This window comes from Chenopodium album, chromosome 12 (assembly GCF_948465745.1).
Source record: "Chenopodium album chromosome 12, dcCheAlbu1.1, whole genome shotgun sequence".
Classification (NCBI taxonomy): domain Eukaryota; kingdom Viridiplantae; phylum Streptophyta; class Magnoliopsida; order Caryophyllales; family Amaranthaceae; genus Chenopodium; species Chenopodium album.
Genome location: NC_137845.1, coordinates 5,394,831 through 5,535,492, shown reverse-complemented (window position 1 = coordinate 5,535,492; position 140,662 = coordinate 5,394,831). Strand labels below are relative to the sequence as shown.

General features: G+C 34.6%; 16 protein-coding genes across 20 annotated transcripts in view; 6 read left to right on the top strand and 10 right to left on the bottom strand.

Moving 5' to 3' along the window:
- Window positions 1-2,555, bottom strand: part of LOC145570144 (myosin-17-like) — a 16,265-nt gene extending 13,710 nt beyond the window's left edge. Inside the window, exons 1-3 of the mRNA XM_081629153.1 lie at window positions 2,190-2,555; window positions 881-1,009; window positions 1-105 (exon numbers count right to left, since the gene is read on the bottom strand). The exon at window positions 1-105 is cut by the window's left edge and continues 39 nt beyond it. Coding sequence (XP_081485279.1) covers window positions 1-105; window positions 881-1,009; window positions 2,190-2,192 — 237 coding nt within the window. The 5' untranslated portion in view covers window positions 2,193-2,555. The remainder of the gene's footprint in view (window positions 106-880; window positions 1,010-2,189) is intronic.
- A 17,882-nt stretch (window positions 2,556-20,437) lies between these two features.
- Window positions 20,438-24,194, bottom strand: LOC145570143 (uncharacterized). Its single transcript, XM_081629152.1, has 4 exons — window positions 23,755-24,194; window positions 22,888-23,034; window positions 22,040-22,354; window positions 20,438-21,088 (listed from the first exon to the last, which is right to left on the bottom strand). Exons 1-4 carry the CDS (start codon window positions 24,121-24,123, stop codon window positions 20,675-20,677), a joined length of 1,245 nt encoding a protein of 414 aa, XP_081485278.1. The 5' UTR covers window positions 24,124-24,194; the 3' UTR covers window positions 20,438-20,674.
- Window positions 24,195-25,072: 878 nt separating this feature from the next.
- On the top strand, window positions 25,073-28,413 carry LOC145571757 (large ribosomal subunit protein eL20z-like). Of its 2 annotated transcripts, XR_014096620.1 has the most exons (6): window positions 25,073-25,212; window positions 25,519-25,602; window positions 26,393-26,513; window positions 26,597-26,714; window positions 27,458-27,644; window positions 27,791-28,413. XR_014096620.1 is itself a non-coding variant. In XM_081630790.1 (5 exons), the coding sequence occupies exons 2-5, from the start codon at window positions 25,593-25,595 to the stop codon at window positions 27,509-27,511; spliced, it is 303 nt and encodes a 100-aa protein (XP_081486916.1). In that variant the 5' UTR covers window positions 25,073-25,212; window positions 25,519-25,592; the 3' UTR covers window positions 27,512-27,763. The 2 variants fall into 2 exon arrangements, 1 of the variants encoding a protein (XP_081486916.1); XM_081630790.1 differs by lacking the exon at window positions 27,791-28,413 and having other exon boundaries at window positions 27,458-27,763.
- A 538-nt stretch (window positions 28,414-28,951) lies between these two features.
- Window positions 28,952-30,385, top strand: LOC145571756 (tetraspanin-8-like). The gene is made up of 2 exons (XM_081630789.1): window positions 28,952-29,568; window positions 30,113-30,385. The coding sequence occupies exons 1-2, from the start codon at window positions 29,062-29,064 to the stop codon at window positions 30,383-30,385; spliced, it is 780 nt and encodes a 259-aa protein (XP_081486915.1). The 5' UTR covers window positions 28,952-29,061.
- A 1,972-nt stretch (window positions 30,386-32,357) lies between these two features.
- Window positions 32,358-36,104, top strand: LOC145570717 (U-box domain-containing protein 35-like). The gene is made up of 8 exons (XM_081629871.1): window positions 32,358-32,526; window positions 32,671-32,756; window positions 32,840-32,961; window positions 33,418-34,011; window positions 34,152-34,323; window positions 34,525-34,626; window positions 34,723-35,139; window positions 35,415-36,104. The coding sequence occupies exons 1-8, from the start codon at window positions 32,358-32,360 to the stop codon at window positions 36,102-36,104; spliced, it is 2,352 nt and encodes a 783-aa protein (XP_081485997.1).
- A 1,407-nt stretch (window positions 36,105-37,511) lies between these two features.
- LOC145570716 (U-box domain-containing protein 52-like) lies at window positions 37,512-42,630 on the top strand. Its single transcript, XM_081629870.1, has 12 exons — window positions 37,512-37,680; window positions 38,120-38,211; window positions 38,353-38,474; window positions 38,616-38,936; window positions 39,684-39,815; window positions 39,920-39,988; window positions 40,245-40,307; window positions 40,420-40,485; window positions 40,731-40,821; window positions 41,018-41,138; window positions 41,260-41,651; window positions 41,938-42,630. The coding sequence occupies exons 1-12, from the start codon at window positions 37,512-37,514 to the stop codon at window positions 42,628-42,630; spliced, it is 2,331 nt and encodes a 776-aa protein (XP_081485996.1).
- A 4,664-nt stretch (window positions 42,631-47,294) lies between these two features.
- LOC145570715 (uncharacterized) lies at window positions 47,295-47,711 on the top strand. Its single transcript, XM_081629869.1, has one exon. It carries the CDS (start codon window positions 47,295-47,297, stop codon window positions 47,709-47,711), a length of 417 nt encoding a protein of 138 aa, XP_081485995.1.
- Window positions 47,712-51,556: 3,845 nt separating this feature from the next.
- Window positions 51,557-57,405, bottom strand: LOC145570714 (putative disease resistance protein At1g61300). The gene is made up of 9 exons (XM_081629868.1): window positions 57,093-57,405; window positions 55,010-55,951; window positions 53,746-53,816; window positions 53,443-53,503; window positions 52,976-53,353; window positions 52,384-52,886; window positions 52,141-52,213; window positions 51,658-52,046; window positions 51,557-51,574 (listed from the first exon to the last, which is right to left on the bottom strand). Exons 1-9 carry the CDS (start codon window positions 57,403-57,405, stop codon window positions 51,557-51,559), a joined length of 2,748 nt encoding a protein of 915 aa, XP_081485994.1.
- Window positions 57,406-59,478: 2,073 nt separating this feature from the next.
- Window positions 59,479-59,919, bottom strand: LOC145570713 (putative disease resistance protein At1g62630). The gene has a single exon (XM_081629867.1). The coding sequence runs from the start codon at window positions 59,917-59,919 to the stop codon at window positions 59,479-59,481; it is 441 nt and encodes a 146-aa protein (XP_081485993.1).
- A 37-nt stretch (window positions 59,920-59,956) lies between these two features.
- Window positions 59,957-61,796, bottom strand: LOC145570712 (uncharacterized). Its single transcript, XM_081629866.1, has 4 exons — window positions 61,655-61,796; window positions 60,667-61,481; window positions 60,220-60,531; window positions 59,957-60,004 (listed from the first exon to the last, which is right to left on the bottom strand). The coding sequence occupies exons 1-4, from the start codon at window positions 61,794-61,796 to the stop codon at window positions 59,957-59,959; spliced, it is 1,317 nt and encodes a 438-aa protein (XP_081485992.1).
- Window positions 61,797-67,354: 5,558 nt separating this feature from the next.
- LOC145571754 (putative disease resistance protein At1g63350) lies at window positions 67,355-76,366 on the bottom strand. Of its 3 annotated transcripts, XM_081630788.1 has the most exons (11): window positions 75,620-76,366; window positions 71,908-73,268; window positions 71,150-71,224; window positions 71,026-71,064; window positions 70,875-70,946; window positions 70,694-70,771; window positions 69,931-70,617; window positions 69,704-69,841; window positions 69,530-69,610; window positions 68,072-69,448; window positions 67,355-67,946 (listed from the first exon to the last, which is right to left on the bottom strand). In XM_081630788.1, exons 7-10 carry the CDS (start codon window positions 70,462-70,464, stop codon window positions 69,350-69,352), a joined length of 852 nt encoding a protein of 283 aa, XP_081486914.1. In that variant the 5' UTR covers window positions 70,465-70,617; window positions 70,694-70,771; window positions 70,875-70,946; window positions 71,026-71,064; window positions 71,150-71,224; window positions 71,908-73,268; window positions 75,620-76,366; the 3' UTR covers window positions 67,355-67,946; window positions 68,072-69,349. The 3 variants fall into 3 exon arrangements, with proteins under 3 accessions (XP_081486914.1, XP_081486912.1, XP_081486913.1); XM_081630786.1 differs by lacking the exons at window positions 67,355-67,946; window positions 68,072-69,448; window positions 69,530-69,610; window positions 69,704-69,841 and having other exon boundaries at window positions 70,484-70,617; window positions 71,908-72,166; window positions 72,327-73,268; XM_081630787.1 differs by lacking the exons at window positions 67,355-67,946; window positions 68,072-69,448; window positions 69,530-69,610; window positions 69,704-69,841 and having other exon boundaries at window positions 70,484-70,617; window positions 71,908-72,963; window positions 73,060-73,268.
- A 3,097-nt stretch (window positions 76,367-79,463) lies between these two features.
- On the bottom strand, window positions 79,464-88,366 carry LOC145570142 (casein kinase 1-like protein 2). 2 transcript variants are annotated; one of them, XM_081629151.1, is made up of 15 exons: window positions 87,780-88,366; window positions 87,591-87,631; window positions 85,924-85,993; window positions 85,635-85,783; window positions 85,422-85,517; window positions 85,226-85,296; window positions 83,325-83,386; window positions 83,125-83,188; window positions 82,957-83,041; window positions 82,753-82,879; window positions 82,566-82,648; window positions 82,421-82,475; window positions 81,721-81,842; window positions 79,746-80,068; window positions 79,464-79,617 (listed from the first exon to the last, which is right to left on the bottom strand). In XM_081629151.1, the coding sequence occupies exons 1-14, from the start codon at window positions 87,853-87,855 to the stop codon at window positions 79,787-79,789; spliced, it is 1,383 nt and encodes a 460-aa protein (XP_081485277.1). In that variant the 5' UTR covers window positions 87,856-88,366; the 3' UTR covers window positions 79,464-79,617; window positions 79,746-79,786. The 2 variants fall into 2 exon arrangements, with proteins under 2 accessions (XP_081485277.1, XP_081485276.1); XM_081629150.1 differs by having other exon boundaries at window positions 79,464-80,068.
- A 10,388-nt stretch (window positions 88,367-98,754) lies between these two features.
- On the bottom strand, window positions 98,755-105,006 carry LOC145570141 (putative phospholipid-transporting ATPase 4). The gene is made up of 11 exons (XM_081629149.1): window positions 104,748-105,006; window positions 102,297-104,238; window positions 102,068-102,178; window positions 101,582-101,858; window positions 101,416-101,504; window positions 101,142-101,229; window positions 100,844-101,053; window positions 100,612-100,737; window positions 100,028-100,126; window positions 99,738-99,929; window positions 98,755-99,661 (listed from the first exon to the last, which is right to left on the bottom strand). The coding sequence occupies exons 2-11, from the start codon at window positions 104,084-104,086 to the stop codon at window positions 98,993-98,995; spliced, it is 3,651 nt and encodes a 1,216-aa protein (XP_081485275.1). The 5' UTR covers window positions 104,087-104,238; window positions 104,748-105,006; the 3' UTR covers window positions 98,755-98,992.
- An 8,003-nt stretch (window positions 105,007-113,009) lies between these two features.
- LOC145570139 (coatomer subunit zeta-3-like) lies at window positions 113,010-117,326 on the bottom strand. The gene is made up of 6 exons (XM_081629147.1): window positions 117,169-117,326; window positions 116,610-116,769; window positions 115,091-115,238; window positions 114,902-114,979; window positions 113,651-113,735; window positions 113,010-113,387 (listed from the first exon to the last, which is right to left on the bottom strand). Exons 1-6 carry the CDS (start codon window positions 117,190-117,192, stop codon window positions 113,328-113,330), a joined length of 555 nt encoding a protein of 184 aa, XP_081485273.1. The 5' UTR covers window positions 117,193-117,326; the 3' UTR covers window positions 113,010-113,327.
- Window positions 117,327-126,259: 8,933 nt separating this feature from the next.
- On the bottom strand, window positions 126,260-127,430 carry LOC145570140 (EPIDERMAL PATTERNING FACTOR-like protein 2). The gene is made up of 3 exons (XM_081629148.1): window positions 126,877-127,430; window positions 126,581-126,630; window positions 126,260-126,496 (listed from the first exon to the last, which is right to left on the bottom strand). The coding sequence occupies exons 1-3, from the start codon at window positions 126,986-126,988 to the stop codon at window positions 126,290-126,292; spliced, it is 369 nt and encodes a 122-aa protein (XP_081485274.1). The 5' UTR covers window positions 126,989-127,430; the 3' UTR covers window positions 126,260-126,289.
- Window positions 127,431-134,026: 6,596 nt separating this feature from the next.
- Window positions 134,027-136,910, top strand: LOC145571753 (protein IQ-DOMAIN 6-like). The gene is made up of 5 exons (XM_081630785.1): window positions 134,027-134,401; window positions 134,510-134,740; window positions 135,422-135,643; window positions 135,843-135,956; window positions 136,043-136,910. Exons 1-5 carry the CDS (start codon window positions 134,333-134,335, stop codon window positions 136,697-136,699), a joined length of 1,293 nt encoding a protein of 430 aa, XP_081486911.1. The 5' UTR covers window positions 134,027-134,332; the 3' UTR covers window positions 136,700-136,910.
- The last annotated feature ends 3,752 nt before the right edge of the window (window positions 136,911-140,662 follow it).

The following is a 140,662-nucleotide window of genomic DNA, read 5'->3' as shown; positions in this document are numbered from 1 at the left end:
TAAGACACCAGGTTCATGTAGATAAGAAAGTCTTGTCATGTCATCAACTCCTGCAGGTGGAGCTTCAGTATCCTTCGGAAACACCTTAGAAATCTTAGTGACAACCTAAAGCAAAAGGGAGCAGAAGTCAAAATTTGGCAGAAATATTTTTCAGTTTTAGAGCAGACAACTGTAATACAAAAGGCAAATAATGAAAGTTCCATTATATTTCCAAATCAAACCTAGTCACAACTCACATAGCATCTCGAATATGATAAGCTAGCATTTTGGGTTTGCAAACAGAGATCAATAGCAACTAATACTAAGGCAGGAAGTTTTCCGGTGAGACATAATCATAATATCCTTGTATGAGCAGCCCATGTTTTTTAACTAACAAAGCTCCACATGGAAGCTTATATAACTCATAAATAGATAAATAGAAGAAATTATAAGTTTATAACCAAGTAGGCTAGCATGAACATGCTATTTGGTTTTCTAACTCACATCCGAGGAGCATTCTAGCTAAAATATTACAAAAGAAGTTTAAGTAGATCCAAAGATGAAGTTTGTCGGTTCAATTTCCCTGGTGTGAGGACTTCCTATGATTGAACATAATGCAAGCTAAGAAAACATATGCATTTGAAGCCCAAAACTTTTCTTGAATGATAGTTTTCAAAAATTTAATTTGACGTTATTCACTAGAAACTGTAGAAAGTTTTGACTAAGGGACCAAATAAAGTTCTCACGTGACAGGGATGTCAAGAATGTTTTTTTTTTCCTGGAAGACTATGCACTTCTGCATAGCAATTGTTATACATTGTTTTGTGTTAACCCACCTATGGTATAATGACAAGTTCTTAAAAGATATATGAAGCACATAACTCCATGTTAAAGAACTTACTGTTTTTCCATTTGTAGTACGAACATGAACCTCATCACCGTTGATTCGAGTAACTTCTCCATCTATCCACGCTAACTTAGGATCTTCCACCCATACAAGTGAGCCGATTATTATATTCACAGATGAAGCCTGCAACAAGAAAGCAGCACACTGTCATTCTTGGACCGAACAGCTAAAACGCGGAATACTTTCATCAAACAATTTGTGAAACACCTACACTATAAAACTCATAAAACATCAGAAACAACTATAAGGATTCCCGCAACAACATAGGTCTCTGTGTCCAAAACCAAGAAGCTCATCTTCATATGATGCCAGTTACTATTGCACCACATTCCCCCCTAGAGAGTGTGAACTAGATAAGAGCAAAGTAAAAATGCTTGTAGCTCCCTATTTAATGGTTTAGAAAAAATATACGCCAGGGAACTAGGGTATAGCAAAGAGCAATCCTTTTAATATCTATGCCTGATACAACTATACAAGGTCATGAATCAGCACACACCAAAACTCATTTAACGAACATTCCGCTCAAAGCATACCACCACCATACTAACAAGCGCAATTAAAACTCCGTATCTATCATTGCAGTTATAATAAATGATTCAGCTTTTTCCTAACTGAACATTTACCTAAAAGATGTGTCAAATCCCAACAATTTCTCTCCATTCTTGAAGTTACCATATACAAATTGGGGATTATAAAAGAAACTAACAAGAAAACAGTAATAAACCCGCATTCCGACCATAACATAACATTGCAAGCTCATACATATTACTACATGAAAATATTATACCAAAAGAAAGACACCATTTTCATTTCTGTTTCTCTGCAAAACACCAAGGCAATGACCGCCCTCGGATATCGAAACAACAAATAAATTCCACTTCCCCGTGTACTACCTAATATACAGTTATACATACGCATTTCAATTCAGCACAAAGCAAAATTTTCAAACTTCAACATAAACGCTAACTCGGATATCGAAACAACAAACAAATTCCACTTCCCCTAGTAGCTAATATACAGTTATACATATGCATTTCAATCCAACACAAAGCAAAAAAATTCAAACTTCAACATAAAAGCTAAACAAAGCACAAGTTTCAAAAATACACACACAAATTCAAATAAAATTTGATATAAACAACAAACAAAATCATACCCTCATACCCTATAATAATTTACTATTAAACCCACCAACCAAATCAATCAAATGAGCTCAATAACCTACAAAAACTATCATTCCATCCCTAAAATTTCCCAAATTTTCTTAAATTAAAAAAAACAAATAAAGGGGCTTAGAAATTACCATTTGTGTTGAGCAAGAAATACGATTGTGTTTCTCCCCCAATCTTCACCTCATTTGAAGGACCCACCAACTAATTCAACTAGCTCAACTGAAATTGAGTAAACGAGCTCGTAGATCAGCCCAGAATAAGAACACCCAGAAGCTTAAATTTCAAGTTTTTTTGCAGAAAAAAACCTCGAATGACAAGAAAGAAATTAAATTTTCGTGATTATGGTTGAAAATTGAAAATAATACTTGTAGTAAAAGTATTTGAAAACAATTTTAAATTAAATAAATATATAAATTACTTTTTATTTTAATTTATCTTTCTCTTTCGCAGTATGCTCTACGGCTCTACCCAGGTTGTGTGTGTGTTTTGCAGTCTGATTTTCTCTCTCCTAAGAATCTGGTTGAACTAAGAGGGGCAAAGTAGAGACAAAATCGAGATTAGAGCAAGATTAATGTGATTAATTACTAATTAATTTATAATTATTATTTTGTGAAAATAAATTGTTTGGGGAGTTTTTGTTTTGGATGAAATGACGGAATTAGCCTTGTTTGTCTTTCAAATCCTTTGGAAAGGGTTGGGGCAAAAGTGAACTAACGGTCAATAGAAAAGGGTGCCACAATAGTTTGAAAACAAAGAACGTGTAAAATTAAAAGGGTAAAATTGTAATTGTGTAGACATTTATTTAGGAAGGGTAGATATTGTTAAAACTAGGTGAAATTATTAAAAAATCCTATCGAGATACATTTACATAGATTTATTTTTTATATGATAGTAGAAGTATGGAAACTTCTATCGAGAAACATAGATTTAATTTTATTACGAGTATCATAGTAAAAGTATGATAATAAAAATATGATAGGATAGATTTATTCTTAATATGATGATAAAATCCTATCGAGATACATCTATAGAAATTATTAGTAAATCATAATAAAACTTCTAGAAGACAGAGAATGGAATTTGAATTTTACAAATAAGTATATAACAAAATGAATTTAGTAAGGTATCTTTCACCAAAATTACGATTATGATAAAATTTTGCATTAGGGATAACTTTCGCACTTTCAAAGAGACTTTTTTTTTTGGTAAAAGAGACGTTTCTTCATTTTGTTGCTTAAGGCAATGTTGATTTCTATCTAATTTATGGGATTGTAATTAAAATTTTGATAATCGGAATACAATCATACAACACACTTTATTAACAAGGCCTACTCTATGATACCACCCTAGTGTTGGGCTGAACTCGCATAGCTCAACTTAAACTAATTCCATATACTCACTACACTCAAACAATGTAGATTTATTGAAAATTAACAACACAAACATACTAAATAAATCAGTTTTTTCACCATATACCACTGAGTTAAAGCTTAATTTACCATATACCACCAAAAACTTTCTAATACACATGTACCACTGAGTTTAACATAAATGTCACAACATGCCCTTAATGACTAACGTCATTCCGTTAATCATTAAGGTTAATTGTGCCACGTGGCTATCACTTATTGGATCTTATTAATATTATTTAATTAATTACTTAAATAAAGAATTAAAAAACTTTAAAAAAAAATTAAATAAATAAACCACCACCAACCTAGCCACCGCTGCCCCATAGCCCAGCCAACAGCCCTGCCCCCACCAGCGCCACCATGTCTACACCAGTGCCACCTTCCCGCCGACAACCACCATAACTCAAGACGATCCACCTGAACTCGCCCATCCCTTTCCCCTAAACCACCATCCTTTCAAGTCCCACTCTAAAAGTAGAAAAACCTTCTCTCCGGCGACCAAACCCACTTGTCGACGCCCAAAATCACCTTCCCCGCGCCGGCGAACCTAAGTCACCCCTCAATCTTCCAACTCCACCCCTTTCCCCCCTCTGAACCACCACTCCCTAAAACCCCAAAATCAAAATCTAGGGTTTCGATTTTGGGTTTTGTGATTTTGGGTTGGTTGTTTGCAGCTAAATCGAACAGCGGCGACGTGAGGGAGGGGGAGCTAGGCCGCCGACATTGGGTTTTCGGCATGGTGGTTTTCGGCTTAGGTGGAAGGGCTACTAGGGGAGGCATTTTAGGCGGGGAAGGAGGGAGAATTTGGGTTGGGTATGGTGGATCAAGGGAAAGATTCGTGCACCGGCGCAAGGCTGGGTGAGAGTTGGCACCGACCCGGTGGTGGTTAAAGGCTGGGAGCGGGCGGCGAGGGGCTTGGCTGCTAGGTAGCGATTGTGGGGAGGGGAGATGGCTGACAGTTGGTGGTGGTTTTATTTTTTTTTTTCAGTTATTTTTGTTAAAGTTTTTTAATTAATTAATTGATTAATTAATTATTTAATTAAATAGTATAAATAAGAGCCAATTAGAGGCTGCCACATGTCACATTTAACTTTTCATGACTAACTGGGTTAAGAAAAAGGGCATGTTGTGACATTTATGTTAAACTCAATGGTACATGGTCTATTAGAAAGTTTTTGGTGGTATATGGTAAATTAAGCTTTAACTCAGTGGTATATGGTGAAAAAACCGCTAAATAAATTAATACACTCGTTGAAAATAGTAAGATTATTTTTATTCCAAAACCTACAAGTAAAAGGTGATTGAGAAGGGAGAATGGCTAAAACATCCTCACATATAATTACAAGTAATATATAGCATTCTCGCAACAAAGGGGAACAATGCCTTTAAGGAGAGATGGAGGTGGAAATCAATAAAGAAATAATAAGGGAGGTATGTGTTATATAGAGATACATAGACAATTACCAAATAAAGTAATATTAGTTGATTTAACAACTTCTTAATAAGGAATCTTTTGCGTTTTGCTATACTTTTAAGTTTTAAATACTTCACACCACATATAACAAATTGAAGAATTTGTACGTTTGCATAAGGGGGTCTTTGGTAATTAGCTTTTTGCTCGACTTTTGGCTTTTTAGTTTGGCCAAACAACCAAAAAATATGTTTGGCCGTTGACTTTTAAACCAAAAGCTAAAAGTCAATATGAGTAGGTTTTTTTGTTTTTTTTTTTAATTTTTTTAGCTTGTTGGCCCAATTTTTCACTAATAAATAGCTAACAACTTCCTCTAATTTGTTTCAAACACTTTTATGAATTGTTGGCTTAAATAATCATCTTAAAAAGTCAATCCATCCATCTAATACTTTCAACAGGCTAAACAAACCAAATAAATCAGCTAATAACCAATAGCCAACATTCAATTGCCAAACAATCCCATTCACCCACATGACAAAGGAGAAAATTTCAGATTAAGTCGATCATACTCCTAATTAAATTGTAGAAATGACTAATACATGGCCTATCTAAGTTATGATAAAGTTTTTTGCACTATCAAATATCAACCCTTATAATTTTTTTTTGTATTTAAACTTATCATAAGTTATCTAATTGTTTTTTGACATTTTGCACTATTATATAGTCTTTTTTTCTTTAAGTTTTTATTTTTTCCTCTAAAGCTTTTTTGTTGGTAAATACTAATGAAAAACTTAAGAAAAAGACAGATAAAGCTATTGGAGTCTACTAAAACTCTTAGTGTTACCTTTTTTTTTTTTGGTGTTTAGAGAGCCACAAGGGCGGAGGACGGGGGTGAAAATCAATTTCAAGAAAATCCCATTAACTTAGGGCTTGTTTAATATCGTTTTTTATTTTCAGTTTTTTTTTAAAATAAAAAACAGAAAACAAGAAAAAGGTGTTTTTATTTTTCTATTGTCAGGTTTCAAAATTATATTGTAATAAATTTGACTAATTTTTAATTTATTATATAACATATATCATATGATTTTATAAAACAAAAAATAAAAAAACAGAAAACATATCCCATTGAAACCTTAATCATCGGCTCATCGCATTAACATGTTACATGTATACAACTCAAGTTAACTCGGGGAGTAGGGGCACTAAAATAAACAGAGGAAGCAAAGCAAAAATAAGTCAAAACCCTTAAATAAGTCAAAGCCCTCAAATAACTTAGATGTCTCCAAACTCATAACATTGTTCATTGTTGCATGCACTTTCAGACTTTCTTTGTCATTGTTAAAATCAGTAACCCGGAAATTTCGGTAGTCATGCTCAACTCTCTCTTATTTTCCAAATATCAGAATTGTTTCACTTCATTGTCTACCTCAACAACAAGGTATAACATAATTTTATGCTTTCATCTTTTCATTTTTTTTTTAAAGTAATTTACTTATTTTTTTTGTATGACTATTAATTATATTATAATGTGTTTGGTGTTATAGCAATTTAGCTTGATAAATTTGTTGTCTTTGTGAAATTTTGAGATAAAATATGGTATTGCCCACTAAGTGTTTGATAAAATCCCCCTGTGAAAGAACTGCTGAATTCTACTATAATCTATTGTTTTTACATTGCTGATAGTCATAAGTCATAATTGGAATTGTTTAAATGTAATCTAATCGTATTATATTTTGGTGGGAAGGGGATGTGATATTGTGATGTATTATTGATGGACGGTGATGATGACATAATTGTATTGTTTTAATTAATGGTGAGCTTGGTGTTGTTAACGGCTTTGAATGATTATATATATGTCATCTTTTGTTGATAATTATAAGATAAGGTTGTTTATTTTGGTATTAGAATGCATGTTCAAATAATGTATTAGCAAAATTTAGCGCTTTTGATCAATCTCGATTGTTAACTAATACTCTTGTATAGAATTAGTGTTGAAATGTTGATGATGATTGACCATTGGTTGTAAAATGCTGCTTGTAGATTTTCTGATGTTATTTTTTATTATGGTGCTTAGTGTTGTGTGTAATTTATGTTCTTCTTAGGGATGAAATCTTGCTTAAATGTTGTTAGACAGCAGCTTTTTTTTTACCCCTTAGTCGAAATATAGCTATTTCAAGTACGAGGTAGAACCAAGCATAGGATAACCAATTATTAATAACTAGTGAAACGAGGGAACCTAAGATCAATAAAGCCCATAACAGAGTTCGTCTGAAGACCAATTGGCCATGGGTGAAGTGCATAATAAATGTTTTGTTTTGTTACGTGTGTAAGAAGTAACCTAAAGTGCTCTATTTTAGTAACTAAAGTATGGTAGACTGCAAATATAATAGTGATAACACAGCTACAATCAGGGGCAGTTGTATCTCAGTTCTGCTCCCTCTTGTAAGTGGATTCCATATGACTTGTGTCACTCGACTAAAATATACGTACTTGTTTGAGAGTGATTTGTCATTTATATAGATTTTGGAGTTATAGTATGTTATATTGTCTATATCTCTGTCTATTATAGAAAGGGAATTTGTTCCTTGGTGGAATTGATTGACACCTTGTTTCTAGTATCCAAATCTGTTTCCATATAGATGTTAGCTTAGAGTATTTATATACCAAGCCACAGTATGTCAGGAATAAGTGTCAGGAAAGCTTTCCTGAGCTCTTCTCTTTAGGTTTATGACTCTTTTAGGAATTAAATGATTGCTTTGCATTGCTACTCCTAGTCTAGATCGTGATATCGGAATGAACATAAGGCCAAGACTAATAATCATTATGATGTAGGTACCTCCCGATGATCTATATGCTACTGCTTCTAACTAGCAAACCATAGGCTTGTTCTGTTTAGAAACTTTAAGCGCTAAATAAATAAGTGTAATTAATCTCTTATTCTGATTAACTGTCCCAAAGTATAATAGAAGCTATCAAGTCTTGCAGATGCTAGTGAAAGTTTAATTTCATTTATTACTTTCTCTGGGTCCTTTATGCTTGACAAATAAGCTCTTACAGCACTGAACTGTTTCTGTGCTTAAGTCTATCAAACCTGAGATGTAACACTAGAAAGAATTGGATTGATCAGGTTTTGAGTACAAAAGGAATGTAAAATTTTGTTGACTTAGAATCTTTCAATTGATGCTAAAACTTTTTGCTGTTGAATATAATTATAGCTTTCAATAAAGACTTTTTGTTGATTTGATAGCTGATTTGTCTGTTTCGGAATTAGTGAGTCATGAAATTTTGTAAACACTCGGCAAAATCTGGGGAGAGCTGTTTCAAATTACAATTATTAGGAGTGAGTAAAGTCTTGAAGCAATGTCAGATATGTTGCATTTTGAAAAATTTGCAATGATATATTGATATGGATAATTGTTATATACGAAGGATTGAAGTTTTTAAGTGATAAAATATACTTTAATCAAAGAATGAGCATATCTTACATGTTTTCTTTGATTGTCTTGCTGATTCACCATATGACCTTTTTTTTTTTTTTTTTTTGAAAAATTATGATCAAGTCCAATTCAACTTTTGGAATTTTATGGTTAAAATTGTATCATCTACCGACCTTGGTCTGGCCTGGGAGAGTGGGAGATCAAGCCTGGACAACTTTTTGTCGAGATATAGCTTTTTGATCTTCTAGATTTCCAATGATCTGGTACTTTTTACTGATTATGATATTTTTGCTGTTACCTCAACCATCTCGTTGGCTATTTAGGTTACATGAGCAAAATTTCATCTATTGTTGGTAGCACTATTGTCCTGGAGATGAGCTTAGAAGACCGTGGAGTTCATGGCTATACTTGAAGGTAAGATTCTGCTCACACATAACATCTTTCCTTCCATATTTGTTTAGTCTGAATGAGCCATAACGGCCCACAAGGGTATTGACAGATTGACTTATCATACATAGGTCCTTTGTCTTTGCCACTAGGTCAAGACCTTATTGGTTACTTCCGTATTAATTGAAGGCGGTTCTTGTGAGTTTTCCTCTTCAGACAATGTTTATAACTTCTATAATGACTCTATGTTTCGTAGATACTAATGTAGAGCATGGAAATCAGGCAGTGGCCATCGGCTTACCTGAACTAGCATACTATTGACTTATTTGTTATGGATGGTGAGTGAATAGTTGAATTCTTGACATGATTAGCATTCAGCAGCTACTATGAACTGACGGAGGCATAGTATAATTGTTGTATATAGTTACTGAAAGGACGTCTGGGTCCCATAAGTTTATTGGGATTTTTTTTCCTAAGCTACACAAACATTGTACCAAGGTGAGGAAAGAGGGAAAGAGGGGGGGGGGGGGGGGTAAGAACATTTTAGTTCTACCTGAAAGTGAAATTTCGTAGCTTGTACTAAGTACATGAGAAACTTCGTTATGTTTTGTGTAAATTGTTTGATTAGAAAATATTCTGATTAGAAAAATATTCTAATGATCAGTTTTACTCCGAAACCTGAATTATTGTGGGCTTATAAGCTAATTATAATATGAGCTGCAAGTGGCTGGAACATGGAACTTGAAAGGCTTAAAAGTCCCATCCTAGCTTCCACTGTCACTTCATTCTCACAAACAGATAATCTTTCCTTATTTTATGATCATGTATCAGTAAAGTGTGAAGGTTTTCTTTTAGTGGTAAATGAGGATGTCCATCTGGGAGCCATGCTGCCAGTGGGCTCCTCCACCGACCTTTTGGTATCTTGCTCTGTAAATATAACAAGTCCACTACATCTTTATTTTTTTTTTTACTTTATATGTCAAATTTCTCTAACTGTGGACTCATTCCAGCAATAACTCTCATCATTGGAAGCATTTTTGTCAAATGTACAAGTATATAATGTGTTTCAATTAGTAGGTGTTCATTGTAGTCACCCTTCTCCCCATTTTTGGTCTATTTATTTGTATCCTAAAGTCAACTACTTGGCAAGGAATGTCCTTCTCCAAATATTAAATGAAGAATCTAGCAAATATCTGCGGATGTATGCAGATTTTGGTTTAAAATGGGGTTGCCAAGTTACTCAAATACGATAACATGCCTAAGTAAAATTTGTGAGCATTAATATGATTTGGGACTGCAATTTGTTTGAGTTTGTCAAACATTTGAAGTTCACTCTTCTGATATTTCAGACCGAATAATCGTAGCGGAGTTCAGGTCATATATAAAATTATGGTACATATTTCTGGATAATTAGTGAAGTTTTACCTGATCTGGAGTTATGTAATCGCCCAAAGCATTTTCAATTTCATATAACTATGAATATTGCACAATTACAATCTCTATGGGTTCAGTTAAGTGATTTAACTATCTGAATATCTGATTTTCTATTACTGATTTGCTAGGTAACCCATGTATTACAGATAAGTGGAATCATTCTTCACAAGATGGTCAAAGTCCTCAATTGCTATGACTTTGAAAGCAAAGCGTTGAACAAGTTAGTTTTTAAGCAATTGAGGCAGAAACATAAATTAATAAGCAAGAACCATTCTATTGAAGGCTATTTGAAGTATTGCTTGCAGAGGATGTCTTTCTATGAGAACACTCAAGGTAACATATAAACTCCTAAAAGACAATTTTTGCTCTGAGAAGTTTTATGCATGATGAACTGTTAGCTTAGTGAATTACGCAGTATGATAATGACTTTGCTATATAATCATCATGCATAATAAGAGGTTTTTATCATATCCAGCTGGCATTGCTTGGGGTTAGATGTTGAAGTTAATTCAATCATAAATTTAGTTTGTGGCTGTCATCAATTGTGGGAAAGTATTGCATTGTCAAGGTTGGTTAGGTAATGTTTTATTTTCTAATCAATGCCGGATGATTGAAATCGGAAAATTAAATATCCGTAGCCAGGTAGATGAGGTAGGGATATGATGAATACTCCGTACTAAAGTAGAAAATATCTATAAAGAATTCTTGTTGTGAAGTTGCCACATGCTCTCTCTCAAAACGCACCAATTCTTCCTTTATCGAGGATTGTGTGCCATTACAGAGCTAACAACAGATATTAATACAAATGAAAATATCCATAACTGAATCATCTTATACAAGAATATATGTATACCCTTTGATTACTAAATAAAGTAAAACCAGATCATAATATGCCCAATAACAAAACAAAACAAAACTAATTCTATTAGAATTTGAGGACCAAAAAAAAAAGGTTCAATATCTCTGTGTACATTCCACCTACAGTTATGCGGGGTATTATTGTATCAAGTCTATTAACATCATCTACACTTCTCGTATCAGCCTTGAACAAATATAAAATCTCATCCCAAAGAATAAATGAAGGTATAATTTAACTAAGAAAATAATAGTAAAAAGAAATTTTTTAAAAAAAAAATCCCTTGTTTTGAAAATAAATAAACAAATACAAACTTCATTTGGATTATGGGTAGCCCTGGATCAGGATCGGCCTGAATCTGATCGCAGTGGTGAAGGACCAGTCCCGTGATTTCGCTTGATTGAATTCATCTTGTCAAGTGTCAATTTGGCTCTGAATCTAGCAATAAAATCATCAGCTTTTGTATCTACATCTGGACTTGGACAAAACACATTGCTAGTTTGTTTATTGCTTGGGGAACTGTCATCATCTTCTGATGCCGAATAACCACTGCGCGGACTGTTATTGTTGCTCTCTATCTTAACATAATCCCCTTGTGTGACAAATCTCCATGCTGACATCTTAAATGGCGGCGGAGGAGGAGGTGGCGGTATTGGGATCAGTGGTGACTCACTGCCATTACCAATGTCTTTATCTATGCTGCTGAAGCTATCTGTTTTAGCTGGTGGGACTGTTCTTCTGGTTGTTGATGGTGTAGTTCTAGTCTTAGGCAATGGTCTAGCAGAATTAAGGTTCTGATATTGTTGTTGCAGTGGTCTAGCAGGTGGTGGGGGTGCAGGAGGAGGGACTGAAGTGGAATGTACTTGCCTCTTTGTCTTTCCTTTTTTAGAGAAAATATTATGGAACATGGAAGGATGTGATGGAGGAAGTGGAGGTGGGGGTGGTGGAGGAGATGGTGGGGGGAATTCAGGAGTGGACTTTGAACGATGAATTGATGTCTTTGGCGGTTGGATGATTTCTGTTAGGTTCTCATAACTTCTCCTTGCCTGCTTCCTTTTCCTTCTTGGAAGGCGATTGAGGGTCCTAATCACAATCCCTTTCTTTTTATCTCTAATTATATCTTCAGAGAGTTGGCCTATTGGTCTCAGTGGTGGCGGTGGTGGGGGTGGGGGTGGAGGTGGTTGTTCTAGAATTTGAACCTTTGATATATGTCTCCTATTTGTTTGGCTGTTCCTCCTATTTTCATGCTTCTTTATAGCTGAAATTGTTGAATAAGTTCGTGGGGGTGGTGGAGGTGGCGGCGGTGGCGGTGATGGAGGTGGCCAGAAGTAATTGTTTGGTGATATTGGCGAGGGTGGTGACATTGGTTGCCGTCGGTATGTGGTTCGTGAGGGTGGTGGAGGCGGGGGTGGAGGCGGCGAAGGTGGTGGCCAAAAGTCATTGGTTGGTGACAATTGCTGCCGTGGAATTGCAGTTCGTGAGGGTGGTGGAGGTGGGGGCGGAGGCGGTGAAGGTGGTGGCCAAAAGTCATTGGTTGGTGACAATTGCTGCCTTCGAATTGCAGTTCGTGAGGGTGGTGGAGGTGGGGGCGGAGGCAGTGATGGTGGTGGCCAAAAGTCATTGGTTGGTGACAATGGTGAGGGTGGTGACAATGGTTGCGGTAGAAATGCTGGTGATGGCATTTGCTTTTCAACCTTTGCTTTGGGTTTCTTTTTTATTGAATTGTTGTGATTACTCTCATGATTCTTTTTAGTTGATATTGATGAATGTGCTCGTAGGGGTGGTGGAGGTGGAGGAGGAGGTGGTGGTGATGGTGGGGGCCAGAAATATGAGGTTGGTGATATTGGAGATAGCGGTGACATTGGTGGCGAAGGTGAAATAGAATGATGGACAGGATGTGGTGGATTTGATTCAGATTTGAGAACCTGTTGTTCATTACATACATGAGTATCCATCTCAATATTTTTGGTGACATGTTGATCCTCATCAACCACTTGTTTGGATCTAATATTAACATTTTTTCTAGCAGTTGCTGATGGTGGTGGAGTTGGTGGCGATGGTGTTATATCCTCTTTGGCACCACCTACAAATGTATCCACCTCAATGTTTTTAACATTAAACTCATCTTCATCCACCACACCAAGAGATCTACTACGACTAATACGACTCTCAGATCTTGAAAACTGATGATTATATACATGAGTATCATCATATGATCGCCACCTATTCTCGCTCATCATCCATTGTCCCTCTTGCCGAAGATCCGGGTATGAGCTGCTGTTCCTTCTTAACCTCCTCATTGTATCTGCATTACCAAAACTATTGTGTGCCATCCTACTGTCTTGATATTCATACCACCGGCGTGGAGTCGATGACTCTGCGGACTTGCTAGATTCTTGTCTCATAGGACTGCTAACTGGTGTTTGATCATCATCCTTCCTTCCCAAGAACCCACAAACAATTGCAAACAAGACAAGTATCAGATTAAGTGAGTTCCAACTGCTCTTCACTAAGCTCGGATTAAAGACCGACCGAGCAAGAGACAATACAGAAGGGATCACTATGGCTAAAAATACAACAGCTGCAGCCAGCAGAATCACAACCAGAACACCAGTATTGAGGAATAAGCTCGATGCCGGGTTGTGTCTACGTCGATGACGGTCTGCCCGACGGAGGGCAGCATTGCTCTGCATCCAAAAAGGAGGTGGGTCGTCTTCTGTTTGCTCCATGTATGTACTATGGTTGAGTTTTTGCTTTCTATCTCTGCTTTGGCTTTCAAAGATCAAATGGTGCCTTTTAGGCAGTTGCAACTTTTTTTTTTCTTTTTTTTTTTTTTGCTTTGTTCAGCTGCCTTTAGTCGTTTGTTTGTGCAACTTTAATGTTGGGTATGATTTTAAGGGGATAATTTATATGATAGTTTAAATAGATTGTGCTTGCTTGTGGACAATAATAGAGTATGCTGGAAATCATTAAAATTTAAAAAGACTATTATTTATTTGATTTATATAAATTATTAAATTGGTAATGGCTGCTGTGTTGTGTAACGTGGGCCTCCAAAGAATGAGAAACTTGTTAAGGACGCGTATTTTGTGTGCGAAACAACGCGTTTGATGAATAGTGTACTACTCTATTATATCCAGGTTGTTTTAACGCTAGGAGTATAACTTTTGTGATATCTATTTTGCTGTCGATCAGTTTTGGTGTACAGTGTGTTGAACCATTAATAGTACGGAATACTTTGTATAACTTTGACTCTTATAATTGGTTGTGTATAAGTTTGACCATCAATAAGTAATTTTATACATAAGTGTTACACAATTAAAAAGAAAGTAGGTAAATATTGCACGAATTAGAATGTTGCTATTAAAAACAAACTATTGAAGTTTGAACTCCTTTAATGAGGAGTTTTGAGAATATAGATTAGAAATAGAAATAAAATTGTGCTTTTGTTTCTCCTTTACTAGATTAGAACTTATATGATGATGACATCTAGTCACAATATTTTAATGATCTCATAACAATATTTGTTGCGTTTGGCTGATTTTGGTGATTAGTTGAGCATGAGCCTATCAGTGGTCACTAAATCTGGTTAGTGGGTCAAGTAAAGGTTGATGCAGGCCAGGGTTGAGCTAGGTCACCTCTTGACATTTTAAACAGGTCAACTAAATGTGGTTTGTGGATTGATCGTAGGTCTTGTAGAGGGTTTAGGACAAAAGCGAGCAAGGGAAAATAAATAAGAGTAGAGACAAAAGTGTGCACATGTGAATACGATACTACAAGTATACATTTTTATTTTTTTATTAGTGTAATAATTTTGTTACAAAACTATTCCGTATTTGTTCAATAAAAATCATGTCCATTGAAAATCCGGTTAATTCGACCCTTTTCATTTATCCATTGTTTCACTTATCCAATAACTAGGACAAATTGTGATCCACAGATAATTGGATCACCAAAGAACAATTTTTTGTCTAAATGGCCGTTATGTTGTCAAACTTTTCTTCTTCTTTCATTATTCATAGTACATTTTATCAAGAAAAGTTATAGTATTGTCGTTATTAATTAGTTATTAGTTTGATGTTAGGAGGGATCCTTTGTACCATTTTCAGTTTTTCACACTAATATCTTGATTGTAATTCTCCTTTGAAGTCTCCTGTAAAGTTAGGACTTGCCTCAATCACTTTGTTTTTACTTTTTAGGCGCAATTTCTCATTATAGTCCAAATTAGCAAGAAGCCAAATCATTATCAATATTCTCGGTGATAGTTGTGTTAAGAAAACTTTTGAAGCTAGAAACCTAATCCATGTGCATTGCTACTCGAATCTCATTCCAAGTATTTGACTTGTGAGAGTTATCATCATCAAACCCAACCTTCACACTACGTTGTAGGAAAAATTCTGGATTACTTGACATCAGACGTTTTTTTATTTATTTATTTTGACTCCAACTTAAACTACGTAGTTAGACTACACAACTTCAAATGACATATAATAATTAAAAACTTGTAATCATATATATCAAATGAATGTTCCAAGCATGATATGACAAACAAATGCACAATTTTGTTATGTTTTCTGAATTAAATAAAAACTTAGAGGAACTTTGATGCTTATTCATAGTTATAAAGGAAATGGTTAACAAAAACTTATACATTGTATTTTTTTTTTAGTGTATAGAGAGTCACAAGGACAGGTGATGAGAATCGCTCCTAAATCTCTTGGAACTAGAAGGGGAGCGCTAACCACTCAAAGTAAACTATGCCTCACTATCACTTATACATTGTGTATTTGAGAGGTCTTTGTAATCACAGCTCATATGGCACCATAATAAACGATCCTCACATACACTATTATAAAGCAAAAAATGCTAACTTTTTATGTCGAATTGATTATGTGATTTCACACAAGACATACATATACAAGAACCACCTTTATGTCGATTATTGCCATCAACCTTCATACAAGTATAATTGATTTCTTATACTTGATAGACCTTGACTTGTGTTTGTACAGACTAATTATAACAAGCGGTGACAAAGAAATGGGCAAAAGATTGTTAGATAAGCAAAACTAATGCGTAAGATTATGCCTCTAATTTTTCTTAAAGTCATAGTCAATGATTTTTCATTGCTTCTCGATATAAATTATGAAATATAATGAGTTTAATGACAATTGACAAATATTTGGAGAGTATAAAACCTTTGATTAGGACAGATTCAAGTCATATTCTTTGATTCCTTAATATGATTTTCCGTATTATTTCATGATATATGTTGTACGCATATTATACGGAGTATATATTTGCTTTTACCCCAAAGAATCTAATATATATATATATATATATATATATATATATATAAAGGGGAGTTTTTTCTCGAGATTTTAGAGCGCCACGTAGGATTTTTATTTTTAAAAAATTATTAGAGCGCCACATAGGATTAATATTTTTAAAACGCTACAATAGGATTATGCCACCTAATATAAGATTAGTTAACGTGCCATGTAGGATTATAAATTATAGTTTATCCAATAAATAATTTAAGTGCCACATAAGCATAATTGACCAATGAGATTTTAATGGTTACATCAATTAAATACGAAATATTATCTTTTGAGATTAGGAATTTAATCTAATATTTTTAAATAAATACGGAGAAAATGATATATTACGTACAACTAATAAAATAACAAATGTAATCACATAAATATGAAAAATATTTTTTAAATAAAAAAATAGATCGACCCGTGCATCGCACGGGCTTCATCTAGTAAATATTCTATTATAAAATAAATATACAAGGCATCAGTCATTGACTATTTCCTATAGTTGATTGTAAGATCGATCTACAATAATTATCATAAATTCATAAGTCATGAAGTCTTCATGTTGATAGTATTTTATTTGGTTTTCCTTTGAGTTTGGTTGGAATTTGGAAAAACAAGTTCATGCAAATTGTGCAATAGCCTCCTTTTTTTGTGCTCCTTTTCAGCCAAGATTTACATGATAACGTGGGAAGATGACTATCAAATATCTTCATGTTTTTGTTATTGCTTAATTATTATTATTTTTATATTTTGTTTATATATCATGGATATTGAACTATTGAAGGATAAGAATAGTATACATCTTTTTGATCGACCCTTCACATCCATATGTGATTTATGCTCTCAAGATCTCATGTTCATATTTCTTAATTAAGTTGAGATTTACGTGATCAAAAATGTATAGAACATGCCATATTACCTTTGCTAAAGAATACTACAGAGCACTCAGCAATTAATAGAGAGATTGTTATATACACCTGAGTATATCGTACACCCAACTAATCCAAGGTTAGTTTTTGTTTCTCAATAAATACTCATGAATGTACAATACAACCGGGTGTATATAACAATTTTTAAAATTAATATGGTTTTTAATTACTTTGTATTTGTTTGACTATCACAACTTCACAAGAGCAAATGTGTGTATTAAATTCAGGACACTTACAACACTAGAGTTTCGAGCTATAGTTTTATCTTCGTCTTAGATAAAGAAACGGAATATGAAATGTCAAAGAAACGGAATATGAAACCTCTTAAACATTTCAGGCGAATCACTTCAATTGTAAATCTATAAAGACATTGACGAAATACTTCAAATGTTGTGAATTAATGATTATTGATTGTCATAGAGATATGAACATAATTATTTATTTATTTATTTATTTATTTTTTTTTTAATTTTTTTGTCAAGGAGCTAATTAACTTTTCTAGAAAATCAAGCAGGTTGCCAATATGATCACTTATTTCATACGTAACTATGAATTACGGAGTACTATTTTGGTTCAATTTGTTTTGACGGATTTTGAGACTACAAGAAAGCTACTACTCGTACTCATATGTTATTTTTGATTGCTCGACTTTTCTAAAGCTTCATTCTCATCCCATTATTTTCAATAATTCGATTTAAGAATAAGATCAAACAATAAACTAAAAGTCTAAATAATTTTAAGCTAAATTCAGTTTTTTATTATTATTATATTTTTAATAATTATCATTTTAATATATATATATTTTTTTGACGGGTATTTTAAGGAAGACTTTTCAATAACTACAATAAAATTGTAGCTATTGTAATTATTTTTAATCTAGACCCTTTATTTATAAAAATCAATCTTGTCCATCCATTCAATTGACTTTAAAAATTATTTAAATATAAAATAAGGAAGAAAAAAAAAAAAAAACTGTTTTGCAGTTAATTTTTTTTTTTTTTTAAAAAAACAACACAACAAAAACTGCTTGTTACAATCGAATCTCCATTGTTATTGAAGTTTCAGCGTGTTGGAAATAAAGAAAGGAAACTCAAAGGGTCAGATATGGGCGCCCGATCGGGCGCGAGAAGACGACTGGAAAAAGGGAGTGTCCGCCCGATCGGGCGAGCTCTGCCCGATCAGGCGCGTGTTTGTCCGTTGGACTCCAACGGTTCCCTTGGATTCCTCTTCTTGTTTGATTTCTTGTAACCCCCCATTTAAGAGGTTGATTATGGTGTTTTAATCACCATAATATTTCGGATTTCATTTCCTTGTTCATAGAAGATTCCTCCATGATTTTTCATCTTCTTCCATCATTCATTTCTATAAATTGGAGTATGTTTTCTGATTTTGAGATATACAAGAAATACATATAAAACACAAGCTTGCTTAACACATATACTCTATATTGGGCATAAGTTATTTGACTCCAACCTTCCACCCAAAAGTGCCTTTGTGTGGAAGTGGTGTGTTAACCTTAGGGAACGTGCCGGCGAATACAATTGTGCACCCCGGTTACGCCGGAATTTCGTTTTCAAGTCAGTGATTTGCATCACGACACACCGTACTCTATTATTGTCATAAGATCATCTTTTCGATCTTCTTATTTTAATTTCAATATAGCCTTGAAAATATTTCTTACAACACAGCGCAACGTTCAAATTGAAGAAACTAGTATGCACTACACATGTAAGATTATGACTTGTGAAGTTGTTCGTGACGATGAAAATCTGAATTGCATAACTACCAATTATGCCTTGTGTTGTTTCGCAAATAAAGGTTCGACTAAAATCATTAACTAATTTTATCACACAATTTTATATATACGACTAATAGAATCAGTTAGTCAAAACATTTAATATAATCAAATAGTCAAATTAGCATATTAAACCAGCTCTTAGCAAAAATATACTCATTAATTACCTAATAGGATCATAACCCCCCTCCATTTTAACATGGTCATCACATTATTTCATCCCTTTTGTGTTTAAGAATACAACTTACTCGGTGTCTCCATATCCATGTGTTATTACTTATTTTCATTCCATTTAACCATAAAATGTTTATATATTTGAAAACATAATACACCTCTATTTTATATTTAGTGCAACAATAGCCTTGACACAGATTCATAGGAAATTTTTAGGGTTTTTCTAAGTCATGCCCCTAAGGTAGTCGGATTTCTAAGGTGTACCCATGCTTTTTCAAATTTCTAAATTGTGCCCCTCAACTCACTACCATTAATGAATAATACCCTCTTTGGGACTTCCACGTTATCTAAAGTTAACTATAAATTTAATAAAAAGAAGATAAAAAGTAAGGAAATGACAGGAGAAAGAAAATCTTAATCACTGCAACCCTAATAATGAAAACTGAAGCCATGAAATCACACTCTCAATTAACTTTTAAACAACTTATAAGGGTATATTTTAGTATTGATAAGTAGTTGAAGGGCACGCCTTAGATTCTTAAACAAGTATGGGTACACCTTAAAAACTCGACTAGATTAGGGATATAGCTTAGAAAAACCCAAAATTTTATTAATGAGTCTTAAATGGAGAGAGAAAAATAAAAAAGCATGTGATGATGAAAGACTATTTAAAATGGAAAGAAAACATGTAGTGCGCATATTGTATAGCAATTAATTTTAGTAAATGTTGCACATAATATGAAACAGAAGTAACTATAATTGGGAATTTGTGACATAAAAAACATAACTATAATAGGGACATCCTAAAATGTACGTATATCAAAATCTAACATGATTGGAGTCCCCAAAATGACTAAGATGATCCATTTGAATTCAGCATGCACTATCAAGAATCCAGGCAATATCAACCTGATTAACAACTTTTTAACATGATTAGAAAATTGTAAATATGTTTTGGAGGGAAGCTAGTAATTGTGCATCAAAATTTTCTATGTTGGTCCTGCGCAATTCAGTTTTTGTGTATTACACGAAATAATTAGCATCGAAGAGTTCATATGTTATCTTAACTTAGAAAAGTTATAGCATATGCATATCAATATCTTGCTAAGATAAAGATCCAAAAACAGAGTAAAAGCATGTTTATCCAATTTCAAATCAGTTTTGAAAAAAACACAATTAATCGTTTGATAAGTATATCTATGCAATTAGCTCAGCAATAAAAACCATGAAGCCATCATAACTAGTACAGTAATCTTTCAATTTTCAATCACTGAAACAACTTTTACCTTATAGAGTTGATATGCCAACTGAGATTACAAAACAAAAAATAAATGATGGCTCAATCTATCCCCATTTTGATTATCACATGTTGTAAAAGGCGCTGTCAAATAACAAACCTCTGGAAGGAATTAGGGTTTGTTTGGAAAGTGAAAGAATAGCAGGGGCCATTATTACATTTACCCTCTTCTCCTCTTCCTCAGTGTTGGGAACTTAAGAGGAGTAGGAAGGGTAGCAACAGTCACCTTATTTCTTCTGGCAAACTTACAGCCCAAATTCTCGAAATAAGGTCTTAGACTTAAAGCAGACATCTTCAGATCCTTGGCAATATCTGTAAAATCAGTCTGAAACTCATCAACAAATAAGGTGAGAACCAGCACATAGCTGATGAGGGAGCCTATTTTGTCATCTGAGAGCCTGTTTTTCTCTTTATTAATAAACATTTTGTCGAACTTCTGTGACAAAATGCTTGGGAGATAAACGTGATGCTTTGAAGATTTTCCACCACCACCAGCAGAATACCGATTCTTGATGTTTATGAGATGAGAAATATATGACAGGATGCCAGCAAGCCTTCTCTTCTCTGCTTCATCCTACAGAATCAAGAGTAGAAAATAACATACATATATGACTATATGTACCTATGGGGAAAGCATTCAGGTTAAAGAATGGTATTGAGATCAATGACCACAGTATTGGCAATGAAATCTAGACAGAACAACACTTAGCCAATGAAGTCTGGACAGAAAATGTATAAAAAGCCACAGAGCTGCCCAAATCACTAGCCATGATCATGTACTTTGCCAGATTTTGCCATCTTAAATCTTAATACACAACAAACCCAAAGAAGCATATCCCCGTTTACTACATGTTGCCGTGCTAGATTAACAACATAGCCTAAGTACACTATCATTTGCTCCTTTGTCTCAATTCTCAAACCAAACAAACTCACATAGAGCAACCAACTTACTCCACCCCCTCCCTAAAGACACACACAGAAAAATAAAGGTTAGCTTTACAATATATACGCAGAACAGCTTGACAAGTGCAATTAAGCTCACCTACTTCCCTTTATTTTTCCTTTTTTTTTTTTTTTGAAGGGTCCCTTTATTTTTCCTTAACTACCTTCCGCTATTGTTTTATTTCAAGCCAAAAAAAATCACATATTAATAACAACTTATTTCCAACACACAAATCTCTTGCAAGAAGATGTAGATGCTGCCTTGATTATCACTACCAGCTCCTAAAATATCAAAACTTATAAATTGTGTACGATGACAATGTAATGTAACATTTACATGGCATCTTAGTGGAAAAAATGTCAAACATCCAAGACAGCATAAAAACAATAAATGTGTCCAAAGATGGCATTTATCAGCCTACAGCTATGTTCATTTCCCATACAAAATTTTATTTTATTTATTTATTGGAGAAGAAGTTCAAATAAGTTTTAATAAGGGTACCCAATTTCCAATCTACAACTGCATCAAGTTCAAACAAGTGAATTTCAAATGAAAATAAAAGTCTATCTTAAAACAACTCACCTTGTTTAATTCCACTTTGTAACATCGATTGCATACAAAAGTTGGGTAAACATCTGGTTTTATCTCCTGCCCAGATTGCAACCGATCCAAAATGTCTCTCACATAATCCCATTCTCCTTTGAGAATAATTTTATCAAGCAGATAAGCCTTCTCTGGTGTTGTAGCAGAGAGATCGTGTGGGGGAAGATTGTTGTCAGTGTCCAAACTGGAACTTTCAATTGCTGTCTTGTCTATAGGAGTTGCCTCTAAAATTTGGTTTATCTCAGGCATGACATCAGGATCTTCCTTTTGACTTAACCGCATAGCTTCCTTGTCCTGCAAGAGAGACAACTACTCAATAATTTGTCCGAATCAAATCTGATCCAGACTATACAAGTGTTCTATACTGTATTATATACAGTTTAATACATGTGAAGTTGTGAGCACTAGTTTTGGAAATTTCTGACTCTCTTGTTAATAATCTGGATAGCTACAAATTACTATAGATGTTTATCTTTGACTAATCCGAAAGAAATTTTTATCAAAAATTAGCATTTCATCACTTGATGCGTTAATAATTTGGTCCTTAGCTCAAATGGTATATGTATACATCATGATTCCCCATAACTTCATTAAACATGAATTGGGTTAAAACTTAATAGAACATGATCAGGAGTTTTATCGCATAACATAATGCAGAAAAACAAATGGATGTTGATCTAGATATCTCATCATCAGTAAAGAAGGAACAGAGCCAAGAACAACAGTTCCCTACATCGTATCACAGCATAAGCCTTTGGTTCCTAAGATCCTAACGCCAAAGATGAGTATCAATATATAATTAAATATCCAAGTGAAAGCATACAAACCTTCTTTATTGCACCCTTGGTACCATAACGGTCTGTAAGTTTATGCCGTTTGAGTCTTCTATCTTCAGCATCGTCAATCTTGGCCGGAGTTTCTGGTTCCGTTTCAGATGCACGTGATGCTCTAGCTAATGGTTGTAGCCTGAATACCTGAACATTGTCAACAACAAGGTCCATGTTAGGAAAAGGAGTCGAGCTCAAATAGGTGTCTACTTCAAAAGAATGCTGGTAGATTGTAATTTCAGAAACAAGCAAATGGAGGGTTTTAAATCGCATCATATGATCCCGGCAAAACGTCACTCTACTGACAACAACCCAAACGACAGCCAATACTGCCTTTATAAAACACATCCCACTTTAGACAATGGAGCATTCTGTTATTCCTCGAACTTTTTTTTTTTTGGTTAGCAACTTTGCATACTCCGTATCTATATAACAGGAAATGTCATATTGTCATTAATGAATTCTGAAACGCATAGCTATACCAGTTGATGATAAACATGACACTGTTAATGAAATAATCAAACGTAAAAATCTTCAATTTCCCATAATTCTTCCTTGAATGATCACACAAGCACAAATCATTTTCATTTTCATTTTCATGGAAAACAATCAATCAAACAAACAAAATCAAAAGCCAAGCTGCAATCCCCTTCTTCAACTAACTAAACAAACAAACAAAAAAATCAACATTTCTTCATTAAAAGCAATTAACACAATCAAATATCAAAAATTCCAATCAGCTTAATCGATGGTACTCGGGATCAAAACCCGAGTACATCACTGCCTGTTGTGGCTCTTTGTACACCAGAACTAAGCAAACAATAGGCTTGAAAAAACAAAAATTGAAAAAAGTGAAGGAAATTATACCCTATTAGCATTGATGGGGGCCAATCTGAAAGTCTGAGAACGTTTATCAACAACCGCAAGAGCATAACTATTCATCCTACCAACAGCAGCTTCACCAAAATGACTATTACCAACATAATCAACTTTAGACCCATTTGGTTTCACAACAAGTTCAACTCTTCTAAGCCTTTTTTGGTCCCTGAAAAACCCTAGTTTGCTCGATTCTGGGTTTTTAAGGTTTAATGGGTCGAACCCAGAAGGGTAATACCCTAACATTGGTGCATTTTTCTCTTGTTGTTCCTTCAACATTTGAACTTGGGTATCAAATTCGATTGATTTCCTCTTTTTTATCTTGGAATTGTGTGATTTAGGGGGTGTTAATGCCTCCATGTTTGATTTTGGCAAAGAGAGATGGTGGGGTTGAAACAGAGAGAAATCAAACGACAGGGTTTTGGAGATTGAATTGGGGTTTTTCTGTGATAAACCCTACAATGGAGAATTGGGGAGAGAAGAAGAAGGGGAAGTAATATTGGGCTGTTTGGTGGTGTTTTGATTGTGGGCTCGTGCCAAATTTTAAGACGAGGCCACAAAGCTTTTCAGTCATTGTAATTTGACCTTTTTTTTTTCTTGGTTAAAGATGATCGTTGTAGTTCCTCAGTTTACATTTACTTGTAACACACGACTTTAGCACGTATATTCAAAGAGATATTGTACTATTTAAACGAACAAATTAATTAATGAAATTTTATTACCAATAAGAAAAAAATGATAAGTTACTACAATTTAAATTTTATTTTCATCCAATAGGAAAAGTGTATATATATATATATATATATATATATATATATATATATATATATATATATATATATATACTTTGGAAACCATAGGAAAAGTATATAATTAAGTGTAATTCGACATTTCAGTATATGGTGTTGGCGGAGGACGAAGATGAATTTTCGTGTTCTATTTTGTAATATTGGTAATGTGTATCCATAGGGTCTGTTCATATTTACTTAATTTCAGTTCAGTTCAATTCCTAATTTCCCTCTCTCATAAAATATTCATTTCAGTTCCAATCAGTTCAGTTCAACTCAATTCAATTCAGTAAATGTGAATAAGTGTATTAATATGTTTAATAAAATAAACTTAATTACTTACTTTTATTATCACCGGGAAAAAAAATTATCCCATATACTCCTCGTACCCCGTTATTTGGTCATATGACTCAGGCTCACACCATATCTTATCAGTCCGTCTAACAAGAGAAACTCGACCACTCGCTAAGAACCAAAAATAGTGAAGGACCCGTCGCCGTTATGATCATTAACTTGTAGTAGTCATGTTCCCCACTCCTTGAGTATGCTAATGCCCCATTTCTCTCTATTTCTTCTTCTGTAAAGACATCCCACCTGTCTTTCTCTATAGAACTACGGCAAAGCATTTGGCTACTACTGTCCAGCTACCTTCCCTTCTCAGGCAAGTCTCACTCAATTTCTTGGCTGAATCCAACTGTTTCATTGCCTTTTTGTTCCTTTATAATTTAGGGTTTTAATCTTGATCTGTGTGATTAATTGATGATATTATCTCATTTGTTTTCCCAAAATTTGATTGAATTCAGCCTAGCTGTAGCTGTCTTTTATTAATTTGTTTGGTGGGTATTTGAAATTTGAAGCTGCTCTGCTAATTTTGTGTGTTTAGATTATCAATTGATTCATGTATTTGTCTAATTATAGAGAAGGTGATTTATGTTGCTGATGAATTTTTGCGGTTTTAATGTTGCAGATTGTAGAAAGAGAGACTTGGGCAGCTGCATCTAGAATTTCATGTCAATTTGATGATTTTTTCTATAGCCAAGCATGGAACAAAGTATGATTTTTTTTTTTTTTTTCTCATTTTGATTTTGCAATTTTTGTGCTGCTTATTATCCCAGTTTGGTAATATAATGGAAGTATAAAATGATTGCTAGTTTAAGAAAGGACATTGTATGATTTGGCTAGAATTTGGTTTAAATGAGTTAAATGTTACGGGTGAAAGCTCGAATCAAGGTTTTTGGGTCCTTAAATGTATGTTTTTTATGATGTTATTATCATGTCAAAGATTACTAGATAATGGTGACATTCCAAATTTACATTTGGAAACCAAAGTTTTGATAAGAATGATAATTGTCCATTTATTTGATTGCTAATAGAGTGTTGGTGGATTAATCCTACCATTATTTTCGTTTCTGCTTAAACAAGCTAGAATATATTGAAGTAAATGTGTGCAATTATCCCTGTAGCCTGACCTATTTTGAACAAGGTAAACACTGGGGAGTATGTTGAGCGATAAAAGATTGGATTGGACTGAACACATTAGGAGATAAAATCATAGGGGTGTTTGAGGCAAAATGTTCCGATATGTTCTGATGCATGAATATTAGGTCTTCCCTATTTGAACAAGGTTTGAAAGGCCAAAAGGAGTTGTCTGAGGGAAGGCAGCATACTATAAGGTTCGGGAAGTAGTCATTCTTAAACATAAGGATGAGGCCCATGAGAAATTGAGAATGTGCATGCATTTGCAGCACCCAGACATACAACATATATTGATGTTTTTTTCCTCCGCTTAAATGTTCTTTCCATAGTTATCTCAATCATTCAAATGTATTTATCCACCGCAGGCTGCCCAACAGACTCTGAAAAAAAGGGGGATTATACGCTTATTGGGGATGGAGAGGACCAATTGTTGGGGCTGTATGATAAACCACTCCCATGCTTTGGCTGTGGTATTGGTTGGTTTTCGTAAGTGACTAACTTTTTCTATTTGCTTGTCCTGCCCACTTTTCTGCCTTCTCTTTTAATAAAAACATGTGTCTTTCTGGCAGTTTTTTGCTTGGTTTCATATTCCCATTGATGTGGTACTATGCTACAATCCTTTACTTCAGAAATTACTACCTTAAAGATCCTAGGGAAAGGATTGGACTGGCCACTTGCGCAATAGCTGTAAGTATCTTGTCTATGACATGGCATTGCTTGTCTTGGCTTATGCCCACACTATTACTTGTCTTGGATTTTGCGGACATCACTGCTATTGTTTGCTTAATTGGCCTTTACTGATATCAATGGAGTTAGAAGTTCACAGCGTAGTGTAGTAATAAAAAATACTCTAGATTTGAAATTAGATTGTGTTTAGCCTCTAATAGCATATGATGTACATAGCTCTTAATGTATGCTGGTAAGACTGTAAAAGTGCATGAGGGTAGTTTATGCATTTTGATAGTCTTAAATCTCAATAAACAGATTTACCTTGCTGAAATTTTTAATCAAGATACTTTCTCTTCTTTCTTTCTTTTTCATTTATATTTCTTGGGGAAAGAGGAGAGAAGAGAGAGAGAGAGGGGGGGGGGGGGGGGGGTTCACCTTCAACTAGTTCATGTCTTGCCCCTTGGTGGTATTCACTGGCATCAACGGACATATTTAATGCTTTAAAAATTCACAAGGTCTGAAGATTCGCACAGCTTACCTTATGCACACTATCTGCTTTTCCTGCCCACTTCTCCGCTTGTTACTCCTGCTTACCAATGTTTAACTGGATACAAGTATCGTGATTAGATAATCATTTCTATAACTGTGTCATGGCCCGCCTATCTCTTCAAGTTGCTTGTTCATTTGAATATAAATTGAGAAAGTGTTTGGATCTTGCCATTCTCTCATGTATTAGTAACATTATATCTCCATGATTGCAGGCTCTGGTATTTACAGTTGTGGCACTGATTATCGTGGCTGTGATTCTTCTCTAGTGCTTCTTGAAACCCTTAAAGCTCTATATTATTAGTTCCTTGTATATATTTCTTTGTTCAATCTAACACACAAGCGAAATAGAACAGGGGATCTCTGGGGAAAGAGCTTGGTAAAGAATTTTGCAGGATGACTGTAAGTTATACTATTCGCTCAAAAAAACTTGTATGTACATATAATATGACCACTGTAGTGAAGTGTATAAAGCACTAGCCACATTATGAAAAGATATATGAAGTATGAGTTATGTGTCCTTTTGAAATGCTCTACTTTTTGCCCAGATGTACTGTTGTGTCGTGCTTATAGTTGCTGCATTGTGGATTTGTGGTATTGGATCAAGTAATATGTTATGGTGTCATTACTGGAAGCTGGTATCATTACTTATATGGTACATTTGCCAATCATCCTGTTTATTAGTGGCATGGGAAATTACTGGTAGATGAGCTCTTCTATGAGGTTCTGTAAACCCACAGGCCACAACATTGACATAGTAGTCTGCACTTTGTTGGTGAATTAAAGTAAGGCAGCAAGCTACCACGACAGGTAGCACAATGTTTATGAGCGGCTTAGTTTCTATCAGTGATAGCCTATGTGCTTAACTGGTTCAAGATTGGTCAAATTTAATTGCAAGGTGCTGGTTTAGCTCAAGGCAGGGCTGTCAACCAATATTTTGACAGTCAAGGCTAGCCTCATAAATTCACAATTGAACCAGATTGTGATGCTCTTCCCTCTCCCCTTTCGCCTTAATTGTTGAATATGCCAACACTGGCTCTAAAATTGAGCCGGAATTGTACCAAATCTAATCTGAGTCAATGGTCATTGAGTTGAGCCAATCCTTGGTAAATCTGCCATTTTTGAACTTGCCCGTTTTTGTAGAGCAATTAATGCGTGTATATACTCTTTGTTCGTAATTGCTATTTTAGCTGGTGTTTGGCAAAATTAGTTAATAGCTTGTAACGGGTCATGAACTCATGATGTATAAAACGACATAATAATATGAGTAATAAGCTACTCTCTTGTGCTGCTAGATTTGAAAATCAAACATGAAAATGGTCTCTTTTACCTGAAGATCATTGTTAATTATTGGTCACTCTCATCAAACTAAATACCATATCTGGTTTTCTTTACCTTTCTCTTCTGGCTCTTATTTTAGTCAACTTGAAAATAGGCTAAATCACAGGTGAGAATATCTATCCTTGATCTCAAACATTTTAACAATTTTTTTGTTAATACAACATGCCCTTTTTGTTAATACAACATGCCCTTTTTTCAAAATTGCATTTTCACAATTTTCTACTTCTAAATAATATCCCCATATTTAGGGACCCTTTAACCCCTTCTTTTCTCCTTGCCACCCAATTTGGGAAGTTTTTTATTAAAATTTTTGCATCATTCCCGAGAAAATTACCCCTTGATTTATCATTTGGGGTCATTCTCTCTATTCCTCCATAGGTAAAGAAATTTTACTCATTCATTTCAAAACTCGAATTTTTTTGATTTTTTTTTTTTACAGAAAAAAAACTCTTAAACATAATTAGTCCAGGAATTTGTAATGGCGGTAAGTACTGTTCTTCTAGGATGCCTAAACACCATAACCTTATGCATTTCATTACCTATTCTCTTGGCTGGTTATTTCGTTAAAATAACAGCCAATTCTCCTTGTGATCCCATAATGTACAAGCCTCTCCTTGCACTCGGCACTTGCTTGCTTATCATCTCCCTCATCGGACTCCTAGGCTCATGCTGTCGAATAACCCTCTTCCTGTGGTTGTATTTGATTGCATTGTTCGTTGTAATCATAGGGTTGCTAGCGTGTTTAACTGTTGGAGGCGCGGTGATTAAGGGAGGCGGAAATGGGCAGGATGTTCTAGGGGGTAATGTTAAGGAGTATGAGCTTCAAGGGTTCTCAAGTTGGCTGAAGAATGATATGGTTGGTGGAAGTCATTGGGAGGATATTAAGTCCTGCATGATTCGCCATGATGCTTGTGGCAAGATTGGTGCTTTTAGGTCTATTATGGATTTTGTTACTCTAAAGCGCTCTAAACTTACATCTATTGAGGTATAATCTTTTTGCTTCTTTTTTTTTTTTTTTTTTTTTTTTTTTTGTAATTATTATTTTGTTTTAAACATGGTTATTCAGAAAAAAATTGAATTATTTGGAGAAGACCATCCAGCTCTAAGAAAAACACCCTCTAATTTTGTGAAAAAAAAAAAAAAAATCCTTTCCCCCTCCAAAAATTAATAGTCCAAGAGCATATTTCAAACTCAATCTCTTCATTTCTTTTTTACTTGTTCTTTTTCTTTTTATTTCCCGCTTCATATATTTTAATTTTTATAATATCTTAAATTTACGATAGGTTAAAACCAATACGAAATACAAAGTGCATATATTTGAGAAAACTTGAACTTTCTTATTTTAAATCAATTTTAATTTTTAAACACAATTCCTGCAAAAATCAAAGTTCAATCCCTTGTGAGACATCTATTTTTATCATGTTGTTTTATCTTGTCAGTCAAAATAAGGTTGTTATTTTTAGATAATGAATGCATTTTTAGTGATTTTCTTTTTTTAAATAGAAAAGTTTTTTTTTTTTTTGTGACAGACAGGATGTTGCAAACCACCAGCACAATGTGGATTTACATATGAAAGTGCAACAACTTGGATAGTTCCAGTAAAGGGATTGACTTCACCAGATCCAGATTGCAAAGTTTGGAACAATGCTTTTAATAATTTGTGCTATAATTGTGGATCATGCAAAGCTGGTTATTTAGCTTTATTTATGAAGGGTTGGAGAAGAATTACTATTGTCAATGTTGTACTTCTTGTTGTATTGTTTGTTGTTTTCATCATTGCTTGTTGTGCTCTTAGAGATTAAATCCATTAGCTTGTTTACGGATACATCTAGAGTTACGTGTATATTTTCTCAGACGCATTTGTCAAAAGGGCAATTATTTAGTTTAATTTTCTTTACAAGCGGGGGTTAACTCTTTATTACGTTTCCTTATATTTTCAAAAGATAATCATTTTTTGATATAGATTTTTTTTCTCAAACAATTAGATTCAAATGCTAAAATGAATAGAGGGAGCCTGTGAGGGATGTCCATATTAAATTACTTTGGCAGTAAATTCACAATATTGTATACTACGTAAGAAACAACATAGTAAAATGAGATCTTATGATGTCTAATTAATTAATATGCAATTTTGATTTTTTTTTTCCCCTTAAATTTTCTTTACGACTGAAAGTAGAATTTTCAATGCTTAACCAAACACATTTGGTAACAAGGAGTAAAGATCTATGGACATTATAATTTGGAAAAATTAGAAAATAACACCATAAATTTTACAAAAAATGGATTATAACACCACATAATCTCAAATTTTTATTATAACACCACAAAAAAAAAAAATCAAAAAAAATTTAATTTCACCACCATCTAACGGATTTTGGATGAAATCCGTAAGGGGGCTCGCTATGAACACGTGTCACTCAACAATTTGTTTAAAAATAAATAAATTGGAATAAAATTTTTTTTTTTAACAAAAAAACCTAAATCCTTAGCCAGCCCAGTCCCACCACCGAATCATCTGCCCAAGCTGCAAACAACCCAAACCCAACCGCCGGAAGGCCCGGAACCCCATGACATCCAGCCGGAACCCCCTGACCCCACCAAAATCGCTGACTCCACCAATTCCGCCCTAGCTTCCTCCTCCCCAAAAACCACCCCAGCCCCCGCAACCAGCTCAAGCACTGCCGAAACCACCCTAGAAACCACCGTAGAAATCAAAACCCAACCAACCCAGAAATAACAACCCGAGAAACCAAAACCCAACAAAATCGGGGCTAGGGGCTAGGGCTAGGGCATGGGTGTTTCAAGGTTTTTCTGTGGCTAGGGTGTTTCAAGGATGGGTTAGGTGGGTTTTTCAATGGCTGGAGTGTTAAGGTCGATGCAGGTGGGTTTTCCGGTGGCTGGGGGTGCGACGGTGGTGATGGGATGGGGAGCCGGCACCAATTCCATGGTTGCCGGTGGTGGGGCTGGGTTGGGGTTTAGGTTGTTTTGTTTTGTTTTTTTTAAAATTTTTTTTTTAGTTTTACTTTTTTTTAGCCAATCAATGAATGCCACGTGTAATTGGTGGGTCCCACTAACGGATTTCATCTAAAAATCCGTTAGATGGTGATGAAATCAATTTTTTGATTTTTTTTGTTGTGTTATAATATAAATTTGAGATTATGTGGTATTATAATTCATTTTTTGTAAAATTTTTGGTGTTATTTTCTAATTTTTCCTAATAATAACATTAAAATTTCATAAAATATTAAAAATTCATTCAATGTTCATAGAAACTTTCTAGCTCTTATAATTAGAATAAATAACAAATAATAATAATATTTATACAAGTGGATAACAATAAGGTCAATAACAGGTACTATTCCACCGTTATTTGGGTAAGATAAGATAAAATTAGAAGCCAACTTAATACAGCCAAGAAAATCATAAAAGTGTTACTTGTATATATTATCATCCATAAATGTTTATTCAAATGTTTTTACTAAAATTAGTTGTAAAAAAACAGAACACTCCATGTCGGATAGATAATAGTGGTAGACGTACGTTGTTTGTTTACTCCTATATGAATGACATATATGAAATAATTGTAAAAGCTTCGCTTTTAATTAAGTTTCAATTATTTTTTTTGGAAAATTTTCCCCCAAGTTCAGGGGAATTAAAATCATTTGGTTGCTTCGCGAATCTAATTGAGAGAACGCGAAGCAACCAAGGAAGGAGAGAGAAAGAGAAGGGTGTAAGGAGGTATCATATCATATTATATCGTATCATATCATATGAATGGCTAAACCAGCTCAACCCATTGAATTGGGTCATAATGCTGTCGCGGTTGCCATTGATAAGGGCAAGAACAGCCAACAAGCTGTTAGATGGACTATTGATCATTTCTTGAAGGGAAAAGATTTTCAAGTTGCTCTTGTTCATGTTAAAACTCACCATTTTAATAACCGTGAGTTACCTTAATCTTAAGGCATTATTTGTTATAATTTATATAAATTATTGGTGATAGTTGCATGAAATTTCATGATTTAAATTCATTTTTTGCACAAAATTTATTATTTTGGGTGTTATAAATTTGTATATACAGAGCTAGAAGCTTCGACAACCGGTTTAGCCCCAACAGACTCCGATGTACAACAATTATTTCTTCCTTATCGAGGATTTTGTAGCAGAAAAGGGGTATGCAATCCTTAAATTCTATTCGGAATGCTTGAAATTTTGGGCTGTTTTACAAAGTTTGTCTAAATGTTCTTCTATTGTAGATAGACGCGATGGAGGTAGTACTTCATGATATTGATGTTCCAAGTGCACTTGTTAACTACATCGAGCACAACAACCTTGGCAATATTGTTGTTGGGGCCTCGAATCGTAATGCCATCACAAGGTTGTTCCTTATTCAAGCTAAGGTTGTTTATTTGTTCTTCATGACATCATTTAAAAATTTAAGATCAATTTGTTGAGGCTATTTCCTTATGTTTGTTTGCAAAATTGATATTTAGAAGGAAAATAGATCTTGCATGTATCGATGGATTCCTCGAGGTTATCATGTTTGGTTATATGAATGGAAAGCAATGGAAAAGTTTGGCCAAAAATTAATGTTACATGTATGGTCTATTTTGTGAATAGAAAATTAAGAATTTTTCCTTACTAAAGTTTGTATTGATGTTTAAAAACAATATATAAGGGAACTATAAAAAAGTGTACCTCAAAATCTATATGCTTGAAAAAAAAAAAAATTCTAAATCCGACATAATTTTGGGCAATGCTGTAAGAACTATACTACACATAATATTGCAAGACATGTGATTTTTGTTATTGTTTCTCTTTGACATGTATACAGGAGATTTAAAGCAGCAGATGTTCCAACCAGCCTTGAAAAATCAGCCCCAGATTTTTGTGCAGTATATGTGATATACAAAGGGAAGGTGCAATCGATGCGACCTTCAAACGTATGTCTAATGCCTACGGCCCCTATCGCGGCCACAGGACGGTCAAGTTTAAGCTCCGGAACCTCAACTTACAGGACCACCAATTCCAAGACTAGTTTTGGCAATAGTAGTGTATCAAGTGGTACATCGCGGTCAAGCATGGTGCATTCGGAGAGGAATTACTCTTCCTCTAGTAACCCTGTTACGCCTGTTGGTGGTGCTGATATATCATCAATTTACCATCGTATGACCCATGATCCTCACTACCTTAAACCACAAAGTATACGCAAGAGTACTGAATCACCAAATAAGCAACGTGTGACATCTAATAGTCGTTACAATAACCCGAGAATTCGACATGAAATCGACTTCCCAAGTTACCAGCAGCAATATCCTTACTACAGTAGGAGCTCTGATAACTCCTCGAATAATTCTTCTACTTTATATCAAATTATGGGACAACCACCTCTTCCATATAGTAATACAAGCGCAGATAATAACTCCAGGTAATTAAGTTCATCGAAAACTTCTCTAGAGTACTTAATTTTTCTAGCAACGTGTTACAAACAAGGCGTAATTGTGTTGGATAGATCAAATTGTAGGCCTAATACAAATGAGTTTTGTGGATGATTGTGTTGATATGCAGAAACTCAAATTCTTATTCGAGTAGCGAAACCATTAGTACACCAGATAGATACAATCAAGGACGAAATCCTTCTTATTGTGGTTCCAACCCCAATAGTTTTGAGTCTGCTACGTCTGTTGAATATAGTGAGCAACAACCTAATTCAACCACGAGTTCCCAAAATTCATCCTCGGTAAGCTATTTGTTATCTTGTAAAAATTATTAGTCGTGTTATGACTATTTTTTTATTTTTTTTTGATGATATGTACGTACCCCCTCTGTCTCTATTGTTCTTAAGTACGAAGAGCAAATAGAGACAAGGAAGTATAAGGTAGGACTATGAGATAATGTGATTGATGCCTCGATTATTTGTCTCTATTTTCTTTCTTTGAAGGATGAGCTAGAAGCTGAGATGGCGAGACTAAAGCTTGAAATAAAGAACACAATGGACCTTTATCATTCAATTTGCGAGCAAGCAAGTGTGGCAAAGCAACAGGTAGTTTTAGCATTTATAATATAATGCATTTGAGTTATATTTCAAACAATACAAACTAAAAGTCATGTTTCAATTTATAACATCTTTTGTTCTTAGGCTGATTATATTCAAACTGGAGATGTTGATATTGAGGAAATCAAGCTAGCAAGAGAGGCTGCATTGGTAGTAGCAGATCTAGAGCGGCTAAAATGCCAAGCCGCGATGGATGCAGCACAACTATCAGAACGATTAGTAGATATGGAGGGTCGTAAGAGAAAATTGGCAGAGAAGAAAGCTGCAAAACAGGATGAAGAAGATATAAGAAGATCAGGAAACAAATCAAGCCAATTAGTCAGCTATCGATTGTACTCGTTGAAAGAGATTGAAGTTGGAACTAATTACTTCTCTAGTTCGTTGAAGATTGGTGAAGGAGGGTATGGACCTGTGTATAAAGCCATACTTCAGCACACCCCTGTCGCGATTAAAGTTCTAAGGCCGAATGTATCCCAAGGACTAAAACAATTTCAACAAGAGGTAATGCAACAAATTAGTACTTATATCATGAGTTAATAGGACAATTGTGTCACGTTACGAAGTGATGAGGTTGTTTTAAGCCTTTTAACCTCTTAAAGGACTAACTCAGCCAAAAGGTTAAGCTGATGGTTAAGGCCTACGATTATGTTTTATACTCTAACATAACCATCTCAAGTTGCGAAAGTAGAATTATACTATACTTTAAGGCACCAAAATGGATAGATAGTTATGAATTTATTTGATCCACTGAAAATTTGTTTGTAATTTTATTGTAGATCGAGGTGCTCGGACGAATGAGACACCCTAACATGGTACTCCTCCTAGGAGCATGTCCAGAGTACGGGTGCCTAGTATACGAGCACATGGAGAATGGAAGCCTAGAAGACAGATTGTTCCGAAAGAACAACACCCCTCCCATCCCTTGGAGAACTCGATTCAAGATTGCAGCCGAGATAGGAACATCCCTCCTCTTCCTACACGAGGCAAAGCCAGAGCCCATGGTACATAGGGACTTAAAACCGGCTAACATTCTCCTAGACTCGAACTACACGAGCAAGATAGGTGATGTAGGGTTGGCGCGATTAGTACCTCCAACAGTCGCGAATCAAATGACTCAATACCATTTGACAGCCGCTGCTGGTACATTTTGCTACATAGATCCAGAGTATCAACAAACAGGACAACTTGGTACAAAGTCCGACATCTATTCATTAGGGATAATTTTGCTTCAGTTGCTCACTGCAAGGCATCCTATGGCATTGTCATACCATATGGAAGAGGCCATTGAGGCCGGTAAATTCGAGGAAATGCTCGATCCAGCCGTGTCTAATTGGCCCTTCCAAGAGGCTTTAGCAATGGCTCAATTGGCTCTCAAGTGTACCGAGCTTCGAAAGAAGGATAGACCTGATTTGGACTCCGTTGTTTTGCCGGAATTGACCCGGCTGAGAGATTTAACTATGAGTTAATAATTATTTCTCTCTTTTTCTCTTTTCCTTTTTACATTTTTGGGAAGTGAGATTATAGAAATTATCCTTTCCTTATCTTTAATCATATACTCCGTATTGTAAATATTCTTGATCTTGTACGTAACCTTATTGCTTACCTTTGTACTGACTATGTATTTGTACATGAGGGATACACATCGCTCCACTTACGGAGATTTACACAATTTAACATATATAATCACATAGAACCTCGGTAACTCTAACCCGCCTTACATTAATCATCTCAATTCCTCTAAACTTTGCTTATTATGCCATAAAAATAAAAGATTGCCTCTTTCTATAGAAAATTTTATATATAAGTTGTGATCTTACACTCTTACTAGTTACATACAAGATTTACGTACTCAACTAATAAATACGAAGTATATTGTAGCATGAATTGATTAATATCCTATTATCCTACAAAAAAAAAGTGATAAGATCGATCTTTCTTGGTAACGGATGAAGCATTCAACACGCACGGTGTGTGAGAGGTAGACGGACATTTTCGCCATTCACATGTTGACCTAATCTGTGTGTGCATCACATAAAATAACTAATACAAGTATAAGTATAGATGATTGAATTGAGATACTCTGTGACCCTTAATTCAAATTTTGTTGTAACATACAAGTAATTGATTCAAATTATACTGGTGTAGTAACAATTTACAAGTTCGGAGTACTTACTATCTATACACAATGGGCCAAAGGGAACAATGATACTGATTTTCCAATCAAATGAGAACCAGAATAAGAGCATAAAAAATGAGGTATAGGGTACAATTATATATTCACCATCATTCAATACTTTGTATAAACTTTCTCACCGCGAGAAAACATATAATCAAGTAACTCGAACTTGAGCTAGGAGTGCATATTTTATAAGGCTAAGATACATTATACAGTACAAAATGAATTGTAATTTGGTAGAGAGATGGTAGGAATTTTAAAACAATGACAAAATTAGATATGGATAAGTGGATATAGTTATATATTTATGACTCATAATTTTTTTTTCATATTTTGCCAAATATAGACGTAAAATGAGATTTGTTCTCGCTTGACTCTAATAAATGATAAGTGTACAATAAAAATAGATATCTTAAATTAAAAATGGAAAACTCATTTCTCGAAATTTTTTTTCTCAGATTGAGAGAGAGAAAAGAAACTAAAGAGGAAAAAAAAAAGTTTGTAGATTGCAGAGAAAAAGAGGACGGAGGAGGAAAAAGGGTTGTTTGCAAAATTGAAATTTCAACTCAAATAAATAAATTTTATTTGAGTTGAAATTTCATGCATTTTTTGGTTGAATTCTTGAATTTGCATATAAGATTGGGTAAAATATTAAAGGAAGCTGAAATTATTTATTGGTTTTGAATTAATTAGATTAATGGCTATACCGGAGCCCTTAGAATTGGGGCATAATAGTGTTGCCATTGCAATTGATAAGGGGAAGAATAGTCAATCAGCTGTACAATGGACCGTGGATCATTTTTTGAAAGGATCAAAAGACTTCACTGTTGTCCTTGTTCATGTTAAAACCCACAATTACCAATCTCGTAAGTATATTATTGTGTTGTTGGTATTTTATTACTCTCTCTGTTTCTAAATAGATTAAATGATGTTTTCATTACACAAGTTCTAACCAATGAAATTGCCATCTAAAATTTCATTAGAATTTAAATAATGTTTTTAGTTTGTTATATATTTATATTTTTGATAAATAAAAACATTAAATGATCAATGTCTAACTTATAAAACAATAATAAAAAATTTACTTAGAAAGATATAGAATGAATAATATTTGAAAATAGATTTATTGACGAATTGGCCTTTTGAAATCTACACACATGTTTTGTTGTCTTGAGGGAGGTTTGAAGGTGTTGTACGCAAATCTATTTATTTATTTAGATTATTCTGTACTGCATTTATTTGATATACATATGTATTGGTTCATTAAAAATTAGTGAGATATTTTTGAAAGTTGGGTGTTTGCAGAAATGAATTATGGTCCAACTGGTTCAACCCCATCAGACTCTGAAGTGAGACAACTATTTCTTCCTTACCGTGGATATTGTGGTCGAAAAGGGGTATATAATATGCAATTTAAATCATATATCAAATGTTCAAATATTTGCCATTAATATTTCTGGTTAAATACTCTCTTTTCCTATTAGACAACTTTTAGAGACGGAGAAAGTAATAACTTGATTTATTATTTTCTTTATTAGATAAGTGCATACGAGGTGGTACTCCATGATATCGATGTGGCAAGTGCACTTATTAGTTACATTGCGGAACACTCCATAGGCAATATTGTTGTTGGCGCTTCCAATCTCAATGCTTTTACAAGGTCATCTTTGCTATCAATTTTCCCTTTATTATGTTTTATTAACTTGGTTATGAAATTTAATAGAGTATTATTAATTTATTATCAATAATTGAAAAAGAATGTAAATGAAAATGGTGCCTTTTTTTTTTATCTTTGAGATAGGAGGTTTAGGCCGCAAGATGTACCTACAAGTTTGGAAAAATCAGCACCAGACTTTTGCACTGTGTACGTTATCTACAAAGGAAAGATACACTCAATGCGTGCTTCTAATATTTGTCAAGTACCTTCTTCTAATTCGAACGCCAAAACCGCAAGGTCTAATAAGTCTGCAAGCTCTAAGTCTAGTTACAGCAATGGCGACGACAATCAATCCAACACCTCGGGCCATTCGTCTTCTAGATCACAAGGATCTTCCAGATCGAAAGGTATGGGGCAATCAAATAGTCCATACAGAAGCACTAGAAATGATAATGCCCCCAGCAGGTAAATGATTAATGATCGAGTTTATCTGAACTCTTTCTACTAAATTTACCATATTGGTATAAAAAAAAAAAAAAATTTGTCGAAAACCATCTTATAAAAACCAATTTTTGTTGAAAACCATTTTATAATTTTTTTTTTGTCAAAGCACACCGTTTTAAAATTTTTTTGTTGAATCCCACCACTTTTCAGATTTCGACTATCGATTGACATTTACGGCGTTGATTAGCATGTGCACCTCACGTGACCTACTTAACCCCACTTTTCTATTATTTTTCCCCCCTTTTCCCTTCATTCATTCCCCTTTCGTCACTTACGTTTCCGTGCAATTATATAAAAGGCTATAAAAACCAAAATATGATGAAGAGGATTGACGAAGAGGCGAATGAATGGAGGGAAAGGGGGGAAAAATAAAGAAAAGTAGATTTAAGTGGGTCACGTGAGGTGCACATATTAGTCAACGCCGAAAATGTAAGTAATTAGTCGGAACACGAAGAAATGGTGGGACTTAACAAAAAAAATTTTAAAACAGGTGTGTCTTGACAAAATTTTTTTTAAAACAGGTGTGTTTTGACAAAATAAAATTTATAAGATGGTTTTCAATAAAATTTGGTTTTTATAAGATGGTTTTTATAAAATTTGGTTTTTATAAGATGGTTTACATTCTTTACAACTATTGACACAAACATGACTATACATTAAGTCACCACGCTTAGTCATCTAATCACCTACTCGATCAATGTCTTCCAGAGCGCAAGGTACGGGGCGTCCAACTAGTCCATACAACCACCCTGCTAGTCCATACAACAATCGTATAGGTAGTCCATACAACAACCCTTTAGGTAGTCCATACAATAACACAAGAGAAGACAATGCCTACAGGTAATTTAAATGTTCTAGTGATTGAGTTTGTTTATAGTCTCTCTATTTACTATAATTAATAACATGAAATTGAGTATGAGGTCCTTTGATGATTTACCTTCTAGATCTCAAGGTATGGAGCAACCAACTACTCGTCCTCATAACGCCAACAACAACTTCGACAACCCCTCTAGGTAGTACGAAAATGAAGTTTGTTTTGAGCTTCCCTTGTAGATTTGGTGATTATCAACATGGATAAATTGTTATATACACCCGGGTGTACGGCACACCCAAGGGTTTTTGTTTGTTCATTTGATAATAAAATGAGCAATAATCATCGAAATGAGCAAAAAAATACTCTTGGGTGTACTGTGCACCTAGGTATATAAAACAATTTCTAATCAACACGACCTCAAAAAATTTAAGCTATTTTGGTTGTTTATCTTTTAGATCGCCGGATAAAGGGCAACCTTCTAAACATCGACATAGCTCAAGCTTTGAAAATTCATTGCGGTAAGAATGTTTGAACGATCCTTTCTATAACTTAATTATCTTCTATAACATAAAGTAGCTTTTATGAAAAAATAACTTTGAGTTTGAGCTCATTTGAACTTTCATCTTGTAGACTTCAAAACATGGGGCAACCACCTACACATCCACACAACAATAATAGCTTCGATAATTCTCCAAGGTTTGTAATGTTTTGTTGAATTTCTTCAGAAATTTCTTTGCAATATGTTTGACAAAATTGACTCAGTCACAACAAAAAAAGGATTCCATATACAACCTCCATTTCATATTTTTTGCAACTTTGGAACATTTTATATTTCACAAATGATACCCCAAAGTTGCAAAAAATATAAAACAACTGTGGTAGTATGAATATATAATGCCTTAAGTTCACAATTCAATGGATCCCTACTATTATGTTTGCAGGAACCACAATCGACAGGGTAGCGGCGGCAAGCCTAGTGAAAACAATGAGCCACGTCCTCGAACATTGTCAAGAAGTCAAAGCTTCACTTCGGTAAGAATTACTGACCTCGAACATGGTCAAGTGTTAGGATTACATTATAATTATACACAAGCCTCGGAAAACTGTTCCGTACAAGTATCAAATGACACCCTTGCTGAAACATACATACCGTAATTTTAACATCACTAATCTTATATGATTCTTAATAACAAGCTAATTTAAGCGATCTATTTGGCTTTTGATAAAGGATGAGCTGGATGATGAAATGAGGCAATTGAAGCTCGAAATAAAGCAAACAATGGAACTTTATCATACAATATGCAAGCAATCTGCAACGGCAAAGCAACATGTAAATTCGATCATAAGAAGCTTTTTAAGCAAATTAAATTTCTTGTAATATTATTGTAACATATTATTACACTGTACTATAAGATCTAATTTTTATGATTTTTTTGTTGGTTTTTAAGGATGAGCTTCTTCAAAGTATAGGAAATGAAGATAGCATAGAGAATATAAAGCTAGCAAGAGAAGGCGCGATGATTGTGGCAGAATTAGAACGACAAAAATGTCAAGCAGCATTGAACGCTGCACAGATGACAGAACGATTAATCGAAATGGAGACTCGAAAGAGAAAAATTGTGGAGGAGAGAGCCGCTAAACAAGAAGAGAATGGACAGAGAGCAAGAAGTGCTAGCCAAGTTAGCCATCGAGAATACACCTTTAAAGAGATTGAAGTTGCAACTAATAATTTCTCGGATACATTGAAGATAGGCGAAGGAGGGTATGGACCTGTGTATCGAGCTGTCCTTCAGCATACCCCTGTTGCAATCAAGGTTTTGAGGCCGGATGCATCACAAGGACTTAAGCAATTTCAACAGGAGGTAGTCGATTTACCAAAACTATATGTGAAAAGAGTATACAAAATATTTCTGGACCTCAACCATCAGCTTAAACTTTTAGATAAGTTGGTACTTTAACATGATATCAAGAGTCAGTGTGACAAAGGTCAAGGAGCATAAAAAATATTTATAGGCCTCGGCCAACAGTTTAAGCTTTTGGTTGAATTAGTGCTTTAACAATATACATTACTATTATTTGTAGACGAAGAAAACTAGATAAACAGTTTTTACTCAACCTGATGTTAATTATTCTGCATTGTTGTAACAGATTGAAGTGCTAGGACGAATTAGACATCCAAACATGGTACTTCTCCTAGGAGCCTGTGCGGAGTATGGGTGCCTCGTTTACGAGTACATGGAGAATGGGAGTTTAGAAGACAGACTATTCTGTAGGAACAATACACCTCCCATCCCTTGGAAGACTAGATTCAAGATTGCAGCAGAGATAGGAAGCACACTTTTATTCTTGCACGAGGCCAAGCCAGAGCCAATGGTACACCGCGATCTCAAGCCAGCAAACATCCTCCTAGACGGGAACTACACAAGCAAGATCGCCGATGTAGGGCTAGCAAGACTAGTCCCACCAGCAGTGGCAAACCAAATCACACAGTACCACATGACAGCTGCATCAGGAACATTCTGTTACATAGATCCAGAGTATCAGCAAACAGGAAAACTCGGGACAAAGTCCGATGTTTATTCACTAGGAATCATGCTGCTACAACTTATCACGGCAAGACCTCCTATGGCATTGTCTTACCATGTTGAAGAAGCTATAGATGAAGGGACTTTCAGCGAAATGCTCGATCCGTTGATCCCGGATTGGCCTGTTGAGGAGGCCTTGTCACTTGCTAAATTGGCTCTCAAGTGTAGTGAGATTAGGAAGAAGGATAGACCACATTTGGATTCTGTTGTATTGCCAGAATTAATTCGGTTGAGAGATTTTGCATTCAAATCATAACTTGAGGGTGGAAATTTTAACATGTTGTAGCAGAAGTCTTTTGTAAATCAATAAAGATCAGAGTATAAAGTAGGGGGAAATAAAAAATGCATGGTTGTTATACTTTTAAATGGAGATGTTCTAGTCACAAAATAGTCAAAATTGTATAGTGATTATTTTTGAAGTAACCCTCTTAATTAGGCTTTGTTTTCTTCAACTTATATTTATTAACTCTAAATTATTTTTGATACATTTAATTTATGTTAACTAAAAATAAATTGTTTTTGCTAAATATAAAAATTATGTTTCGTGAACTTAAATCTTTTTATTTACAAGAGAAATTCAATCATTTTTAAGAACTTGTTAGAGGACTATCTCAACCAAAAGTTTAAACTGATGGTTGAAGCCCGAGAATATGTTTTTATACTCTATCACTCCCCCTCACATGAAATACCCCTTGGGCTTGAAATGTGGATGCAGCACAAACCTTCTCATACCCGACGCAAATTAATTCCACTTTAAGGGAGAGGTGGATGAGATTCGAACCCATGACCTCTATGTCACGTTGACTCTGATACCATGCAATGATAGAGTATAAAAACATATTAGTAGTACTGATAGAGTATAAAGGCCCAAGAATATGTTTTTATACTCTATAGTACTAATTAAAATTTATTTTTACTGGTTCGCTATTATATTTGTTCTTGGAACTTATTGAACTTTACGGATTAAATCTTATTTTGGATGAAATTAACCAATTCTTGCTAAAATTAACTAAACTTGAATTCTTTTGACCATATATATATGAAGATGAAGATAACATGGCTACCTAGATGTTCTCAAATAACTCCCTCACTCTTGTTTAATGTTATCCCATCACACACACACATACAAAACATTTTTAATATAGTTTTTTTATGCAATATTATAATTTCAACCTTCGTAAAATAAAAAAAAAATTCTAAAAATTGCACATTGAGAAATCAAAAATCATGACAAGTCTAACCAAATCTCACATGACTAGGTTTTGAATCGTAAAAATCATTAAAGTATTGGATACTACCATTTTCGTTAGATTCTCTCAAGATTCCAATAGGACTAATTAAAAAAACAAAAGGAGTTTTTGCACGAATTGAAGTATGAAATTCTCACAAAGAGTTTTTCAGATAAGCATTTTTTTCCCCTAAAGGGCTACAACAAATCATATCGTCTCTTCCAAATGATTGTAACGAGATATGTTATTACATGACAAACATAGCCTATATGAAAGAATTTTTATTTGATTCAATAGGTTGTATTTGTTAAATTCAAATATATTTTACAAATATCGTATGATTTTTTTTATAAATTGAATTTACTTTTTAAAATAAAAGGTAAGTAACATTTTGATTTTAACATGCCTGCCAAGTAGCTATTTTAAAAATAATCATGTTCTCGACTATTTAGGCACTTTTATTTAGTAGAGTTACCTATAAAATATAATGTTTAACCATATAGCCTATTGGCCCAAATATTAGCGCACCTTGACCCATATAAATAAAGCCCAAATCCAATTGTATACTACGTATTTTACATCACATGTAAATATAAGTGAATACTTATTCTCCTTTCAACGTGAGACAAATACCAAATGCCAAATAAAACACCATTGTCCATTGTAGAAGACTAGTTTGATGCAACAAAAACTCGTAGTCTCTGTGTCTCTTATTTATATGACTATTTGTTTTTATTAAGTGAATAATAAATATTAGAAATATGCATGTAAATAAGAGATGGAGAGAGTGCTATTTTTATAAGCTTGCACATAAATACGTAGTATATGAATTACAAGCTAAGTACGCCGTATGTGATAATGAGTAATGACGATGAAAATTTCAGAATGTCCCAAGTATTTCTTGGAAATGTTTTAAGCTGCAATTAAATAATAGGGTAGTAAAAAAGAAATAAAATGTGTGGACCGTCGGCCTTGTACGACGAACTTGCGGCATTGTGTCAGCTGTCTTAGGATTCTTAGGCCTTTGGACAACACAAAAAGTACAGTGTGGCTTACATTAACTTCAGTACACCGGTGCAACAATTTGTGGACCGCTTCTCACTTCTTATGCATTATGCATGTACATTTCGAGGCCTTCCCATGTGCTTTTCCGGCCTTCCCCTTGAATAAAGATCCAATGTTCGTAATTTATGTTGTTTTATATGAAGACTTGTGATTGTGATTCTATACGGTAACGATATGTACGAGATTCAATTCTTTATACGAATATATTATTTCAATTAATTATTAAACGTTTTTTATGAAAACTTGTGATTTTGATTGCGTAGAGCGGTAGAGTAATGAGATATGTATGAGATTCAATCCTACACTCTTTATAAGCATTGTAGACTTGATGTCATACTATACAATTAAGTTTATTCTCTAGCTAATGATGTTGAATGTAATTGTTTTATGTTAGTAGTTCGCGTGGTAGAGATGTCATACGAATTATGACTTATGAGATCTACCAATATACAACGTATTACTTCATTTCTTATATGTAATTGGCTATTTAATTATATTACATATTTGAGTTTGGGGTTAAGTGTTTAACCCGCGTATCTCATGTATATTCCTTGATATTTAAAATCTTTCGTAATATTATATGTGGGATTGTGGGAGTGGTTTAACCCCACAGGCCCACACCACCTTGTAGCTCAAATAATTCAACATATAATCATCAATTATTGTGAATGATACAAAAACCATGCTTGAAAAAGAAAAGTGATGGAGAAAAGAAATCCTAACTTACCTTTTACTCCTTTTTAAAGTTAAATGAAGATAAAAGACTGAAATAAAATAGATCAATAATTTCCTAACAAAAATCAATAAAGGAATTTCCTAAACAATAAAAGGAAATAAATAAATAAAAATTAGAGAGCCTTGTTGTATCTTTCTCTTTCCCTTTGCTTAATGTGGAGCTACCACAGCAGTAATGAGCTGAGCTGTCCTTGAAAGGACAAGTTCCCTAGAATATATATTTAGCTTCTTAAATTAAACTTTTATTTTAAAGAATTCTAAAACAAATTTTGTTATGGTTATAATACATAGTTTAATTTTCAAATATATAACTAGTACTTAAGGCCTGTTCACATGTACTGAAGAGGTTAACTGAACTAAATAGAGATGAAATGAATATTTTATAAGAGAAGAAAATTATGAGATGAATTGAACTGAACTGATTGGAGCTGAGCTGAACTGAAATTAAGCTGAAATGAACAAGCCCGAAGTATAAGTAAGCAATATACTTCATTCGTGCTACTTAATTAGTATTCAGGTCACACAAAATGAATTTTTTGTACCTAAATAATAAAAAGTAGTTGTAAAAGAAAATTTGATTCAATGTCTTGAGTATTGTATCACGGTATCTTCTTTATTTGAATTTTACCAATCAATTGATTTCTATAAAGACAATGCAAACAATTGCAAATAGATCTCTATGTAGAGGAAATAATAGCTATAATAGATCTGTAAAATTGAGTGCTAATTAGCATAATTACAAGTTTGCTTGAAAAAAATGATTACAAATGATTTTGTAGTTCATGTCTATGGGACCATGGCTAATGATGCATGCTAAAATAATCAATAAAAGTGGTCAATTTTGACTACACAAGTGGACCATGTGGCTTCTTTTACGATCAAATCAAATTACAACCATCAACATCCAGCAACATGCATATGAGAAAACTGGTTGTAATTGTAACTATTGAGCTCTTAAGGATTATATATAAGCATTAAATGTACAACGATATGCATAAGCTTGGTTATAAGTATAGAGTAGTATCGTTATTCAAATATAGTACTTCGTATTATATTAGCAGGCAATATAATTTATGATAATTGACCAAATATTTTGCATCATTAGTGGTCAAATTTTGTTAAATTAATTAGCTATACGCCTATACTAAACTCTAACCACTTAAGTTTTCCCTCACCCTCAATACGAGATATTTGTTTAACTCTATAACTCTACAAGTACGCTTTTTTTTTTTTTTCCTTTTATTTTTTAGAAGGAAGTACTCCATATAACTTAGAGACGTGGAGTGGAGGGAACTCCTTAATTTTTTTTTACCGAGTAATTAATATTAATATTCTAATTAAATACCTTTCTGAAAGGGAAAATAATATTCTTTCCCTCATTCCAAGGCTAGCCCAACTCAGGAAAAAAAAAAAAGTCAACAGAAACAAGAAATAAATAGAAGTGAAGTAGGTAGTGCAACACCAACTATGCAAATCTGAAATTACTCCAATATATGGAGTACATACAACATGTAACATAAATTTTTATTAAAAAAAGTACTAACTCCTATAAATAAACAAATAACGCCAGCACTTGGATCAGCAAACTGTTCCCAAGAATTTATGATGATCCATAAATATAATTATCTACGCAATACCCCACCTTAACCAAATCCACATTTCTACTTCTTCATTTTTCTTCCCCTTCTCATTTTTTCCCTCTAAAACTTCTTCATAGAATAAAATCCTTGATTACATATTAACAACTGTACCTAGTCCATTTACATCCCTAACGCGACGAGTAACGTTACTCGTCGCGTTTCATTAGCCTTTTAATATATAGTAGTACGAGTCACAACACAAAAACAAAAAACAAAAAACACAAAAAAAAAAAAAAAAAAAAAACACAAAAATGGAGAATTTTAGATCTATGTCATGTAGAGAAGGAAGAATGCAAATGGAGAATTGTAACAACAACAACAATGGAGGTGGAAAATCGAGTGGACCGCCGACAAGTATGCAAGATCTAAGATCTTATAGTACTTCATATGCTTCTAATTATATGCAAGTTCATCCTCAACCTTCAAACAAAGATTCAAAAGGTAATCATAATAATAATGATCATAAGAAAAACAAGGGGTTTGGATCAACTTCATATTCGAATGCATCGACGAAAGGGTGGAGTTTAACTGATCCAGAACTTCAAAGGAAGAAAAGGGTTGCTAGTTATAAAGTTTATGCAGTTGAAGGTAAAATGAAAGGTTCTTTTAGGAAGAGTTTTAGATGGATTAAGCATACTTGCTCTCAAGTTGTACATGGTTGGCGCTGATTTTTATTTTATTTCAATTCCTTCTCTTTTTATGTTTATTTTTTATTTTTTATTTTTGAAACAATTTTAGTTTTATTTTGTTGTTTTAGTTTTAGTGTTGTGTTAATGATGAAATTAAGTTGTGTTGTTTAATTTGTATGATGATTATTATGAAGATGGTTGAAATGTTGATGTGTTTTGTTCTTTATTTCTTATACACAAATTATTTAGTTTGATTGATTTTTTATTTTTTATTTTTTATTTTTTTAAGTTTGTATGAAGATATTTTGGGGATAATAATGCATCTTTGCTAGGTGTTTTGATAATATGATAAGCATGGCCTTATAAATTAGGGATTCCTATCAAGGTAAGTTGATTTATTTAGGGTGGATGCCTCTTCTTTATCAGTACGCCCCTCCGATAATCAAGTTAAATTGGATCATGCTTTTCTAGCGGGAATTCGAGGAGGGGTCAAGGACATAGGATAAGTTTATATGTACTACCACTCGAATGAAGAGTTTAGCGATGGAATTATACCATCTTCCTCATGATGATTAGAAGAAAAATCCGTGTATAAATATTGATATTATTTACGTGTTCCATTGGAAGCAATAATATAACAGACTTAATAATCTTTTCACTTGTAGTTGGGCCAGAAACTTAAATTGAACACAAATTGCTTAATAATATTTTGTCACAGTTTTTTATTCAATGGGTACTGTGGTTCGTAAAATTGCTCCATAAAAGTTATGCTTATGCACTGGATTAGGCCAATAAGGGGTGTTAAAATATTGGCCCATGAAAAATGGACTAGAAGAGGGGTTAAATGGTTAATCATGAAGCTATTCCCAATACAAATCAAGATAAGCCAACCTCAATACCCAAAAGGTAGTTTTCAGAGTTGACATAGCTCATTCAACTTTGTAATATTTTATATATCACAAATAATACCCTAAAGTTACAAAAAAGAGAAGGTTTTATATGAGTCCGTTTCATATGAGTCCAGTTTATAATGTATTCTCCCATCCCCTACCCACTGTCACTATCCAGCCCCTGCCGGCGGCCGGCGACCTTCTCCCTCCCATTCCCCGGTGCCGGCAACCCTCCCCCACCCATACCGAGGCACCAGCGACTACATATGACAGTTGTAGTTGGAGTAACATAGGAGGGTTGTTGGAGGCAGGGTTCGGGTGAAGGAATATTACATGGTTGGGAAACTTTGAGATAATTTGTTCAACTGTAATTAGTGAATACAATTCCATGATTCCACCTGTTGTTGTAACAACCTTAATCATGGTTTTTGGTCCTGTTGTCTTCGTGGCTTCGGCCTCGAGACGACGTTGTTGACGGTGGTGATAAACTGGTGTTGAGGTGGTGTTGTTGGTGTAGAATCTTAGATTATAATACATGATATATATATATCCTAATATTTGATATATATAACCTATTTTCTGACAATTATAATATAAAATTTGATATTTATAATCTAATATCTTACTACTATAATCTAATTTCTGACAATTATAATCTAATACCTGTTAAGTATAATCTAATATTTGATCATTATTATCTAATTTCTGACATTTATAATCTAATATCTGACTATTATTATCTAATTTCTGACAATAAAGATTTTTTTTCCTCAAGAAAAAAATAAAATAAAATAAAATTACTTGTTTTGTTTGTATGACCGGACTCACATGACTCCATTCTTCACAATACTTTTGTGATATATGAAACGGAGGTAGTATATAAACCGCAACAATGCAAATAAAATTACTTGTTTTGTTTGTATGACCGGACTCACATGACTCCGTTCTTCACAATACTTTTGTGATATATGAAACGGAGGTAGTATATAAACCGCAACAATGCAAATCAAGAATTAGACCTTTGTTTGCTTGGTTTGCTCAAATCCTATGTCCTTCGAGGAACTAACCAGTTTCTCAAACTCAAACCATTGTCTTATTGTCTTACTGATGCATGTTTAAGGCCATAAATAACTACAACCTTTTTCACTCATGGGGCGGCGAGCCATGGCCCAAGTAAGCCCCTTGGATCCGTCCAGTTAATTCAATACATACATTACATATACATCATTTTTTATAAATTTAAAACCAATATTTACACAATGTATTTTACATAGGATTTCAATATGTACTCCCATATATAATTACTCGCTCATTACACCCATTTCCATAAGGAGATTATTGTAAATTCAGCAAACTACCTATTAGAAAAGAAAAAGAGATTTTTTTTTTTACTTAGTTATGTTGAAACTTAAAACAATGAATATGAAACAATATAATGCACCAAAATACTCTGATGATGATACGAAGTAAAAGATAAAACAAGGACTACAACTTCATATATATTCAAAGCAAAGTACAAAACCTATATATAGACTAAATACCATCATACTCCACTAACATACTGCATGCCTAAAGACCCGGACTAAGTAACTGAAAGTTCTAAGAATGTGCTACGCTATATCCCACTAACTAACCCATTACTAGTAAATATCCTAAGATCCACTAACACTAATTTTCCTTATAATAAGCATACACTAACAACAACTAACAAGAAGATAGGAAACACTAACGACTAATAATTTGAAGCAATTACCAACAGTTACCAAATTTATGTACAAAAGAGAAACGATTAATTTCTTGGACTTCTTTTGCTTATACAACTCGCTCTCCTTTGCTCTAATCTTCGATGATCCTCTCACTGCAGGTTAAACGTAATAGTTAAAATCCAGCATGATTGTTATTTGAACCAAATTGATCACACTTCTTTTTTTTATTCTACCTTATCTATGTACAGAATACTGATCAAAAAATATATATCTAATAAACTCTATCCTCTGATCTCATCAAATGTGCACGATAGATTTTGATTAATACTACGGAGTATATCTTAATTTATGTATTATCACCTCCATTCCATAATAATTAACATAGTCAAAGTTAATACATACATTCGTCAATGCACTAAATTGACCCTAAATATAAATAATCTTGTATTAAAAACACACACATGCAGCAATATTTTACATGAATTGTCTTAGTTAACGATATAATGAACATATGAATAGTGAGAAGTCAACGTGCAACGAAGGGATTTCATTTTACTTGCATAACATTTGTTTTGGTTGTCAAAAAGTTGTCTAACTTATATAATATTTTATTCATATACCAAGCGAAAAGGAATTCATTGAACCTAATTTAAACCAAATTTCATATATATGGGTCTTAATTAAATGAATTGAATGCACTTTTTCATTAGACATTTAGTTAATTAAGTAAAACTGGTGTGTTGTGTGCCCGGCGATGTTCCGAATTTTACTTTGAATATCAATAAATATTACTCCAAAAATTTTATTAGAAAAAAGTGAATAATAATAACTAATGAAACTAAATAAGTGCTCCCAAATTGATATTTTAAACAAAGATTTAGTATTTTTATATGGTTCTTAATTAAAAGATAGCAAAGAGGGTAAGCATGTTAATTTAAATCTTATGGTCTTGTAGTCAAAACTTTTGATAAACATTTTTATTGTCATTTACATGAGAAAGGTGTTACGGTGAGGTGACATATTTCTAATACATGTGAAGGGTGTCAAGTGACACATACTTTGTTTTAGGAAAACTTTTTAATAAATAATAAAGTATAGATAATGGGGGGTGTAATTAGATTTTTTTTTTTAGAGAGCCACAAGGGCGAGGGATGAGAATCGATTTCAGGAGCACCTGGAAGGGCTGGAACCGGGAGGGGAGCTCTAACCACTTGAGCTATCCCTCACTTTCTTGTAATTAGATTGTTTAGCAGCGGAAAGGCTTGAAAAACAAGTGTGTGCCATTACACTACAAATATATTTTTTTCTAAAAAAATAATGACAAGTTGTAGAAATACACACAAATAAATCATACTGTATTAAAGCTTGAATTGTGGAGTGCAATAATACCTTGGGTTGATGGCTATTTTGGAGAAAAGAATTAATATCTGTAGTCTCATCCACTGAATGATTGTCATCATTTAATGTAATTTGTTTTAATTTGGGTGCCTTTAAATGAGGTCCAAAACGAAAACGACCCATATCTGGACATTTGTTAATTTTCAAGTATTGCAAAGATGACAACTTTAGAACTTGATCCTTAAGATCTTCTCTTGATATTGATATGAACATTTGCAATTTGGGGCAGTCTTCTAGCTCAACTCTTTCAAGGGACGGAAAAACTTCTTCACCGACAAATTTAGAAGCCTTACTTCCCTCCTCTTCCTTGGAACTTATGACTTCCTTTAGTACTGGACACTCCCTTATGGATAATGTTTTTAGTTGTTCAAGTGCAGTTGCTATCGAGAGGGATCCCAAACTTTAGTTTCACACATTTCTTGATTTCTAAGTCGTGCAAATTCTTAAAGCTGGGATAGTAACTCATCTCCTTACAATTCACTTCCCACAATTGTACTATTTTGTAACACTTATACAATGTCAAGTGTTCCAGCGATAGGAATATTGTCTGCAAGTAGTTGATATAACATGTACTCCACATTAATTAAAAGGAGTAAAATAGACAAAGTAGTATACATAAAGACATAATAAAAGGAGTATCATATGTTATACCACAAATTAAAAGTAGTAAAATGGACAAAATATACATAAAGACATAATAAAAGGCATATTAGGTACCTTATGATTGAAAAGAATATGATGTCCAGGTTGCTCATCATCATCATTAGTGGTGGCGGAACCCCGTTTGATTAAACCTGTTACACTTTCCAATTCTGGAAGCCGTTCCAGGTCCATTTGCTTCAAACAAGGAAATGTAACAGTAATATATGGATCTCCATGTGCATTATTCAGTTGATGATCAGCATCATCATGCTCCATAAATATGTATTTCATACTAAAGCAAAATCCCAGTTGCATTTTGGTTTCGCCGTCTTCCTGTTGCCGGATGTCATCATTAATAAGTTGGAGCTCCCTCATCATAAGTACCCTCAAATATTGAGTCTTCTCGAGTAATATCCTTACACCATTATTTTTTATAATTGATGACCAAGAATCCTTCTCACCATCGAGGTATCCTCTTGATGGAAATCCCCCCAAAACTCCAAAAGATATAAGAAAGCGATCCAGATTATTAAGAAATTGGAGTTGATCATCACCAATTGGCCAATCATCGAACTCCACTGCTAATTCAAGTACTTTTAGGTAACTCAAATTATTCAACTCAGCAATGCGGGCATAATTTGCATATGTATATATCTCCATGGGTTGCCAGCCTTAAGAGCATACAGTCCTTCCAACAGAGAGAGCTTAGATAGGACATTAGCTGCTATTCTTCTATATCCTAACATATCACGCTCAATCGTCCAATCTAACAAACGAAGATTGCAAAGATTCCCTATTGCCTCTGGTATTTTCTCCACGGATGATTCTCGAAGACTAAGAACAACAAGGTTGGTCAACTCACCAATTACTGTAATATCTCCCAGCTCACATTCCTCCAACAGCAACGTTCTGAGACTCCTCTTCAATTTTCTTATGGAGTTCGGCAACCCTGCCGCAAACTTCATTCTTGCCAACATTAAAACCTTAAGATTTGTCATCCCTTCAAAGAAACCATCTGAAAATTGATCTCGAGGTTGGCTCCCATCTAATATCAGAATTTGAAGCTTATTAGAGTTGAGTCCATCCAATCAAGAATGATTATAGGCATCTGACATGAGAGATATGGCATAGTACTTTTGGGAAGTCTCCAAGGATAGCCATCGAGGAAAGGCTTCCACCATAACCATGTCCCCTCCTGCGTTATCAAGTATTCCATTTAAATAAATTTGCAATACTTAAATGAAAAAAGTTAACGAAACTTTGAAGCTTGTTAGAGTTGAGTCCATCCAATCGAGAATAATTGCAATACTTAAAATTTATACTCCGTATTAATTATAAAATTAAAATTACCGCATTTTTTGTGTGGCTGACCATATCATGTGGTCGGCTGAGACACACCCAAACACTAACATAGTAACCCCTAACCGTCCGTGTTACCCTTGATTGATTGAGTACCCCTTGACCAATCAAGTAACTTCTAACCCAGTAATCCTTATCACACGGTGTGACTAGCCACAAATGAAACTTTGTGAAATAACAGAGATTTTTCAGTGCGGCAGACCACATGGTGCGGCAGGGGTTATTTGTAGGGTGTTACTGGTTTTGTTATGGGTTACTTGTAGGTGTCACTTGTATTTTGGGTTACTTGTATGAATTACTTATAGGTGTTACTTGTATTTTGGGGTTACTTGTATGAGTTAGCTGTAGGCATGGGCGGAGCTACATGGGGGGGCTGGCAGGTGCCCGACCCCCGTAGCCCATTCCCGCGGCCTTTAAAATTTCTATTTGGCCCCTGTAAACTTTTACAATATATACAAATTAACTAACTCATTTGCTAATGATATTTCCTTGGCTTAGTAGTTAACATCTATCCTTGTGTCAAGTATCTTTGGTCAGAGCCTCTGAGGTTCAACTCCCCTCAACAGTATTTCCTCTATCAATTCAGTGTTGAAAAAAATAAAATGCATTGTAATATTCTACTAAAATTATCAAAATATTATCACCGCTAATTAATATAAATAGTTTTGAGTCCGAGCCTAACCGAATGCAAAAAGTCCTCATTGAGAGACTACAAGTCAAGTGTTTAACTAAGGTCGAATCTGGAACTAAACTATATAGAATTCGGCCCCCGTAAGTTCCAAATCCTGGCTTCGCCCCTGGCTCTAGGTGTTACTTGTATTCTGAGTAACCCCTACAAGTTACCCCAGACCAAACCCCCATACCAAATAAGTAACACCCTACAAGTAACCCCTGATCAAAACTAGTAACACCCTACGAGTAACCCCATAATACAAGTAACAACTATAAGTAACACCCTGACCAATACCAGTAACACCCAACAAGTAACCCCAGAATACAAGTAACACTTACAAGTAACCCCTGCCACACCATGTAGCCAGCCACATACAAAAATTTGTATTAGTAAAATATTTTATTTGAAATATAAACAAACTGTGCATCGCACGGGGTTCATTTAGTAATATTAATTTTATAATGATATTATTTGGGCATGATGTTAGTGGCACCGTTCCTAAACTAGTATGCACATATTTATAATCATAAGTACAATTTTTAGTGCACTTTTGATTTTCATTCCAATGAAAACATTTCAATAGTACGTGGTTTATAATTCATAAAACTGTAAATGAAGGGTCAAAGCTCATTCAAAAAATATGCAATATATACTTAAGCTTATACATACCTTGTTCTGCAAGAGATATTGTAGATGCCCGAACCACATCATGAATTTTCACATGAGTTTGTTTATATTCTTCATCGTCTTCTTCTAACAACAAAGATGATGATTTGAGCTGCTCCACCCATCTGTTGGCTTGCTCCATGGCTTCGATAAGATTGTCAACATTCTCAAACAATTCCAATCCGATGCCATATCTCATCATATATTCGATTGGTATACTTTCACCAAAAGGAAACAAACAAGCAAGCAAGAACTTTTTTTTCTTTTCATCTTCCATAAGCTTGTAACTTGTTTCCAAAATTGTGTAGGCTTGACGATGTACACCCCTAATTTTGGCTTGACTATATGACATAGGTTTTTCCAATTCAGATGCAAAGTGTTTCCATGCTTCTAACGAGTCCTCCTTCTTTAGCACATCGGCCAATGCCACAATTGCAAGAGGAAGCCCTCCACACCTATTCAGCATCCTCTTCTCCATGTCCTCGCGCTGTGGGTCTTTCCAGCCATCGTCATTGATTTTTCCTCCAATTCGTGCTCTGAGAAGCTGCTTTGATTCACCATAGTCCAATGGCTTTACTTCGAATATATCATCCTTTGATATATCCATAGCTTCACACACATTCTTCTCCCTGCTTGTCACCAAAATCTTGCAAAACTCGTTTTGTTTCACATGAGGTTTTGGAATCCCCACTTTACTCAAATCAAGTTTAGCCCAGACATTATCCAAGATAATGAGTATCTTATGCACTCCCTCCAAACGGTTATACAGTGTTGTTCTCCTCTGCTCTACACTGTGCATATCCAATCTCAGACCAATTTTCTCCGCGATTTGATCTTGAATACGTTCCATGTTGGGGGCTTCAGAAATCTCAACCATTATTCTTTCTTCAAACATAGTTTTTATTTCTTTGTGGTTGAGAATTTCTGTTACCAAAGTTGTTTTACCTATGTCACATATACATATGCATCTCAACATTAGTCCCAAGTCTTAACATATGTAAGAAGTACTACGAACATTTATAGTGTACATGCAATATAATTTGGGGTAATTATTGGCTTGTGTAAAATCAAACTACAAACATTTATAGTAAACATAAATTTTTTTAATGAGAGTTTGACACATAAGACACTATGAGGGATAGATGACTTCAGCATGTTTTATTTTAGTAATAGTTAATAGATTTGGTTGACATATAAAGTTATTAGTTAAGAGTTAAGTAGTTAACAGTCAATTTAATTAAAGCAAAGAGCTAAGTATCAATTTCATTAAAGCAGTGAGAGTGAGGGATAGCTCAAGTGGTTATAATTCCCCTCTAGATTTCAAATAATCTTAGGATCGATTTTCATCACTATTAACACTAAAATAAATAAAAAAAATTAATAATAATAATAGCTTTGGTTGACATATAAAGTTATTAGTTAAGAGTTAAGTAGTTAACAGTCAATTTAATTAAAGCAAAGAGCTAAGTATCAATTTCATTAAAGCAGTGAGAGTGAGGGATAGCTCAATTGGTTACAATTCCCCTCCAGATTTCAAGTAATCTTGGGATCGATTTTCATCACTATTAACACTAAAATAATAATAAAAATAAAATAATAAAAATAATAAAAACAATAAAAATAAAAAAAATAATAATAATAATCTTATATATATATAAAGGAGAGTTTTTTACCGAGTTTTTAGAGAGCCACATACGATTTAATTTTCTTAACATGCCATGTAGGATAATAAATTTTAGTGGTAGCCAATTAAATATGAGATTATTAATTTCTTTTAGAATTAAATAATTTAAATGCCACGTAAGCAAAATTAGCGAATGATATTTTTCAATTTAAATTAATTAAATATAAAATATTATCTTTTGATATTAGGAATTTTATCTAAATATGTAACAAATTTTAACACATAAATACAAAAAAAAAAAAAAAAAAAAAAAAAAAAAAAAAAAAAAAAAAAAAAAAAAAATTAAAAATTCAAACAAACCGTGCATCTCACGGGCTTCATCTAGTAATAATAATTTGAAACATGCATATGTGATGCTAGAAAAGTATTAAAAATTACCGTATATAAAAGTATTGAATTTACCTATGGCTCCCATGCCAAATATGCCAATTGCATCAACTTGATCATCTCGTAACCTTTTGAGTATTTCTTCCATAAGCTCTACTCTCGAACGCAAGCCCTTAAGGAATTCATTAGGGATGGCTTTCAAATCCAATCTACTGACAGGTTCCGTGACATCTGTTGGTGTGTCTTTGATTACAGCATCAATTTTGTCAGCCTTAGATTTAGCATCTTTGCTTATGTCATAGCGTCGACACAGATTGCAACGAGAACGTCGAAAGCAGCTGATCTTGTCTCTGCCTTTTCTCTCCTCCTCATCCGTCAGCTTCTTCATCAATCCCTCAACATCCTCCAAGACTCTCGTTACCTCTTCGATCCATCCTTTAGTTCGTTCTGTAAGAAGTCGCAAGTTATCCACTTCGCGCTTAACTCTGCTATCAATCGCATCTCTTTCTATCTTTAGTTTTATGTACTTGTCTAGTTGTCTTGGACAAGTTTTAGGTTTTCTTTGTAGTTTTTAATGTAAGAATAGCATTCTGTTATCTTGTCCATGGGTTTGCAAATCTCATTAGCTGCATTCCCAACTTCTTTTGCCAAGCACAACCAATCCATTTATTTCCCCTCAAAAATATGAAAATCTTAAAAGAAGAAATTTAATTTGGGTTTATGAAATGAAAAGGGAATGAAAAACCGATTTAATTTGGATTTAATTTAATACAATAGAATGCTCTTGTTTTGTGTTTGAGGTATGAATTAATGTTATGGCATAATCCAAATACAAATTTATAGATTGATAAAGTTCTTAAGTATTACGTACTCCTTACACTTGGGATATTACAAGCCTTAACTTTGGTAACTTAATTTCAATATCATGGCATCAGTTCTTACTTTGGTTACAAGGTTATTGTTCTAATCAAATAATGCATGCAAATATATAACACCATAAATTGTGGAATTGATTAGATCACAAGCATATGCTTTTGCTTCATTTGTAACGCTAACGACATATAAAAATAATCAAGTTTATATTTTCTAGGGTTAAACATTTTATTAGTCTTCAAATAATTGTTTAAGGTTAAAGGTACAATTAAGATTCTCATAATAAACTTGGACAACGTCTAGAAGAAACTTGATTTGGATGGATGTAGTAAGGATTATTCAATGCAAGGCTTTTGATTATAAAACTCGTCCTTCCTCTGCTTAGATCTTCGATGATCTTTTCACTGCAATGGAGAATGTAACAGTTAAAATAATTCAGAGTGATTGTTATCAATTATCATGTATAAGAAATCATACTTTGTTTTATTTATCATAACTAAATACAATACAGTACAATTTTTATTTTATTTTATTTTATTCCAATATTTACACCTTATTTTTGCATAGGGTTTCAGTATATGTACTCCCATATATAATTACAATCTTATTACACAAATTCCATACAAAGATTATTATAAATACAGTGAACTATAGAAAAAGAAAAAGAGATACATTAGCTACCATATTTATTTACAAAGACATACACATGCAATTATGCAAACTATTAATTTCTTGGATTTTGGTTTTTGTTACATATACAACTCGCTTCTCTTTTGCTCTAATCTTCGATGATCCTTTCACTGCATGGCAAACGTAATAGTTAAAATTCAGCATGATTGTTATTTGAATCAAATTGATCGCACCTTTTTTTGTTCCCTAATACTAGAGCAACTCCATTTAGAGTTTTCAATCTCTGTACAAAATACTGATCAACAAAAATTATAGACTATGATCTAATTAATGTGTACAGATTTTAATACTACCGAGTATATCTTTATATTTGTATTATTACCTCCGTTCCATGATAATAAACATAGTCAAAGTTAATATATATACATTCCTCAGTCAACTAATTTGACCTTAAATAACTAATCTTGTATTAAAAATACATAAACACATGCAATAACCATTTTATATGATACGGTAACATTGTCTTAGTTAACGATACAGTAAACACATGAATAGTGAAAAGTCAACATGCATCAATTATAATAGAAATTAGGAATTTCATTAACTTCATTTTTTTTTATTTTTTTTTTTTGTGGGAAATTTCATTTACTTCATAATATTTGTTTTGGTCGCCAAAAGTTGTCTAGGCTTATGTAACATTTTTATCAATAATATTAAAAAAGGATTTTATCAATGTGCCAAGAAAAGAAAAGAAAAATATAAAAACCAAGTTGAGTTAGTTTTGAAGAAAAAAGTACGTACTCGTAGTATTTTAGAAGGTAGGTTTATTACAAAATATAAAACAAAAATAAAAAAATGGAAAGTTAAAAATAGAAATGTACACAAATAAAGCATATTAAATCATGCATAGTGGAGTGCGATACCTTGATTTCATGGCTGTTTTGGAGAAAAGAAAGAATTAGTCTGTAGTCTGATCCACTAGATAATTGTTTCCATCATATGTAATTTGTTTTAATTTGGGTGCCTTCAAAATAGGTCCAAACGAGAACGACCGCATCTCTGGACATTCGTCAATTCTTAGGAATTGCAAAGATGACAACTTAAGAACTCGATCCTTAAGATCTTCTCCTGGTACTGATATTAACATCTTCAATTTGGGGCATTCAAGTAGCTTAACACTTCTAAGGGATGGAAAGATTTCATCACCAGATATAGGAGCCTTTATTCCCTCCTCTTCATTGGATCTTATGACTTCCCTTAGCAGTTTACAGTCCCATATGTATAAATTTTTCAGTTGTACAAGTGCAGTTGCTATCGAGAGGGATCCCAAACTATCAAGTTTCTCACATCCATAAATATCTAAGCGGCGCAAATTTTTAAAGCTGGAATAGTAAGTCATCTCCTTACAATTCACTTCCCACAATTGTATAATTTTATTACACTTCTTCAATCTCAAATTTTTCAGCAATGGGAATGCGCGATGTCTGCAAGTTGACATAACATATACTCAATGGTTAATTTGGAATTAAATATATAGGATAATAATAGCAGTATAAATATGTTAGAGCACAAATTAAAAGTAGTTTTTTCTGGTAAAGTAGACAAACTATACATAATTATAGACATGCATACATAAATATTTTTTTTTTTGGTGCAAATGCATACATAAATATTAAAATACGGAGTATTAATTAGGTACCTTATGATGATTGAAAAGGATATGATGTCCAGCTGGTTGATGATCATCATTAGTGGTGTTGGAACTTTTGATTAGACCTGTTAAACTTTCCAATCCCGGAAGTTCTCTTAGGATGATTTGCGTCAAACAAGGATGTGTAACAGTACTATGTGGATCTCCTTGTGCATTCATCGGTTGATGATCAGCATCATGCTCCATGAATATGTATTTCATATTATCGCAATATTCCACAAATAAATCAGCCAATTTGGGTGCCTCGAAAGGTGTAGATGAGAGAGACTGCATCTTTGGACAATATGCAACTTCCAAGAGCTGCAAATGTGGAAAGTGAATATTACTCAACTGCATTTTGGTTTCGTCTTCTTCTTGTTGTTGGATGTCATCATTAATATGTTGGAGCTCCCTCATCCCATATACATATAAATATTAAGTCTTCTCTAGTAATACCCTTATTACACCATTATATTTTCCAATTGATGACCAAGAATCGTTGTCATAGAACCTTAAAGCACGAGAGTATCCTCTTCCAATTGGCCAATAATAATATCCAAAAGATATATGAAAGTGATCGAGATTATTGAGAAATTGGAGTTGATCATCATCATCAATTGGCCAATCATTGTATGCTACTACTAACTTAAGTAGTTTGAGGAAACTCAAATTATTCAACTCAGCAATGCGGGCATAATATGAATATTCACCCTTTTTAGAATCATCATTATTATATCTCCATGGCCTTTCATAAGGACTAAGAGCGTAAAGTCCTTCCAACAGAGAGAGCTTAGACAGAACATTAGCAGTTATTCCTTTCTTATTAATCCAACAATCACTCAAATCCAACAAACGAAGATTGCAAAGATTCCCTATTGCCTCTGGTATTTCCTCCATACTCGATTTACAAAAACTAAGAACAACAAGGTTGGTCAACTCACCAATTCCTGTAATATCTCCCAACTCACATTCCTCCATGAGCAACGTTCTAAGACTCCTCTTCAATTTTCTTATGGAATTCGGCAACCCTGCCCTAAACTTCATTCCTTTCAATACTAAAACCTTTAGATTTGCCATCCCTTGAAAGAAACCATCTGAAAATCCATCACGAGGTTGGCTCCTATCTAATATTAGGATTTGAAGTTTGTCGGAGTTGAGTTCATCCAATCGAGAATGATCCGCATCTGACATCAGAGATATGGCATAGTACTTTTGGGAAGTCTCCAAGGATTGCCATCGAGAAAAGGCTTCCACCATAACCATGTCCCCTCCTGCGTTATAAATTAAAATTATTCCATTTGAATGTTTTAATTTGGATTATTATTTATTGCAATTTTGCAAAACTTAACTTGTAGTGCACCTTATAAGCCAAGGGGGAGGGGGAGTGAAAAGTTCGTATGAAATACACGGAGGGAGTATGAAATACACTTGAGCCTATACATACCTTGTTTTGCAAGAGATGTTGTAGATGCCCGAACCACATCATGAATTTTCACATGAGCTTCTCTAAAACCTCCATCTTCGTCATCTGCTAACAACAAAGATGATGATTTGAGCTCCTCCACCCATCTGTTGGCTTGCTCCATGGCTTCAATAAGATTGTCAACATTCTCAAACAATTCCAATGGGCGCGCCCCAGTTTATCTCTTTGAGAAACATTTGCGTTTCTCTAGTGGCAAAGTGGTAATAAAATCGCATAGGGATTTGTAAAGAAATGATTTTTAACTCTGAAGAATTGGTGATAGTGCTTTCCACCGAAGCAGATCACGTGGCACATAGGAGACGGAGATAGAGGGTGGACTTGACGACGTTATTCGACAATTGTCCATTTTATCATTAATCCCCATCAGTAACTCCAAAGTAATTACATGGTAAAAGTTGAAGTAACTGCGTACAGAAGTAACCATGCGACGCAGTAAAAGTTTCAAAACCCTTTGTTGACGCGTCACCGGAGCTTATCTTCATTGTTGTAATCTAATCCGATCAAAGTGGTGTTTGTGTTGTAGATCGAGCGAGCAAGTGTTGTGGTGCGATTTCCAGATCTGAGGTGGTGCCGTATGTAGATCGGTCGAGCAGGAGGTCTGGGCTTGATTGTAGAGCTGAGGTGTGCTTGATTTTAGATCTGGAGGTGGTGAATTGCAGCAATGGAAGGTTAGTTTGGATAGTTCTCGGTTTTTCCATATATGAAATCAGATAGTGTTTGTTAATTAGGGTATTAGGTTATGATGTGTTGAATGTTCTTGACCGTATAATTGGTGAAATTTTGATTTATTAAAATATATTGTGTTCTAGTAATATAATGGTTGTAATCGCAGGTGTTGATATTTTTTGTATGGTGATTTGACTGTCTTGTTCTATTTGTTGTTTATTTAAATGGTGGTGTTAATTGTGAATATGTGAATGAATGTTAGTAAATTAAGGATACTATGATTGTGTTATTTTACTATGCTTGATATTATTATTAATATTACCAGGTGAGTTTGGTGTGGAAACTGAAACTGATGTCCTTACTGAAAGGTTTATTGGTGGGGGGATTGATGATGTGGGTAGTGGAGTGAAATTGAAGGTCGGGTTAATGGAAGGGGAAGCACTTATTGAAGGGGAAGGGGACTTAGCAGGAGGTCTGGATGGAGCAGGGAATATGGATGGAGATGGTTTGGAGGAAATTTTTATTGAGGATAGTTTAGGTAACAGTTTAGGGGGCTTAACATCTGGAGATGTTATTGAGCTGGGTTCTGATTTGAATGGTGTATATCAGTCAGAGATTGGAGTAAGTTCAGACAGTGCTCGATATTTAACCCCTATGAAAACAATTCAGACGACTGAAACTGTAGTGGCAAGCAATCAAATAACAGTTCTTACTGTCATTGAGCCTCCTAGGGTTGGCATGGTTTTCAAAACTTGGCAAGATGTTGAAAGCTACTACAAGGATTATGCTGAGCAACAAGGGTTTGGAGTTTCAAGGGTTCAAGGAGTAAATTCAAAGAAAGACAAGACTAAGAGAATTGCTAGTACATGGAGGTGCGAGTGTTGGGGAAGACCCGACATGAGGGCTGTCAGGGAAGCGAAGAAGCGTGCAAAAGAAATGGAAATGACAGGACCAGGGGCAGTTGTTCTTCCTGATGTATGTGAGGATGATGAAACTGTGAAAGGAAAGAGGACTTCAAAAAAATGTCTATGCAAAGCAAAAGTATACGCCAGCCTGAATGATGAGGGTGATTGGGAATTGAAGACTGTTGAGTTAGAACACTCGGGCCACAATCCAACCCCAAGTAAGGCGAAGTTGGTCAAAGAATATCGCATGAAGCAAATGACATCTAATGTTAAGAGGAAGTTGCTGAAGTATTTTGATCAGGGAGTTTCTGTGTCTCAGTTTCATGGGTGTATGGGGACAGATGTAAATGGGATTGATAACTTGTCGTTAACTGTGAAAGATTTGCAGCATGAGGTGTATAAGGCGAAGCGGTTGAATATGGTTGGTGGGGATGCGGTGGCCATGATGGATTATTTTCAGAAAATGCAAAGTGGGAATCAGAATTTCTATTATGCTCAAAGGTTGGATGAGCACGGGCGTCTGAAGGATGTGCTATGGGTGGACGCGAGAAGCAGGGCGGCCTATGATGATTTTGGAGATGTCGTCTGTTTTGACGCCACGTACCTAACAAACGAGTATGAGTTGCCCTTTGTGAATTTCATTGGAGCTAATCATCATGGACAGTCCTTGCTGCTTGGCTGTGCGTTAGTTTCTCGTGAAGGCTGTGACACGTTTACATGGATCTTTCAGCAGTGGCTAACATGTATGAATGGCCGAGCCCCAGAAGCCATACTTACAGATCAGGCAGCTGCAATGCGAAGGCCGCTACGGGAAACCATGCCAAATACACGCCATCGGTGGTGTATTTGGCATATTCTCAGCAAGATTCCTGAAAAACTCGGCAAGTATGCTAGGTTAGTGTTTCTTTATTCATCATATTTTGATCTTTTGTGTTAATTATTTAGTCTATGAATTTCTGATGTAAATCCTTTAAGTTGATTTATTTTTTTGGATTGGTGAAGTGTTTTTTTTCATATGTCAATTATATTTGAACAAGGATTAGAGTGAGCAATTTACAGTTTGGCGGGTTTTTGTGTGTTGTAAATATTGTCATTTGCAATGTACAATTTGTGTGCACAGGTACAATGATTTCAAAAATCCTTTGAAGGCGGTGGTGTATCAAAGCTTTACTCCCGAAGAGTTCCATAGCAATTGGGCAGACTTTCTTGCTGAGTATGAGCTTCATGATGACCCCTGGCTTGAAAGCCTTCACAAAGAGAGCTACATGTGGGTCCCGGCCTACATGAAAGAATATTTTTGGGCTGGGATGAAGACCACCCAGCGGGTCGAGAGCATAAACAGGTTTTTCGATGGGTTTGTGAACAGGCACACCAAATTGCATGAGTTCCCACGTAAGTATAGCATGGCCTTGGCGAAGCGTGTTCGTGATGAGATCAGCGCTGATAGCCGTTGCTCTAAGTATGTGAGGAGGTTGGTCAGTGGTTTTAAGATTGAGAAGTTTTTCCAGAAGATTTACACAGACAAGAAATTTCTAGAGATGCAGACTGAATGTGCACGGATGTCTTACTGTTATGTTAGAAAGGAAACTGTGATATCTGAAAATGTCACTGAATATGTTTTGGAGGATAGGGTATGGATTGTGCCTCCTGGAAGCAGTAAAGAAGTGATAACTGACGGGCGGAGATTCTACACTGTAAAAATTTTTGGTGCCACAAAGGAGGTGATTTGTGACTGCCGGAAATTTGAAACACATGGCATTCTATGCAAGCATTGTATCAGAATACTAGATCAAAATTTTGTATTTGAACCCCCAAAAAAGTATATTTTGGATCGCTGGCGGAAGGACATCCCCGAGCCGATTTGCGACTCTGCTGCAATGGTTGGTGATGAAGCTGTTGCTCTGGTCATGAACAGTCTATCTAAACTCAGATCCCAAGTAGATGAAGCCTCCCGTAAGAAACGGGATCAAACTAAGGCCATCAGAACCTCACCAGGTCAAGCAGGAACCACATCGTCAGTCGGGATGCCTGATGCAGCCCAACACACTGATTCGGACGGCAATCCGCTTGATACCCCATCAGGTGTAGCTGCTAATGCTAATGTGAAGGATCCCATAATAAAGAAGAAGCGGCCAGGTAGGCCAAGAGAATCTAGGCATAAAACGTTGGCCGAGTTAGGGTACAAAATACCAAAGGCAAAAGCGAAAAAGGGCAAGGTAGGTAATCTTTTGTTGCATTTGTCTTATGTCTTCTGATAAACAGTATATGCGGTACTCAGTGGTTGGTTTTTACTTGATATATGGTGCAGGTTGTGTCACCCGATGAGCATCAAACTTCCCTTGATGAACCCCCTACCCAAAGCAAGTGCAAGCGTAAGGGACAGACTTTGACAAAGGTATATGTAGTTAAGGTGTCCATCTGTTTGTGTTTTATTAAGTTTTCACAACCTGCAGACTAACCTTGTTTTACGAACTCTATTTTAACTAAAGGCTGGACATAACAAGAAGCAGAATAAGGGGAATAGCAGTACTCAACCGATGTCTAAAAGGGGGCCCAAGGCAAAGGGTAGCAGCCACAACAAGGCAAGTGGTAGCACTACCCCTCCAGCTATAACACCCAAGAATAACACCAGGAAAAAGGCAAAGTCGACCATCCCTTCAGCTGTAAAACCCAAGGCCAACAACACAAAATCAAAGGGCAAGTCCACCATCCCTTCAGCTGCAAATCCCAAAGCTAACACAAAATCAATTGGCAAGTCCACCACCCCTTCACAACTACAATCCAAACCCAACTGCAGGCGCAATTCCAAAACCAGTGATATAGCCAACACAGTCAGGGTATGTCTTTGGCCTCCGAATATTTGATTTTTCTTTTATCTTATTTTATTATGTGGTTCCTTTACTTACATACTTTGTGAATTGTTGAGTTTTTGTAACAGGTTACCCCAGCAACTCAGACTTCTTGTGTTCAAGTTCCAGGTGGAAAGGGAAAACTACCTGTAACGTACTAAACACTTCTTTCCTCTGTTTCTACTTTCGTAGTTTGTGTGACTTATCATTGGTTTCCATGTTTGTAGGCTAAGCGTAAACGTAAACCCAATGCCCTGCTTGACAGTGTTAATTGGGTATCTGACTTGTCAGCCACATTCTAGTGATTCAGCACAGAGCATACAACTGCTTGGTGTCAGCAACACAACTGGTGTAAACATATATCAGGAGACCAATGCCAAGACCAGATCTATGTTGTTATTCGCTTTACTTGTTAGGTGTTTTTGTCATTTGGTACGTTTTCGTATGTTGCATGGCCTCTTTATTTTGCCTCATTAACTTGGCTCTTTATTTTTATTAAACTGATTGTGCACCTTGTACTTTGTGGCCATTTGCTTAAACAACTGCTTTGCTTAATGTTTTGTGCTCCCTAAGGATCTGCGTTGAATGCTTTATTAATACCTTTGGATGCTTGTTTGACAATGTATGGGTAAGGGCAACCTCTATTACTTCCGGATAAGGCCTATGGCCCATTTGTTTCACCTATATTATTCCCGGATAAGGCCTAAGGGCCCATTTGTTTCACCTATATTATTCCCGGATAAGGCCTAAGGGCCCATTTGTTTGGGTTTGCTCAAACCTCTTTGTATGCACCAATACATTCCTCAATTCCAGTATTGGTTTTCAGGTCATTCCTTCAACTTAAGAGACGCCCCAATGTTTTTCTAAATTCATTCCTTGTGCATTTGCGTATGCAACGTTTTCCCACGTTTCATTCCATGGGTGTTATGTGTATTTGATAGGCTTCATCAACGACATTTACATGTCTCTGTTTTTAAGTTAACCTATTTGTGCCCCCCCCCCCCCAAAGTACAAAGTCCCCGTCCCAATCAGGATCGTTTTCTTGATGTATGTCCCTATATTACCAAATACCTGTGCTAATTCTCACTTTAATACATGACTTATTACTTATGATTTTCCTTGTTAGTTTCTGGGTGTGGTTCGAGTTTGTGGATTCCCTTTTTGTTCACTACACCTATTAGGTCGCTGTGCAATTATTTAGGGTCTAAACAATTGAGGTTTAATTATTGGCACACACGACATTTCACAAACATAACACAACACATTCATTTCTTCATACTTATATTACATACCTAAGCGGTCAACAATTGAACTTCACGTACTAGGCCTACTTTGCCTCTCCTACACATAAATCATACTTATATTACACCTTAATTAGAGACTGCAGACCCTCTACGCTACTATAAATCATACAAAAGGCATCTGAAGCACAGGTAGCAGAGGGTGAAATCTAAATTGTACATTACAGAGCAAACAACTTAAAGGACAAAAAACATCCTCCTTGTCACCGAATTAACGAAACACTAATCTTTGTAATGACTATGACAAGGCCAAAAGTAAACCTCCATTGGTGCTCTAGCAGTTGGTGAGAACGAAGACCTCATCATCGTTCTTCACATTAGCCCCTTGTACGGTGTGGTATGGACTGAGCAACTTGTCCTCATGCATCATCACTATGTCATTTGGATCAACGCCCATCTCGTCACCCCACATCTGAAATAGCTTCCTGAAATGACAGTTGACCCGAACATGGAACATCATTCTCACTGGACGGGTACGAACGTCCCTGAGCCAGAACTGCTTGATCCTTGCATCCATGTTGAAGTCCGGATTCTGGATTGTAAAAAGTTTCATTTGAATTAGAACATATTCTTGTGCAAAAGGTGGGAAACACACGGATATATAACATATACGAAACTGACTTAATCAAAAATATTATAAATTCGTTTAATTTTTACCTGAGGCCGAACAAAAAGAACTTCACCATCGCGAATTCCAACCTGTGCTGGGGTGTGCGAGTTGAGAACCATGCCGTTGGCGTGTCGAAGTGTGAAATCGCTAGGGAGGCGGTCCACCTTCTCAGCGTAATCGTAGTACACCCTTTGGAAAGTTTGGCTGACCTTCATGCGGTACTCTATCCCAGGATCATTTGCTTTCATGCACTTGACTGTCACCGTTATACTAGGAACCAAGACAGGTGGTGGGTGGTTCAACACAACGGGTTGCGCCACATGTGCAGCGCCATCTCCAACACCAACTGGCGCTTGACCATGTAGCGTCACATTTCCTGGCCCACCAGCTGCCGGTGCATCGGCTGCAGCTTCTGGTTGCTGGCCTCCTCCGTTGTCATGTTGTTGTTGGCCTCCTCCATGAGCAACTAGGACAACGTCAGGTTCAACGTTATCAGATGCCACCATATCTGCAACCGTAGGTGGTGCATCATGGTTTCCAGAGCCAGGAAGTGACTCACCTGGCTTAGCATTCCAAGCAGCTCGTTTCCCCTTTTGCAATCTAGTTCACCATGGGTTTGAAGCACTAATGTAATTCACTAAGATATACAGTGTCCTGTACCACCCATTGGTGCCACACCACCATTGGCTAATCTAGATCAGTTATGGCCTCAAACTCAATGGGTGCTTTAATCCCAAGTGGGCCTGTTATGTGTATTTGTAATTCTATGTTTGGGCCAAATTAATTAAGCTGCCAGCCTGTTATGTATATTCAGTCAATGTTTATTTGAAACTCAGCTTTGGGCCACTTATTTTATGGGCCAGCCTAGTTAGTCCATGAGTTGTTTAAATTAAGTTGGACCAATTACCATAAGTGTATGTGTATTTGTATTTATTTAGGCGTTTTCATCCAAATATAATTACTTCATGCGAAAGTGTATGAAATCATAGTATTATCAAATCAAGTGCATATATTTCCCTGAACAACCCAGAATACAACAGCCATCTACCTCTATTAAAGCTTACATGGAAAGTGAATAAACAATACGTAGAGTACGGCAGCTCAAACATAACTGATTAAATAACACATAAAGACTTGGGAAAATTTGGCAAGAATTATTTTCGGACTGGCCGGCCACTAACCAAGTTCAAGTAAAGTCCCGTATTACACAATACATGCAGAAAATTTAATACACTCAACACAAACATACAGAACATCAAACAAAACTGTGAAAAAAATAGTTTAGTGGAGTGAAAGTTAACAAATTTAGGGGACAAGAGTAATACTCATGGGGATATGGATTTCATCTGCGTAGAACCCTTACAAGCAGCCGTTCTACCCCTCCTCTTCCGATACATAAATCCTACTCCTGGTTGTGGCAATTCCTATACAAAATCATATATGAAGTGTCAACTACAAAAATTTGCAGCAGTAACACCATATGCAAAACCAAGAGGAATCCTTACCTTAACTAACACACGTTGGTCAGGTCCTTCAGTATCCCTCGCATCTCTAGGATGCTTTTCACCGTAGGCAACATCCAACACCTAATACATGTACACCAATTACCAAATTTCAAATCACATACGGTGATAAATACAACAAGGATTTATTTCAAATGAATACACACAAACAATTACCCCTAATTTTCCAAAGTCCCCAGAACATAACTTATCACACTTAGCTGCCTTCCCAATCTCTTGCATGTTCCATACCTTAATTCTAGGAAAGGCATCCCAATCAACCGGATCCCTATCCAACCGATCCAAATAAAAAATCTGACACACCACAAAGTCTTTAGTGAGAAAATATACAAATAATTAAATGACTTGAAACAGGAAAGCCACTAAAGAGTTGAAAAACATACAACAGCAAAGATTGCACATCCACCACATCCACCAGCTACGCCAGTTGCGTAGAACCGTCGCGCAAAACTAGTCACACTATCCATGAATTTGGACAACACCAACCCACACCAGTCATACTCAGCCGCATCCATTGCACAACTTATTGCAGGAAGAAGATCAGCCGCAAGCCTGGGACTCTGCGTTGGGCAGAGCACCATCTCCAGCGCCACTATCAAAAACAATGTCTTGAAATCCTCCTCCTCATCTTCCCCAAAATATCGCTCTAAGCGATCCATCATCTCCCCGGTAACTGGTATCCCTACAAATGTGTACACTCGCCCACTAGGTTTGCTAGACTTGGACTCCCAAGATTTTCCATAGGTCAATAGAATGTTCTGCACTTTCTCCCGACACTCTTCAGTCATAGTTTTTGAGGACGGCACAGCTCTTGAACCATTAGGAATGCCTAACACCCACCGCACTTGGTTTTTGGACAACTTAAACTCCCTACCAGAAGTGACCAGCTTCTGGCTTATCGGGTCTATCCGGGTCATCAGTCAGTAAGACAGCAGTCTTGGTAAATGCATGTCAAACGCTAGATGGAGCAGCCCACCAAAACCCATTTCAACTACCCAGCGTTTCCTACGGTCATCGAACTTCTGGCATATGCGGCCAAAAGATTCGATTCTGCATTTCATATTTGGGGGCTGCCACCATATACACATCAAATTCCACAGTACTAGTGAATATATGTACAACACATGAAGCTCACTTTTCACTTACCCTGCTACAACAATTGCTTCGCCACGCAATCACCTCCGATCTGGCTTTCACGCATCCGCCAAAGCTTATGTTGTCATCCTGCAAAGTTGATAATACAGGAAAAATACATGACCTTTATTGTTCTACCGACATATAAATCAAAGATTCATAACAATAACTTATAAGAAATTACAGTACAGACCTTAAAGAGATTGGGGTACAGGGTGATTGTCTTCTGCTGCATAGACTTTTGGACAGACACCCCCCCGGAGTCCTACAATAACAGATAACAGAGTCAAGTTCACAGGATATACAGTAAAAACAGGCAGCGCACAAAACAAAACCATTCATACCTTGTCATTCTTCATGTCCGCCACCTCACCACCACCATCCTAACCAAGAAAGGACCATAAACATGAATCAGATTCCCCCAAAAAACAAGAGAGCTCAAATAAAAGGGAGAACCCATATGCTCACCACAGAATCATCACATGCACTACGCTTTCGCTTAACAGGGTACCTTTCTAAGGACATCGAAATAATTTATGGATCCTGCACACGGATTAAAAAACATGTGGAAGATTATTCAGAGCTCTATGATACACAATTGACAATTACATAATACTAACTAATTGCCTACGTTCATATCAACACTTTACTTTAAAGCACTAATAACACCCGACTACCAGTCATGTGTTCATGCTCAAATCACAACCATTAATAATCAACTAACACCAATTACACTGAAATAACTGCCAACTGAACTCAATTCCTACACCAGGTAACTACCTATTAAAATGGGTTCATTCTCAAATCACAACCATTAATACTCCAACACCAATTAAACTGAAATACCTACCAAAGAAACTCAATTCAACACCAGAGACAAACCGATTCAATTAAGGAATATACCTAAATGCATAATCCCAAACAAAGCACATTGCCTAATTCCAAATAACCCACATTGCATAATTACACGAAAACTATTTTAATCAACAAACAGGGTTCAATGCAGGTTCGAAACCAAAATCATCACCTGAATCGGCAATACATCAACAGAATCATTCAATTATACACTATTCCGTCACAATTTTAAACTACAACCCAAATCAACACAACCCTATTGCACAATTACCCTAAATCAGCTACAGTACTACTTTTTTTTCATTTTACATCAACATACCGCATACATCAAAGACTGAATAATAAAAACGCACTTAAGAAATCGAACAAACCTGAATTCACCTGGGCAAGAACACGATGCGACCTGGATTTACCGGCCGAATAAACGCATCCACATCTGCGTCCCTTCCGCCGTAAACGTCCACAGATCCCAGTTTACAACAAATAGCGCCGCTTTCATACAACTGCAGATATCCGAGGTTGATTTCTCCAAAACTCCGCCTCCAGCATTCGCCGTCGACTGTTTCTTAAGGGTCTGGAGTACCCAGATTCAGTTCTGCAGGGAGACTCATCGCTTCTCAGAGGGGTTTGCTTCAAAAAAATTACAAACCACAGAAATAAATTCAAATAGATACGTGTCAGGGTAAAAAATTAAGAAGCTACTTAGAAACTGTTACAGGGTAAAAAATTAAGAAGCTGATTAGAAACTGTTATTGTGGCTTGAAAAAAAATTAAAACATAAAGCACTAACGTTCGTCAAATTCGAGGAATTCCCAAACTAACGGCTGTATACACGTAAGAGCTTGCAGCCAAGGGTAAAAGTCAGTTATACCCTGGAAATCCATGCAAATTGGACGAAATTACCCTCAAGATAAACACACCACGTTTCTCAAAGAGAGAAACTTGGAATTACCCAATTCCAATCCGATGCCATACCTCATCATATCTTCGACTGGTATACTTGCACCAAAAGAAAACAAACAAGCAAACAAGAAGAACCTCTTTTTCTTTTCATCTTCCATAAGCTTGTAACTTGTTTCCAAAATTGAGTAGGCTTGACGATGTACGCTCCCAATTTTGGTTAGACTATTTGACATAGGTTTTTCCAATTCAGTTGCAAAGCTTTTCCATGCTTCTAATTCCTTTTTCTTTAGAGCATCGGCTACTGCCACAATTGAAAGAGGTAGTCCTCCACACCTCTTCAACAGTCTCTCCTCCAAGTCCTCGTGTTGTTCTTTCCAACCATCTTCGGTCGTGGCTTTTGCTCCAATTCGCGCTCTGAAAAGTTGCTTTGCTTCATAATTAATCAATGGCTTTACTTCAAGTATATTATCCCTAGATACTTCCATAGCGTCACACACAGGCTTCTCCCTACTTGTCACCAAAAGCTTGCAACAAAAATCGTTTGACTTGTCATTAGGTTTTGGGATCCCCACTTTACCCAATTCAAGTTTCGACCAAACATTGTCTAATATAATGAGTACCTTACTCTTTGTCTTCAATTCAGTAAGCAGTCTTCTTGCCCTTTCCTCTACACTATGGAAATCACCCAGGTTCAACCCAATATTCTCTGCAATCCGATCTTGAATGCCTTCCAGATTGGGGGCTTCAGAAATCTCGACCATTATTATTTCTTCAAACATAGTTGTCATATCATTGTGGTTGGAAATTTCTTTTACCAACGTTGTTTTACCTGTGCCGCATATATATATATATATATATATATATATATATATATATATATATATATATATATATATATATAATCTCAACATTAGTCCTAACTTAGGTACTAACTGCTAAGTACTTATAATTAAACTGTAAACAAGCAATATAGGCTAGCTTGTGAAAATTTAAAGCATTACTTGGGCCCTGTTCTTTTGAGCTTCTGGGCAGAGCAGAGCAGAGCAGAGCAGATTTCAGCAGAGCAGAGCAAAGCAGAGCAGAGCAGAGCAGATTTCAGCAAAGCAGAGCAGAGCAGAGCAGATTGAAGCAGAGCAAAGCAGAGCCGAGCAAAGCAGAGCAGAGCAGATTTCATTATTATTATTATTATTATTATTATTATTATTATTATTATTATTATTATTATTATTATTATTATTATTATTTTTTATTATTACTATCATTTTTATTATTATTATTACTAATATTGTTATTATTACTATTATTATTATTATTATTATTATTATTATTATTATTACTATTATTATTATTACTATTACTATTATTACTATTACTACTACTACTACTATTATTACTATTATTATTATTACTATTATTACTATTATTATTACTACTACTACTACTACTATTATTATTATTATTACTATTATTATTTCATTATTATTACTATTATTATTTCATTATTATTACTATTATTATTATTGTTATTAAATACTAATACTAATACTATAATAATAATTGTAATGCTTTATTATTGTTATTAAATATTAAATATTATTATTAATAATAATAATATTAATATTATTTATATTATTATTATTAATTATATTATAGTTACATATTGATTATATTATTATTAATATTATTATTATTAATATTATTATTATTAAATATTAATTATATTATTATTAAATATTAATTATTATTATTATTAAATATTAATTTTTATTATTATTAAATATTAATTATATTATTATTATTAAATATTAATTATATACTTCGTATTATTATTAATAATATTAATTATTATTAATAAATATTATTTATTTATTTATTATTATTAAATATTAATTATTATTATCATTAAGTATTAATTATTTATTATTATTTTTATTAAATATACATTATTATTATAATAATTCAATATTAGGTATTAATTTTAAGCAGAGCAGAGCAGAGCAGAACAGAGCAGGGCAGGGCAGAGCAGAGAAGAGCAGATTGAAGCAGAGCAAAGCAAAGCAGAGCAAATTTCAGCAGAGCAAAGCAGAGCAGAGCAAATTTCAGCAGAGCAAAGCAGAGCAGAGCAGCTCTAAAGAACGGGGCCTTGATATGTTCTTGATCTTGGTATAAATAAGTTCGACTTGAAGAGTTCTTTAGCAAGTTAGATATATAGTCTATATAGATATACACTCACTCTGTATAGTACTCCCTCCGTTTTTAAATATTCACTCTACTTTCCTTTTGCGGCCGTTTTTAAATACTCGCTCCACTTTCCTTTATTTGAAAAACTTTTATACTCCCTCCGTTTTTTTTTTATCACTTGGGATTGCACGGAGTTTTAGAAAAGTAATATAATATTGTGAATGGGTGAATAAATTATTATGGTAAAAGTAATGTGGGAACATGAAAGTGAAAGTATGTGAGAGAGAGTAGTAGGGACCATGAGAGAGAAATGATAAATTAATTTGAGTGGGGTTTAAAGTAAGAGATAGAAATAATAAATTATAGTTTAAAGTTACTATATATAGAAATGATGCAAATAAAAAATAAAAAAAAAACCATAAATGACAAGTGATGCAAATAAAAAATAAAAAAAACGGAGGGAGTAATATTTAATTCATTTCTTTCGACTAGTGGGACCTAATTTTATTACTTTTAGATTCTCTCTCCTGCATTTTACCTTCCACTTACCCCTACTACCTCAATATTTTACTACTTTCTCCAAAAGCTCCTAAAACTCCGCGTATGGAAAAATGGAGCAAGTATTTAAAGACGGAGGAAATATAATAGAAGTATATATATTTGACATACATGCAAGGTATATCTTAGTATATTACCTTTCACCAGGCCATTATCGTTTGATATACATGCAAGGCATATCTCTTTGACAGTCGATTAAATTAGACAAGTTAAATATATTATATTTTATAATAAGATTAATTGTTTATATCATGGTGCTTAATAGCTGATGGTAGCTTTAGGAAACTTAGGGTCTATGCAAGTGTATGTTGAATGTTTAGAGTAACATTTGCTAAAACGGATTCTATGTGTGTGTGTGCGCGAGCGCACTAGAACCATGCATGCGGTTAGCTAGAATATAATAAAAAGTAGCGTATATATATATGCAAGTATTGAATTTACCTATGGCTCCCATGCCAAATATGCCAACTGCATTAACATCATCATCTCGTAACTTTTTGAGTATGTCCTCCATAAGCTCAACTCTCGAACGCAAGCTCTTGAGGAATTCATTAGGGATGGATTTCAAATCCGATCTACTTACAGGTTCCGTGAAATTTGTTGGTATGTGATTCATTATATCATCAATTTCATCAGCCTTAGATTTAGCCTCTTTGCTCATGTTATAGCGTCGACACAAACTGCAACGAGAATGACGAAAGCAGCTGACCTTGTCTCTGCTTTTTCTCTCCTCCACATCCGTCAGCTTCTTCGTCAATTTCTCAACTTCCTCCATGGCTCGCTTTACCTTTTCGAGCCATCCTTTAGCTCCTTGTGTAAGAACTCCCAAGTTATCCTCTTCGCGCTCAACCTTGCAATCAATCTCATATTTTTTTTTCTTTAGATCATTGTACTTTTCTTGGACAAGCTTTAGGTTTTCTTTGTAGTATTTAATGTTAGAATAGCATTCTTTTATCTTGTCCAAGATGATGGGTTTGCAAGTCTCACTAGCTGCATTCCCAACTTCTTTTGCCAAGCACAACCAATCCATTTCCCCTTCTAAATGGAAACCTAAGAAGAAGAAATTTAATTTGGATTCATCAAATAACAAAGGAATTAAAAATATTAACTGGTGATCGAGAAGTAAACCGATTAAATAATCGGCTAAACAATCAGAAATCTCTTAGTTAATACAATAGAATGCTTTTGTTTATGTATTTAGCGGTATGAATTATATGATGTTTAATTTGGCAAAATCCACACATTTATAGACATATGAAATGTTTAAATATTACTCCTTACACTTTGAATATTATAAGTCCAAACTTTGGTAACTTTATTTTTATATCTTGGCATCAGTTCTTACTTTGGTTTCAAGGTTATTTTTCTAATCAGATGCTATAACAGTCTCATCATGAACAACATTTCTTACAACAGGAAATATGGTATTGATGAGATCACAAGCAAATGTTTTTGCTTTTTTTGTACAGATAACGACATATACAAAACAAAGAATATCTTTTCAAGGGTTAAACATTCTACTACAAATTCATTAATCATCATATGCAACTTTAAAACTTTTTATATCTCGTAAATAATACCCCAAAATTGCATGTAACAATTAATGAAAGTACTATTATCTTCAAATGAATGTTTACATTAAAGTGTCCTTAATTAATATTCACCTTTAGAATTGAAAATACTTTCTAATCACTTAGCTTTATAATTATCATTTAATACAAGTAAAACCAATTATATCAAACTTAGACCAAATTTAGTTCATCTTAAATTATTTCTAGAAAATTATAGTTGAATTTGTTCAAATGATGGTTAATGAGTTCATAAAAGCTCAAATAACATAAATTCATTGAACAAAAAAAAATATTGAAAATTAGTTGAGAGCTAATAGGTTACCCAAAGTCGATAAATTTACACCACTCCTCTTTCCCCATTATTATAGTAATACCACTCTTTTCTTTGTTTCTCCCTCCAATTTTTAAATAAGTGCATCACTTCATTAAATAAAAATATTCTTACACAAATTATCTTCCTACATTCCAAAAAGTCAATAGAAATGAAAAGGTATGTGTATTTAATATAAGTTTGGAAGTTGCAAAGTTTAATTTGTACTATTGGATCAACTTTAACTTACCCTATTACATAATTATTATTATTATTACTATTATTAAAAAAAAATAGTAATTCAATATTGTTAATATTTGATACGTTGGTTATTATATTTTTTTTGTGCCGTTTAGCTCTTAAGGACGTATTCAGCAGTAGTTTTTTAATACTCCCTCCGTCCCCAAAACTTTAACCCTTTTGGCCTAATTTTAGTCCCAAAATAATCGACTTATTTGCATTAAAATACCCACCAATTTACAATAATATTTGTGCAAAATTAGCTTCCCCATATAAAATTTTGTTTTTTCATGTATTTTTAATACTTTATCTCTCTACTTTTTTACAAACCCCATGTAAATTTATCTTTCCAATATGTTTTTATTTCTTTTTATTTAAGTTTCTTAATAACCGCAAAATCAACCCAAAAGGATCGAAGTTTTGGGGACGGAGAAAGTAGTTTTTAGTGGTTTGACCAACTTGATAAAAAAAATATATGAATGTTTGGAGTAGTGTTTAGTGACGGAGGTAGCTTTTATCAAAAAATTAAAAATATTAGCTTGTGAAGATTAGAGGTAATTGTTGAACATTTAATTTACAGTTTTAGAAAAAAATAATATATTGATTTATAAATGTAACATCTTTAGTCAATCACTATTTTACCGAACTATCATGCTTTAATTACTTCGTAAGTATCTTCACAATAAATTAGAAGCTTATTGTTCGTGAAAAAAAAAATATATATATATATATATTTAACAGCTTGTTGACAACTAACCGTTACTTGCCACTAATTAACACAATAACACCTACATTCACAACTATATTTTGCTAAACATGTCCTAAATGAAAACTTTTAATTACTTGTAGTCTTAAAGTATAGGTGTTTAAAAAAATTTAAAAAAATAAAATAAAAAACAAAAAAGTTGAAGTATAACTATCACGAAAAAATGACATGCATATCACATGTATAAACTATTCCTTTCCAACTTTTGTAAAGTATCTCAATATTATTGTAATATTCGTGAAACAAAAATGTTTTGCTTGGTTATGCGATTATTCTAATCTTAAAGGACAACTTCGTTATTTGCTTGTTAGTGTGCACATTGAAGTTTGAATCAAAGGACAAAGGATCAAACCAGCGGAAGTGTAGGATGATACACAAATCCAACAACATATGCTTTCTTTTTTATGAATACTACCCCAAAAAAATAGGTATTTAGCAAAAGCATTTACGGTTTAATTGGATAGCCAAGTGGAAGAGAAAGGGAAGGAAGGGAAAAGGAAGGAAGGGGGGGGGGGGAATGGAAGGGAAGGAGAAAGGTAATGTTACATTTCCCTCCAAAACTTTACAACATTGGAAGGCTTTGGTTTATTAAAGAAAAGGAAAAATGAATCCTTCCAATTTCCTTCCCTCCTATCAAAACTCAAAAGGTATCCAAAACAAAGAGGATGAATTCCTTCTTTTCTTTTCTCGTCTCTTCATTTTCCTCCAATTCTCTCAATCCAAACAAATGTAAGAGGGGAGATGGAAAACACTTTACAATAGAAATGAGAGCAATAACTAAGGTCAATCCGTGAATATTCAATTTAAGGAGCCATAATTGTTAATTTTTTTGTTCGTCTTAAATAGTGGTTTAATAAATACTTTGTACAAAACTATCATACTCCGTATTAACTTCAGACAAACTTTTAAATAAATCAAATATACAGTAAAATATATCTGTTATAAAGTTACTCTAAAATGAGCAAAAGTTATCCTAATATGAACAAAAGTTACCCTGACATAAATAAAAGTTACCAAGTATTTACGTTTTATTGATAAAAATTACCCAAGAAATTGTAAAAGTGACCCTAAATTAGATAAAAGTAACCCCCGATGTACATAATTTACTGTACATCGGATGTATACAAAAGTAACTCTTAATTTCATTACTTTAATAAAAAAAAAACCTAGACATTAAATGAATTGAATAAGAGGTAAAGTTGTAGAGGTTGAAGAGAGGTAAACAGGGTGAAGGAAAATCGTGGAAAATAATGGGAAAAGACGAGGTGAGTACCACTAAAATATTCTTGGACGAAATCTGTAAAGTGATGACAAAACCAATTTATTATATTTTTTCTTTTAGCAAGGTGAGAAAAAAATTAACAAAAAAAAAAAAAAAAAAAAAAAAAAAAAAAAAAAAAAGATCCCAAGCATGAAAATGATTTGACCAAGACGTAAATATTCTGCATTCCACCTCAATTAAAGGGGACTCTATTAAAACTTCTTTACAGGTGCTTCCACAGTACTGACCTCTTCTGGTTTCATGCCTTCAATTTTCTGGCTTTCGCCTGTCCTAAAAAATTTAAAAAACAATAAGAGGGAAAGAAAAAGAGCAGCATGCAGAGCCTAAATTTAAAAGTGGGGGGAAAAAGAAAGAAAAACACTTAAGGTCCATAAAACAGACTGATATTTGAGATTTACATTGGGGAAAGTGACGTCTAAAAGCTTTGTGCAGATACTTGTTACTGCAGCCTCTCTTCATTGCTAACATTAAGGCCCTCGATTTTCTTGATGGTAGATTCAAGATTTTGTTCATTTGACGCTACCCTGGCAGAAAATGAACGAGGATGCTCTGATGACACAAATGGAGATATACGGTGCCCACTTGAAATTTTCTGAAGAGTAGGATCCCCAGAACCAGGGCGAGTGGCATCCGCATCACTCCCAGCAAACACTGCATCCCGACTACTTGACCCTGCAGCACGCCTTGCTGATGTGCTTGTTCTCACAGCAGAGCTAGAAAGCTGCCAAGGAGACCAAGAAAAGCAATAAGGTCAATGAAAAATTTTGATGGCTAGGATCCAAGTACAGAAGACTGAACTTAGTAAGATCATGAAGGTATCTTCGCATCATATTTATAAGACCCCCAACAATGAAGAAAACAGGAAACACTTAAAATGAGCCAAACCATAGTTCAAAAAAAAAAAAAAAAAAAAATATTTCCTTAAAACCTTGGTAGTATGTGACATCTAGGGTGCATGCGCAGAACATTGAGCCTGACATAATTTAAATTGGTGCACAATAGTTTTATATGATTCTTTTTATTCTTTTCGAGGGGTGGGGGGTAGTTTAAGAAAATTTATTTTAAGTACTCCCTGCACCATACTGGATGTCTTTCTTTCCATTTCCATATTATGTTTTAGGACTCGAGTGCTGAGTATCAAACTTAGAATAGGATCTAACATCATTAAATGAAAATTCTGGACTTAAGAAGACATGGAAACACAGTTACATGTCCAAAGTAATGACATGGACATTGACAACATATATACTTTCATTTGTCATTGGTAACAAGTTAAGCACCATGCCACCTCCCTTTTTTCCCCATCTCTACCGGATCCCAAATTACTTAGTTGATTTCTATAATTGGCTTGCTAAACAATAGCAGCTCTTAAGTAGCACTTCATGACAATCATTTTGAAATGAAGGTATTACCATCTATATAAGAAAACAAAATAAGAAATTGGATTCTGTATACTGTAATACATAACATGCATTTGGTTTGCAATTTTTCTCATGTCTAATCGCACACTTTGCACAACCCACACGGAAGAAATCCCCAATATCAGTTGATGGAGAACCTAATGAACCTGCCCCCAAGTTTGGAATCAAAACACAGTGCTACACAGAGGAAGTTAGATCGCAAACTCGTAAAGAGAAATGCAACTTCTTCATTGTCTACACCCAACTCCAAAGATATAAACCGGAGAAAAGGAGGAAATGAGGAAAGTTCTAGAGAGCTTGTTAACTGTTGCAGGAGTTTTGGATTATTACTGCTCAAGCTGTGAATTCTTCTGATGATGACCCACTGGCTACAGCTCATGGCTTTTAATCCATAATATCTCACTTCTGCCTCTTGTATTTTCATGGAAGATGGATATGCCTTTAGCCTCTACATTATAACTAACTCCAGGTTCTCTCTTGACCTTTACTTCGACCTCCCTGAAATGGTCTTCTATTTTTTCTTACTAATAAAGTTAACTTCTCTTTCTCTCGGACATTCTACATCACCCTACTAAAAACAATCACAAATGTGTGCCAAAACCTAACAAAAAAATATTTTGTGAACAAAGTGAGTTTAATGTCTTTCCGCTTTACTGGTCATTAGTTAAAGATTTAACATTAGGATATACTGCGTATGACTAGTTTAACAAAATTCAGCAGGAAAAGTCTTCCACTAACCCAGTACATGGATATGTATTACTAATCAAGTTCTCAACGTTTATCAGCTGATTCATGCTCACAGCTAGCAGTAGTCAAATACTTAATAATCTAATTACAAGGTTCAGGAATCAATTTAAAAGCATGACATGTAAGAACCATTCCCAACTTGTATAAGTGGCAAGATATGTTTTTTAAAAAAAAAAAAAAATTAAAAAAAAAAAAAACACCATACCATCGGTTCTTTGGCTGCAGCTGGATCATTTCCAACAGGACTTTTCTGCTTAGGCAAACTCGGCATTCTCCTACGTGCTGAGTCTGCAGAAAGCCAGTTAGAAGGTCTACCTTCCTCAGCACCTACAACAAAATACTTTCATCAGCTTTGCTCAATAGAAGTCGTAGGTGCAATTAATTGAATGAAAAAGATACTACAACCATGCAAATTATAGAAATCTATATGGAGAACAATATGGTAACAATCCTAGACAAGTTTTGGAGGACAAGAGGAGTCAATTAGTAAATCATACAGAAAGCATTTGAAGCCTAAAATTGTTTACTCAAGAAAGAAATTTTACAAAAGGACAATAGGAAGCATCAGAACTGGGATGCAACCCATTTATCAGGATTGGATCCTCAGAAGTATTCTACTCGGATTTTTATTGTAACTACGCGATCCATAGATATTTCTTTTGTTGGTGACTTTCTTGTACTCTATTTCTCTCTTCCTCTAATTGAGCACTTTTATATCCAGGAAAAAAAAAAAGTTAAACACAGTGGTAATATAAAAATGGTAATATGTCATATTTAAAAATAAAATAGATAAAAACACTCAGCAAAAACACAAATGTATAGTTGTATAAAAGTTTTTGGAGGACACATGTAACAGTGGGTGAATTGAAGCATTTAAGAAAGAAGGTAATATTGTAGAAAGGTACCAGGTTGTCTGTCACTAGCGCCATGAGGCAACCCAGAGCTTGGTCCAGCAGCACCCTGATACAGTCATTAAACAGATACATAAATCATCAACACTAATGCCGTAGTGTTAAAATTTTAAAATAGTCTAAGACCAATTTCACTCACAAGGGCGCGTGGAGGGGGAGCAACAATCTGAGATTGCTGATACTTCAGAATAGTCCAATCAAAGACATAATCAAACTGAAATCCTGAACCAAAGTAATACCACAATCAAAATCAAGGCAACCTAAAGGGAAGCGAAATACCCATCAACAAATATATAATAAGAATAAAATAGACAAATCTTATATACCTTCACGAATAAAGAGGTCACGAAAGATCCTTTTCAGATAGGCATAATCTGGCTTATCATCAAACCGCAGTGAACGGCAATAATGGAAGTAGGATGCAAATTCTGTTGGATAACCTCGACATAGAGCCTGATAGACATTGGTAATTAGCAGACCAATATATTACTTCAAACCATAGAAAAGGCTTCTAGAAGAGACAAAATTACCTCAATAGATGTCGAGACCTTTTTCTCACTAATTTTTTCATACTTCTGTTTCTTGGTCCCAGCTTTCAGCCCCTGCCAGGGGAGACTACAAGAAATATAGACTCAATACCAACAAAATAAAAAGAAAGGGCAAAAGTGTAAAATTTGAAAAAGAAAACCAGGGCTCACCTTCCTCTTAAAAAATACATAAGAACATAACCCAGTGATTCTAAGTCATCCCTCCGGCTTTGTTCTGAACATCAAAATTGCTTGTAGCATTAAAAATAGCCACTTAAATGCAACTCACTTTAACAGCATTATAGATGAGACTATGGAAGTGGGAGAATGAGAGGGGAATTATCAATAGACAATAGATTGGCAAACCATACCGATTCCTAAGTGAGTGTTCATGCTTGCATATCTAGCAGTCCCAGTCAAATTCTTGTTCTCCCTACAGCAAACAGACAAATATCACACATATCATTTTTTAAGATGAGTGTTTGGTTAATCACTTCAGCATCAATTTTTTCTAGGAGAGGGGTGAGGGGAGGATGGGGGGAAGAGGGATGTGAGAGGGAGGCAGGACAAAGAAACAACTGCAACATCAAAAGGAAGTAAGAAAAAAAACACAACGAAAACTTAATATAAGAATTTAAGGAAAATTACAACACTAAATGTAGGCAGCCACCTATCCACATCATCTACAGCAAGTGCAGTCGAGGGTATATGGCTCGAACACAATGTCAATTCTGTCAGAGGAATGTGATGCATGAATAAAAGAGTGTTTCTTAGGGTAAGCTTGGATCAAGGGTTATGCATTAGGGAGGTAGTAAAAAAAAATAAACCTAAGAAAATGGAGAGCAGAAGTGGTGATTAATGGGATGGAGTGGGCCATGGGGGTAAAGGAAATGAGGTAGTGCTGGTATGAGGAAGAAGATAGGTTGATAAGACTTATTATCCTCATAATGAGAGTAATATTACCCACCATCACGGCATCACCCTAGGATAGCTATTAGTATTACCATCCATATGAGGATAATAAACACCCCCCCCCCCCCCCCTCTCTCTTCTTCCCACCAGAAGACACTTCCATTACCTTTATTTTCTTTTGTTATTGATCCCTTGATGCATTACCTTCAATCTAAGCATGCCCTTATGGTGAGAAAAATTAGATAATCAGTTTTGTAATAAACAGGAAGATGAGATGAGAAAGAATCATTATGAATTTCAGATTGTTGTGATAATTCTCTTTGTAGGAGAGAGTGTTTGCCTCACAAAAATTGATTATATCAATACAACCTTCCTCTATCTTCCCATTACATCATTTTTCCATTTTTTTATTCTTCTTCTGAAAACCCTCTGTTATTTCTTAGTTCTCTTTTCTTCTTCTCTAATCATCCGGGCAAATTAGAAAAACATCTTGCATGATGAGGACTCATCCAAAAACTACAAATTAGCATGACAAATAACTATAAAAAAACTTCCTATTGCTGTTGGTTCATCAAGAAAGCAATGTAGTACATTTTTTTTTTAATTTGCCCTGACAAGCAATAATCAACAGGCATTTGCAGGGAAAATACACATTTTACTATAAGTCTAACCAAGGCTTACCTAGTCATATTCGGTTCAATTTGCACACGCAGCACATATACTATGTTAGAGTACTACATATATATTTTGCCATTAGAGGACATGATATAACAGAAGAAGTTTGGAGTTGTTGGTGATACTTTTGGTCAGATAACAGTTGTAAGAAAACAGGGGTTCTTTGCTTTCATATGTAGCATAAACAGAACGCACGAGCATACATACATATAACATGTGGTAGCTGATTTCATTGCCAAGCTTCATATATACATGTATATGATATGATATAATCTTAAGTACTTCATTATAACAAAGAAAAATAAAAGGTCGGGAAAATGAACTTGATCTAGCCAAATTTAAGACCAGGTCCACATTCAAGTCTCAGACTACAATTATCTCTAGGATAGACAAGCAACCACTTATGTTTCCACACTAACACAAACATTAGCCAAACACGATTCTTATTATAGACTAGTGGATGCATTCAGGCATGTAGATAATTAGTTTATGATGAGAGCATAAATAAATAAATAGATGATGTTGGGGATAATGATGATGATGATGATAAATGACGGTGAAGACGTAGATGAAGGTAATGATGGAACAGCAGCAGCAACATATTTAGTACTTTAGTAGGTCAATGAATTCCGACACAAAGGAACAACAATGAGTTGCAAAAGTAAACACAAAACTCATCACTCACCTGTAAGGAATATGTTGATGGGTTGTACTGTCTCTATACTTCTTTGCTAGACCAAAATCAATCATGTAAACCTGCATAAGGTTAGTGAATTATAGAGTTAATAATATTCCTAAGAGAAACTAACCCTTCCATTCCCCCACTCCTCCCTATCACACACACACTCTTCTCTACAAATAACAATCACACAGAATCACACCTGATTTGCACGTCGTCCTAATCCCATGAGGAAGTTGTCTGGCTTAATATCTCGATGCAAAAATGATTTAGAATGAACAAATTCAACTCGATTGATCTGAAAATGTCATATCACCACTAAGTAAATATTTTTGACATACAAAATAAATAATAAACAAATATCAACTAAATAACAAAATGTTTTCTAAAAAAACTAATTAACAAGATATAATACCATCTGATCAGCAAGCATAAGAACAGTCTTCAGTGAAAACTTCCTACTACAGAAATTGAATAAATCTTCTAAGCTGGGCCCAAGTAGATCTATGACTAAAACATTATAGTCTCCTTCAACACCAAACCATCTTACATTAGGAATTCCAGCTGCCAACATCAGACAATATCAAAGTAAGACTAATATCAAAATGCGGGAAAATAATATATTGTTATATTCAGCTTTAGAATCAATTAAGTGTCAGCTTTAGAATCAATTAAGAGTCGAGAATGGAAGATAAGTTCATTACTTCCTCCTTGCAGAATTTTGTACAATTTGGACTCGTAAAGCAGTTGAGGATGCTTTGTTTTCACGTTTTCCTGAAAAGCATTAAATGATGTCAGAAAGGAAAAAATTGGAAGGCACAGTAGCAGAGGTTTCATTTATCAGGTAGAAGGCAATCATATCAGTATCATCAAATAGCAGCTAAATCACATGCAACCCCAGAAATGGAATAACTTAACCTGTTTCATGATTTCATCACATGGACCAACAAATAGAGTGAAGCAACTGCAACATGTTATTTTCCTCACTCGTCTAAGACAATAGAACAACAAAATTGACCTTGAACTTTGAGACGACATGATTCAATCACAACACCAGATTGCAAAATAATATCACGAATCTGCAAGCTAGTAACAAAATCCCAACTCTTTGTTGTAGGGGTTTAAGTAGTTAATAATCCATATTCAATTGCCTAAACTGAATGAAATGTTCAGTAGCTCCGATTTTTCAAAAATGAATTTATCCTTAAAGCTCCAACAGTTGCCAAATAAGAGCAATTGGGATGGGACTGGAACAACTGTTAACAGTGTATCACCTTCTAATGAAGCTTTATAAGTACCAAGGCCAAATCAAGCACTGAAAAGGCTAACAGCATGATATGTGACACCTCTTTTGTATCAAGCTACTCATTGAATCGTAGGGTTACTGAGGAAATGCAGAACAAAAGGAAGTATGGCTCAATGGCTGTACATGAATGTAGATAGGCCTAAGGCCGCAAATCGTCAAGGATAGAAAAAATGCAAAGTCCCTAGATACCATTAAAAATGGAAGGTAAAAAAAAAAATTAAAAAAAAAAAAAACCACAAGTTCAGAGGTCCTTGCAGCTTTGCTGACATAAACACTGAATATCACAGAAAAGCCATCTAGAGCATTTAAGGTGCCCTCAATATATAACAACTTTAAATTATAGTACTTCGCCTTTACTTCCTCTGGTCTGGTTAAGCACAGACATTTTAAGTACAATTAAATCGCAAAGAATATAGACACCAAGTGCAAGAGACTAAAACACTAAAATTATGGAGTCAGCAACATAACTTAAAGACCCAGAAGAGCCCTATGAACATATTGCTTATTGTAATTACTCATTAACAGTAGAACATCTCAGAAAATTGGCCAGGAGATCTAAATATCAACATACACAATTACATGGAAGCTGCAAAACCAAATCTTAACAATATATACAGAATTACGACAAGAAAATAGGCAATAAGACAACCAGCCATTAACACCCCCACCCCCCCCCCCCCCCACCTCCCATAGACAATGCAACCCCAATAAGACACACAACTTTATTCACAACTCAAACAGGAAAAGCAATCCTTGATATTGACAAGTGATAACAAATACAACACAGCTAGACGGCATCTAAGTAAAATCAAAATCAGCATTCGATACATAATGAACCAAAAATATCCACTATATAACACATATTCCACATCAAAAATGCACAATATGATATCACGGTATCTAGTAACATTAACATTACAAAGCTAATTGCTTTACCAATTCAACAAATACCAAAAATTAATCATATAGTATATACTTCAGATTAATAAATAAAGTTCCATTACAAAAGCTAAGACCAAAATTAAATACATAAAATCACATTAATATTAGTGAGGCAATACTCACAAGTTTGATTGCCACCTCCTCATTGGTTTGTACATTGGTACCTACCCAGAAAGAATTTTTAAAAAAAAAAAAAAAAAAAAAAAACAAAAAACAAAAACTCAAGAAAAATCACACAAAATAAAAATTAAAAAGCTGATAAATTAAAAAAAGAAAAAAAAATTAAGAGAATAATTATAATGAAGAACAAACCAAGGTAGATCTCTCCAAAGGAACCACTGCCGATCTTCCGACCAAGCCGAAACTTGTTACCAACTCGAGGTTCCATGTAAAATTGAATCAATATTCCAGGAAATGTTTCAAAATTTAAAAAAATAAAGAAAAAATAATCAATCGACGAACAAACCCTAATTGGGTTTTTGCGTTTGGTTATGGAAACGAAGAGAAAATTGGAAGGTAACCCCCATTGAAAACAAAAGGGAATTACTAATTAAATAAATTAATACGGAGCAATTAATTAAAAAAAAGGGAAGGAATTAAATTCTTTATATTTTAATTCCCTTAATTTTCTCCCTCCCAAATTTTTCTTAAAATCAAAATTTTATTTTCCTCAGCCTCAAAAAAAAATTAAGGGTTATTTATGAAATTGAAATGGAAAAAGGGGGAAAATATGAGGAAAATCCAAAAAAATAAAATAAAAATAAAAATAAAAATAAAAAGGGAATTGCAGAAAGAAAGTGGGGAAGAAGAGAGGAGAGAGAAAATGGTATCGCAGCTTCGATTTGATCCAACGAAGCCTTGCCGCTGTTGCGTTCAATAACAGCTCCTTTTTCTGTTTTTTTCCTTTTCTTTTTTTTTTCCTTTGGTTATAAAATTGAAGTATTTTACTATTTTCTTCTTAAATCTTTAAAAACAATAAAAATATGTGGGAATTATTCGAGTAGTTATATTTTGATTTGTTTATTGTATTTCACAGAATTGGATTTTTTTGTAATTTGTTTATATTTTTCTACCAATTATCAATCTATATCTATACTCTATACTTAGTATTTAAAAACACAAACCAAAATTGACACATGTCATCATTCTTTTTCACCTTTCTTTATTCATTCTCCCTCCTTATGTTTTCAAAGAAATTCTCTCTTCATCTCCCCCTTTATTTCTCAATAACTTTAATATTTTGTAATCTTTATTTTAATTCAATAACAAATTAAATTTCCTAAACCTTCTCCTCTTCTCATTATTCCATCTATCAATTCAATTTATTCACATTCATAATTCATTTCTTTAATTTGACCCCTTATCTTCCCCCTCTTCTTATATAAATACAAATTTTCAATAAAGATTTTTTCACACTCATTAAGTTTCAAAAACTAAAAAATTAGAGAAACATCTCTCAAAATTCTATGTGAAATTTCTACAACAATGAGGATGATGATTGAAAAGGGAAATATTGAGGTGGCAAGAATACTATGGAAATTCCATGGGATGACATTGTTTGCGTGTCATGGGGCTTTAATTTTGAAGATATTAAGCGCAATATAAGAGACATATATTGGTAAAGACTAAAGAAGAATATCATGCCTTCACATTTGATGTAAAAATTGTAAAATTATAATAAGTGTTTGGTATTTATAAAGTAGTTTTTTATACAAATTGTTGATTAATATATCATGCGATAGAGATATGATTTTACGATTTTAAGCCATTTTTTCTACAACTATTAGTCTATTACCACTATTTCATACAATATTATAATATGTCAAAAGACGATAAAATAATTCATTCAAATAATTTGTAAAGGGTTTTTTTTTTTTTGGTGACAAGATAATTTGTAAAGTTTCAAATAAATTTATAACTTAAGCATAACCCGTGCGTAGAACGGGTCCAAAAGCTAGTTTATCATTAACAAACCTACAAATGTTGAGAATAAAATAAAAATCATAAGAATGAGAGTGAGAGATGACTTACGTGGTTAGCTTTTCTCTAAGTTAAGATCAAATACGGTTCCTAAACTAAAGTATTTGTAGCATTTTAATCCCTCAACTATTGAGTGAGGCAAATTGGTCCCTCATCCACCAAGGAACACTACTTCCAGCTAAATAGTTTAGGGACCTTGCCTAGTCATCAATAGTTTAGGGACTATTTAAAATTATGTGGCATTATTCTTTTTTTTTTTTTTTTTTTTTACAAAGTGCAAAATTTAATTATTATTTTATTATAATAGTTTAATGACTTGTAAAAATAAAAAGACAATTGAACTTTTTTTTACGAGAGAAACAGGGGGAGTATTTGGGACTATTGAACTTTGAAAGTGACTTTTCACAGTTTCACCCTTAAAAAAAAAAAAGAAGGGAACAATGATCTCTAATTCTCCGTCGTTAAGATATAGTGGGATTTGGGATTGTCATCTGATCAAAGGAGAGGAAAATCTGCGAAACTTACATCAGGTGAAGGTAAATTTGTCCTCAATTTCATCCTATTTTAATCTTTTTTCAGTTATAAATAAATAAATCGAAAGATTGATAAATTCAAAAAATTCATGCTATTTATACTACGGCTCCTAATTGATATAATTATATGTGTAGGTATTGGTATTTGATTTCGTAACGCACCCACACAAATATTTTGAGCATATGAACTTTTTGGATGATCAACAACAATATGAAGAACATACAACAACGATTTATTTTTTTATTTTTTTATTTATTATAATTGCTATTTTTTTTACATAACGAATTTTTGGATAGTTTGTTGTACAAATATGTTGATACATTAAATGCAAATCCTTTTAACTGATTTAGTTTTTTAGAATTTTTATTCATGTAATTACAAGCATTTTTAGGGAAGTCCCTAAACTATTGATGACTAAGCAGACAAACTTCCTAAACTATAGCTAAATACGCATTGCAGGTCCATAAACTATTTGGTTGTAAATAGTACTCCTTGGTGGTTGAGGGACTAATTTGCCTCATTCCATAGTTGAGGGACTAAAGTGCTATAAATACGTTAGTTTAGGGACCGTGGTTGAGGGATTAATTTGCCTCACTCAATAGTTGAGGGACTAAAATGCTACAAATACGTTAGTTTAGGGACCGTATTTGACCTCAACTCGCTTTTTTCTTGATTCCAAGATTTTTTTTTTTAAAAAAAAATAAAAAATAAAAAAAAAACATGTGAGATAATTGTTTTTGATTAATTTTTTTTTTCTAGCTTCAACTGGTACCCATATTTTTACTCTAATGGTTGTAGCTAGGGACTTTCTTACAATTTCAATAATTCCCTAGCTATTAATTTGACCATTGGAGCTAGAGAACTCAATGAGCTTGGCTGGCAAAGCTAATTTACTTGAGAATTAAACTTGTTAAAATAACATGTTTATTGCACCAATTAAGCTCTTTCCATGTATTTTATATCTAACGACTACTACTAAGCTAATAGCTAGCCATTTGAGCAAAAAGTAGCTAAAATGATAATTAGTTTTAAACCTTATGTGGCATGGCAAGCTAATTGTCAAATGAGCTTGCCATTGGAGTTGCTCTTGTCATACTTAAAAAATAAATAAATAAATAAATAAAGTCATTAAACATTAGCTATCAATACAATTTCGTTCAAAAAAAAAAAAAAACTATCAATAAAATGGGATGAGTAAAGGCATCTTGTTATAAAATAAGGGGAAAAAGGGAGAATATGATAGAGAGATATAGAGAGGTAATAGATTATGTCTATCTTCATCCATTTCATGAGTCACATATATATATACATGATAGAATATTGTAACCTATATGGACAATGAAGAGTCCATTCATTAGAGGGTTAATATGACCTAATGACAAAGGAGGATTACAAGGGTGCTATTACCACCATACTTAAGATAGTCATAAAAGTGATATTTACAAGCTATAATGATCATCCATTATTAACATATTTTATAACACTCCCCCTTGGATGGTCATTATCTTAAAATAGAATAATGTGCATATATGCTGCCTCATTAAAAACCTTTCCAGGAAAAACCCTGTGGGAAAAAACCATGGATAAGGGAAAAAGAGTACAACGCGCAATTACTCCCCCTCATTATTATATCACTGAAGATCTCTGAGACGACGCAATCCAATACGATAAACTAACTTTTTAAATGTTGCTGTCGGAAGAGCCTTAGTGAATAAGTCTGCTAAATTCTCACTTGAACGAATCTGCAATACTTTTATATCTCCATTCTTCTGAAGATCATGAGTGAAGAAAAATTTGGGTAAGATGTGCTTTGTTCTGTCGCCTTTGATGTATCCTTCCTTAAGTTGAGCAATACAAGCTGCATTATCCTCATATAAAGTTGTCGGTGCCTCCTTCCCAAATGATAAACCACAAACTTCTTTTATGTGTTGAATTACCGACCTTAACCATACACATTCACGACTAGCCTCGTGAATTGCTAAAATCTCAGAATGATTGGAAGAAGTAGCTGCAATGGTTTGTTTCATAGAACGCCAAGAAATGGCAGTACCACCATATGTGAACACATATCCAGTTTGTGATCGACCATTATGAGGATCAGATAAATAACCTGCATCTGCAAAACCAATCAAATTTTCTTTGGACAACTTTGGGAAAAATAATCCCATATCTTTCGTACCTTGAAGATAACGAAGTAAATGTTTGATCCCATTCCAATGCCTCCGAGTTGGACATGAACTAAACCTTGCTAATAAATTAACTGAAAATGATATGTCGGGTCGTGTATGACTTGCAAGGTACATTAGCGCTCCAATTGCACTAAGATATGGTACTTCAGGACCAAGAATCTCTTCATCATTTTCCCGAGGTCGGAATGGATCTTTATCTACTTCAAGTGATCTTACAACCATAGGGCTACTCAATGGATGTGCTGTATCCATAGAGAATCTTTTAAGAACCTTTTCTATGTATGTTGATTGATGCACAAGGATTCCATTCTCTAGGTGCTCCATTTGTAACCCCAAGCAGAATTTTGTCTTTCCAAGATCTTTCATTTCGAACTCTTTCTTTAAATAATTGACAGTCACTGAAATCTCTTCAGGAGTTCCAATGATATTCAAATCATCAACATACACTGCAATTATAACAAATCCAGATCCAAATTTCTTTATAAAAATACATGGGCTGATAGGATCATTCTTATAACCTTCTTTTAACAAATACTCACTTAGACGGTTATACCACATACGCCCGGATTGTTTCAATCCATAAAGAGATTTGTTCAATTTAATACAGAAATGTTCTCGAGAACTAGATTTTGCTGCTTCTGGCAGTTTGAATCCTTCTGGGAGCTTCATGTAAATGTCATTATCCAGTGGGCCATATAAATAAGCTGTGACTACATCCATCAAACGTAAGTCAACTCCTTCTCTTATTGCCAGACTAATCAAAAATCTAAAAGTAGTTGCATCCACCACAGGAGAATATGTCTCCTCATAATCAATACCAGGTCTTTGTGAGAATCCTTGTGCAACTAAGCGTGCCTTATATCTTACAACTTCACCCTTTTCATTTCTTTTTCGCACAAAGACCCATTTATATCCCACTGGCTTTACACCTTCAGGTGTACGGACTACAGGTCCGAATACTTCTCTTTTTTCAAGAGATTTTAATTCTGCTTCAATTGCTTCTTTCCATTTTGGCCAATCATTTCTTTGTCTACATTCTTCAATGGATTTTGGTTCATGATCCTCATTATTATCCATGACATCTAATGCTACATTGCATGCAAAAACATCATCGACGTCGATTTGATTTCGGTTCCATGTAATTCCAGACATGATATAATTTGTTGAAATTTCTTCATTATCAGGTACCTGAATTTCTTCCTGTATCATGTCTAAATTCTCTTCTGGAGATCCTTCGGAAATTGTTTCCTCAATTTGACCATCATCAATCAATGCTCCTTTTCTTTTCCGAGGATTCTTATCTTTGGAACCTATTGGTCTTCCACGTTTCTGACGTGGTTTAGACTCATTAGCAAATTTATTTTGTCCTTCCGGGACATCTATTTTAAATGGAGCATTTACAGCTGGAATATGTGACTTGGTCACTCTTTTTGGGTCAGCAAACGAGTCTGGCAATTGATTCGCTAAACTTTGTAAATGAATTATCTTTTGAACTTCCAGTTCACATTGTTTAGTTCGAGGATCAAGATGGGATAATGATAATTCATTCCATTTAATTTCCTTTTCCAGCTCTCTTTTTTCTCCCCCTAATGTTGGGAAAAGCGACTCGTTAAAATGACAATCTGCAAAACGAGCCGTAAATAAATCCCCTGTTGTAGGTTCAAGATATTTAATTATTGACGGGGATTCAAACCCAACATATATTCCCAACCTCCTTTGAGGACCCATCTTAGAGCGTTGTGGTGGAGCTATTGGAACATAAACCGCACATCCAAAAATTCTTAGATGGGAAATATTTGGTTCCTGACCATAAACCAATTGTAATGGGGAGAACTTATGATAACTTGTTGGCCTAATGCGAATTAGTGCTGCTGCATGTAATATTGCATGTCCCCAAGCAGAAATTGGGAGATTGGATTTCATAAGTAATGGTCTAGCAATTAACTGAAGACGTTTAATTAATGACTCAGCCAGACCATTTTGTGTATGAACATGTGCTACACGATGTTCAACATTTATCCCAATGGACATGCAATAATCATTGAAAGCTTGAGATGTAAATTCACCAGCATTATCAAGCCGAATAGTCTTAATAGGAGTATCTGGAAAATGTGCCCGTAACTTAATCAATTGGGCAAGTAATCTCGCAAACGCCAGGTTACGAGTTGATAACAAGGACACATGTGACCATCTAGTTGATGCATCAATTAAAACCATAAAATATCTAAATGGTCCACATGGGGGATGTATGGGCCCACAAATATCTCCTTGTATACGTTCCAGAAAACTAATTAATTCAAAATTAATTTTAGCTGGTGATGGGCGAATTATTAACTTGCCTACTGAGCAAGCAGCACATGAAAAATTATTATGAAGAATCTGCTGGCTCTTCAAAGAATGTCCACATGAATTCGTAATTATTTTTCGCATCATTATTGAACCGGGATGGCCTAACCGGTCATGCCAAACAACAAAATTATCAGTAAACTTCTGGTTTACTATAGCATGAGTTTCAATAGTATTGATTTTTGTGTAGTACAAACCACTAGAGAATGTAGGGAGTTTCTCCAAAACATGTTTTGTGCCTTGAGTTATTTTTGTGATTTGAAGGAATTCGCTATTTTCTTCATTGATTGTCTCAATATGATAGCCATTGTTGCGAATATCCTTAAAACTTAATAAATTTCTTTGAGACAATGGGGAGTATAAAGCATCAATTATTTTAATTTCAGTTCCCCAAGGCAATTTTATAGTGGCTCTTCCGGAACCCTCAATAATATTTGTACTACCCGATATGGTACTCACATTAATCCTTTTCATCATTAATGTAGAGAAGTATTTTTTATTTCTAAGTATTGTATGAGTAGTTGCACTGTCAGCAAGACATAATTTTTCACCATTCATAGCAAACTGAACTTGAGTAATATCCATGTTCTTCATGAAATAAAATATATGTCAAAATGTTAAGCATAAAAATAAATATGATAAAATAAATAATTCAATAAAAACACCCAAATATTTCATAAATTCATAAAGCATATAAAGTCCTTATTACAACCGTAGAAAATAACATAAGTAAATAACTATAAAAAGTCTAATACTTAAAGTTGACATAAAATAATATAAATTTAATTATTCCCTTTCGGTGCATTGAAGAAATCACCAACTTCTAAATGAGTTGTACTGCCGAAATCAAAATTATTCCCTTCCGGGGAAGTAAGGAAATTAGCAACATCGAATTGATTTGCATTGCCAAAATCAAAATCACCTTCACCATCTTCAAGAACAAGGTTTGCCTCAACTTTCTTTCCTTTCTTCAATGATTCTTGATAAAGTTCAATAAGATGCTTTGGAGTTCTACAAACCCGAGACCAATGGCCTTTTCCTCCACAACGGTAACATATATTGGTCTCATTTTTCTCTTTATCATCCCTACGTTCCCACTTTTGGTGGGAATGATAATTTGTGTAATGACCTCCACGGCCTCTACCATATCCACTAAAACCACGCCCACGACCGCGACCACGCCATTGGCCACGACCGCGACCGCGACCTCTACCTCGACCACTACTACTGGAATGGTCTCTGTTCTTAGTTTCTTTCTCGTTATGGGTTGTTACATTCGCTTCAGGGAATGGAGTAGAGCCAGTAGGACGTGATTCATGATTTTTCATTAGCAGCTCGTTATTTTGCTCAGCCACAAGAAGACAAGATATTAATTCAGAATATTTTTTAAAACCTTTTTCTCTATATTGTGTCTGCAGGACAATATTATTAGCATGGAAAGTGGAGTATGTCTTTTCAAGCATTTCTGCATGTTTCTCCACATAATATCAATTTAGAAGTTATTTTAAACATAGCCGAGTTATATTCACTAACAGATTTAAAATCTTGTAATCTCAAATTCAACCATTCATAACGAGCTCTAGGGAGTATCACTGTTTTTTGGTGGTCATACCTTTCCTTTAGATTACTCCAAAGGATTTGTGGGTCTTTCACAGTTAAATATTCATTTTTGAGCCCTTCATGGAGGTGATGACGAAGGAAAATCATGGCTTTAGCCTTATCTTGAGGTGTTGCCTCATTAGCCTCCTTAATGGTTTCACCAAGGCCTTTAGCATCTAGGTGTATTTCAGCATCTAACACCCATGATAGATAATTCTTTCCGGTAATATCAAGGGCCACAAATTCGAACTTGACAAGGGTCGACATTTTTCACTATACAAAATAATATTAAAAGATAAGTATATATAAATAGCATCCAAAAGTATATACTAAACGTTATTAGCCAAATTAACAACATGATACAAACCTACGGTGAACATGATTCTAAAAATGTAGCAATAATATATATAGTACTTTACAGAATGAATGCATAAAAAGACAAATTAGATGATGAAAAAGAAACAGTTAGCATAATTATGGAGGATCATAATCAACAAATTAGATAACGTGGATTATTATTGGCATAATTTCATAATCAACAAATTAGATAACGTCAGAGTCTAAACAGAATATTCATGAAGTGTTATTAGCATAATTTCATAGTCAATATTGAAAGAAATAAACGTAAAGGTGTCATAGTAATATTGCTAATTCATGTAAAAGTTACCTTATAGTTTATTGTACGAAATAGTTAACTAAAATTGATGATATGCGGTACTCGGAAAACGCTTAATAATCCTGCTCAGTTGGTTAGTATTGGTGCTGATAACGTGTTATAAAATAAGGGGAAAAAGGGAGAATATGAGAGAGAGATATAGAGAGGTAATAGATTATGTCTATCTTCATCCATTTCATGAGTCACATATATATATACATGATAGAATATTGTAACCTATATGGACAATGAAGAGTCCATTCATTAGAGGGTTAATATGACCTAATGACAAAGGAGGATTACAAGGGTGCTATTACCACCATACTTAAGATAGTCATAAAAGTGATATTTACAAGCTATAATGATCATCCATTATTAACATATTTTATAACACATCTTAGTTTGTATTCTCTTATTATTTATCTCGAAATTTTTTTTCCTAACATATGCTTAATAAATTGAGATACAGTATGACAGACTATGAATTACCATCGCTAAACTACTCACAAGAGTCTTACTAGATCCAATGTTACAAATGTAAATTACTAAATTACAACTTCTTTGCAAAAAACTACTAATTTGTAAATCCAATTAGCTACCTTCAAATACGCTTCAGGAGATACCAAATATAACTCCAGTATCCCTATAAGTATATGACCCTATACATTAAGCCTATGAATATGTGGAAGAGTATTTAACAAATAACTTAAAATAAATCATTACTTGTTCTCATTATTGGAGTTTGATCTCTACAAATGTGAGTTTTAAATAAAACTGTTTTATTTAAAGAGTTCAAAGAAACAATAATATAAATGAGATTCAATAAGAGGTAGTGAGTATACCCCCAAAATATTATCATCTTAAGTAATTGATATTCGCAACTTATTGAAGTATTGTATGTTTAGATAGATACAAGAGGCAATAATGTGGATAAAATTCAATCTAAAGGGTGATGACCCAAGATATTATCAACTAAAGCAATTGACATTTACACCTTGTTCAAGATTTCGAGTATACTATATTCTTATAGTAATTTTGTCAATATTTTTTTGGAGAAATAATATTATTTGATTATATTTCTTTTAATTAACTTGTTAGAAAATGTTTTTGACATGGTAATGATTATCTTATCATTTTAGTTAAATATATTAACATAGGTATGCTACACATTAAAATCACCAAAAATTTGTATTGATCCAAATTCTCCAATTTTTTTAAGGTGAGAAAAATAATAACTCAAATTTGATGCTCCAGTAATGGATCATATCACTCAAATCCAGATATTTCACGGAAATATGTCCCAAAGGAGACATGTTTGGAAATTCAATAATACACACATGTAAAACCCTAAACCACATGAAATAAATAAAAATCACATGAAATTCGATATCACAGTGTATTAATTTGAATCGAAGGAGTACTAAGACACACTAATATACTATAACTAAATCAATTATCAAGCAAATGTGCATCTGTCGAAGGACTCAAACTAAACAATGTTGACATTTGACACTTTGTATACTTAATCAAACTACATTTACTAATTGTTGAATATATCTGCTGGCACATTACATTATAGATGTTAATAAAGCTGTAATAAATCATTAGAATTTTTCAATGAGTTAATGCTGACCCAGATACATTTCGAAGACAAGCTCAGATTTAAATTTGTCACAACACTCACAACTCCAAATGAAGGACTTGAAAATTTCATGATTCCCCCCTACCTCATTGTTTTAGCAATAAATCCAGCTTCAGCATACTCTGTATCTTGCCATCTTGGTAACCGTCTAGGTACAGGGCAATGGTCGTGCCACGGCCTCTGGTGGCACACAGTCACAAACCACGGTGATCATTCCATGCCTGTCACACTGATGCCCTTCTCAGGGATGGGGGGAGGAAAAAAAAACAAGGGGAATTAGTTATGAAAGACAGAAAAAGAAAGAAGAGGGGGGGGGGGGGGGGGGGGGGGGGGGGGCACGCATCTTTGTTTCGAATCATTCACAAACTGTACTATTCATTTACTCGTATATATATATATGGTACATACAACAGCTATATAAAGCTCTTGTTCAATGAATATGGGACACAAGAGATACCACGAAAAAAATTGCTAATTTATGAACTTTAAACAAAAAAAAAATGTAAGACCTACCAAAAAATGGGAGCTTGTTAAGCAAAATCTAAAAAAAAAAAAAAAGGAAGAAAAAGAAAGAAATCAATTATGATACAGGAGAAGGGTGGTAGGTTGCTCCAGAGTGCTTTTTATTCAGTTTGATTTTCAACTGTCTGATTTTGGCTTCTACCCTTGCAGTAAAACCAATCTTGGTCGTTTGCCTTGCCTTCGATTGTTCCCTGACCCACATAGTTTGATCCTCGACATCCTTCTTATAGTATTTGATCTCTTGGATTATATGGTGATCCAACGGGTTGAAAGATCGTTGGAACACAATGTGCGCAAAGTATGGGAGAACACAAGCAACAGTCACCAAAAGAGTTGTCGACCAATATATGGGTGCTGGTGCAAGGGCTTCCACAAGCAGATTATGGGCATTCCCAGAGACAGTTGAAGGCATTGCACCATAGATCAAGAGAAAAATGTACCACATTCCAATGCTACCCCACACAAGCAAGTGTTGGATCCAAGTAAAGTGGCTCATGGTGAGGGCAATTTGACAATTGACGGCCCAGATAATTCCTGTGAACATGATGGTTCCCACTGCTGACATGTCAGCAACCTGACCTCCAGAGCGAAATGCTTGATTGTAAAAGATGATAATGTTGAAAAAGAATACTACGAGGGAGGTATAGAGGCCATTTCCTATCCACCCAAAAATTCTATACCAGTCAAAAAACAGGTTTCTTGGGCCTTGCTGATACAGTGCAGGGAACTGGAAATTATAAAAGTTACATCAACACAAATTTCACTGTAAAATGTTAGGAATTTGGATTCAGATGAGAATTTACCTCCAAGCAGACATCTGAAGAAACATCCTGCTCAAAAACTCCAAGAGAAATGACGGGCAAAGAGGTGAGGATCACATTGAAGGAGAGAGAATACCAATCATCGTAGATTGTTTGCCCAGAAAAGCCAGCAAAGGCCTCAAAGTAAAATAAAGTGAGACCAAAAGCTATATTCTTGTAAAAAAAGTAGCAAATCTGTACCAAAGAGGGAAAAAAACAATTTTGTGGTTATATATATTATTCTAGCCACTAATATTTAAGAATATACACAAGTTTGAGCTTGAATTCATTACCATCTGAGCTATTCTCTTGTAACACCAATGTCCATGTACAAGCAAAAGCCTTTCCAGAAACCGAAATTGTGCAACAGCAAAATCACTAGCCATCACCGCCTGCAAAAAGCTGAATGCTATGGTAAGACGGAATCATGCTACCCAAAATACGTAGAAGGGAAAACTTAAAAATGAAAAGCATCAAAAGAGCATTTAGATGAATAGTAGCAAAAAGTCAGAACCCATGTTTCACCATGGCAAGAGTCACATTAAAGTAGAAAAAGATTATCACAGGAGAATGCCATAGAAGATTGTTAATCAGAGTATAAGAGTACAGCCCTTTTGTTAAGGTCTAAATCACTTGGCATCATATTACAATAATTTCAAGCTACTCAAAATGAAATGGTGTTAATGGTATAAAGATTTGCTAGCTAAAGATAGTTGAGTATTCCAAAAAGAGTATATTACAGAAGCATACCATTCATTCTGTCAATAAGTGGCAGAGATTAGGAAAAAGAAAAGCAGCAGCACAGGATATGACCATGTAGAAGTGAGAACTAGAAGCAAGTTAGAGAGGGGAAGAAATCGTCATGGACACTACCTACCTGCATACCTTCAGCCCCACTGATGCCCACACCAATATCAGCTTCTTGAATCATTCCAACATCATTGGCACCATCACCAATGGCCAAAGTGGTTTTTCCAGTCCCTTCTTTGACCAACCTTGTTACCTAATAATTTGGAGAAAAAAGTAAGATTTTTCTTATTTTTTTATTCTATTTTATATGTATGCTGGGCGGGGAGGGGCAGACAGACAAATTAAATGATAATGCATACCAGCGCCTTCTGCTTCGGAGAAACACGGCAGCAAATAACAGATGCACATTCAACTGCTAGACTCAAGAGGTAGTACTTCATGTCATCTTCCAGAGCATAGGTCAAACTTTTCCCATCAATGATCAAGGCAAACGCAGCATGCGGATCCTTTTCAAGCTTAATCATTTGAGAAGCATTGGTGATTTGTAATGAAATGTTCTCTTTGATTGCCTGGTTGGTCGCCATCAAAACTTTCTAGTATGAAATCTAATAAAATTTGAAAGTGAATCATCAGATTATTTCTGAAGACAACTGGTACCTCTTTGGAATCATTGCCAGTTCCTTCGATATGTGCTGTTGATATACAAATCTGTTTCATGCCTTGACGAAGAAGACTGCATGAATAGCTGCATACACGAAGAGAATGGTTTTAGTCTACAGAGTTTAGTTATCATAAAGAGAATCAGTAATGCAAGTCAGCTAATATGTCTAATTCAGCTCATAATTCACTGCAAATTGCATCTCTCCCATTAGTAAACCAAATAGGAGAACTTTGGTTCCACTTTTAACGAGGCAAGGTGGAGAGCACACACCCAATGTTTATAGCAGTTTCCATCTTATCACCGGTGAGAACCCATAACTTGAGACCAGCTTGAGCAAGTTTATCAATGCATTCAGGGACCTACAGTAATGAAAATTTGTAAATTTATGCAGAACATTATAAGTAAATTGTAGTTTAGAGACCACAAAGATACATACTCCTTTCTGCAGCTTGTCTTCGACAGCAGTTGCACCCACAAGAATTAAATCTCTCTCCATCATATCTGAAACCCGCTCCAGATTTACGTCTCTATCACTCCCAATGGAACTCTTTGCTTTCACAAATTCATTGTTCCAATCAGAAAATTCAGACTCTTCAAGCTTTTTATAAGCAAGGGCTAAAGTACGCAGCCCGTTATCTCCATAATCATTTAGATGCTTTGTAGTGTCTTCCAGATACTGTTTTCCATTCTTTGAAAGCCGTTCAAAAATTATACTGTAAACCCACAGATTCATCAAATGTTAGATAGGGTAACATAAAAGTGATGCAAGACTGAACCCAAAACATAGCAAAAAAGAAAGAAATGATGCTAGCCAACTCCCAAATGAATAAAAATTAATATGAATTCTAGATACATTAATTAAAAGGATACATGCGTATGCATGTAACTGAAGAAACAATGGTGATAAACCAAATATACACACCTGTCTGCTCCTTTGCAAAAAAGAAGAATTTGGCCTTCTTCATTGCGCACGATCACAGACATTCGTTTTCTCTTGCTCGTGAAATCTAAAAGAGTAAGAACTTTATATTCCCTGACAGATACATATAGGAAAGAAAACAATTCATTAGTTTTCAAATTTTCAACACAACAAGAAGAAAAATGTTACAGTAACACCTCAGGTAACAGTAACTTGTTCAGTTCAAGCTGACCTTTCAACAGCTTGTCCATAGCTAGAATATCTCTCACGAACAACGACAGTGGATTGGGTTCTTTTCACAAACTCAAAACCAAATTCCCTGGCAGCCGCAAGAAAGGCAGCTTCGTCAGGCGATTCTGCTTCATAAGTGTATGTGCCCGTCTCTTCATTCAGCTCAGGGATGGCAGTATGACAGACTGCAAGAATGCGAAAAAATAACAACATAGTCTCCACATTGGGCTCATTAACCCAATTGCCTCCCAGGAGCCGGTCATCCTCAAAGCCAAAGCCTTTTACTGCAGTTTTATGATCCCTCTCATCTCTGGAAGTGATTACAGATTCCAACTCTATTTCTGACCTTCTGAAACCACTATTAGACATTTCTGCACCCTGCTCCTCTAGGTCCTTTGCCATCTGTTTAGCAGCAGCAAGTTCAACTTCACTAGAACGAGTGCCATATGCTACACCAGCAATAGAGCACTTGAGAAAATCCATTTGATTGCATGTCAAAGTACCAGTTTTGTCGGATAGGATTGTGTCAACTTGGCCCAATTCCTCATTTAAATTTGATGTCCTAGCCTGTGCTGGTGTTCCTGACTCTTCATCATACATGTGTAAGTCCTTGTCAATAAAGATGGCTTGTAGAAATTTCACAAACTCAATGGAAACATACAGTGAGATCGGAATTAAGTATCCATACAGTATGAGCGCAGTGACAAGATGGAAGAGACCAGACAACGCTGGCCTGTTGGGATCATACAAACCCTTGCCATCTGGGGCTCTCAAGTACCACCATTTTGGCATGTCATACTTAGTCCTCACTGAGAAGCCAACTGAGCTGATCAAGGAAATCAACACAAGCACAGAGAAAAGGATATATATGATATGGTCCATTTTCTTTTCTATCCTACTTCTTTTTGAAGGGGAATCAGTTGCATTCTGCATCACTTTACTGTCATGTCCAGTGAAAATAACCACACCATACACATAACCAGTGTTCCTGAGCTTTGAGTCCCTCAGAAGAATCTGATTTGGATCAATAGGAAAGATCTGGCGCTCAAACTCCAAATTACCGACGAATGTGTAAAGATTCGGATTTGGGTCCTCACATCTGATCATACCCTTGAAATCCTTAAATGAGGAGTCATCATCCAACATTAAGGTTACTTCTAGAGCTCTCTTAACTTTTAAGTTTGTCTCGCCATCTAAATTCATAGTCTCCACATAACAAATACCATCTTCATAACTTGAAGATAGCAGCAACAAATCTGCTGGGAAAAACTCATCCTTCTTTACTTTTACAACATCTCCAACACATACCCTTTGCCATGTCCTGCCCCCAAACACACCATCCCCTTTGTGAACACTGACTTTTCGACTATTAACCTTCATATCTTGAATAAACCTACGCCAATCCTCCACAGCTTCCTTGGCCATAGTAAGCCCAACCACAATAGACAGAGGAGCAATCATACTAATAGGACCAAACGGTGAAACTGAGGTGACAGATAGAATTGCAGCCAAAAGGAAGTACATATTGGCAGCACGACGAAATTGCTCAAAGAGACCTTTTGGCAGGAATGTAATAATGTTGTACTTAGTAGTCGAGATATTGTTAGACCTATATCTAAGAGGTTTTTTCTTATGAAGATCAGATTGGTTGCAGTGTACAATTCGAGAAAAGCCGGGGCCATCAGGTAATGAGCTCGGAGGATCCTCAGGCCTTTGATGCTGAGGCCGGAGACAGGCAAATGTATAAAGATTGCTCCGACGTATCTTTGCCCTAATCCTACCCTTCGCCATATCTTAGCTTTCTAAGTCAATCAAGTCTATATTGACACATCTTAATCAAACCATTTCATCCTCCTGGGAGCTCACCCCCTTTCAATCTTTCAGCTGAAATTCCAAGAAATCACTGTACCCCAGAAAGATATTTAACCGATCCAAAGCAATTCCTACATATATAACAGCCCATTATAATGTATACAGAATCACAATTTAGCTGGTTCTCATCTCCTAATATTTGAAATTCTAACAATTCATAAAGTCAACCAACAAAATATCATTTTCTTTAATATCCCAAACATGAATTACATAAAGAAATTGGATATGGGGACAAATCATATAAATAAAATCAAAAAAAAAAAAAAAAACATAATATAAGAAAGACTGATCCAACAATGAAGAACAAGAGTCAAAATCATATCACTAATTTCTGATCATGCATTACAATTCCAGATATCATGCATTAAAACCGACAAAAACCCAGACAAAATTATTCCTCAAAAAAAAATTAAAATCATACCCAGATGAAGAAATTGTCCCAGAAATCCCCCAACCCAGAAAAAAATAATAATAATAATTAAAAAAAAAAAAACATTTAAATTTGAAAAAAAATAAATAAATAAATAAAAAGTAATAAAGCTCATAACATTAAAGATTGTTAGAAAGACAATGAGGGTACCTGCGATAATCACAATGCTTGACTTGTTGTTATCAAAATCCAAAAACACCAACAAAAAAAAAAAAATTAAAGACAAAACCCAAATTTTGAAATAATAAGAGATCTTAGCAAAATACAGCTCCTTAATTTTGGAGGGATCTCAATGTATGTTTATTTTTTGGGTTAGAAAAGAGAAAATCTAGAGAGAGAAAGAGGGGGGAAATTGCAGAGAGAATGAGAGACAGAGGAAGAGAGAGAAAACAGGGTTTATTAGTCTTCTTCTCTTCGTCCGGAAAACTTCGAACCAATAAGCAGCATTTTCCGGGCCTTATTAATAAATTTTTAAAAATAAGAATATTAATTATTTACTACATTTATTAATTAATTAATTACAATTTCCAATTAAAGTTACTTGGTGTATGGTGATTAATTAATTTAATTTGAGTCCCCATACCATAACTTTTCATGGGGTTATTTTTTACTTTCTTTGAAATAAATTAAAAAATAAATAAATTAAATTTGCTTAAAGTGAAATTCACCAATTTTTTTCTTTATTTGTGAAATTTTGGGCATTGATTGAGAATAGAAGTTTCCTAGTAATTGAGGGTGAAGTGGACACCTGTTTTAGATTGGTAGAAACTAAAGACTAGTAGACCTAAGTATTGAAGGAGTCAACTCAATTTTCAACAAAAGAAATTGGTGCTCATTAGTCATTGCTAGTAGACTAAAATTTCTTTCATTTCATATCTAATTGTTGCTAATTCATCCGAAGATCCTCTAAAATTTTATTTTCTTGCCAACACACAAACAATCTATAGAGGAATGTAAAGATTTGTGACCTACATGCATTAATGTGAGCCATCATATGCATATAAGATGACATATGGTCACGATGATGTCTTATCCCAATGAGAAACCACGCTATGTAATCTAATAAATTAGGAGTATATGATATATATAAGGTGCATATACAAGAACAATTATACGTAAAATCTACATAAATTGAAATAACGTAACCTCGATGAAAAAGACCTTCAAATATTAACTGAAATAAGTTGAATGTGAATAGCATGATGAAATAATAGATGCTAAATTACAATTCATATATGGTCGATTTGCTTATTTTCATACTGATAGATATTATATTTATGATAATATTTGTTGCAGATTATGATAGATTTTATGTATATTTTCACCAAAGGCTTACCATGAGAATTATTTATGGAATTTAGGTCCAATTTTAGCGTACGACCTCCTTCCGCTACGACTGCGGGGGTGTGATAGATATTATATTTATGATAATATTTGTCGCAAATTAGGATAGATTTTATGTATATTTTGTATCCTTATCATACTAAGTTTCCTAACGGAATTAGGCCTAACATTGTAAACTCTATAAATATTGATCAATGGTACACACTCCAATCTAAGGAGTTTTCATCCAACACATACATATCTTTCATACAGCGTGTATTTTTCATGTTCAAAGAGTCGTGAAAATATTTGCTCTTACTCGTCTAATATCACATTTGGTCTCCTCGATTGGGTGAAGCAGCTGTACTTGAATGCTTTCTACTTGGACATTTGTGCCTTGGACTTGGAGGATCTTGTTGGTTCTAATTCTTAAAACTCCCATTCTACACTATATTATCCCCTAAAAAAAAGAAAAACTAGCTAGTTAAAATAAATTGTATGCAACCGAGATTGTTCATACAAATCCACACACCTTATAATAATACTTTATAGTAATAAAATATTTCACACTCCATCATTGTGATATTATATTTTTAATTAAAAACAGCATAGTGTTACAAAGAGTTTAAAAGTAGCTGAGTAGTTGGTTCAACATGCATTTTAGACTCGTACAAATTGGTTACAACTTGCAACTTAACATACAACTGTCCAAGTCAATTATATAAATGAAATTTATTACTGTCCAAATCAAGCATATATAGTTTTAGTTAGTTAGTACGAGTACTTAATTACATAAATTAAATGAATGATACTAATTGGATTTTTATGTCAGTAGCAACTGCTGGGCTATTCTGCTGTTGTTAGTCTGACAGCTCCTAGCTACAATGATATAAACAGTACTCCGTAATATAGTACACACTCCGTAGTGTTTAGCAGGAGTACTTCTATAAAAGGAATTACACGCTCCTTTTTTTCCACCTACTCGCCTACTCGTATCCAATTGAAATGTTTTGGTTAAAATAAACAAACATAATTTTTTATTTTTTTTAAGAGAAGAAAAATTGAACATTGACACAAACATAACTAAAGAGTATAAGTGTATAACGTTTTACTAATATATCAACAAATACATGCAATACCTCATATTTCATATTTAATTATTTATGTGGAGTTATGTTAAAACTTTCTTAATAATCAATCCTCCGTATGTTGATGTTTCATCTATTTCGTTATATTTAAATGTTCTTTATTTAACAAAAAAAAATATATAAAATTGATAAATGATGGCCTATTTCGATTTAATGAAAATAACTGAACTGAACTTATTAGAGATGAAATGAATTGTTTATGAGAGAAAGAAATTATAAATTGAACTGAAATTAAGCTGAACAGAACAAACCCTTAGAGGAAATAAATATTACTACTATGTATGATGGTTTGTCTGTATGTAATACTTTTATGCTTTAACTGATAACAGATTAAGACTAAGAACTTGTGCACGATATATCATGTATTTAAAATTTAAGTCTTTCACTTCCGCTTATAATTTGTATTGCAATTGTAGTTCAATCACACACAAAAAATTAAAAATATGTACTTCAATATCCCTAATTACTTTACTTTATAAAAAGTGGGAGAATACTCTTATGAATAGTGTGAAGACTATTATACCCTTAAAAAAGTTAATTTACATATTTGCCCCCAATTAAAATTAATTTTGATGCATTTAAGTATTTAACCTTTCGTATTTTTGTCCTCTATTTCTTTTGTTTATCTTTCTTCTTATCATACCACCGAAAAGGCCAAAACTCCTCATTTCTCAATTTCCTCTTTTCTCACGAACTCCTTTTCTGGTTGTTGGAAAATACTGCTAACATGTCAGTTTCCATTCCGGTACCCCCGGTCGCCACCCACCGCCGCGATAATTCTATATGGATGATGACCCTGCTGGTTGTTTTTTTTATACTAAAGGAAATGTAAAGTTTGTGCAATCTATTTGTTTATGTTATACGAAGAGATGAATAAGCATGCTATTTGGAGATGCCCGTATCCGGTTAGACTTGGGGACAGCTCAAGATTGGTGGAGTTGACGGATGAATGCAATAATGGTACCTTCGTAGTGGTGGAGTGTAATTGCTTGGATACCATTAAAACGATAAACAAAAAAAAAAAAAAAAGTAATACTTTTGATATAATCTCTTTTAGTTGTGTTTATAGGGGAGTCAAACAAAGCAACTCTTTTGATGAGTCTTCTACGGAATGTAGCAGTTATGTCTCACATATGAGGTACTATAGTCTTATGCTTTTGATTAAGAGGCTGTTTGAAGATGAATTTTGCTTTAATTACTATGTCATTGTCTCGATTTTTAACCTAGGAAAAGCTTATAGTTTATGATTATAGGAAAGAGTTAAGATGTACTCATACATCATCAGTTAAATACTCGTAGCTCATAAATGCTATCTCCTCCATTATATGGTCCAAAGACTATCTAATTGCAGGTAAATATACTAATTCACATAGCTTTTGTGCCAGGGTGTTCAATGAGGGTTTTGTCCTCTCCATAACACTCCTATTGTAGCCATAGAATGATGCAATAGCTTTGATTGCCTTTTTATATAGTAATACGTGACATTAGCGAGTTATAATATATATGATCATTTTCAAAATAAATAATCATAACACAAAACATGTTTCTACAATTAAATAAATTAAGATATAATCTCTTATTGATCGACCTAAGACAAGTTTAATTCAACAGAAACTCAAAGTACGTAAACTTTGAGGTTCGAATTTATAACTCCCCTATGATGACTAGCTGTATCGCACGCATCACGTGCGTAGGCTTCCCTAGTTTATAAAAAAATTCAATGATTCTGTTCTCCATGTATTAAAGAGAATTAAATAAATAGTACTCTACTTCGTAAATTCAATGCGCTTAATTAGAAATGGAAAACGATACACAAATTCAACAGTAATTACAAATTCCTCGTATGGCAACCTCAATGTAGTCATTCTCACTACAAAATCTGAAATACTCCAAGTCTCCAATTCTTTGATTTTAATGAGTGGGCTCCACGTTGAGGCTTCCCACTCTGAATTGTCTTCTACTAAATTTTGATCAGGAAGCCATATCAACATATCATGATTTTATTAAAAAAAAAAAAAAAGAAAGGAAAAAAAAGGAAAACATATCATGATTTATTTTGTTGCTTAGTGTTATTAAACATGTGCATTTTTAACTTGACTAATTAATATCTGAATTAATACGGACAACTCTTTTTTTCTTTTTTTTTTTTTTTTTTGACAAAGGATAAAGAGAAGACTAGTTCCTAATATATAGACTCTATAAGAAACAGTTTATTGCCGTGAAAATCAACATTGAGTGATTTTTTTTTTTTTTTTTTTTTTTTTTGAAAGAAAACATTGAGTGATCTGATTATGCGTGGATATATATATATATATATATATATATATATATATATATATATATATATATATATATATATATATATATATATATATATATATATTAATTACAAATTTGGCAATATTTTCTCCTTTTCAATAATATTGCAATAAGGATAAAATAACGCAATCCAAAACATATTTTTTACTACATCCGTTAACTTTTAGTTACAACAATGAGATATTATTTGTAAGACATAAAACATTCCACTGTTGCAACTAAAAATTAATGGAGGTGGTATGTTAAATATCTATAATTGTACAATAGTAAAAATTATAAAAAGTTGATATTGTCAAAGTATTTATAAAACAAATTTAACAAGATCTCACATGCCTATGTTTTGATTTAACGTATAAATCATATTATATGGTCAATCAAGAATGATGAATAGTGCAAAAATCTTTTCTTATTTTTTATTTAATTTAAAAAGTTCAATTGTTATAATAATATTGGAACAGAAGAAGTAGTTAAGTTCGGTAGATCACTGCACTTGGTTTTCTTTGGTTACTAGTCCAACTAAAAACTCATTCTATGCTTCTATCATAAAAATATGAAGTATATTGGGTATTTTACCTTATTTCAAAATCTGTTATTATATTAGACAGCTTTCAAGATATTCAAATCAAATTAGATCAGATTAGAAATAATAAATAATTAGATTGCACTACAAGCGCTTGGCAATAGCAAAGTATGATTTTATATATTACTAAGAAAATTCAATGTGAATTTCAACTATCTAATTTGATTAAGTTCTTGAGAGGTACATGATTAGAGATCAAATTTTATAGTCATAATTGTCTTTATATATAAAGTTGGTTTAAAATTTGAACTCAATCTGACCCACCTATCATTTAAATGCAACTGTGAAAATTTAATTTTTTTTTTTTTAAGTTGGCTTTATTGGCGATTGAAACAGCAATCTTTAAATATCAGCCTAGTGACACAAAATTGAGTATCAACTATCAACTAGGTGTTATAACGTTGACATGTAAATAGTTAGTGTGAGCAAAAAGAATCTAAAAAAGTCCCGGAATTTTCAGCCAAAAGAACAAAAAGACAATTATTGGAATAATTCTCTACATCCACCGTAAAGAGGCCAAAGAATCTTCTTAAATGCAATAATATGAAGTAAATTATGTGCCTTTTAAAAAAACAAAATAAGAAGTAAATTATATGGATGTTAATTACCTAGTGCAATAAAATGAAGTAAATAATATGGATGTTAACTTACTTAATTCTCGTAAAAAAAAAAAACACTTATTTAATTAATTATTATTCTTATTAGAAAAATGTTTTACATAGCCATATTCTTATTTTTTTAATTAAAATTCAACACTGGAAATCAAATCTCGTTTACTATAAATTTATTTATTGCAATTATCAATTACGGAGTAATGAGTATCAAAATAATGAATATGTATATGTATACTTAAGTAACGTCCTGCATACAAATTAAATACTCAATAAGTTAGTAAATTATCATTAATTATTGAGGTCTTATGCAAAAAAACATAAAACGTGCTAGCCATAAACATAATTGATCTCAACACATTACATATTTAAGGAAAGTCCACCGACCATTTGATTATAGTTTTGGACAAGATAGAGGTGGAGAAGATATGGACATCAACCAATTTTCATACAGTAAAGTTATTACTAATAAAAGAGGAATCTGCTAATTTTAATAAATGCAATGCATTGTACTCTTAGTGTCTCTCTTTGTTTACTCAATAATACCTAATGTGATTATTAAGTGGAGTATTGGTTTAATTTATCATATGCTTTGAGCTATGTGATGGTTTTGACATTACACCATATTTATTGAAAGAGTCCATCTCAACAATAAATAATTTGACAAATTGCGTAATCGCTGTGATTAAAAATACGGAGTACTAAATAAGTGATATTGATGTCTTTCTTTTTTTATAAGGTCGAAATCTTATTATAAAAAATAAAAATAAACCTTAAGTTTTAAAAGTATATGAATGGTTTTAAAAATTCCATTTCATGTGTGTCTACTTTCTTTTTTTTTTTTTTTTTTTTTTTGACTTGATATAATTTAAATTTTACATTATTCATATATGTACCACAATACCTCATATAATTTGACTTATTTCTTTAAAGGTTTTTGACTTAATACTTAAAGAAAAAATACTATATATATATTATATGAGATCTTATTAGACTAGTCTCAATACTATCACAATACCTCATATAAATTACTAGTTAATTTTTTTTTTTTTTTTTTATTACTCAAAAAACTAAACATATTGAATTGATGGTTAAATTTATGTCTTGTCAATCTTGTCAAGTGATAAATAAAACAAGTTCTTTAATTACAATTAGTATATTTCGTTAGATAGATCTATAGTTATAGTGTTATACCAACTAGAACTAGCTTTTAAAAAAATAATCAATATACGTTACTTTTCTTGTAGATGAAGCTATGAAGGTGATGTAAAGGTGGTTCTTTGTCTCTTAAGAGTAAATTAGGTGAACCAAAAACTTAAGTAATGTTCGTCATTGTTCTTTATTTGTGTCAGTCCATTGCTCTTTTTCTCTTACGGTGTATTAATGCTTCTTACTTTGGCCACGTAAATAAAGACTAAATATCTTTATTTAACTATTGTAGTTGTCAATGCCATATTTGCTTGCGGCTAGATTATGTACGTGTTTGCCAAGAAAACGAGGTTCGGTAATCAGGGCACTGGCTCTTATAATATGTTATCTTCATATGAATACGATGTTTTGGTTTGATTGTATAATATGGTCTAAATCTCTCTTAATTTGAGCCGACTTAACATAGGTCTAATACTTTTACACGAATGAATATGTGTTTGTCATATATATACGTTTTATTAAGGGTCTGTTCACTTCAGCTTAATTTCAGTTCAGTTTAGCTTCTAATTTTCTTCTCTCATAAAATATTCATTTCAGCTCGATTCAGCTCAATTTAGTTTAGCTTTAATTAATTCAGTTCAGTTCAGTTTACAGGCCCCAAGTAAGATCTAGTAAAATTAGTATTAATGTATAAAATTAATACGAAAAAAGGTTTTTAGTATAAAGCTCATGAATTTAATACAGTAAATGATTACTATAATAATTAATAAACCCTCAAAACATAGTTGAAAAAACAAGTTCTTCTATCCGTAAACTACAAAAATATATACTCGCTCTACCTCTAAAAGTATACACCAAGTACTCTAACAATGTACTCTGTCTATGCAACAAAACTATAAAAAACGATGCTTACCACTCCGTAGTTACTTTTAGATACGGAGGGAATGTTGCCCTAGTAAGCCATATATCCAAAAGTAGAGGCATTTGGGATATGACCTAATGGGGTGGCAAAGCCGCACAAGTGTAAAAACTAAAAAAACTAACGTAGTACCTCTTTTTGGTGGCCTATTAATGCCTATTAGAGAGGTCCTATTAAACTTAATCATTAACGCATCCTGTTAATTGATTGGCCTTATTCCTTAATTTAAATATCAATGCCATTCGACGAGAAGATTCGGAAGACATTGTAGTTGAAAGGAGTTGGATCGATCAAATCACCGAGTATATTGGTAAAGGCGGCCTATGTGCCCCCTCCAGCATAGGATTTGTGCGTAAGAAACTATTGAGAAAAAAGACTCCAGGTGCAAAGTTATTAATGTAACCAGGACATAATTTTTTATATTGAACGAGTTATACACAAAATGGTACATCAACGAATATACTTCTTGCTAGCAAATCAATGTTTCAAAGGTTTCGCTAAAGAAAATAAACTCTTCCAACAAAGTGTGCTTAAATGAGCTAAGCAAAGCTAAATGATCATATCAGCTAGAATGTCAGCCTCACAACAAAAAACCGCAACAATTTGGCATCATGAAGCAGGGGATCGCCAAAGAATCCAAGATAGAGTAAATGGCTGACAATATATTCATTGTATAGATTATTAGCTCAAAAGAGATCTTGTCAAGTGTTCGCGAGCCAAAGCCAGTGCTTGAGATATGGTCTGCGGATTAACAGGAAAGCTTTTTGTCAGTCTTCAATCAAAACAACATGTATATATGAACTGTGTATGCTGTACATATATCCCACAGGTACATTATTGAATAGTCTAGAAATTCACTGATTTCTAATACATATCCAGAGGGAAAAATCATCATTCAGATACTAAACAGAACTACAGAAGCACATGAAAAGCAAAGGGAAGATAATGGTGTCTAAATGAGACAAATTACTAAAGAGAAAAATAACAAAATTCAATAGCATCACCTGCTCAGATAAGGGTGCAGCAGGATCAACGCTACTGGTTGCAACTTTATTAGCAATGACATTACCATCAGTCTCAAGAATCATCCTGCATTAGGAAATATAAGATTGAGCCCGAGCCAGCCACAACAAGCCAAAAAAAAAAAAAACAAAAAACCAAAAAAATAAAACAACAAAAAACCAAAAAAAAAAAAAAAAAAAAAAAAAAAAACTATAATATGTAAGCTATTCAGCTAATCTGAACACACATAAATCATTTTTAGAGGTTTAAATGTCCAATTTATAGGAGTGCATCTAAGGCAGCTCCAAATTTCAAAGGAAACACATGCAGAGACATGGGATCTTAGTATGCCATGTAAGCATTTTGTTTGCCAACAAGCCTGGCCTACCCCTACATCATAACCTAAGCAACTGTAATGGCAAAACTAGAAAATAGGTGTGGGACTAGAAGCTCCACAGCCTTTGGTGAACCCACTTCTTCCATGGAATTTTGAATTCCCATGGCTAGTAACATCTAACTAACAAGGCCTAAGAAGATACAACAAACATGTGCTTACTTGATTATACGTATCTATCATAAATAGTTGATCAAGCTATTACTATTTTGACACAAGAAAATGAAAATGATTCTGCTACAAATTAATATTGATTCCTAAATTTGTAACAACTTCCCAGAAACATGCCATTATGTCAATACTCAATACTACTAATACTAAGAATTCCAAAAAATCCAAACTGTTCTGGAGAATTAGAGAGCCATATAGCATGATGAGCAACAACAGAAAAAAGGGATAACCATGAACCAGAAACTGAGAGAATCTGTAAATGGCACATCATTACCATGCATACAAAAATAATCCCTAGTTTCCTACTTTTAAGCTGCTGGTGCTTCATTCAGAGCACTTTAAACAAAACTAATGCACCAGCCATTAAGAATGTACTGTTTATTAACCATTCCGGGGCAGCTACTACAAGAGAGTCATATGTCCATATCACCAACTTAGCAAGTGAAGATGACAGCCAGTATAGCTTTAGCTGCCCTGGTATAGGTTAATTACTTCAACATCAACACGAAGATTCATAGATCTAAGATATTTTGGTACATATGGAAGAAATATTGGGACGGATATTGGCAGCACAAGAATGATATTTCCAGAAAGAAAAGAGACATATCAACATAAAATCCAAAAAAACAAAAGCATATATTACTAAACAAAAATCACATAATAATCAAGTGCTTGGGCAATATATTACCCTCTGTCAACTATCTCATCGAGGCATAGAAGTATAAGATCCAAATTCTCAAGTGCTTCACTTTTGTCAACCTTGTTCCTGGACACAAACAACACCATATATAGATAGCAAACAAGCATAAGTTTAACATCAATAAAAATAATAAAAATAAAAAATAGATAATAAATCCATTAGCTCTTAAAAAGCTACCTCAGTAAAAGGGTAACAGCATCAAAGAAACCCTGAAGCACAGCATCCAGAATAAGTTCATTTTCATCATCACCTCCAGTTACAAAGAAGTGGAGGTCCTGGATGAACTTATAGATGACGATGTTGCTGTCAAACATAGTTATTTCAGCTGGACAATCATGATATATCAGTGACCATATAAGATAATGATAGACCAAGAGTATGGTATGTAGCAGTTCCAAGGAAAATTCGTAACATGATTTAACAGCCATCGAACTGACAAGTTACTTTTTCCAGACATATATGCATGGGGAGCTACATATAACACTATAACAGAGATATACTCCTTCTAACACATTAATTGTCCTTTTCAAATTTATTTGTCCAATTTCATCACCCTTTGTTAGAATAGGTTAATTTTCACACATCACAATAGATACCTAATTTCAAAACTGTCTTGATTCCACAAGCTTAAGTCTAAGTGACAAATAGACATTATACCTTGTAATAGTGACTATTCGCTGGGAAAGGAAAGGAATTTTCAGGAACTTGGATTCTCTCTTTCATCAATTTGAAGTCAGAAAATTTAATCTAAAGGCTTTTGTTCCCATTAGAGAAGAGCAAAAGTCGGTACCCAAAAAAATTGCTCAAAGCAAAGACTCCACAGATCATAAGGAGTTTCCACAGAGGACAAATTAACCAACTTCTGGTGGCATTCTATTAACTTTAATCTAGGTCATAAGGAGCCCCAGACATTTATTAGTCGTAATCCAAACCAAAACTTTAAGCTATTAACTTGGTAAAATTTTCAGTATATTTTGGCACCTCCTATGCTCCTAAGTAGTAAACAAACACAGTGTTATATAACTTATACGAGTTACATGGAGTCCCTATAACTTATGTAGTACTTTTTAAAATCTTGAAAAACTGACATTCATTGTAACCCTGATATAAAGAGCACAAACTTCAAATTAATAAGCTAGCAACAAATGGTTCCAATTAAACCCCAATCTACAAAGTCTCCTCGGCTATTATCAACAAGTAAATTCCCAAAGATACGTTAAGTTTTTTTATTTTAGATTAAGATAAAACTCTGTATGTCTTATTGGTGTAGTTAGGCTGTATTTGCCAAGCATGCAAACATATTCATGGCAGGTAATCACTACCATGTTGTAGCACATTTGTAATCCACAGTCTACCACAACAGTTCAATATCATGATGCATAAAACTAACTGCCTATAATATGCACCAAGGCCCGCGCTCAAGATCTGATTACACGGCCTGTTAATGTTCTATCATCATTATCTAGAAGGCTAGAACAGTATATAACTTAATCAAAATTCCCTATCAATAATATCTTGAGCTGGAGAAGCTTTTAAACATAACTGCACTGCAGATCATACAAGTTCACAAACAAAATCATACAAACCAAACATAACTTATGAGCTGTCAAACTCGATGCCCTCAAAATAATGTATGAGAAACAAACACATCATCATATCAATATAGCAAAATTTTAATCATATAATGATAGGCTACCTTCTGTCCTAGCATTAGTCTTCTGAGTTTTAGTAAAGACGGATTTCTCATAGGCCAATTTCGCCGCATTCGTAGACCATTCATCCGAATAATACTTAACAGCTACCCTCTTCCCTTCCGAATCGAGAAGCAGTATGTTCTTCACTAATGGGCATGAGTCCTACACAATCAAATCATAACCAAATAACATCAATTCATGATCAATCACAAATCATACAACTTTTTATTAACTTCCTCGTATGCAATAATTCAGTACCACAATGCAAGCATTATTCATCAATTAAATTGCGAATAATGATTGATTTAGCTACGATGAATGTTATTTTAAACCCTAATCAACGTTAATCACACTCGATTAAAACACAGAAACAGCGAAATCAGATCAAATTAGGCGTCTTTATTTTGATTAAACGAAAATCAGATCAAATTAGGTATATTTGCTTTGGGTAGCGCAACATTAGATCAAATCGAAATGTAATGAAAATTGCAATACAAATTGAGCAACAAATGAAGTAAAAGAAATGTTAGTCGTGGATCTAGAGAATGAGAGAGAACTCACTCGATAAACAGAGAATGACGCCATTTTCTGGGCGGAATCGGAGATCTGGAACTACAGTGAGGAAGAGCTAACAACGGAGCAAGATCAGAGAAAGAGAGGAAGAGGTGAAAGTCGGGGTTGATTTGGGCTTTATAAAATCGAAAGTGGAGCAATATTTTGAGGGGAAAAAAATGTTGGGCATGTCCAATTCGAAAGTCGTCGAGTTCGTAACGTTTGGAGGTGTTAATTCGAATATCTATATCAAATTTGGTGAAGTTAAGTCGGTCGGATTTATCTTTTAATTTGAGTCATGCTAAATTATTATGTCTAAACAAGTTGATATCTGAATTTAATTATGTTTGCGTTGGATAGGCTTTTGGTATCTCTAGTAACGGTAGTGACAATGGTCAATCAGACTATCAAAGTAATACAGAGTAATTGGTAATTTAACATTAACGAGGAAAAGTAAGCAAAAGTGTGAAAATCCTAAATTGTGCTGAAAATCATGATTGTTTAATGTAAGAGAAACTGATAATAATGAAAAAAATTGATAACTATCTAATATATAAAAACTCATGATCAATGGAAAAATAGATAAAATACTTACTACTAACATGTAGGGTTTTGTTATATTAACCTTATTTTCATTTATTTCAAAAAATTTAAGTTCAAATAAGATAAATTCAAGATACAATATATAAGTCGAAAGTAAGGCTACTCAAGTATGACTTACCATTAAAATTAAGGTCTAATAAATCCAAATAAATTTATATAAGATCAAATAATTTGAAACATACCCTAAGGATGGACACTAACATATTTACTCATGAACAGTTCATAATCAAATCATCCGAGCTTGATTCGAGCCCGATTAGATTGTTAATGAGCATAGCTTAAGCTTGAGCTTAAAACTAAAGCTCATTATATAAAATAAGTCAAACTTATTGAACGATGTTCGACTCCAAAGTTCAATCTATCTCAAAAGATGTTTTTCATAAATTTATGGGATTGTTAGTATTGTTGCACGCCATACTTTGTATATGTTACATCATGGCCATAGTTATCAATTGAAAAAAAAGTATAGAAGAATTTTATACATCACTATTCCATGCAATTAATATATTTATTAACAACATTAATATTTTGGTAACTTATCGATGGAACATGTTTTATTGAAACTCGTTTTAAAGTTGAAATATAATAGCAATTCAGTCAAAATAAAAGGTGATTGAAATAAACGGGCCTTAATCAAAGCATAAGGTTAAGGAGATTCAAACACCCAACTTCTTATAACAAGGATGATTATTTAACCGTCTAAGCCAATTACCAACCACGTTATTAATATGTACAAGGTTTAGAGAAGGCATATGACAAGGTGCCAAGAGAGATACTTTGGTGGGCAATGTTGAAGAAAGGTATCCCACGAAGGTATGTAGACCTAGTTAAGGATATGTATCGGGATGTGTCAACAAATGTGAGGACATGCGGAGGGTTGACAAAAGATTTCCCTATTACAATCGGATTGCATCAAGGGTCTGCATTAAGCCCTTTTCTTTTTGCAACGGTTCTAGACGAATTAACTAGACCAATTCAAGATGAGGTTCCATGGTGTATGCTGTTCGCAGATGATATCGTTTTGGTGGATGAGACTAAGGATGGGGTTAATGTCAAGTTGGAGCAATGGAGGCAAAGGTTGGAATCTAGAGGGTTTAAGCTAAGTCGGAGTAAGACTGAATATTTGGTATGTCGTTTTGGCACTCAGAGGGGGACAAGCAATGAAGTGGTGAGTTTGGATGGAAAGGATTTGACCATGAGTGAATGTTTTAAGTACCTAGGGTCGATCATCCAGAAGAATGGTGACATTGATCAAGACGTGACCCACAGGATTAAGTCAGGGTGGCTTAAATGGAGAGCGGCCACGGGAGTGCTATGCGACCGCAGCATTCCCTTAAAGTTGAAGGGAAAATTCTACAGGACTGCCATAAGACCAGTGTTGCTCTATGGTACAGAATGTTGGGCTTCTAAGAAAGAGCATATTAAAAAGATGGAGGTTACGGAAATGCGCATGTTAAGGTGGATGTGTGGAAACACTTTAAGAGATAGAATCAGAAATGAGGTTATTTGCAAGAAAGTAGGTGTGGCGGGCATTGTAGATAAATTAAGGGAAAATCGTCTGCGTTGGTTTGGACATGTAAGACGGAGACCCGAGGGTGCACCGGTGCGAAGAGTGGAAGAGTGGGACCATGGAGGGATTAAACGAGGAAGAGGGAGACCAAAGATGACTTGGTTGGAAGGAGTGAGGAAGGATATGAAGTGCATGGATTTACGTGAGGATGAAGTTTTGGATCGTAAGGGATGGAGGAGAAAGATTTATGTTGATGACTACACGGAATAATCAAATTTGGTTCATGTTAGCCGACCCCACTTTTGGGATTAAGGCTTTGATTGATTGATTGATTGATTGATTGTTATTAATATGTACAAAAAATTATATAAATTAAAGCACAAGGTTTAATTTTTTTTTTTTTTTTTTTTTTTTTAAAAAAAAAATCAATAAGTATTCAATATAACTATTACCTCATATGTCATGGGGACGAAAGACCCGGCAAATTCATCTATATAAGTATAATACATGAAAACTATAATACAATAATATATTACGTATGACACGGGGCATCGCCCGGGCTAAACACTAGTTGGTTTCTAAAAAGCAGGTATCATTTGATATACATATCTATGCAACAATAATTGAACAAAAACAGAGATTTTTAAAATTGTTAACACGATAAGTTATTTTTTTCTTTTCAAACTTGATTCATTGATTTCTTTTTGGTCATTTGATTTTGATATACCACGTAATTTACTTATTTCCAAATCTTCAAATGAACAATTAGTAATGCGTTCATGCCTACACGGTCTCACCTCTACATAAACCCAAGTGCATATATAAGTTTCTCAAAGGTGGTTACATAAAAATACTGTAGAATACGAAAGCGCCAAAGCAAGGAAGACCCAAAAAAAAAGCGTAGGGAAGTTTCCTCCTTCCACTGTATCTTTCCACAGTAGAAGGAAAAGAGAAATAACGTGTCCAATGATAAATTTCTTTTCCAAATTTCCTGAATATTCATTAAAATACCCCTTTTAATGCGGTTGATTCAGATCAATCAAATTACCCCGGAAGAACACCCAATTCCCCTCTTCCGGCGGGTAATCCCCAATTCAGCTAATTGTTTCCTCAGATTTCGAGATGGGTTCTTCGGATAGTACAACGTTGTCATCTTCATCGAATGTTGCCGGCTTAATTGTTGATGATGATCCTACATTTGTCGATTCTTTGCCTGTTTATGTCAGGGAATTGATTGCTGGTGGTGCTGCTGGTGCTTTTGCTAAGACTGCTGTTGCCCCTCTTGAAAGAATTAAGATTCTTTTTCAGGTTTTTTTTATTGAAATTTTAATTTTAATGTTGTTTAATTAATTGGGGTTGTAGCGAAGATTGTTAAATTGATTTGATGGGTTTAATTGTTGCTTTTGTTGCTAATTGTATTGTGTTTTTAAGTTAATTGATGAATTTATGAAATAATGAGGTGAATGTTTTGATTTGAATTGTTTATGGGATATTATTTGGTGTTATTACTTGTTATAATCCCTCCGTATCTATTTAGGACCCAATTCAAGAGACAAATTAGAGACAAATAATTCATAATAAGTAATGAGTTAGATAATTTGGAACACCTTTAGAGACAGTAAACTGGGATGGAAGTAGTAATTTGTGTTGTTGAAGATTACATATTACATAATCTTGAGCAATGGCACTTGTATGAGATTGATAATTTTAGTTGTTTGGAGTTGATAAGAAATTGATAAATTGAATGAATATGAACGTGAAATCAGGGTGGCAATGATTAGAGGAACTAATTACTAATTGTAGTGCTTATATGAGATTTTTAACACATTTGTAGACACGAACGGATGGATTTCATTATCTTGGGGTCTACAGGTCACTGAAGAAGGTGCTAAATCATGAAGGGATACAAGGGTTGTACAAGTAAGGCTGTGATTTATTGGTTTGTTATTTAATTTTCTTCTGTTTTCATTGTTATGTTTGGTTGGTGCAAGTTGTTAATTTGTATTAAACTACTCTATTGCTTATGACCTGGTTACGAATGAAGAACTGTTTCCTAAGAGTGGCCAAAGAGGTCTTAGGGGAAGTAAGGGGAAGAACTTCGGTACAGAGAGATACTTCGTGGTGGAATGAAGAGGTGAAAGCAGTAATTAAGCAAAAAAGGGAATGCTATCAAGCCTTAGGAAAATGTAGGAGTGATGAAACCTTTGCAGCGTACAAGGAGGCTAAGAGTAAGGCAAAGGCAGCTGTTCGCCAAGCAAAAGAAAAGGCATATCAGGAGGTTTATGAAAAGCTTGATTCCAAGGAGGGAGAAAGGATCATTTATAAGATGGCAAAGAGAAGACAAGAGGCAAGGAAGGATATTGGCATGGTGAAGTGTGTCAAAGATAAGAACCAAATGGTCCTAGTGCAAGAGGAGGGCATCAAGGACAGGTGGAAGGGGTACTTCGATGAATTATTTAATGGAAGTAATGGAGTTGTGATAGGAGATACCTCTATGAGTGATGAAGAAATCAACATGGAGTATGTGCGAAGGATTAGGAGAGTAGAGGTGGAGATTGCACTGAGGAAGATGAAACCTAAGAAGGCGGTTGGCCCTGATGGGGTACCGATAGAGGTGTGGAGGTGTTTGGGTAAGATTGGTATTGATTGGTTAACAAACCTTTTCAACAAGATATGGACGGCTACAAGGATCCCACAAGATTGGAGGAAGAGCACCTTGGTCCCGGTTTATAAAAACAAAGGAGACGCTCAAGATTGTTCTAACTATCGAGGAATTAAGCTTATGAGCCATACTATGAAGTTGTGGGAAAGGGTGATTGAACAAAGGTTGAGGGCATGCACAAGCATTTCAGATAACCAATTTGGTTTTATGCCTGGGAGATCTACTATGGAGGCAATCCATTTGATACGACAAATGATGGAGTTTTATAGGGTAAAGAAGAAAGATCTTCATATGGTCTTTATTGATTTAGAGAAGGCATATGACAAGGTGCCAAGAGAGATACTTTGGTGGGCAATGTTGAAGAAAGGTATCCCACGAAGGTATGTAGACCTAGTTAAGGATATGTATCGGGATGTGTCAACAAATGTGAGGACATGCGGAGGGTTGACAAAAGATTTCCCTATTACAATCGGATTGCATCAAGGGTCTGCATTAAGCCCTTTTCTTTTTGCAACGGTTCTAGACGAATTAACTAGACCAATTCAAGATGAGGTTCCATGGTGTATGCTGTTCGCAGATGATATCGTTTTGGTGGATGAGACTAAGGATGGGGTTAATGTCAAGTTGGAGCAATGGAGGCAAAGGTTGGAATCTAGAGGGTTTAAGCTAAGTCGGAGTAAGACTGAATATTTGGTATGTCGTTTTGGCACTCAGAGGGGGACAAGCAATGAAGTGGTGAGTTTGGATGGAAAGGATTTGACCATGAGTGAATGTTTTAAGTACCTAGGGTCGATCATCCAGAAGAATGGTGACATTGATCAAGACGTGACCCACAGGATTAAGTCAGGGTGGCTTAAATGGAGAGCGGCCACGGGAGTGCTATGCGACCGCAGCATTCCCTTAAAGTTGAAGGGAAAATTCTACAGGACTGCCATAAGACCAGTGTTGCTCTATGGTACAGAATGTTGGGCTTCTAAGAAAGAGCATATTAAAAAGATGGAGGTTACGGAAATGCGCATGTTAAGGTGGATGTGTGGAAACACTTTAAGAGATAGAATCAGAAATGAGGTTATTCGCAAGAAAGTAGGTGTGGCGGGCATTGTAGATAAATTAAGGGAAAATCGTCTGCGTTGGTTTGGACATGTAAGACGGAGACCCGAGGGTGCACCGGTGCGAAGAGTGGAAGAGTGGGACCATGGAGGGATTAAACGAGGAAGAGGGAGACCAAAGATGACTTGGTTGGAAGGAGTGAGGAAGGATATGAAGTGCATGGATTTACGTGAGGATGAAGTTTTGGATCGTAAGGGATGGAGGAGAAAGATTTATGTTGATGACTACACGGAATAATCAAATTTGGTTCATGTTAGCCGACCCCACTTTTGGGATTAAGGCTTTGATTGATTGATTGATATTGCTTATTAGAGGGAATGGTGCAAGTGTCCTCCGGATTGTTCCTTATGCAGCTTTGCATTACATGGCGTATGAGAGATACCGGTTTTGGCTGTATGATAATTGTACTTCCCTGGGGACAGGACCTGTTGTAGATCTTATAGCCGGCTCAGCAGCTGGTGGTACTGCAGTTTTATGCACATACCCCTTGGACTTGGCGAGGACAAAGCTTGCTTATCAGGTGCCTATCCTACATTTATTAAGGGTCATGACATTCTTATTGTTTCATTACCGGAATTTGACTTTGTAGTTGGTTGGTAATGTGTATTTTCATGGCTTTTGTCATCCTTTATCTGGTCTAAGGTAGTGGACAAACGGTCAACTTTCAGGAGCAGTTTGAACAGCAGCAACTCTTCTCCATCGTATAGTGGAGTAAAAGATGTATTTAAGCGTGTTTACAATGAAGGCGGTGTGCGCGCCTTGTATCGTGGCGTGGGTAAGTACTTGCTTAGGAGAACTAAATCATTTTCAGTGCTTGCATTCTAAAGGGTTCACTGTGATTGTTGCTCTTATTATCACGTGTACGTTGGATGTTCCCCTTCATATGAAAATTCTCGGTCACAACTCGCACAGTCACACCTTAAAGCATAAAAATTATGGCTGTTTAGGTCAGTGTTTAGTTAATAAGAAGTTAGAAAGGATTGTTTTCACCCATGCCATGCTATCTTTTTTGCACTTAATTTCATAGTTGTTACTCTTGTAAGTACTGTATATGCCATGTGACATTGTGACTCACTGTTTGAGCAGGACCAACACTTGTTGGAATCCTTCCTTACGCTGGTTTGAAGTTCTATATATACGAGGAGCTCAAAAGAAGAGTTCCTGATGAGCATCAAAAATCCATTGTATTAAGGCTTTCTTGTGGAGCTTTAGCTGGCTTATTTGGACAGACCTTCACATACCCATTGGATGTTGTTAGACGACAAATGCAGGTAAATTTCTCCAAGTGTCCTCGTTTCCCCCCCCCCCCCTTTTTCTTTTACCTCTTATTTCGTTTTATATTTATTATTAGGTAAAATGCAATCCTCTGTTTTTATTTTTTTTTTATTTTTATAATTTTTTTATTATCTGTATTTAGATTTCTTCAGTGGACTAGGAATCCTAACTACATAATTCATAATGTACTTATATCTGGATGCTTAATGGTCCATTATATATTACATTGGTTAGGTTGCTCAGCATCTTTAGATCAATATTTTTGTTGTTGTTGTTGTTTTTTTTTTTTTTTTTTTTTTAAATTACTCAATTCTGCATGTTCAATTAGGGATCAATTACACATTGCATAGGATTGAGTCTGTGGCTTCAACTACTCCCAGAGCCTGCCAATAAGTTAAAATAAACATTTTGTAGTAATGGTTGTGTAGTTGATATACCAAGATATAGTGGCAAACCCAGTGTACTATTCCCTTTGTCCTAACTGTTTGCTCTCTCTTTTTATTTTTTTATTTTTATTTTCATTATTTTTTAAATAGTCTCCTAGACACGTGTTTGCCTATTAATATATTTTTAATTACATATAGTTAAAAAATTTTAAAAATTGATTTATTGAAAAGACATTTAACGAAGAAGATAACAAGGAGTATCATGGATAATTATTGTCAAAGTTGATGAACTTTGACCTAAAAAACAGTGATTGCATCAAATCAGCTAGCAATTTGGGATTGAGGGGGTAACACAAATTTTGAAGGAGATTCTCAATGAGTTAATAATTTCCATATTGATTTTTAGGAGATGTGATGGGATTAGTCATGTGAAATGATCTGTGCTACTCTTAATCAGTTTCCTTCGATACAAGGTCTTTGGATATGCCAAGCTGATTGTATTTAGTCGTGTTGAATTGACATGAGAATGATTGTGCAAAGTGCCATCCATGTCTCTATGAGCATCGTACTTGTCATTTTTGCGATCATTTGACTGTTCCAATCCCTTGCTTTCAGCAAAATATGGCCCTATGCTCAAACCTTTAGCTTACAACATTTAATCTTGAGTTGAACTGGTACGATGACAAAGAGAGTTTCACACAGCTATTGATGCAAACTACAACTGGGGCAGTGCGCGTAATTAGTTTTTTTGCATGATTGAACGATTAGATCTGTCATTTACTGCTTGCTATTTCACATGGATTCTGGCTCATATGATCAACTTGGTTGATTCAAATGCATTTGTTTCCCTTCTCCTTTCTTTTTCACTATCACTTTCTTTGGATGAACATCCCTTATTTCAGATTTAATTATCTTGTACAGAGTACATGTATCTTGTAACAAAAAGTACTACAAAAAAGAGCCTACCTGTGTGCGTATGACTCAATAACTGACTTTTAGGTAAAATGTGGACTGCAGGTTGAAAATTTGCATCAAGGTGGAGCAAGGTATAAAAACACCATTGAAGGCCTTAGGGGGATTGTTCAAAGTCAAGGATGGAGGCAGTTGTTTGCTGGTCTGAGTATTAACTACATCAAAGTTGTCCCGTCTGTTGCCATTGGGTTTACGACTTACGACATCATGAAGTCTTGGCTGAATCTTTCATATCAGCACAAACGACAAGGGATATCTGGTGGGTGAAATTCAAATCGAATCTATCCAAGACAGCAAGGAAAGGTAGAGGAGGAAATGTGAGTCCTCTAATTTGATGACTTATACGTCTCATAGAATAGAATTGACATGATAAGATTGATGTAATTTTTTTGCTCAAAACCTTGAGAAAACTCGAATATTGATTTAGTACAGATGATTAATATATACTTCTACATTGATTTGACTCATATCTCAAATAGAATGCCTAATATGTACAGAGCTAAATGCACTCTAGACTTCACTCAAGATAGAAAACAGAGTAAAAAAGCATTTGCTGAACTTAAGATAAGTTTTAAACTTATAAATATCTAGACTTTAGGGTAACAAAAATAGTTACGGGCTGTAGAATGTTGCCCCACATTTGCATTTCCAACTAACAGGCTCATAATTTGCATACTGTATTCCTAAGTGGCCGCCGCTTATTGTGGGTACTTGTATGGCTACACAAGGGTTGCAACCATCACATTGGTGGTCGCAATTCGGGGGTCTTGAACCAAGTTCGTTTCTGTAGCTTTTTGCTTCTGATAGCTTCTGTAAATCCTGCAAACATGTTTATTATTGGATGTTAATATTCAAATAAGAGAACACATAGAGGTAGATATATAGAATATAGGTAGATTATACCTCTATTGAACTGTAGGGAGCTTGTGAACTCTCTGGACTTCCACCAGTACCTGAACACGGAAGAATGTTAGTTAACGGTGATTATATTTTTGGTTTGATTGGGACAAGCGGAATGTTGGAAACTGATTTTGGCACTCCTGTTTATGATCAGAGCATTAAAACTCTGCTCTCTCAGTCGGAGTGCCAAAATTATTTTCCCAGAATGTAGAGTTGATCGTAGTTCTTGATACTGTTATTGTTACTAGCAGTTTTTCTTAACAAGTAAAAATGGTGATGAAATAACATACAGTAGGTACCTGATATCAGAGAAGAAGAATCATGGTTTGGAATCAAAAGCCTACTAGTTGCAGGAACCCAAGCAACAATTTGCAGAAGTAACACAACTGTGCTAAACAACTTCTTTCTCATTGCTCCCAGAAACTCAAATGATAATTATTTTCTTTTTTAGAGAGAGAAAGGGAGAGTGAAAGATGATTCAGATCACTTGGAGTTGAACAATGCTATGCATGATTTCATGATCATTATATATATACAGTATATATATAAAAATAATGCAAAAGGTCCCAAATTTCTGCCAATAAGAAAAAACACTGAAAATCCAGAGAGAACCCTTAAGTTTACTGGCCTTTCTTCTTGCATTGGGAGGAGAGAGAGAGAGAGAGAGGGGTTTGCTTGAAAGACAAGGGATTGTATCTTATATTTACTTTTCTACTGATATACTGATAACTCTTCTTATATCTATGACAACACACTTGCAGAAAAGACAGTTTATTTTTTTTTTATTTTTAGGGTAGCTTTGAAAGTTTGATTGTCTAATAAGATGGCTCAAATGACAGCTGCCATTTATGGATCTGAGAAGTGAAAAGGAAGGGAAAATAGGGATGAGTCCTACAAGATCTCTGGAATTGTTAGAATAGGTAGAGCATAGGGATCCTTGACTGCAGTGCCTTTTCTCTGTATTATATTATTTGGTTCCTAGAAAAGGTAAGAGATCTTCAGTTGCAGAATCCTTTCTTCTTCCCTTATTTATTGAATCCCAATTTATGATTCAGTCACCTGTTTTGCAGGTTCCTTCTGCATAGCTTCTTTATTAAGTTTGTTACTCCTACTGGAGTACTCTTCCAGTAAACTCTTTCTCCTTTTTATTTTTTTAAAAAAAAAAAAAAAAAAAAAAAAATCTTTTGTGTGTTGTTAGAAATTATTAGCAGTACATATTCACTACTATGTTGTTAGAAAAAATGTCTATGTTGCTCGGACTCAGATTCGGCTATTTGAGATAAAATCAGGACTCCGAGTATCATACTACTATCTGTGATGTTCGGACAAATTGTTATATGTCCTGATATGGAACTGGATTGTGATATATATTATGGTAAATTCTTTATTTTTAGTGGTTGAGAAAATGAGATTATTTATAACAAATTGAGGTTTATGAGATATGGAATTATGTGACGTGACTTGTAATACTACATTACTGAGAATTATATTGAAAGTTGTATGTGTTGTTTTAGAGGTTATAGTGCTGACAGATATTCTGATTTGAAACTGGCATGCTGCAACTTATTTCCTCTGGATTTATTATTTTTATATCAGTTTCTGAAATTCCATTTCAGTCACGCAGTAGGCTGAGATTGGAGAGTGACTATTGATCCCTTTTTTTTTTTTTTTTTTTTAATAAAAAAATACTGTTTATGTGTAGTGCTGCAGTTAATGTGTTAATCACTGTATTTCGTATTTGAGAAGTCTAATGAAATGTGAGGTTTTATACATGTAAACTTTTATCATGTCTCTGTACTTATCCAGCTGACGTGTGATCCAACCTTTTCCAAAAAAAGAGGTAAAAAAAAAAAATATCTTGGATGGTTGCATAGGTAGTGCAAGCACTTGTAGTACGTACCCTATTTACAATTTTACATGCTTGAATTTCGTTTTTGAGTATGTCAAAATATTATATACAGACACTTTGAATTTATACAAGTACTACCTTCGTTTCATATTATTTACAACGATTAAACATTTTTTCTCTCTACTTTATGTCAAATCGTTATAAATAATATAAAACGAAAAAAATATAATATTGTGTTTTTTCGCATATTTTTCCCATATTACATACACATTTTTTCAAGTAAGAAGAAATTTTGTATACCTGACAACTGTGCGTCTGTACAAACCTTAGAAAATAGGTGTACAAGGAACGCGGGGAAATCTCGTGCAGGATCATAACCAATGTTAACAATTGTTAGCCTGTAATTAGTCCACCTTAAACTTATAACACAAGAATTTGGGCAAAATGAAACAGCTTATGTAAAATCAATTATCTACAAACAAAAAGAGGCTTAAATTAGGCCAAAAAAAAGAGAAACAAATTGGGAGAACTTTAAACTTGTACAGTGCCAGATTTGGAAAAAGTGAAGAACATAGTGAAGTTTAGGATGGAGGATGGATAGATGATTGAATGATTGGAAATGATATTGATAAATCACTGCTGAATTCAGAAAGCAGCGACATGACATATGCTCCGCAGTTTGTGTAATTGCATGGACCTTTAAATAACGTAGCTGTAGTACATGGCTATGCTATGCTATATATGTGCAGCTCTACTATTCTTCTTCTTCGTTGCTCCCACCTATTTTCTTCATATTTCACATCGTCGTTCAAGTGAGTCAAGTCTCGAGTCAACTCGAACGTTACACTTTTTATTCTTTTTTTCTCTATTGACTTGATTTTACTTCTAAGTTTAAAAATAGAAGGATAGAAGATGGAAGAAAATACTCTTATTTTGGCGTATAGAGTACCAAAAAGTGATTTAAACACATTTATTGCGAGAGCACATTTTTCTATATTTCTCTTATGTGGAGTGTATCAATAACAATAATAGGTGTGTCAAAACCAATTACCATAAATGAAACCCATAAACAGAGGCAAATTTCTATGATAGGTCAATAATCATTGACTATAGTCATTAGCGAAGTATTTTTATAATGAGTTATTGAATAACATTTTTAACGTTTAAATGAGAAAGCTGTAAATGAATGAAGTCCCCATGACACCAATTATTAGGGGATAATCTTTCAATTTTTAGTATGATGCTAGTTATTATTAGTATGATGCGGATTAGAGGCTTAGAGCTTATTCTCTTCGGCTTAATTTCAGTTCAGTTCCTAATTTTCTTCTCTCATAAACAATTTAGTTCAGATCAGCTCCAATCAGTTCAATTCACTTCACTTCAGTTCAGTTTAACACAGTTTAGCAAATCACAGTAGGCCCTTAACATTGTACATTTAACCAAGCATCATACACATACATCTCCACTTTCAGTGTAATAGGGATAATCTTTCAATTTTTGAAATTGCTACCCACAGGGCGCCAATGTGGGGTTTCCTCTCATTGAATTAGGGTCGGTATATGAGTTGGTTGACCATTTCTCAGCCTTTAATAACTTGAGTTATTAATGACTCTAATAACACTCATTGGTACAAAATTGTAATTTAATAATACCATATAAACACAATTTTATACTAATAAAAAACATTATTAGAGTCATTCATCAAATAATACGAGTATCTAACTATCTATAATTATTTGGTGAATAAGGGCCTGTTCAGCTGAACTGAACTGAACTGAACTGAGTTGAACTAAACTGAACTGAGCTGAACTGAACTAAACTGAACTGAGCTAAACTGAACTGAACTGAACTGAGCTAAACTGAGCTGAACTGAGCTGCTGAACTGAACTGAACTGAGCTGAACTTATTAATTAGTGATTTTTAACTACGGATTAGTGATCTTTGATAATTTATTATTATACATATGTGTATATACAAATATACATATTAAAATATTTAAGAAAAATATACTATATAATTAAAATATTTATGAAAAATATATTAAAAACATGAAACCCCAAAACATTTTTAAAACATATACTATTTAATTAAAAAATAAAATATTATTATGACAAAAGAACACAAAACATTTTGTAAAAAATTATCACAATTAAAAGAAAAAAAAAAGAAAAAGCTGCAACGAAATTAAACAGAGCCAACCCCCCAAACTGTATACCACTCTCTTTATTATTCTAATTAATACAATGTTATTATTAATTATTATTATTAATTTATTATTATTATTATTATTGTTATTGTCGTTGTTGTAATAAGAGTTTAAAAGAATGAAATTTGGCTCTATATCATTAGCAATATCAGTAGACATAAATTGAACTGAAATGATTAGAGCTGAACTGAAAATAAATATATGAGAACAGACCCTAAGAAAGAAAAGGAATAAGTAAAAATAAAATGTAGTCAGCGAATCAAATCCACCGTATGTCCGTATCCAACAACTCATTCCAACAGTTTTGTTTTGTCAATAGTCTCAAAACTAATCCATTTGCTAAATCCTTTACAAAATATCCCAAATTCCATTTTTTATTAAACAGCTCTTCATCGAGTTAATCTTTAATCATTCATTCTTACATAATTTCGACCCAAATTTTCTCTAATGGCAGACCACCCAGTTGCTGCATCAAACACAGAAGATACTCACCCAAGTATGCAATTTTTTTTTATTTTATTATATTTCTTATTCTCCTCCATTTATTTTATGATTTTTTTGGGTTTAATTTTTGAATCTTGATTGGGTTGTGTTGCTGTTTGCGAATTGCAATACCTTAATTTCTTCCAGTTCTTAGTATATAATGTTATTATGATTGATGCTCGATTTATAAGCTAATTATATTTTAAAAAATTGCAAATTTGGGCGAGGATTAGTTTAGGAATTCATTGTTTTTCAAATTAATCGAAGTGGTACTCCGTAATTTTTACAGCTGCATTCTTGAGTATTTGAAAGCAACCCAAATCAAGTACTAAAATGGGGTCACTTGCTCTATCAATTAATTGGTGATTTTTTTCTTGAAATACCCTACAATAAGGTAGATGTAAAGTTGATAAATTGATCCTGCTGTTTGTAGGGTTTCTCCCCTTTTTAACTTTTAATTTAGGTGAAATGCTCCAATCAAGGGGTAGAACCCTCAATTAGAAGCAAAGATGATTTAGTTCAACAATTAAGCGCGGTGAAGCCACTCTTACAATATCATCAATAGTAAACCTTTTGAATTCCTGGGAGGCCCTTGAAGAATCGTAATCATACACGGATAAAATGACATATATATTGAATTGACAATCCGTTTGTGCCCCACCAACCTATTTATTCTATATCCGCCTTTGATTGTTATTTGCTAACCAATCTGCGGCTTTGTTGGCCTCATTGGATTGATGAGTCAACTAGAATTAGGGAGGTACCTGTAGTTGCAAGGCTGATATTAGGAACAACATATATTTAACCTTGGGATTGCTCTAGAGCTGTTTTCATGAATCTAGTTGGCAAGAATACATATGAGCAGATTTTGAATCATAGCGACAACAAAGTTGTACTTGAATATCATAGGCTAAGTTAGAGTCCAAATCGAACGTTTTGTTGGATAGTGTTTCTTACCGAATATCTATGAATTAGGTCTTCAAACTTTCAATTGTTCAAATATATAGTCATTATAGAGTGTCAATCTGTGGTTATAATTGCTTCGTAGTTTATGGGATAAGTGTTGTGTACAAGGTTACATTACACTTTCAAAAGAAGGAAAATTGAAGTTGAACTCCACATTTTCTATTGCTCCATAGTCTTTTAGCTCACCAAGAACTTCTGTTCTTACATCTATCCCAGAAGGAATTTACATAGTGCAATAGGCTTTGCAATTCACAAATTAAGTCTTTGAGATCTTTTGATGCTGTATAACAAGGGCATGGGTATCTTTCTATGATGGAATTCAATCATAGAATACATTTTGAATCTTATTTGACGTTGTGGTAACAATTAACAATAGGAAGATTTTCTCTGATACAATTGTAGAATCGTGCCACTCTGTAGCTGTTAGATATAGCTTGTTTTTATTATTATTACAAAGCTTGCTTCTAAGAAGTTTGCTTCTTAATGACAGAGAAGGAGAAGGAGGTGAAGTGTCTTGATTTTTTTGAAAAAACTAAGGAGGATATTGAAGCACTTTTTCATCATAAGTCACCAGCCTCTCCACGTCACCACAAGGAAACTCATGGGACAAGTGATGATATAGATGAAAGTACGCCAGTCGATGAAATCAAAGCTCCAAATTTATTCGAACGGGTGAAGGAAGAAGTTGAGGCCATTGTTGGAGCAATCCATCCAAAAAAGGATTCTAAAGATGACAAATAAGAGAATGATGTAAGTTTCTGTCACAAGAATGTTTAATTGGATTCAACGCTCTCTTATCATTGAATTTGGATTCTGGGAATGAGTGTAAATCGTTCTGACTCTTACTTGTTTGATTCAACTCAGCCACCAGCAGTTTGTTTATGTAAATTCTATCTGTTTTTGTTTTAGAAATTACAGAGGATGAATGTTTCAAAGTTTGGTTTCAAACCTTCAGTGTTTGCTCGTGTATCAAATTATTATGTTATGGGGTTTCGACTAGATTTTTCATAAAAAATCTTGGATATTTCTGTCCTCTTTTGTAATTGCTTTTTCCGAGGGCTTGCAAGCTCTTACAGACATTGTCGATTTTGTGTGAAAGAATTCAATATGCAAGAAATCAAACCTTTTCTTCATATTGGTGTACGAACTGAAGAATTGATTCTCAGGTTGCAATGTAATTTGCACTAGCAATGTCACAGCATATTTCCGACGAAATAGTTTCAATTTTCATTTTACTTGGTACATAGAAGTGGGCAGAGTCCGAGTATGCATACGGAATTGGCAGCTTCACAGTTCCAGCTTCCAAGACTGGATTAGCACTTTTATGTCCTAATTTGAGGGATTTCAGACAATTATTAGTACTACTGTTGGTTTCTCCATTTGTACCACTTCTAACAGTTTATATATAGATTATATACTTTGATCCCACAAATGTTTTGTCCTACATGTATTTACACAGTTCACTTCACACAAGAATACAACATACTCATGCAAAGTCAAACTGGAGTTGTCAACTTGAAATCTGAGTTGCATTATTTAAATTAGTAAGAGTATATGTTTTTCAGTATAACCCACTTTGATGATTTGTTTAGTTTCAAAATTTATTTGACTACAACAATCTCCAGGTACCCTTCCCCTAGTTCCCGGCTTTGGGGTCCATGATATTAATATTCTGAACAATAAGAAGAGTAAAGAATTCAAATAACTACTGTCAATAAATAAGGATTTCTATTTCATTTTGAGGGAATGGTATTAAGATGTGTACTTGATAATATAAGTGTTAAACAGTTACTCCGTAGTTATTTTAGTTCATGTTACTTCTCCATGTAACTTTTTTTCGAAAAAAGATATTCATACGAGTAATAGATAACACCACGAGTGAAATTAATGATGGATATGAGTAATTGCCAATGAAGACAGAGAAAAGCTTTTAACCTTAATATCCTCCTTTATTAAAGAAGCTTGTCCAGGGAAAAAGCATAATAAAAGCAAAGCAATTTCCCTCCTCTTCTTCTCATCATTACCGTTACACTTCTCTTCTTCCTCTTTCGAATTTCAAATTTCAAACATCTCCACTCTTATAACTCACTCACACTCTCTCTCCTCTTACTTGAACTCAAAATCTACCATTCGATTGTCCCAACACTCTTTCTCTCTCTCTTCTAAAACACAAAAATAAACAATCCAAACAAAAACATACTCCAACCTTAAAATCTCAAAAAAAAAAAAAAAAAACATCGAATTTCTCAAAATGGGTGCTTCATCAAATTGGCTAAAATCCTTAATCAATCTTAAAAAACCCAACTCAAATGATCATCATGTAAGTTTAAATTACTATAAAAATTTCATATTTCTAAACATTCTCTCTCCTGTTTTTCTGGGTTTTGTTTGTCCTGTTTTCCTTCTAAATCTTCAAGTTTGTTTGTAGGAGAAAGTGGGTCAAGTGAAGAGTCGAAAAAGATGGAGACTTTGGAAAAATCCATCAGTCAAAGGTGTGGCGCAATCAGAACCGTCTGATTTTACATCAACGGCTGGTGGTGGAGATGCAAGAATTAATGCTGCCATGGCTGCTGTTATTCGAGCTCCTTCTAAGAATTTTTTGTTCGTTCGTCAAGAATGGGCTGCTATTCGTATTCAAACTGCTTTTCGTGCATTTTTGGTATAATTTGCTTGTATGTTGTGTTCAATTCTATAATTTGGGGTTATTACAAATGAATTCTGCTTGAAAATTACATAATTGTTGAGTTGAGAGACTAGAAAAATCTTAGAAAAAATGATAGTAATGTGGGAATACTTATTGTTTTGTGACTTATAATTTTAGGATATTCTACTAAAATAGAATGTGGCTTATTTAAAGTGGGAGGAATAAGTTGTTTGTGGTAATTTTGTGAAAAATCATGTTGATGTTTTGCGATTTTTAGCTAGCTAGAGTTTAATCATTTATGTCAACTGAAAATTTCAGTTGTGTTGGATTTTAGGTTATGGTCGTACATGGCATACAAATTTAAAGTTAGTCTTTTGGTAATCCTAATGAATGCCAACATATACTGTATCATCCATGACATTAAATGAATTGACTCTGTTATGCAAACTTTATGTTATGCCAGTTAGTGCTATATGAAACATAATTGAGGGAGTTTCTTTATTTATGTGCAAAATTGAAGTATTGGAGTTTTATTTTATATGGTTCTGGTGCAAAGTTTCTATGATACCCTTTGAATTATTGTGGGAGTGAATCAGATTTGGTCCTCCCTTGCCACTTTAATTAAGGCGGTAGGTTAATTTGAAAGTATTGGGGTAATATTGATATTGATATGTATGTTTATCTATGATTTGGTAGGCAAAACGGGCTTTAAGGGCCTTGAAATCCCTTGTGAAACTTCAGGCTATAGTTCGAGGTCGATTAGTAAGGAAGCAAGCTGCAGTAACTCTAAGGTGCATGCAAGCACTTGTTAGAGCTCAAGCGCATGTCAAGGCCCACCGAGTGAGGATGGCATTTGAAGGACAGGATGAATTGAGATCAGTCGACAGTCTTCAAGCCGATCCTGTTAAGGAAGCAGAGGTAAATGGATAACGAGTCGTATGCTTGAATTGTGAACATGAACTGTGTTACAGGGATAGAAAAGGTTCTTAAGAATCACTCAGAAGATTTCTTCCCCTGCAGCCTTTAAAAGTTGTTTTTGTGGGTGTTTCGAAATCCTTTCTGTTGGTTGGATAAACAGTTTGTTTTTGTAGTGACATAAACTGTTGTCTGTTTATAGGAAGGATGGTGTGATAGTAGAGGAAGCGCGGATGAAATCAGGACAAAGCTGCAGTCAAGGCAAGAAGCAGCCATCAAGAGAGAACGTGCAATTTCATACGCTGCCACTCAACAGGTATACAATTTGCAGAAAACAATTCCTACTACAAGTACTATTTTATCAGCATGACAATTTACAAGTTGTGCCTTCTCTTATTACAGCAATTCAGAGGCAGCCCCAATTTGAACCTAGGGAAGAACAAATCATTTACCACTTCTCAACCTCCGAAACTTGATAAGTGTGGCTTTGGTTGGAGTTGGTTGGACCGTTGGATGGCTAGCAAACCATGGGAAACTAGGTTGATGGAGGAAGTACGAAGTGACCTTCCATACATGTCTCCACTCTCTAAGATTTCCTCAAAGCAAAACAAATTGAGAGTCGACTGTTCAAGTGTGTCTGAGCAGAATTCAGAAAAAGTGAAGATTGTTAGAAGACCTAATTATGTAGGGCATATTGCTCGAACCTCTTCTGAGCCAAATTCGAAACTTCTGACTGAAGAATCCTCAACTTCTACATCATCATTATCAGCTTCTAGAACTCCGGTGTCTAGCAGCACAAGCAGAACAGATGACAGCAGTTGCAGCAAACCAAGATACATGAACCTTACAGCATCAAACAAGGCCAAACAGCAGAATAGTTTTCAGAGGCGGCCACTTCAGGAAATTCAGAATCATCATATGTCATGGACAAGAACAAGATTTAGTGGTGAAGCTCGAAGTAGTGTTGACTCAGTCCCTATGATTCCTCATTCTGTCCCTTTATGTGGAGATCTTTACCCACCTTTCCAAGTAGACAGATTTGACTGGAGGTATCGTTGAAGTCGAAGATGATTACTACAGTTTTGTTTTTTTGCTCTTCATTTGATTCCAATGAAGAGTTCAACAACTTGTTATCTAATCTTATTGATACCAAAAAAAAGAGTTAACATATGACTTTTATAAGTGAAATATATATTTCTGATATATTGTGAAATGTATACTAGAAAGCTAGGTAAAAATACAGTGAAAATTAGTGTGTATAGGTGTGATTCAAAATATAGGCTTCAGCCATGTGTTTGTGAATTTGTAATTTAATTTTCATCGTGTTTCATACTTTTAATTTGATATGAGTAATTCATTGTGTTTTCATTGTAATTTAATTTTGATCGTGTTTCGTACTTTTAATCGAGTGCCGTGTCGTGTCTATCTACTTGAATACTTCATTTTTAACTAAAAACTAGTTTTTTTTTCTACAAAATGGCCAAGTCCGAGTAACATAGCTCTATACATGTTTCGTATATGAGGCATAAGTATGATTAAAGTCTTGACATTGGCGTCCAGAGAAAGAATGAAGCACCACTGCACCATGACAAGATTGATAAAGTCTAAGAGGTTCATTATGTCTCGTTACTTCTCTATATTCTAGTTTTGAGCTAAAGGGTTATGGGATGCGTTACTTGAAGCAGCTTAAAATATAATCTTCAGATTGCTGAGCTTTTGATATCACCCATTAATTGAAAGAAAGACTAATTTAACAATGGCTAAAAATAAATCTAAATAAAGTAAAAGAAGATGCTAGTCCTTATGCCACTACTAGCACAGGGAATGCTGAGTCCTAGCTGTTAGAAGAAATCATACATGAAACCGGTCGTACTAAGGCTAAGGCTTACCTAAGCATGATAGAGTGGAGACTCTCTGTAGCTACATTCCTCTTATAGCTCCGGCTTAATCCACCCTTACTAAAGATCAAAGAGTACGCTTGGACAACTCCGACACAGGGACACTACCTAGGGCACCGCCACGTGTTGATCGCATTCAATCTAGGAATGGGATTCTCCGAACAACATGATCTTGACCTATCATTTGTTCAATTTGGTCAATCTGATCTGACAGGGTTCTAGGGCCTTCTTTACGCGTGCTGGTCCAATCAAGAGGCTTGCAGAGAGAAATACCTTTCCTTGTTTGTTGATAGAAGAAGGGTAGCCAAAAAGGCGAAGTCTGGCCCACTAAAGGCCAAGAAGGTTTTTTCACAGTCTCATGGCAATCAATCTTTTTTGAACATCCCTACATTCCTCTTGAATATCTATGTCCCAGAACAAAAAAAAATGAAGACTAAGACGCAAAAGGCTAGGAAGAAGGGCTTTAGTTAGGCGGCGAATCTTCATTGAACCTTTGTTCTTCCACTCCGTACCAGGTAGTTGCATGTACTCTAGCAGCCCCCCCTTGCCTTAACTTTCTTTCACTTGTCGACTGGCCTTTAGGGACTTGCTGCTTTGTTGGAGATGACTTCTAGAGAAAGCACCCATAAAGGACAGCATCCCGTGTCCAGCGGTGTTGTTCACCAGAACATCGATGTGAGGGAAAAGAAAATCATCTTTTTGGCTTGCCTCCGAAGCTCGGCTACTTCGCGAAGGAGCACGCGTACAAGTTCTTAGGTTCTTTTAGAATCAATTTTGCACCATCTGCTAGAGGTTGTAACAATCCGAACGATCCCACTACATTAGGACCCTTTCGACGTTGCACAAAGCCTTTCGCAAAAAGCCCTTCTCTCTCTCTACAAAAGACAGATACAGTTGTTTCAGGCCGAGCCAGCGAACACTCTTCCTACGCCACAACCTCCGGCTTAGGTACATTTCCTTTAGTCTGTAACTAAAGAAAAAAAAAGAGGGGGAAAGACGTGAAAGCAAGCATAAAAACTGATATGCTGCCTTGATCTTTCTTTGTCTCGAACCCCATACCCCTATAATAATGGTAGAGTAAGGGGTGGCCCCAAAGCGGAATTGACCAGTAGTGGTTGGTCGAAGCTCCAGTAGGTAGCCACTCCCTTCTCAGGGAACCGTCTACTTCCCTTCCAAACGACGATGAGGCTAAGCGAACAAAGTCTAACCTTAAGAGGGGGATTGATCCTACTCAAGAAAGGGTAGCCTTTCTATAGGGATCGCTATAGATAGTATAAGGAGTCTTTACTTTCTAATAGAAAACCCTTAAAAGCAGGTAATGTTAGAAGACGACTGTCGGTATCTGACCATCAGATACCGACGGTCGGTATATCTTTGAAAGCTCAGACGGAGAGAAAAATGGATTCCTCGAAGTCTACTTAAGGAACTTTAATGCAAACCTAATATAGCAAGACCTAATTCCAAACCGGTTCATTCTCTTTTCTTTTTCCATTTCCCTCATCGACTGGGAGTTTCCAGCGCTTTCTTAGCAGCCCCGGACTGAAAAAAACACATTGGAACTAAGAGCATCCGAGGTGGGAAACAAAGATAGGCCGATAGGTGAATCGGAGGGAAGAGAGAGAACGTACAAGAATAAAAAGTATATTCCCCGAGGCGCCTCACGTGTGCAACTGATTCAATAAGATCGGTTATGAACCCAAGTAAGATAGGATTCTTACGTGTAGTAAGCATCCGATGAAGTCGAATATTAAAGCGCTATAGGAGAACTCTTTAGAGTAAGTGGCCTTACCTTCCCCCCCCCCCCCCCCCCAAAATTACTACAAATGTTAGTAATCTTCCGGAGCACGGCTTTTGGTAACAGGGCGGGGACCTTATCCCCTCTGGTGCTTCAAGGCCTAACCATAGGATCTCTCTCTTATCCTTGCTTGGCTTCCTACCTTTTGAGTATGCAGGTACTAAGAATCCTCTCACTACCAACCAGCAGACATCATCTGGCTGGGTCTTGTCCGTATCAACAACGAAAAAAAACATGGCTTTCGCCTCGGTAGGTGTATTATTATACATTTTCAAAAAATAACATTCATTAATTTCTTTCTTCCTCGTCGACCACAACGACGGAAACAACGCAAAAAATCCAGACCCGGAAAGATGAAGATCCGGTGGTGGGAATTTAAGAAAGTCGGGCCGATCGAGTGTCTTTATTCAAGCAAGGGTAGAAAAGAAGAACAAAACGAAGTGAGAGGCCGAAGGGTCGGGAAAAGAGTTGGGTCGATCAGGCTCGACGACCAGAAAAAGCAACCCTTTCATTCCGAGTAGGCGATCCGATCCGCCGGTCTGTCTGGTCTTGTTGGTGAATGCTTATTCGTTGTTAGCGCTTTCGACTTCTATTCCCCCGGGGTCTATTATAAACGTGAGCGCTACAGAACCTGAAATGCCTATCGACAACACGGAGACTTGTGGACCCTCCGGGGGCGAAGGCCAAACTCCACTTCGATCTCAGAATTAGAGTATCAAAATCTCGAGGGGAATCGTCGTATATATGATGAAAGGGATGTTGACTCGAGTGGGCTTCCTTTCCTAAAAAAAAAGAAGCGGCGTAATCGTAAGAATCACCAAGACCATGATTGTCGCCTAACCAAGGCAAAAATCTGGACCCACTGGAATCCTACACTCTTCTCAGTTGTCAACCCCGCCTTCCTTCCCCCAAAATAAGACCCTTCACGCGACGAGACGCGCTTTGGGTTGGGACAACACAGCAATGAGTAGTTCGCTCTAGGACTCTGAATCTATATCAGCAACAATGAAAGGACGCCTTAGACTTTGACTCGGGTTGAGCGCTGTCAGATACTAGTCTCCGTGTTGTCGATAGGCATTTCAGGTTCCGGAGCGCTCACGTTTATAATAGACCCCGGGGGAATAAGGGTTTGGAGTGACTCATATGAAAGGATTTTCCATTTGAGTTCTTCACACCTTTCTTTTAATCGAAATTCTTTGCTCGTATTTTCAGGCAGAGCACCAGTAAAAGATCACCTAGAGGCCTATGAAAGTCACGGAATAGGGAATCACTCGGAGTCTGAATAAGATCAGCAGGAAACGCAATGATAGGGCACCTCAAACAGAGGCG

What these genes read in the sequence shown, in the direction of transcription:
- LOC145570714 (XM_081629868.1), bottom strand. Translation starts at nt 57,405, where the DNA reads ATGAAGAAGCTGACGGATGAGGAGGAGAGAAAAGGCAGAGACAAGATC. An exon ending in AATATCTCTTGCAGAACAAG is followed by an intron (nt 53,817 to 55,009) that starts GTATGTATAAGC and finishes ATTTGTGGCTAG; the next exon opens with TCACACCGTGTGATAAGGAT. An exon ending in GGGTACTCAATCAATCAAGG is followed by an intron (nt 53,504 to 53,745) that starts GTAACACGGACG and finishes TTGATAACGCAG; the next exon opens with GAGGGGACATGGTTATGGTG.
- LOC145570716 (XM_081629870.1), top strand. Translation starts at nt 37,512, where the DNA reads ATGGCTATACCGGAGCCCTTAGAATTGGGGCATAATAGTGTTGCCATT. An exon ending in AATCTCAATGCTTTTACAAG is followed by an intron (nt 38,475 to 38,615) that starts GTCATCTTTGCT and finishes TCTTTGAGATAG; the next exon opens with GAGGTTTAGGCCGCAAGATG. An exon ending in AACTTCGACAACCCCTCTAG is followed by an intron (nt 39,989 to 40,244) that starts GTAGTACGAAAA and finishes TTTATCTTTTAG; the next exon opens with ATCGCCGGATAAAGGGCAAC.
- LOC145570715 (XM_081629869.1), top strand. Translation starts at nt 47,295, where the DNA reads ATGGAGAATTTTAGATCTATGTCATGTAGAGAAGGAAGAATGCAAATG.
- LOC145571756 (XM_081630789.1), top strand. Translation starts at nt 29,062, where the DNA reads ATGGCGGTAAGTACTGTTCTTCTAGGATGCCTAAACACCATAACCTTA. An exon ending in CTAAACTTACATCTATTGAG is followed by an intron (nt 29,569 to 30,112) that starts GTATAATCTTTT and finishes TTTTTGTGACAG; the next exon opens with ACAGGATGTTGCAAACCACC.
- LOC145570712 (XM_081629866.1), bottom strand. Translation starts at nt 61,796, where the DNA reads ATGGAGCAAGCCAACAGATGGGTGGAGGAGCTCAAATCATCATCTTTG. An exon ending in AATATAATGGTGTAATAAGG is followed by an intron (nt 60,532 to 60,666) that starts GTATTACTAGAG and finishes CCACATTTGCAG; the next exon opens with CTCTTGGAAGTTGCATATTG. An exon ending in TCCTTTTCAATCATCATAAG is followed by an intron (nt 60,005 to 60,219) that starts GTACCTAATTAA and finishes GTCAACTTGCAG; the next exon opens with ACATCGCGCATTCCCATTGC.
- LOC145570139 (XM_081629147.1), bottom strand. Translation starts at nt 117,192, where the DNA reads ATGGCGTCATTCTCTGTTTATCGA. An exon ending in GACTAATGCTAGGACAGAAG is followed by an intron (nt 115,239 to 116,609) that starts GTAGCCTATCAT and finishes ATGATTGTCCAG; the next exon opens with CTGAAATAACTATGTTTGAC. An exon ending in GATGAGATAGTTGACAGAGG is followed by an intron (nt 113,736 to 114,901) that starts GTAATATATTGC and finishes TTCCTAATGCAG; the next exon opens with GATGATTCTTGAGACTGATG.
- LOC145570713 (XM_081629867.1), bottom strand. Translation starts at nt 59,919, where the DNA reads ATGACTTACTATTCCAGCTTTAAAAATTTGCGCCGCTTAGATATTTAT.
- LOC145570143 (XM_081629152.1), bottom strand. Translation starts at nt 24,123, where the DNA reads ATGGAGGCATTAACACCCCCTAAATCACACAATTCCAAGATAAAAAAG. An exon ending in CCCCCATCAATGCTAATAGG is followed by an intron (nt 23,035 to 23,754) that starts GTATAATTTCCT and finishes GACAATGTTCAG; the next exon opens with GTATTCAGGCTACAACCATT. An exon ending in CCAAGGGTGCAATAAAGAAG is followed by an intron (nt 22,355 to 22,887) that starts GTTTGTATGCTT and finishes TCTCTCTTGCAG; the next exon opens with GACAAGGAAGCTATGCGGTT.
- LOC145570142 (XM_081629150.1), bottom strand. Translation starts at nt 87,855, where the DNA reads ATGGAACCTCGAGTTGGTAACAAGTTTCGGCTTGGTCGGAAGATCGGC. An exon ending in CATCAACATATTCCTTACAG is followed by an intron (nt 83,387 to 85,225) that starts GTGAGTGATGAG and finishes TGTTTGCTGTAG; the next exon opens with GGAGAACAAGAATTTGACTG. An exon ending in CTGCAGCCAAAGAACCGATG is followed by an intron (nt 80,069 to 81,720) that starts GTATGGTGTTTT and finishes TCTCCTTGGCAG; the next exon opens with CTTTCTAGCTCTGCTGTGAG.
- LOC145570717 (XM_081629871.1), top strand. Translation starts at nt 32,358, where the DNA reads ATGGCTAAACCAGCTCAACCCATTGAATTGGGTCATAATGCTGTCGCG. An exon ending in AGCGCAGATAATAACTCCAG is followed by an intron (nt 34,012 to 34,151) that starts GTAATTAAGTTC and finishes GTTGATATGCAG; the next exon opens with AAACTCAAATTCTTATTCGA. An exon ending in GTTCCCAAAATTCATCCTCG is followed by an intron (nt 34,324 to 34,524) that starts GTAAGCTATTTG and finishes CTTTCTTTGAAG; the next exon opens with GATGAGCTAGAAGCTGAGAT.
- LOC145571753 (XM_081630785.1), top strand. Translation starts at nt 134,333, where the DNA reads ATGGGTGCTTCATCAAATTGGCTAAAATCCTTAATCAATCTTAAAAAA. An exon ending in ATCCTGTTAAGGAAGCAGAG is followed by an intron (nt 135,644 to 135,842) that starts GTAAATGGATAA and finishes GTCTGTTTATAG; the next exon opens with GAAGGATGGTGTGATAGTAG. An exon ending in CATACGCTGCCACTCAACAG is followed by an intron (nt 135,957 to 136,042) that starts GTATACAATTTG and finishes CTCTTATTACAG; the next exon opens with CAATTCAGAGGCAGCCCCAA.
- LOC145570140 (XM_081629148.1), bottom strand. Translation starts at nt 126,988, where the DNA reads ATGAGAAAGAAGTTGTTTAGCACAGTTGTGTTACTTCTGCAAATTGTT. An exon ending in TTCTTCTTCTCTGATATCAG is followed by an intron (nt 126,631 to 126,876) that starts GTACCTACTGTA and finishes TTCCGTGTTCAG; the next exon opens with GTACTGGTGGAAGTCCAGAG. An exon ending in CTCCCTACAGTTCAATAGAG is followed by an intron (nt 126,497 to 126,580) that starts GTATAATCTACC and finishes ACATGTTTGCAG; the next exon opens with GATTTACAGAAGCTATCAGA.
- LOC145570141 (XM_081629149.1), bottom strand. Translation starts at nt 104,086, where the DNA reads ATGGCGAAGGGTAGGATTAGGGCAAAGATACGTCGGAGCAATCTTTAT. An exon ending in CTCCGAAGCAGAAGGCGCTG is followed by an intron (nt 100,738 to 100,843) that starts GTATGCATTATC and finishes CCAAATTATTAG; the next exon opens with GTAACAAGGTTGGTCAAAGA. An exon ending in CTTCAGATGTCTGCTTGGAG is followed by an intron (nt 99,662 to 99,737) that starts GTAAATTCTCAT and finishes TATAATTTCCAG; the next exon opens with TTCCCTGCACTGTATCAGCA.
- LOC145571757 (XM_081630790.1), top strand. An exon ending in TGTGGTATTGGTTGGTTTTC is followed by an intron (nt 26,514 to 26,596) that starts GTAAGTGACTAA and finishes TCTTTCTGGCAG; the next exon opens with TTTTTTGCTTGGTTTCATAT. An exon ending in TGGCCACTTGCGCAATAGCT is followed by an intron (nt 26,715 to 27,457) that starts GTAAGTATCTTG and finishes CCATGATTGCAG; the next exon opens with GCTCTGGTATTTACAGTTGT.
- LOC145571754 (XM_081630786.1), bottom strand. Translation starts at nt 76,208, where the DNA reads ATGGATTGGTTGTGCTTGGCAAAAGAAGTTGGGAATGCAGCTAGTGAG. An exon ending in ATTTGGCATGGGAGCCATAG is followed by an intron (nt 73,269 to 75,619) that starts GTAAATTCAATA and finishes TATGCGGCACAG; the next exon opens with GTAAAACAACGTTGGTAAAA.